This window comes from Panthera uncia, chromosome C2 (assembly GCF_023721935.1).
Source record: "Panthera uncia isolate 11264 chromosome C2, Puncia_PCG_1.0, whole genome shotgun sequence".
In the NCBI taxonomy this organism is placed as follows: domain Eukaryota; kingdom Metazoa; phylum Chordata; class Mammalia; order Carnivora; family Felidae; genus Panthera; species Panthera uncia.
Genome location: NC_064810.1, coordinates 12,059,055 through 12,200,698, shown reverse-complemented (window position 1 = coordinate 12,200,698; position 141,644 = coordinate 12,059,055). Strand labels below are relative to the sequence as shown.

The 141,644-nt window shown below is 50.0% G+C and overlaps 2 protein-coding genes, 1 long non-coding RNA gene and 1 pseudogene across 5 annotated transcripts in view; 2 read left to right on the top strand and 2 right to left on the bottom strand.

Moving 5' to 3' along the window:
- The window catches only part of URB1 (URB1 ribosome biogenesis homolog), a 72,899-nt gene extending 30,432 nt beyond the window's left edge, over positions 1 to 42,467 (bottom strand). For both annotated transcript variants that reach the window (XM_049627925.1, XM_049627927.1), the window contains exons 1-22: positions 42,175 to 42,467; positions 38,572 to 38,711; positions 37,575 to 37,726; positions 36,471 to 36,603; positions 31,251 to 31,347; positions 28,930 to 29,015; positions 27,432 to 27,557; positions 23,022 to 23,146; positions 18,692 to 18,887; positions 17,284 to 17,421; positions 15,096 to 15,269; positions 14,350 to 14,479; positions 13,667 to 13,783; positions 12,457 to 12,569; positions 10,471 to 10,590; positions 8,902 to 9,018; positions 8,289 to 8,427; positions 7,337 to 7,507; positions 6,120 to 6,313; positions 4,088 to 4,306; positions 3,068 to 3,247; positions 335 to 1,190 (exon numbers count right to left, since the gene is read on the bottom strand). In XM_049627925.1, the coding sequence (XP_049483882.1) occupies positions 335 to 1,190; positions 3,068 to 3,247; positions 4,088 to 4,306; positions 6,120 to 6,313; positions 7,337 to 7,507; positions 8,289 to 8,427; positions 8,902 to 9,018; positions 10,471 to 10,590; positions 12,457 to 12,569; positions 13,667 to 13,783; positions 14,350 to 14,479; positions 15,096 to 15,269; positions 17,284 to 17,421; positions 18,692 to 18,887; positions 23,022 to 23,146; positions 27,432 to 27,557; positions 28,930 to 29,015; positions 31,251 to 31,347; positions 36,471 to 36,603; positions 37,575 to 37,726; positions 38,572 to 38,711; positions 42,175 to 42,316 (3,865 nt within the window). In that variant the 5' untranslated portion in view covers positions 42,317 to 42,467. The remainder of the gene's footprint in view (positions 1 to 334; positions 1,191 to 3,067; positions 3,248 to 4,087; positions 4,307 to 6,119; positions 6,314 to 7,336; positions 7,508 to 8,288; positions 8,428 to 8,901; positions 9,019 to 10,470; positions 10,591 to 12,456; positions 12,570 to 13,666; positions 13,784 to 14,349; positions 14,480 to 15,095; positions 15,270 to 17,283; positions 17,422 to 18,691; positions 18,888 to 23,021; positions 23,147 to 27,431; positions 27,558 to 28,929; positions 29,016 to 31,250; positions 31,348 to 36,470; positions 36,604 to 37,574; positions 37,727 to 38,571; positions 38,712 to 42,174) is intronic.
- A 5,503-nt stretch (positions 42,468 to 47,970) lies between these two features.
- Positions 47,971 to 50,218, top strand: LOC125921498 (putative elongation factor 1-alpha-like 3; annotated as a pseudogene).
- Positions 50,219 to 58,300: 8,082 nt separating this feature from the next.
- Positions 58,301 to 135,883, top strand: EVA1C (eva-1 homolog C). Of its 2 annotated transcripts, none has more exons than XM_049627924.1 (8): positions 58,301 to 58,789; positions 93,975 to 94,171; positions 97,030 to 97,153; positions 106,028 to 106,180; positions 117,166 to 117,309; positions 124,040 to 124,111; positions 125,478 to 125,567; positions 133,866 to 135,883. In XM_049627924.1, exons 1-8 carry the CDS (start codon positions 58,630 to 58,632, stop codon positions 134,240 to 134,242), a joined length of 1,317 nt encoding a protein of 438 aa, XP_049483881.1. In that variant the 5' UTR covers positions 58,301 to 58,629; the 3' UTR covers positions 134,243 to 135,883. The 2 variants fall into 2 exon arrangements, with proteins under 2 accessions (XP_049483881.1, XP_049483880.1); XM_049627923.1 differs by having other exon boundaries at positions 124,040 to 124,120.
- Positions 74,220 to 76,801, bottom strand: LOC125920771 (uncharacterized). The gene is made up of 2 exons (XR_007457189.1): positions 76,362 to 76,801; positions 74,220 to 75,300 (listed from the first exon to the last, which is right to left on the bottom strand). It is a non-coding gene; the product is annotated as an uncharacterized LOC125920771 (long non-coding RNA).
- Positions 135,884 to 141,644: the final 5,761 nt, after the last annotated feature.

Genomic DNA, 141,644 nt, shown 5'->3' with positions numbered 1-141,644 from the left:
GTGGGACAAGGACGGCCATCCCGAACGCCTCCTCTGGCCCCGGTGCGGCTCCCTCCTGGACCCACCCCTGCCCCCTTCCTGTGGGGAGCTCAGGGTGGGCAGGAGCGTGGGGGCGGCACCTCAAGCCACAGGCCCAGACAGGGGAGGGGTGGCGAGCGAGAATCTCCCCGCTTTCTTAGTGTCCAGAGGCAGGTCAGTCAGCGGCTGAAGGAGCAACAGAACTACACCACAGCCTAAACGTGGACGTTCCAGGTGCGGCAACGGATCTGCCGCTCCCACCTCCCCATCCTCGGACTTGACGCCTCCAGCTGCCCGACGTCACCGGTTCCCGTACCTCCCGCCGGGCGTGTGAAGCATCCCCACGTCCTGCACCGGAGGTACACGTGGACGAGGGGGAGGAAGTCGTCGAGGCCTTCCTGGAGGCAGAGTCCCGAGCCGGGCCGCCCGCACCACAGCTCAAACCGCAGCAGGTGGGTGGAGCTCAGCTGCACGAGTAGGGCGGCGGTGCTCAGGGCCGCCTGCGTCCGCCGGGCCAGGCAGTAGTCCAGCACGTCGACCCCGACCACGGGGACCAGCACGGGCTCTCTCCGTAGAGTGTGGAGAAACACGGCGTCCAGCTCGTCCACGGCCAACGTGGGGAGCAAAGCCCCCAGGCCTTTCACAAACTCAGAGGCCCAAAGGAGCTCGCTGCTCTGCAGCTGGTCCTGGGGGCTGCGGGTCAACAGCTGGACCAGGGTCTTGCCGAGAGCGTTCAGGTGTCTCTCCTTCCCGGGGGACTTCAGGGGTCCCGGGGCCACCAGCTGGGCCTCGGGCAGGCTCAGCAAAGCCAGGGTGACCTCACGGAGCTGGGCGCCCTCCATGTACGGATGCAGCTCCCGCAGGGCCTCCAGCTGCGGGAGGGTCTCTGCCCGAGACGTGGCCCGGCCCGCCCTCCTGTTCTGCAGCTCGTTCAACACGCTCCGGGTGATGGCCTCCGAGTACCCGGCCAGGAGGCCCAGCTGACGGATGCTCCGGAGGATCGGGGCGCTCGCCAGCAGCAGCTGCAGGACCCCCGCACTGAGCTGGGCCGCCAGGAGCTTCACGAGGATGGGGCTGAGGGCGTGCGGAGGGAGGGCCCGTCGCTCCAGGGCCAGGTACCAGCCCTCCAGCGTGGGATGTCTGAGGATGGCCACCAGCACCTCCTCCAGCGTCTGAAATACGGCAACAAGGCACAGACCTCACTCGCGGCCCAGGGCCAGCGGGGAGTAGGATGAAGGGCAGGGAGGAGCATTCCTAAGCCACCCCATCCCCCGGCCCGAGTTCTGATGCCCTTCTCGGGGGTGCCCCGCAGCACCCCAATCTGAGCCCATCACAGCTGTAACCCGACTACAGCACACCCCCTCCCCGGGGCGACTGTGACGGCTCGACCGTGACTTGGCGGGGGCCCCACCCACACCGGCACGTGTCTGAGGAGTTCAGCTTGAGTGAATTTACTGCACAGCGAAACTGCTCTCCAGTCCCTCTGGACAGGGGACGGGCTGTGTAGGAAAGCCGAAATGTGATGAAGGCCAGTCATCTGGACTCCGCTCAGCAGCCCTGCCCTCCAGCATCAATCTGACTGGGGGGACGTGGGGATCTCCCGTCAACCGGAGCGGCGTGATCACGGTTTGGGAGAGACCCCGCGCCTGGAACAGCAGATGGGGACACAGCTGCAAGACCACGGTCTGGAACTAAAGGTCACGTTCCAGGAGGCTGAGCCTTGAGTGAGCCCTGGGGAACTCGCTCGGACCCAGCACTGGGTTTAAACCACCGAGCACAAAGCAGTGAGCAACCTGGCCGGGTTAGGGAATGATCTTTGTAAGCAGCCTCGCGGAACAGGGTTCCTAGCCAACAAAGTCCCAACAACAGTCCCCGAGGACGGGAAGACGCTGTCCTTCCTCCTTCACTCATCAAGGAAGGAAAGAGGAACCCATCACACCTTCCAACAGAGCTGCGCCCGTTAAAAACGGAAAAGCGTGGGGCACCTGGGTGGCTCAGTCGGTTAAGCATCCGACTTCGGCTCAGGTCATGATCTCGCAGTCCGTGAGTTCAAGCCCCGTGTCGGGCTCTGTGCTGACCGCTCGGAACCTGGAGCCTGCTTAGGATTCTGTGTCTCCCTCTTTCTCTGCCCCTCCCCTGCTCACACTCTGCTACTCTCTCTGTCTCAAAAATAAATAAACATAGGGGCGCCTGGGTGGCTCAATCGGTTAAGCGGCCGACTTCGGCTCAGGTCATGATCTCGCAGTCCATGAGTTCGAGCCCCACATCGGGCTCTGTGCTGACAGCTCAGAGCCTGGAGCCTGTTTCAGATTCTGTGTCTCCCTCTCTCTCTGACCCTCCCCCGTTCATGCTGTCTCTCCCTGTCTCAAAAATAAAATAAACATTAAAAAAAAAAAAAAACACACAAAAAACAGAAAAGCGTGATTTCATGTTAGCACCGCCCTGCCCCTGTCAAATGGCTCATAGGTGGTCCTGCCGCCCCAGCCACCTCCCGGGAAGTCAACCTGGAGATCAAAGGAAGGAGGCCGTCGTTAGACTGTGAGATGAGGAACTTGTTTGCAGGTGAGATGCAGACTGAGAGAGAAGGGTTCACCCTGGCCCCAGCCCCACGGAGGCCGCACAAGGTTAACAGCAGGACAAAGGCCCCTTCTCCGAGCTGCAAGTTCCCAGCGTGTATTTGCTGGGACGAGCCGCACCCACTGCCCAGCCTTTATTCGGCACAGGCTGCAACTGTTCAAAAGAAAAACATTCCTCCTGGGTTTCTCAAGATGTTCACGTCTCCCGGTGTAAGGAGAGGGGAAACAAGTTGCAGGGAGGGGGAGCGGGAGCAGGGAACCGACTGGAAAGAGAAACGCCCACTGGCACCATGCTCATCTGTGGGTGTGGGGGTCACGGATGGCTTGCGGCGTCTCCTCTACGCTGCATTTCCTCGTTTACCTGCGATGAACACGTACTTGTCTAGGGCCAGAAGCAGAGGGAAAGCCAGGGTCCGAGACTCTACAGGAGAAGGCTAACAGGAAGGAGACCCACGGAAGGAGGGCAGCAGTACCTTGTCGCTGGCCAGCTCCAGCGAGGCCACGGACTCCACGTCCAAAAAGAGGTCGGATTCGGCCTGGGCGGCCTCGCGTTTCTGCCGGTTCTGCACGTCCAGCTGCGCACAGTGGACGACCAGGCGCCTGAGGAGGTCCAGGAGGAGCTGCAGGACGGGGGGCCCTGCGCTTCGGCCCAGCTGTGAGGATGAGAGCCACGAACACGAGAGCTCAGGCCAGGGAAGGGCTCCCAGTCGCCGCGACAGTGACCGAGTCCCTCCGCGACCAGAAGGTGCCGTGTTCCCAGAAACAAGGACTGAGGAGGGAGGCAGGCCGGCGCGGCCGGTCCTTACAAAACCCCAACAACCTCAAGGTCCTTTCTCAGGAAGAAGGGCGCCCTCAACCTTCATGAAGGAACCGGGTTTATTTTGACCAAGATGAGGAAAACGCCAACTAAAACTCTGTAAACCACACTGGAGACAGAAAGCTCACCAACGAACTAGTAAACTAACGCTTCTGAGAGAGGCAGCATCTGGCCGCGCACCGGTCCAGTCTGCCGTGGGAGGGGCCCTGGCCCCACTGACAGCTGCCCCAGCAACAGAGGTCGGCCATGCTGTCTGCGCCTGCTGAAGGTCCAGAATCTGCAAGTGAGGCCCGCAGAAAACGGGTGCCGCAGCCGCCTCTGCACGTCTGCTCCGGGAGGGGGAGCAGCCCGGCACAGAGGGGCGGTGAACCAGCAGCCCAGGCTCCCAGCTGTGGGGAAGCGGCGGGGGCGGGGAGGAACCTCCGTGGCCCTGCGTGCGTCACATCGCTAAGTCCCCTTGTGTGCAATGGGGTGACGGCGAGACTCCAATACTCTATCGACACGGTCGCTGGGTCTGGACTCGAATGACAGGCGGCCACCCTGCAGGCAGAGACGTGGGAGCACGCAGGGGCTGTGGGCCCGGGGGGGGGGGGGGGGGGGGGGGGGGGGGTGGCAGCCGGCGGGGGTGGGCCGGGGCGGCTGCGGGGGGGGGGGGGGGGGGGGGGGCAGCGCTCACCTGGCCGAAGGTCTCCACGGTGCTCCTGATGTAGAGCAGCAGGTGCTTCGCCGAGCGCAGGACCTGGTGCATCGGGAGGTGCGGGAGGGTGGCCCCCAGCCGCGCCTGAACCTGCTCGTCCAGGAGCGCGCCCTCGCTCTCGTAGGCCGTCTGCAACAGGGCGGAGAAGGAGGAGGCCGGAGGACCCTGGGGGGCGAGACTGCCCGGCGTCTGAAAGGGCTTGGGAAGGCAGCAAAAGCCCGGACAGAAGGAAAGAAAAACCACCACAGATGAACAGGGTGCACAGTCTGCTAAAAAAGGTACAGGGTGGCGTTCATGACAAGGGGATGTTTCACAATTGTGTCCTCAAACTTAAAAATATGTGACTGCCCGGCATTTTATTTAAGGAAGAAGTTAAGCCCAATGTTTTCAGTCACACATCCGTTCCCAGAGTGCGTGAACACGAAGGCACTGGATCAGGAAGGTGCTCACACACCGAGAACAGACGCCGCGGGCCGGAGCCATGAGGGGCGCTCACTTGACTCTGAGGAGTCACTGTGACTAATCACTGCAAATCCTGTAAAGGAGCCAGCTCAGCAAGCTCTTTGCCTTCCAAAGGCCCTTGCCAGGAGCCTTGGTCGGACTATCTTGTTGGGAGAAAAACAAGTCAGTGGACAGAATGAAAAGAAATTTCTGGAACTCTACCTCAAACTGAAGTTGTTAATTCCTTCTACAATAACTGCCAAACTGCCTTCGTTACTGACCCCACGTGCCTTTTATTACCGTATCTCCACAAACACTCCGCTTTCTAAAGCCAACAAAACCAGGTCACAAGGCCTGGAGACACAGCAGGTCTCCGGGTGGGGTCCCTGGACCAATCAGCAGGGTCGCCCGGGACCGGGTGAGAAAGGCCAATCTCCAGGCCTGCTGCGGACACGCTTAGCCAAACCCACTCAGGGTGGGGCTCAGTGACCATGTCTGAACAAGCCGCCAGGGGACCGATGTCCCCTCCAGGGTGAGAAGCACTGCTGTGACCTACCCACCAGAGAGTGGACACCTTCCTTCGAGTACCCCGTGAGACACAGCACTGGCCTGCTAAGCTCTGAACGGCTACATCCGATTCTGAACCACAGCTGAGCCTGCAGGGGAAGGTAGCAGCGGCCGGGCAGGACTGCCTGAGCCGAATCCTGACCACCCCCCCTCCCCCACCACTGCTGCCTAGTGGTGGAATGCCTATGCCTCAGTTTCCCCATATGTGTAATGAGCACAGCAGGTCCTAACCCTCCTCCCAGAGGTGCCGTAAGGATTAAATGCCTTGAATTACACGTAGTACCCTTGGTACCAGGCCCTGACGAACGGGAAATGTGCCCTCAACAGAAGCATCTGCCACAAGTTATCACAAGACAAAGAGGTCCCCAGCCGCCTGCTTTTTCACAAACAGCTAACACTTGTGAATGAATACACAAAAGGACACCACAAAGTTAACCTCTCCCACCCCCAGCCCCCAACATTTGTATATACTCTGGTGCTGGAGCCAGATGAGCAGGACCCCGTTACAGGGAGGTAGCCCCCACGTAAAGAACGTTCTTTCTTTGCTTCCATTTTCCCAGTCTTCACAGACTGGAGACTGCCGGGGGCCACCAGCGGCCCCCTCGCCCAGCGGAGCACGCGGAGCCCAGGGGCAGGCTGAGGCCCGCTAAAGGAGGCTAGGACCCAGGCACGCCACATCACTCGGTGAGGAGACCAGAAAAAGCAACCTCCCTCCCGCCCCAAAGCTGGCACGGTGACTAGGCAATCCCGCAGCCAGCGGAAACTGCAATTCTGCTGCACCACTGAGCTATCTGTGCCCCCGTCACACCAGCTAAGCAGCAGTGAGGCCACGGGGCTTCCTCTCCCGCCCGGGGAAAGCACAAGGCTAACAGGTTTCTCCCTGCAGGCTGCACAGCGGTAAGACTACGCCGTTGGGGCACAGCAGGTGCGGCCCACGGAAGCTGTTGCGGGGTTTTCCAGGGAAAGGCCGGGTTTCCACGGGGGCGGTCACGCCGTGGCTCACCAAGGCCTCGCGGACTGGCTCTGGGATCCAGCGGCTGTAGTACGTGTGGAACCGAGAGAGCTGGTGGCAGCAGGGTGGCACCGGAGGCTCCAACTTGTCATAAGCCTGAAGCAGCAGACACAGAGCCAGCGGGTCCCTCTGGGTGTGGAGGAGGTCTGTCAGCACCGCCGTCATATAAGCCACGATGCTCTCTCCTGCAAAGAAATGAGACTTGTGTGGGTGGCCCGCCGGGACCCTTCCGTGACCCGTCGATATCACCAACTCCCACAGGTATTCAAGATCCAGAAAAACACGCGCCACTTCCACAAGGGGTCACACAAACACACTGGAGGGCAGAGGCTATCACCGCACGGCACACCAGGCTCCGTTTCACTAAACGTGTGAGGCACAGTCAGGCTTCAGTTCCCAAGGCCTGGGAGTGGAGACCCAGGCACAGAAGAAGTGACACAAAAGCCAGCTGGGGCCAAGGCTTGCTTGGTGCTCACTAATCCATCTCTTGGTCCTTGGCACATGGGCTTCCCCCTGTGGTCAGGCTGGGACCATGTGGCTGATTCAGCCACTTCCAGGCCTGGCCAGAACAGCCTCTGCTTGACTGCACGCTCGTCTTCCTCTTCCACAGTGACCTTGGAAGCCGTATGTTGAAATGGTGCAGCTATAAGATGGGAGTGGCCTGGATCCCTGAGCTGCCTCCTTGAGGACAGTCACCCAAGAGAGCAACCACACCTGTACTGAACTATGACAAGGTCCAAAGAGAGACCTTTGCCCATTAAACCACTGTAAGTTGGGCCTTATTTGTTACCGCAGCAAAGCCTGAGCAACCCTGACTGACTACACCGTTGTGATCTATGAGTATTTCCTTGGCTCTAAGTTCCAGTAACTTCCAACAAGTATGAAGGACTCACACCCTAGCATGGTGAGGGCAAGAATAAACTTTGAAGAGAAAACATCAGTGTTACAACAGGTGTCTGTGCAGCCATACAAAAAATGCATTATTATGGACTTATCCCTTAAATGGCCAATTTCCCAGAAGTCCACTAGCCTCTAGATTCTTATCCCAACATGCTTAGCTCTAAAGGCCAGGTGGCTATCACTCAGTGGGTCTGAACCTTGCTACCTTGGGTTCTCAGCAATTACTCCCAGAGCCTCTGGAATCACACCTCCTACCCCACAAAGACCCAGCTGGATGCACCCAGAATATCCCAACTATACACGGGTACCTGTTTCACTTTCCGTCCCAAGGAGCAACTTATTCCTAGCTTCCAGGGCCGCAGGGACCACCGCACTGAAGGGGAACGTGAGCAGGATCATGTCTTCGTTCAGTAAGAATCCAATTTCCTCATCTAAGCCTTCGCTGTCCTCCACCAGGACGTCCACCATGTCAAGAACATCTGAGACAGAAAAAGGACAGTCCAACTAAGGCCAGAGACACCGAAGGACCCCACTGCAAACAGCTCCACAGGAAGGGATACATAAAGGAATGTCTGAGAAAAAAAGGAGGCATAAAAGCCAAACATCTCTGGGGGGAAAAGATTTAATATGAAGTTTGATTCTAAACACACAAGGACATCATCTATCAAATCTTAAGATCTCTGCCAGACGAAACACAGGATGTTTAGCTCATGTGATAATAATCTGAAGTTTCCTCAAGTGACCCTAAGAAGCCCCAAAACCTTAACCTGGATATTCAGGTGAACGAGTCAAAATCGGTGAAGCAAAATAGGGTCAGGGGCTGCAGCACAGACCAGAGTCCAGGTCTGGATTTCAAATCCTGAGTCTGCTATGTACTAGCTGTGTGAGCTTGAGTTAATTCCCTAATCTTTCTGGGCCTCGGCTGCATTACCACTGTATAAAATGAGGATGATGACATCTGCCACTTAGGGCGGCTTATGTGGTTCCAGGAGTTAGATCTGTAAAGAGCTAGGATCAGCACCTGGCACAGAGTAAACACTACACAAACAAAAATAACCCAGCAAATAGGCTCTGTGCCTACTCCCCCTTTGACGAGCAAAGAAGGCAATTTTCATTTCTGGAGTAGGCTGATCTTTAACTCAAAGAAACCGACACCTGCACTTGGCATAAGATATGAACGCAATTCTCATTTTCATCACTGATCTGCCACGGCGGCTGGAGCTTCAGAAGCCCGAGGAGCCAAGAGGCAGTGGCGCCTACCATCGATGTGGGAGACCGGAATGCTGACATCATCAGCCTCCTGCTTCGTCCCCGCGGCCTGCAGTGTGCTGGCTTCCTGGACAAAGTCAGATGCTTTGTCTGTGTAGGAATAGGGATTCGCCACCAACGTCAGTAAAACCTGGGTGTTGAAGAGCCAAGCAGAAAACACTTAGGTGGTCACAAATGAAATGGGAAAAAAAAAAAAAAGCCAAAAAAAAAGTCACCAGTAATACAAAGGGAAGAGCTAAAATGTTAATAGTCCCCAATAAGAACAATTTTTCTGCCAAGTTTCTTTTTAACTTTTTGTTACAGAATTAAAAAAAATTTCCTTTTGGTTTAAACCACCGCTTTGAATATTGCTCTAAGCACACCACTATTCTCTTGGTGCAAAAACAAATCCCCAAAAGGAAATTACACGGTACACAGTAATAGAGTCCCATTTTACAGATTCTAAAACGGAGCAGATTCTGACATCTCAGCAGGAATTAGGAAGGAAGCCAGAAACACAGGGCTTCTGGCACTGGCACCGGTGCACCAAAAATGCCTTCGTCACGCTAAAGACCACGTGGCACATTTACTAACAGGCTCCTTCACACTGGAAATAGGTGCTTACGCGTTCCAAAAACTGAATCACGGTTTCTCTCTTCTCTTCCACGGTGTCATGTAAGTGCTCCAGCCACAGCTCCAGCTCCTTCCAGGTGTGCTCAAACACCCCCGTGTCCCGAAGAATCTGTCAGGAAGCAGACCCGGGGCAGGGCGTCAGGACGGAGCCAGCGCCCCGTGGAGACAAAGCAGCACAGCACAGAAGGGATCAAAGTCTCATCTGCAGTTTTACTCCAAAAGCCACTCTTTCACAACAGCACTCCCAGACTTGAGGGAAACGAGGAAAAGAGACCATTCTGAGCTCTATTAAAGACCACATAATCCTTGGTCTTGCTGCTTACTCCTTTCCTTCAACTCCTAAACGATAAAAAGATTAAAAAACAAAACAAAACAAAACCCAGCTGCTGCTTCAGAGGCTGATTTTTATAGCTGGATTTCCACAACCAGGTAAACGAGCATGACTCGGCCCCTCACAGCCCCCGTCAGCTTGCGTGACGTTCTCCAAGGTAACAAACCAGTCATGTCACGTCACCTCAGTGCGGCCCCCCGAGCCTCAGACCCGGGACAAGAAGCAGCGGTGTTTCTAAGAGAATGGAATGTGTGAAGAGGCAGGACCTTGAGCCAACACCATTAAATGATGTCCCCAAATGGCCTGGTGGCACAGACTCCCACGGCACGAGCCCCAACAGCGCACCGAAGGGTGACCCGACGGTGCCAAGCCCGCCTACGTGCACTAAGCGAACACAAAATCAGGCCTGGGTCAAGTGCACGCCTACAGGGAAACGGCAGCTTGTAAAGGTCAAGGCTGAGATGTTCGTGCTCTTCAAGCAGCTCAGGTGAGGAGGTTGTATCAACGCTGCAAAGATAAAATCCCCGCACCCCGCAAACAATGAACGTGCAGTCTGTTGCATCTGTAGCACCCAAGACATTTGCTGGGTGGCGGAAACGAGATTTCCTACGGTGACGTCCAGACCGGGGGGCAGTGGCCCTATAGAGCGAGGATCGCGTGTGAGAAAGAGAAGCTAACAGCCCAAGTCCCCGTTCCCTTCCAGCGACTGTGAGGATACCTGTGCTGCGGGTGACGAAGGAGGTCAGAAAGGCTGAGCCCCTGGAGAAGGCGGAGTCTGGACGGGTGCGGAAAGGCACCGCCCATTCAACAGTTCCCCGGAGGGCCGGAAACCGGACACGTTACTGAGCCTACCACGCGCTGGGCCTGATCTACTGCTTGATCTCACGTGCGCCCTCCTTTGCAACCCCGCCGTTTCATCCTTCCCGTTCATCTGGGAAGACAACGTTCAGAGAGGTTGGGTCATCTGCCTAATGCCATCCAGGAAGAAGTAGGACTGGGAGTCAAATCCAGGAACAAGACTCCAGAGCCCATGCTCTCCACTTCACCGTGCTGCCTCGGGAACGTAGCTAAGTTTAGACATGATAAATTGAAACTGCCTTAAAACCTCCGAGTTTTAAATTTACAGAAGCCCTGAAGCTTCCTGAATTCGACAGCTGTTTACAAAGCACCTTCTGTAACGAAGACTGTGAAAACGCTTCCCAGAACTAGGAATGGGTAGGGGACGTTCACCTTTGTGATCAGAAGTTTGGTGGATGACTTGAGCTGTAGATGGCTACTGGTCACGAACATTTTCATCAGCAAGTAAAACACAGACCGTTCTCCTCCAATAATTTCTGCCTCTGGGCCTTCCTGGAGTTTGAACAGTAACAGATGATAAACATTACACAGGTCACGGATACACACGGAGCCCAGTATGGCTCCAGGCCTCTTATCTCATTTTAACTACAACTCGGCAACACGGCTGGGATTTTACACGAGGAGGCTCAGAGGCCAGGTGCTCAACCAAAGCCCCAACAGCAGCTGGGTAATTGTATTTGCTGCATTTCAGCAAGATGCGGGTGCCGACAGAGTCGATCCCTTATACGTAACTTAGCTTCTCACAAAGGCTTGTGAGCTTTGAACATACGTCTCAGAGTTCATGGAGCTCCAGATCCCCTGCCCAAATGCCACCGAGGCTGTGTTTGGCTGGCGTCCCTGCAGCCCCCGGCAATGAGGGTGACCCTGAACATGGGAAGTGCTGGTGTTCATAAAGCCCAGCAGACTTCATCTTATAAGCAGAAGGTGGGGCACAGAATATAAATTAATATTTTTTATACCAGTTCTTTCAAAGTTAAGAGGCCTCCCTCTGTTCACTTCCCAAATGAATCACCAGGATCCCACTGGCCCTGTTCAGCTGCAGTAAAAAACTCAATGGCTCCCCGGGCTGGTCATCTCTCTGGGGTCTGTGGCAATGGCCTCATGGTGGGTACAGAGGCTGAGAGCAGGGCCGTGGGCAACACTGCCCACGGCCAACCCTGGACCCTCCAGTTACAGCCGGCACACTGCAAGGGTGTCCGTACTACTCTGTGCCCCGGCTGCCTCTTTAAGTGGTGGTAAAGGCGCGGATGCACAGGGCACACGTGTCAACCCTCAACTACGACACAGGTGAACCTCAGGAGAGGACCTGGGGGAACATGCACAGATGCCAGTGCTCCCACATTCTCACGCTTTTCTGGAAATATGCCATGTAAAAATACCTACATACTTTTCTATGCTACTGGTTCTATAAAATTTAAAAAAACCTTTTTTTAATTTAGTTTTCAGAGAGAGAGAGAGAGAGAGAGAGAGAGAGAGAGAGAAGAAGAGAGAGAGAATGAGTGGGGGAAGGGCAGAGAGAGAGGGAGACACAGAATCCGAAGCTGGCTCCAGGCTCTGAGCTGTCAGCACAGAGCCCCGTGTGGGGCTTGAACCCACAAACCGTGAGATCATAACCTGAGCCGAAGTCAGACACTTAACTGACTGAGCCACCCAGGCACCGTGGTTCCATAAAATTTTAAATAAGATCTAAGTCGCTGAAAAAAATCACCATCAGAGCTACTAAGAAACACACTTAGTGCTTAATTTTGCCTGGTCATTTTTTCCTCCTTGGATAGAAATGATAGAGCGTCCTGTCCCTAGACACACAGGTAAGTGTCTGCTGCAGCCTGAGTTGCCTTCATGAGTCAGCATTATATTCTCCAGAAGGTCCTAGAAGGCGTTATGACAGGCAGAAAAAAATTCCGGCAATCTTTACTGGTTTTTGCACCAGCCTCGGTCCTCTCCCGGCTTGGTATCTATTTCCATCTCTGTCTTAAGTTCTTCCAGGATGAGGACAAACGAAGAGGAGTTATTTTGTATTTCAAAACGTATCTATTTCTGAAAAGGTTTTAAAATGACAAACCAAATATAAAGTAATCAAGGTAAAACAAACAAAACAAAACAAAACCCCTCCCAATACCCACCAACAATATTGTTTCAGTAAGGACACACTCAACATCCTATTTTGCAAAAGCAAACACACTCACAGGCCTCCTGGTTCATGAATCGGAACCTGGCCTCTGCTCTAGATGCGTCTAAGAGGGAAACCGTGCATGTCTTCTGTATAACCAACTGTCGGGTTCTGATCCAGTTAGAAACTTCCAGGCCAAAACATGCCCGGGAGTTAGTTAACAGACGCAGAAGCTGTCCGCTTCCTACCTGTGCCTTTAACCACAAGAACTTGCTGGCGGGCAGCTCCAGAGCCACCTTCAGGATGTGGTGCTGCAGAATGGGAGGCACCTCCTCTCGAAGGCCCTGCTCGGAGATGACTCCTGTGGCAGAAAGAGGGAAACAGACCAGAAGTCATGTGCAGGGGGGCGCCCAGCAAGGCCGCCCCTGGCCACGGGGGCCAGATGAGGAGCTCCAGCTGTAGAAATAAGAAGGGGGCTTGGGGGCTCTCTCCTCTCCTCTGCCCAGACGCGCCCCACCTGGCACAACCTCCCCTCCTGTGGTCTATCCAAATCTTCAGCAATAAGCCCTAACTCCACTTGCCCAGAACAGCCCCTTGGCCTGAAGTGACCTCTCCCTACAGCGTGAGGCCCACACCTCTCGCTGCCTCCTGGGTGCAGTCTCTCATTAACGTTGTCTCGGGCGAGAGGCGCCGCCTTGCTCCCCAGACCGCAGACGTTTTGTGAACAGACTGTGGCCACGCGAGCCCAAAACCGCGTCCTCATCCGCTGGCCTGATTTCTGGATTTCCCTTTGCTTCGGAATGACACAGTGCTAGTAAATTTCGTACTCTCACAGCAAAAAGAACCTTTCGCCTTCCAACGATTAAGAAGTTAATTATAGCTTTTCAGTGGAACCGTCCCAATAGCTTATATAAACCCCAGGAATGACGCTTCTGCAAGTTTTCCTCCGTGGGCCCAATTATGAAGTTATTAGACACACTTTTCCATCAAGGAAACGTGACCAGACAAGCGTAACGTTACTTTTACAAGATGTGGTTTGAACCTGACTCACTGGGTAAACCATGAGTAACTACGTCCAAAGTGCCTCTGCGGGAACGGGACATCCCTTCTAAGGGGCTCTCATTTCTGCACCCCTGCTCCTTTGAAGAGGGGCTTTAGCGTTAATGCACACAATCTGATTTGTCACTTATCTAAGGCAGAAACCTCTGGCAGCCTGGCTTCTCCCTGCTGTGCCCACTGCTGCTAAATGTTCATCCGATATTTACTTAAGGACAACTGGCAATTTAAAAAACATTAGTGCAAATAAAAATAACCAGTCAGGTGGATCGTGTGCACCAGCCAAACTGCCCACCGGCCTCCCCGGGCCTCAGCTCTGGGGGCTCAGCTCCGGTTCACGAGCGTTTCCTTCATCCCCGCTGGCAGAAAGAGCAGAGGGGCCCCCGCCGTCCCGAGATGCACCTTTCAGGAGCTTGCTGAAGTCGAAGTTGTACTGCAGGACCACGTGTGGGACCACCTTCTGGTACAGGCATATGACCTGGAGCAGAACAGCCTTCAGAAGAATGGTTTCCGCATCATCTGAACCAAGATAAAACACCTTAAATCAGGAAACACAGTCGGTCTCTGTCCTTAGTCAGCAGGTGGTATGCGGTCAACGGCCACAGGCAGAGGCTGCGGACGGATCCCTACAGAGTCTACGTGGGAACAGTCAAGACTGTTCAAACAGACTGGGTGTAAGTCCTCATTTCGGGGCTGTAACCTTGGACAGGTTAAAGCGACTGTCTCTCTGTGTGTCAGCGCCTTCGTGTGAACAACGGGGACTAAACAGGATATAGACAGAAGGTACAAAGCCCACTGCCCGGCAGGCCAACAGCAAGGTCTGAATCAATGTATCTCGTTACTGGTGGGGGGGGTGGGGAGGAGGACCGTGAAGCCCACCTCTGCCTGCACAGCCAAAGAGAGGCCCCCATGGAAAGGCCAGAGCACACGGTGCCCATCGCTCAAATCTTTAGAGAGTCACGGTGCTTGTGTAAAGCCTGGGCACATTTGCAACAGATGCCTCCAAAGCCCCTGTAGGCTGGAGGGGTCCCTGGCTGCCTGTGTCACCTCTGTCTGCAAAGAGCAGGGCCCCACCCAGCCCTCACCGCACTGGGGAGCCACGCAGGCAGCAGGAGTCGGGATGCCCCTTTTCTTTCCTTTCCCATCATCGTGTTTTGTCTCCTGCTTTCGAAGTGACTGCCAGACCCACACGATGGTGTTCAGGTCTGGTAAGACCTGAAAGGGAAAAGACAGTCACGTTAAACAAGAGAGAGACGCAGATGAAATGAATCCACTAAAGAGAAGCTAAACACAAAGGGAGGACACGAGCACACGTGGTGTGAGTGTGTACGAGACGGACGTGGAGGGAGAACAGGCCGGCGCCCTCTGTGAGCTCTGCTTTGCGCTGTAATCCCCACGACTGTGTACAACAAGGACGTGGTTGAAAACACAAGCGCTGATAATTGTAACAAAGCTCCGAGGCCTCCTTCACCTGAGCCAAACACTAGAAACGAAGACACATGTCCGACGACGGGCCAGGGGCCGCGTCCATCATGACCTCGGCTCCTCTGGGGCAGGTACCCCGTCTGCAGAGGACTGCGCTTCCTCACTCACCAGAACAGGCCTCCCAAGCCACCCCCTCGCCCTGGCCCTGGCCCTCGTGCGTGCGGCAGCGGGAGAGCACGTCAGCTTCTAGCGAGGAGCACCCCCGACCCCTACGCTACGTTTCGTTTCACACCTGCCCTCTGTGCTCCCGGAGCTGCCTCTTCCACCTGGCGTGCTTACCTGTGACAGCTGTAAGGAAAGCCCCGGAAACTTCCCCGGAAAGGCCAAACCCAGCTCCCGCGCCTACCTTGCTCAGGGCTTCTCTGAAGAGGCGCACGAACTCTTCTATCGCCGCGGCCGTGTACACGCCTGATTCCTGCCACGTCTCTTTATTCAGGCAGTGCTCAATCGTTTTTAATGCTCTTTTCAAAATGACGGAAACAAGGGACAAGGCTGTGTGCTTCACTGATATGCTGTCCAACTGGGAAGAAAAAGAGCTAAATCCACACGTCTGTAGGCTGCACTGTGGACACAGATCTCCCAAGCCCCGGGTGTGGCTGGCTCTGGCCTCTCCGGGGGTCACTCCCAGGGAAGGCTGCGTGAGTTGGGTACCCTCGACGCCGTGAGAAGAGGTGGCCTGGGGACCCTGCCCCCTTGACCTGCCACAGATCTGACCTCAGCACCTGCCGAAGAGGTGGCTACTAGAGTCTGAGAGTTACTCTCAATTTTGTTTCACTGTGTTTGGTAAGTCTTTTCCGACAACCACTGACCTCATGTGGATTATCCACATCAAGAACAGCCACAATCTCACCAGCACCCACCCAGCCCCAACTAGCACTCGCTGTCAGGCGCGCAGGTGACAAGAAAAGGCACCACACACTTAGTAGGAAAAACCACCTCCAGGCTTGGGAAGCGTGCAGCCCCCAAACATGGGCTCAGGTACCTTCATAAGGACAGCCAGGAAACTTCCGAATCCTCACTCGCTGCAGAGGTTGAACAGAATTCAAGAACCGGGGCGATTACCAGAACGAGGGTACCCCTGGGAGATGCCGTCTCAGGCCCGGCCCCAACCAACTCAGGCCCAGGGGCACCCCAGGGGCAGGACGGGCTGGGGCGAGCCAGCTGGGCCACAGCAGAGTGAGGGGCAGGGAGACACAAAACGGCTACCCGATGGGCTTTCAGTTTAACAACTACAACGCCCCATTCCCTCAGCGTTCCAGCGAGCTGGGGGTTCATTTCGTACGTGTGCTAAAGTAGCACTGCATTAGACACATGCCTTTCAGCTGTTTCCCTGAAAGCCCCTTGAGATAAAACACTTTGTCTCCCCCACCAGACAGATGGGCAAGAGAGCAAGGTCCCAAGTTTGACTGTTATGATTTGGCAACCAGAACAAAAGGCCTTTCGTTCTGGCCTCCCTGCTCCTCGCCCACAGCCCACTGCCAGCACAAACCCTGGACAGGCATCGAAAATGCTGAGCCCCAGGGCACCTGGGTAGCTCAGCCGGTTAAGCATCTGACTTCTGATTTCAGCTCAGGTCCCGACCTCACGGTCATGGGATCGAGCCCCACAATGGGCTTCATGCTGAGTGTGGAGCCTGCTTGGGACTCTCTCTCCCTCTCTCTCTGCCCTCCCCTGCTCACACGCTCTCCCTCTCTCTCTCAAAATAAGCATTTTTAAAAACAATGCTGAGCCCGGCTACATATCCTAGGGGGTCCTCACCACTCTGTGCTGACCGCCCCCTCGCTGCCGGGGCCACCTCCTGCCTGTGCGGCCCACCCTGGCTGACCCTGGTCCCGCTGTGTCCACACCACAACCCAGCCTGCTAGAAGCGTGGGGACACTCGGCCTTCCCAGCTGAGTGCTGAGGAAGCTGGGTTTAGGAGGGGCTGGCAGGGCACGGGACCCACGTGTGCCGACAGCTCACAGCCGTTCGCTTGAGGCCACGGTGCTGTGGTGGGAGACACAGGAGTCCCTGAGAAGGTGGCTTCTGGAGGGACTCAGGGACTGCCATCACGAATGATACAGAATTTCACTTCTCCGTGCATATGTCCTGTCAAAATGCCCGACACAGCTCATCCTCAAAGTAAATGTTCCCCAGAAACCTTAATGCTTCTTCACTTAAACCACAAGAGACAGGATTTGCCAGGCAAATTTCAGTCCTACCCCTTCCACAAACACTGAGCTAACACTTTCATACGTGACACTGGGCTGTAGCTGAACACACTTCCCTTCCTCTGAGTCTAACAGGCTCCCACCCTCAGGCGAGCGCAGAGCCATGCAGGGGTCCGTGGTCCTGGCTGTGCTGGAGCAGGAAGGTCCCCTGGCCGGAACATGCCTTGGGCTCCAGGGGCCCTTGTCCAGGTGAGTGGAAACATGGAAAGCCTGAGGCTCACTGACAAAATACCAGCCGCTGAATCCAGGCAGGCGTTCTCGGAACAATCCCCAGCATGGCCAGTGCAGTGAACAGAAAGTTCTGGAAGAAAGCTGACCACTTACATTTAACGCCTGGGTGAACATCGTCTTATTGCACACCAGGGGCACGGTGGTCACCATCACCATTGCCAGGAGCCGAGGCAAGGGGATGAACTCTCTGGTCTCAAAGGCCCTGGAAACGTCTGGCTGGGCTTCATAGATCTACGACAAAGAGACGAGAGCACGAGCTGCTACAGGTTTCGTTGCAAACCAGGCCAACTGTAGGTACCCCACAGCGAAGCCAGTCCAATGCAGCAGTCCTAGTGACGGACATCCGGGGACTGCCAAGGAACAAGCTCCGGACGGTCAACCCCCAACTCTACCTGTCAGAGAAAAGTCAGGTCACGAGGCCTGAAGGCCGTGACCTTCAAAGCAGAGCTCTGCCTGCGGCCTGGGGAGCCTCTTAAAACCTCTGATGGCGAGGAAGTCACCGCTGGAAGTAACAATCCAGCGCTACCATCCAATCTAAGCACTACTCACCGGCTGTGGCACCTGACACACTGTGTCATCTTTTTAACACTTCATGACAACCCTTTAGGGTAGGGACCTTGGACACTAACAGTAAAAAGCGTTCGTGGATGACAAAGCTGGATCTCAGTAAGATCCCGTAACTTCCCCCGGGGGCACCCGGCTAGGAAGCAGTGACGCGAGGGCTCGCACCCAGGCCGGCAAAGGCCGCGCACCTGCCCCCCCACCCCTCCCCGGGGAGGGCGGAACCAGAGCAGCCCCCAGCGGGGGTGGGGGTGGCCACGGGCCGCCCCTCCCCAACGTAAGGGGCGAACGGCCTCCTTCTCGCCCCAAGATCCACGTGGGGACCGCACGCGCTCAAGGAGAACGAAGCCAGCGTGGGCGAGAGCTTGTCTGGCAGGTAACCCGCGCCTGCCTAGCGGAGGCACGAGACCGCAACCCTCGCTATTTCACCACCAGACCGCGAGTCGGACGGCGCGCCCCGAGCCAGGCAGCGCTGCGAAAGAACGTGCAGCAGGCACGTCCACGGCGGCGGGCGAAGGAGGGCGGACTCTGATCAGGACATTCGCACGCCGGCACCCAGACAGACACAGCATCGTTTCACAGCGTGTCCTACGTCATTCTAAGTACTTAAGACGGCGGTCTTTAAACGCGGTTCTCCATTTCACACCTTTCGCTCACGTCAGCCTCAATGTGCCAAAATTCACCGAGATCTCCCTCTAAGCAAAATCTGGACGAAGGAGACGCATTTGTCTTAACAGATGCAAAAGGCGTCCAGCTCGAAGTTCTGCTCAGCGAAGAGCAGGATGTCCTCAGAGGACCGGGACGCCAGCCCCACGTGAGCTGACGTCGCCCCTGCAGAATGGCTGGACGAGTTCTCCGTCCTTCCTGCGGTCCGTCGGCTCGTCACTCCCCCTCTCCCTCTCCCGGCCCCTGACACAGGCCAGAGCCCCGGGGGTTTCACCTTGTTCAGTAGTTTGATGTTATTTGACCAAGTGGACTTCGCTCTTGGCAGAAAGGAAAATGTTACTTCCTTGAAGTACTTGTTCAGCAAGTCCGGGCACACTTTGAGGATGTTCACCACCAGCTCGGCCACCAGCTCGTCGTCTGCTGCAGTTTTCAAACCCAACAGTAAGTGCAGGAGGGTCAGGTTCCCGCCTCTGCCAGAGAGAGAGAGACAAGGGTCGGCAGGGAATTTCCACAGCACACTAAAATAATTCATAATTCATGATTCGTTCATAATAATCTCAGAATAAAAACAAGCCTCTATTCAAAATAAATAAACTTAAACTGAGAGCTCAGGGTCAGAACGGCAGCTCCTCGAAATCGCCCTCAGGAAACACAGTTGAAACACGGCGACCGGCAAATTTCACCTTTGAATTTCCCTCGTGACACTAAGTGGGGTGTTTTCATGGCCTGCGGGGTTCCAGCTCCCCAAGAAAGGGCTTGAATCTCTCTCCTCTATTTCTGAGTAGCTGAAAAAGTCTCTCCTTTCCTGTCTCCAACCTCTCCTTCCCTCCCTTGAGTTCCATCTGACTTTTATTTTATTTATTTGGGGAGCGGGGGGTAGGGGCAGAAGGGGGAGAGAGGGAGAGGGAGAGGGAGAGGGAGAGGGAGAGGGAGAGGGAGAGGGAGAGGGAGAGGGAGAGGGAGGGAGAGAGAGAGAGAGAGAGAGAGACAGACAGACACCCAAGCAGGCTCTATGCTGAGCACGGGGCTAACACAGGGCTTGATCCCACGACCCTGAGATCATGACCTGAGCTGAAATCAAGGGTCTGACACTCAAGAGACTGAGCCACCCAGGCACTCCTCCATTTGACTTTTAAAGAGAAGGCAGAAACCCACTCTCTGTCTCCACCCTGGCCACCTACCAGTCTACCCAGAAGTCAAGGCTAATGTAAAGAAAGGGCCAAACCCGCAGGGAGGAATCCACTCCCCTAATTTCCCCGTGGGATTTTCCTGACCTCTTTCCTCTAACCGCACACGAAAAGGCATGTATGTAAATAAATAGACGTGTAAGCATTAGGTATAAAAAAACAGAGAATGCATTTACCTTTTGAAAAGACTTTTACGAGAAGGGCGAATGAACTGCCCCACAGTCCACAGTGCCATAAATTATTTCTAAAACTCGACAAAATGGCTCCAAGTCTTTCCACAGGTTTTCTGCCTCCTCCGTTTCTAACGTATTTCAAATTCCTATGCCTTCACTGAGCTGCTGCAAGAAGCTAACGTAGAAAAAAAAAAAAAATCTACTGTATGAAAATACTCAAAACTTGTCCCTAAGTGAGTTTTCAAAAGACCATAAAAATAAGAATCAGGAAAACCTGTAGACATTAAACCTTGCATAAAGGAAGGAGCTAGCCCAGGATCTACACAGCCAAGCCCACGGTACTCTAGGGTTACCCCCAGATCCTTCTAAGGGAGGATGACTTTTCAGAGCTGCCTGTTCCTGGGAAGTCACCAAATCCAAAACATCCCAGAATGTATCACTAGCATGCCACGTTGACGGCTTCCAGAATCCTCACTGTTCTGTGTCCCCTTGTGAATTGACTAAAATTAAGATGCATTATGACAGCTTTACCTATAATAAAACATTTTTCAAAAATTGAATTAGAGTGGAATTTTGATCAGAAAGCTATCTTTTCAAAAACTTAAAATTCTCGGGGCGCCTGGGGTGACTCGGTCGGTTGAGCAATCAACTCTTGGTTTCAGCTCAGGTCATGATCTCCTGGTCTCGCGGGTTTGAGGCCCGACTGGGCTCTGTACTGACGGTGTGGAGCCTGCTTAGGAGTCTGTCTGTCTGTCTGTCTGTCTCTCTCTCGGCCCCTCCTCTGCTCGTGCTCTGTCTCTATTCAAAATAGATAAACTTAAAAGAAAGAAAGTTTAAAATTCCTAATATGAAAATTTCACGAACAAAACAGTTTTTGCTGTCAAACACACACGTTGAATACTACAAAGTGCACTAAAAATACTATAAACACCCACGTCACCCTAACGGACAATGCAATAAAGTAACGTATTTCCACAGTGTACAACGTGGGCCGGGCACTTCTCTAGGCAGTTCCCATGCTCTACTTCCCCCTGAAGTGGATGCCAACTTTATTTCCATTTTACAGATGAGGCAACAGAGGCAGAGAGCAGTAGCACTTGTCAAGGTCTCAGAGCTGACCCCAGAATCCGTTCTCTCAACCTCCACACCAGGGGTTGGCAAACTGCGGCCCACTATCTATCTTTGTAAATAAAGCTTTATCGGAACACAGTTACACCCATTTGTTTATGTCCACGTCTGCTCCGGCACTACAATGTCAGAGCTGAGAGGTCACAACACAGACCGCACACCACGCCTCCAATACTTACTTCTTCCCTTAGAGAAGAAGTTTACCAACTGTAATGCCTGGCTTTCACACACCCACTGGGTGCCCGGCACTGTCCTAGACACTGGGGATCCCAAACAGACCAGCCTCTGTTCACACTGGTTCTCATCTATCACATAATGAACAAGCAAATAGATAAATGCGCAAGGTGGTGGTAAGTCATAGTCAAGAGCAAGGCAAAAGGACAGGGACAGTGGAAGGGCTATTTCAGAAAAGGGCTGCTGGGGAAGGCCTCCTGGATATGGTGACATGTGCACAGACACCTGAATGGAGGGAGGGAGGGAGCAAGCTTCACCTCCGCTGGGGAACCGCACACGTCGATTTTCTCAAAATTTTCCATTAAGGCCCCCACAAACAAAATTCCCTTCCTCTCCCCTAAGCGCAAACATTTGTCTTTTGTCCCTGGCTTCAAAAACTGACATAAACCACAGCTTATTCGAACAGACCCACACCCACAAGCCGATTCAAATACACTCATCAAATGACCTATTTTATGGGTCTTACTTACTTAGGGGGAAAAAAATGTGTTGTAAGCATGCTGTTACATCATACTAGACGATAAAAGTCTGCTGTTACATGTTACCAGGAAGGTGAGCTTGTTTTCCCTGATGAGAGCAAAGTTACACTATCGCTGAAACAAAGTTGAAAGAAAAAGAAATAATGTGGCAAATTAAGTCATAATAATCTCAGAATCAAAACAAGTCACAAGCAGGGAGAAAAATTTCCACAGTGTTATCCCATTCTGAAGGAATCAGTCATTTCCTAACTGGTAGAAACTAAACCAAACCATCCAGATCCTTATGATAAAAGTGCCACAGTGGGAAAATAAAAAAATTTTTAAAAATGAGGGCATTCACAATGAACAGAAAATATACCTAATATTTTTGCCGTCAGGGGGGAAGAAAAGCAGGTTGATAAATCTAACATTAGAGTATTTTGGTTATTAAAAATAGTAACATGGATATGTGTTTACCGTTAGACTAAAAGAGAAAACCTAAAAGAATATCATCTAAACCATCAGGTAGGGACTTTATGTTTCCTTACTGATGAAACATTGCCATAAGTGTGCAACATGAAACAAAATTTTGAAAACCCAGCACATCAGCAGCTTTGAGGAGAGGAAGGACTATTTAGCTGTTACGAGGACAGACTTGGAACCAAATTCCCTGGGTTTAAAGTTTATTTTGGGAGAGAAAGAAAGAGAGAGAGAGAGAAGAAGAAGGTGGTGGAGAAGGAGGAGGAGGAGGAGGAGGAGGAGGAGGAGGAGGAGGAGGGGGAGGGGGAGGGAGGCAGAGAGAGAGAGAGAGAGAGAGAGAGAGAGAGAGAGGGAGGGAGGGAGGGAGGGAGGGAGGGAGGGAATCCCAAGCAGGCTCAGCACTGTTAGCTCAGTGCACAACATGGGGCTCGGTCCCCTGTGAGATCATGACTGAGCTGAAATCAAGTGTCAGTCAGCCAGGGGCCCCCAGATTCCCTGGGTGTAAAGCAGAACTCTGACACACGCTGAGTGACCCAACTTCTCTGTGCCCATTTCCCTCACCTGCAAAACTGGGAGAGCGGTGGCTCCCGCCTCCGGCCTGTGTGGAGGCCTGCGAAGGGGCCTACCCCTCTCTGGCAAGGTGGCCGTAAGACTTTCCTCGGACCCAGCCGACGCCACAGTCTCGAGTGAAACCCGCAGCACCCCCCTGGGTGAGACACCTCCTACTGGGGGCCTAAGTCAGCGGCTACCCTGAGCCCTGTGCCCTAAGGGCACGTGATGAGCAGGGAGTCTCTGGGCTTCCAAATATTCGTCCCTGTAACGAGTGAGGTCATGTCTAAAATTCTAGTTGTAAACCACCACAATTCCGTTATTCGACAGACTTCCGCTGGAAGTCATGTACGTGACGGAACACAGGCCCGCGCTTCTCAAATGTGCCACTTTACCTGCCGATGGTACCGAAAGATGCGTCGTAAAAATTAATCCCATGCTTGAGCGAACAGCAAAGATCCATCAGGAAGGTGTGAACAAGCTCCCTCACCAGGATCTTCCCTGCGTCCTCAGAAGAAGTCTACAAGAGTTTTTTAAAATTCAATGAAAATCTCAAGTTCATGAGCCTCGGTAACATCTACAGAGTAAAAACTGGGCGATACCACGTGCCTGATGATGACTTAGAAAACATCTTACATGCTTGGTATCATTCAAAAAAAACCCCAAAGAACAGAAACACCAATCAAGACAAGACAAAAATACTCTCATATGTGGAATATAAAAAGAATAAACTGAGTAATAAATTAAAAAAAAAAAAAAAAAAAAAGCTCATAGATACAGAGAAGAGACTGGTGGTTGCCAGAGGTAGAGGTTGGGGGGAGTGAAAAAAAATGGGTGAACTGTTTTTGTTTTAGTTTAAATAAGCTGAATTTAAAAAGAAAATATTTATTTTTAACACTGAACAAACAGGGAGTTGCTGGAACAAGAAACAACAGATAAGGGGACACTTTAAGTCATGTCTCATTGTTTCCAAGCACTCCACAGTAAGGGTTCTCATTTAATTTTTATGGCAGGCCTATGAGTCTGGCAGGGTAGAGATGATTACACCATTTTATGTAAGGGCAAACCATGGATCACATAGTGGAACTCCCCACTGCGTTAGCAAATACGGAGCAGATCAGTATCCGTACCCCCATCATTAAAGAATCTCTCTTGGGGCACCTGGGTGGTTCAGTCGGGTAAGCATCTGACTTTGGCTCAGGTCAAGATCTCACAGTTTGTGGGTGTGAGCCCCATATCAGGCTCTGTGCTGACAGCTCAGAGCCTGGAGCCTGCTTTGGATTCTGTGCCTCCCTCTCTCTCTGCCCCTTCCTCCACTTACACAAGCAAGTGCACGTGCTCTCTGTCTCTCAGAAATAAATTAAAAAAAAAAAAAAAAAAATAGAGTCTCTCTTTACAGCATACACTTCAATTAGAAAATCATTTTCCTAAGCTTCTATTTGCTTTTGCGTTGTGATTGATATTGTGATATAAGAAATAAATACATGGCACAAAAACGGACACATAGACCAATGGAATAGAATAGAAACCCCAGAACTAGACCCACAAAAGTATGGCCAAATCATCTTTGACAAAGCAGGAAAGAATATCCAACGGAAAAAAGACAGTCTCTTTAACAAATGGTGCTGGGAGAACTGGACAGCAACATGCAGAAGAATGAAACTAGACCACTTTCTTACACCATTCACAAAAATAAACTCAAAATGGATAAAGGACCTGAATGTGAGACAGGAAACCATCAAAACACTAGAGAAGAAAGCAGGAAAAGACCTCTCTGACCTCAGCCGCAGCAATTTCTTACTTGACACATCTCCAAAGGCAAGGGAATTAAAAGCAAAAATGAACTATTGGAATCTCGTGAAGATAAAAAGCTTCTGCACAACAAAGGAAACACTCAACAAAACTAAAAGGCAACCAACGGAATGGGAAAAGATATTTGCAAATGACGTATCGGACAAAGGGCTAGTATCCAAAATCTATAAAGAGCTCACCAAACTCCACACCCAAAAAACAAATAATCCAGTGAAGAAATGGGCAGAAAACATGAATAGACACTTCTCTAAAGAAGACATCCGGATGGCCAACAGACACATGAAAAGATGCTCAACGTCGCTCCTCATCAGGGAAATACAAATCAAAGCCACACTGAGATACCACCTCACGCCAGTCAGAGTGGCTAAAATGAACAAATCAGGAGACTACAGATGCTGGAGAGGATGTGGAGAAACGGGAACCCTCTTGCACTGTTGGTGGGAATGCAAACTGGTGCAGCCACTCTGGAAAACAGTGTGGAGGTTCCTCAGAAAATTAAAAATAGACCTACCCTATGACCCAGCAGTAGCACTGCTAGGAATTTACCCAAGGGATACAGGAGTACTGATGCATAGGGGCACTTGTACCGCAATGTTTATAGCAGCCCTTTCAACAATAGCCAAATTATGGAAAGAGCCTAAATGTCCATCAACTGACGAATGGATAAAGAAATTGTGGTTTATATACACAATGGAGTACTACGTGGCAATGAGAAAGAACGAAATATGGCCCTTTGTAGCAACGTGGATGGAACGGGAGAGTGTGATGCTAAGTGAAATAAGCCATACAGAGAAAGACAGATACCATATGTTTTCACTCTTATGTGGATCCTGAGAAACTTAACAGAAACCCATGGGGGAGGGGAAGGAAAAAAAAATAGAGGTTAGAGTGGGAGACAGCCAAAGCATAAGAGACTCTTAAAAACTGAGAACAAACTGAGGGTTCATGGGGGGTGGGAGGGAGGGGAGGGTAGGTTGATGGGCATTGAAGAGGGCATCTTTTGGGATGAGCACTGGGTGTTGTATGGAAACCAATTTGACAATAAATTTCATATATTAAAAAAAAGAAGAAAGAAAGAAATACAGCTGACCTTTGAACAACACAGGTTTGAACTGCACAGATCTGCTTATGTGTACTTTTTTTTCCCATGAATGCAGTACAGTACTATAAATGTATTCTCTTATGATTTCCTTAATAACATTTACTTTTCTCCAGCTTACGTTATTGTAAGGATACAGTTTACAATACATATGACATACAAAATATGTGTTAATCGACTGTTTTTGCTACGCATAAGTCTTCCAGTCAACAGTAGGCTATTAGTAGAGTTAAAAAAATTTTTTTTTCTTAATGTTTATTTATTTTGAGAGACAGAAAGACAGATAGCGAGCAGGGGAGTGGCAGAGAGAGAGAGGGAGACACAGGCTCCAAAGCAGGCTCCAGGTTTCTGAACTATCAGCACAGAGCCCGACACGGGGCTCAAACCCACCAACTGTGAGATCATGACCTGAGCTGAAGTCAGATGCTTAACTGACTGAGTCACCCAGGCACCCCAAGTGTTTTTTTCTTTTTTAATGTTTATTTATTTATTTTTTGAGAGAGAGAGAGACAGAGAGAGGGGGAGACTGAATATCCCAAGCAGCCTCTACACTATCAGCACAGAGTCCGAAGCAGGGCTCGAACTCATGAACACCAGATCATAACCAAGCTGAAATCAAGAGTTGGGTGCTTAACTACTGAGCCACCCAGGTGCCCCAGTAGTTAAGATGCTGGGGAGTTAAAAGTTATACACGGATTTTGACTGCAGGGGGGTCGGCCCTCCCAGCCCCTGCATAGTTCAGGGGTCAACTGTATTTGGTCTTCAACCCCAGCTCCTGGCAGAGAGCCCCTAGAACCCCAGTCATTTCTTGTGTGATGGGGGTAACACCAATTCTCACACAGGGCTCCAAAATCCCCTGGAATGTTCTACGTGGTAGGAATATTTTTTATTCTAATGAGGCAACTCTTAACGGGCTCCTGGACAGCTTCTGGCTGGACACCAGAATGTAACCAGTAGTGAGAGCATTACTGACCTCCCTGAATTCGAATGTCCTCACCTATAAAGCAGACACATTAAAAAAAAGAGATTAAAAAATACTCTTAAGAGGGGCAAGTTTAAACCTGTAGTTTTAAACAAGCTTAAGAATGACTTAATTTCTCTTGGTCTTTTGAATAAAATTCCACATTTGGGAGTGTTTTTATTAAGCCCCCAAGGCTTCCTGATAATAGGGCATACAAAACATGTTCAAAACAAGAGGACATAGGCCAGTCACAAAGATAAAAGGACGTAAAACACAGGGCTCTTGAGAGGTAAATTACTATAAAGTTCACAGGAAGTCTGAGCCTTCACTACTCTGGCCAAGTCCATGTTCCGAAACACCCTGAAGAAAATCAAAATGAGGATTAAAATGTACACTGGCCTTGGGTCAACTGGAAAGCAACTGTTCTAATTCAACGTTTGAGGAACTATTACAAAATAAATTACACATGTCAGTAGGTGAGGAAATTGGGGTTTTCCTAGACACTTGGAAGTAAAAGCAACGGGCCTTGAAACTCTAAGAGCTGGTGTGAACAGGATGGAAAGAAGGAAAAGAAGAGGTAAATGAGAGGAGGAGAGAGCCTGGGTCAATACTATGCGTCTACTGGGCAAGCCCAGCAGGGAAAACCAGCATGTCACTCAGCTAAAAGGAGCAACGGTTTTCCCTTCAAGGGAGAAAAAAAAAAGTCTAATATCGAAATACCTCAGAGAATAGAAACAATCTTATAAAAAAAAAACAAAACGAAAAAACCAAAACTTTAAAAAGATCATATTTCATCTAAGCGGAGAATCAATATAACCACGAGCCAAGAGAAACAGATCGAATGGAGGGACTTTAGGGGGTACGCTCCCCAGTCTCCAGCTGTGAGGCTCACACACTAACAGTGAGGTCAACTCAAACCCAACAGGACTGTACCTTGCCATGTTCCAGGTTCACATCAACAATCCCATTCCAGCTGTAGAGAGCTGCTATATGGTTCAACAACTGCCCCGTAAAGAAACGCACCTTCTGGGTTTTTGTGATATTTTTATTGTGAACTACCTGAAAACAATAAAACACACGAATTTCAAGGAGCTCGATTTTCACAACAGTGTGTATTGTTTTTCATCATTACCAAAATCCTGCGGGCCCACGGCAAAATATTTGACCAGAAAAAGGAAAAACATAAAGAGAAAAACAAAATTCATCGGTATCTGAACCGTCCTAAGATACAGTTAGCATCTGGTATACTTCCTTTCATCCCTCCATCCCGCAACACAGAAGATGTATGTGTATCACTGTTGTGTTTTGTTTTGTTTTTGTCTCTGTGAGATTATATATAGTTTTCTGCCTACTTTTAAATAGTATGAACTTTTCCCACATTATTAAAAACTCCTTTAGAACACCATTTTGGAAGGCTATCATTCTAGCGACCATAATTTATGTCACCGTCCCCCGGGGGGTGCAAAGTGAGGTTGTTTGCACTCTATCGTCTGCTTGCGCCGAGTCCTGCCTGCGTCCCTGATTATGCACTCGGAATTGTGGCACAAGGCCTCAGCTCCCCTCAAACCCACTCCCGGTGCCTCCCAGGGTGTCCTGGGTGGTTCTGAGGTTCCCAAGTCTGGGAACATGTTGAAGACCTCTAACGCACACCGCCAGACCTGCTAGAACACTGCCTCCACAAAAGCACCCGACTCAAAGGTACTTTTGCCAGCACTGAACGGCATTGTTTTAAAAGGTCAGTGCTAATTTGGTTGGCGAAAAAAACCTGTACCTCATGACCTGTGTTACTTTAAATCAGGGCTTCTCAGCACCCTGACATTCTGGCCCAAATAACTGCTGCAGGGGATGGACCTGTGCGGGCAGGACGCTGGGCCTGGTCTCTACCCACTGGGTGCCAGTTGTTACTTCCCCGGTTATGACAACCAGAAACGTTTCCAACACTGCCAAATGTCTACAGTGGAGGGGGCAAAACCACCCCCAGCTGAGAACCACAGTTTTAAATACTATGCTAATCAGCCATTTTTATATGGATTGCCAGTTCATGGCTTTTAACGACTTTTTGTGTTGGCAGAGTCGTAGAGTTTTTCTAACTGAGCATTTAAGTTGCTTCTGTATTAAAGTCAGTGATTCGTTCAGCCAGTTTTAAAGTTTCTACAAGATGCTTGTAAAAGGCAGAATATATAAGGCGATACATAGTCACATTTTGCTGGGTGTGTAAATGAAAACAGCCATAACTTACAGCTCCCAATTATCCCTGTGGCTTCCCGTGAAAGGGCAAGCAACAGCATGTCTCCTGGGGTGACAAAACTGCAGCCCGAAGGAACAGTTTGCCATCCCCCAGCCTGTGTGCCCTAAGACATTGTGGCTCTAGGGTCCTGTCACACCCTGGGGAAGACAAACCGCAGAACAACACTGAGTACCAAACACGTACCTTTGTTTTCAGCGTGGACAACAAAATATTGACGGTGGAAATCCTGTCTTCCTTTATGCCCGAGCTAAAAATGCAAGGAATAAATTCTGAAAGGAAAAGGTTCAAAGCATTAAACTCAAAAATATTTTGAACACGAGAGCAGATGAGAGAACAAATTACTTCATAAAGTGGCACAGCAAACAATACCATTCGCTCCCTTTTTTATTTTCTGAAGGTTTTGTCCTTTTCGATTATACATGTTCACAGTAGGAATAAACCACTTCATGACATGGGAAATCAATATCTAAAGGTAAAACAATGACAGAGCCATTAAAGAGGTTCAGTAGTTCTGTTTTACTGTCCTTCATACTGACTATTTGACAGAGAATGTACGTACAATTTTGCTGAATTTCTCTCTTTGCTTAGATTTGCTGATACCTATATCTTTATCTATATATGTTTTTTTGGTGAGAGGGCTAGCAGGGAGAGGGGCAGAGGGAATGAAGGAAAGAGAATCTTAGGCAGACCCCATGCTCAGCACGGAGCCAGATGTAGACCTCGATCCGTCTTCAACGGAGACAAAGTCAAGAGTTGGACACTCAACCGACTGAGCCACCCAGGCGCCCCCAGATTTATATTTTAAATCATTTTATTGACTGTGGTAGAATTCGGGATGATGTGTTTGTCTGCTTTCTTTTCATGCTTTTGATCTCCAAGGAATCAGCTACCACAGCTCGATGCCGTATCATGACTAACGTAATGGTGACGCTGGGCAGAAACATCAAAGCGATTAGAATTTTGCTTGCTCCAGAGGTGCTCGAAGGGCACACACATATTTTCTACAAAGGAAATTCATTCTCAAAAGAAGAAAAATCAGAAAATACCAAACAAACCAAAAGGATGAAATTTGAAAGCAAACATAATTCCACTACCCAGAGGTAACTAGTTAACCGCTAACCTTCTGATATATCCATATCCCGTTAAATGTATCTTTCAGTAAAATGGGGTACTCGAGTTTTATAACTGAGTCTACACCCCATCATATGTTGTTTAAAAGGCTGACATCGGGAAGCATATTTCTACGTCATTTCTAACAGCTGCGTTCCACCTTACGATTAGTCCTGTTTGTGCAATCAATCCCTTGATGGTCAACAGTTAGGAGGAGTCCAATTTTCAGCGAACGTGAAAAAATTATCCACTAAGAAAACCTCTACTCACATCCTTAATTCTACCCTTAGGATAAATGGCTAGACGTGGAATGGCTGCTGGATCACACATTTTTAAAGTTTCGACGCGTTTTTCAAGTTTTGCAAAGTGCCCTGCAAAAACATTAACTGAAGTACAACCCTGCCCCATCAGCAGCGCACATAAGTAACCCCAAACCGCCGTCCTTTAATAAAGGCCGGACGGCGCAGACGACCACGGGAATTCGGAAGAACCCTAGCCCTGGGAGCAGCAGCAGCAGACCTCACACAGGAGCGGCCACAAGCGGTTAAGGCCTGTCTGCTGCACCGTGCAACGAAGGCGTCTCCTCCGTGGCACCGCCTCCCCCGGCAATGGGGCTACCTGCGTGGACCAGGGCTGACACCGTATGGAGTGACCGGCACCCACCACCCTGTTCTGAAACGGTCGCTGGCAGTCGTCCGGAGACAGCTCTAAGGCTCCCACCCTGGGGGAGGTGAGAGAAGGACTGGAGACCCGGCCACCCCGGGCCACAGGCACCGTGCTGTTCCTCCGACTCCCAGAGCTCTGGCAAGGACGTGGAACCTGCGCACAGAGCCTGGTATCACACCGAACACCTGCTACGTGCGAAGTGCCTTCCTTCTAGTGCCATCGTTCTCCGTCTTACTGAATCTCTCGATGAGGAGCAAGCGGCCCGAACAGGCTCTCGGGCCACAGCCACCAGAAGGTGGTCCAGCTAGACTTCTCTGAAGCTCCATTACCGATATTCTGGTAACACTCAGCAAGGCCACCGAAGTAACTAAACTTTAGTTTTCCGAAGTCAATTACTAAGGAGGGCCGGGCAGCCAGGGCTACGTATCTGTGCATGTTCTGGAGCCACAGAGCCTCCTTTGTTCGTACGCGAGTCTCAAGTTTGCATCTCTCCTTTGTCAGCACGTCGCCCAGCATTCCAGGTAGCCTGACAGGAATGCCTCTGTCGGTGCTCACGAGCGACATCAAAACCGCACCAACCACGGCTTCGCCGCACACGCGTCCAACATTCTAGTGTGTGCAGCGGCCATAAAGGTTGCGACTGTTCAACCTGGAAAAATGTTTTGCGGCAGATTTTCCAAAACACAATCGCCACCAGGCTTTGCTACGAGACAAAGAGGTGCACCTACCTTTCAACTCCAGCACCTGTGCTATCGTGCTGTCATCGCCGGCGATCAGAAAGGAGAGGGCGAACTGAATGTAGGCCAGCCGGACGTCGTGCACACCCTGGGGGGGGGCGAAGGAGACCACGTGTCATGTGCAGGAAGCAGGGACTTGGCGGCACGCACGCCCCTCCCGTCCCAATGGCACAGAGGCCTTGGGGCTTGTGCCGTCAGAAGGCTCAAAGTCTAAAACAATGGTCATGTCTCTATGGGAACATGGAACCTTTTCTCTGCTCTTCTCCCTCAATCTTCTGCTCTACTTTTCCTTGTCTTTCAAGCTGTTTGTAAACAGAAAAGAATGGGTAGGGGCACCTGGGTGGCTCAGTCGGTTAAGCGTCTGATTTCAGCTCAGGTCGTGATCTCACAGGTTGTGAGTTCGAGCCCCACGTCAGGCTCTGTGCTGACAGCTTAGAGCCTGGAGCCTGCTTCGAATTCTGCGTCTCCCATCTCTCTCTGCTCCTCCCCAGCTCACACGCTGTCTCTCTCTCAAAAAATAAAGATCAAAAAAAAAATCTTTTTTAATAAAAAAAATCAAAAAAAAAAAAAAAAAAAAAAGAGAAGCATGGGTAAAGTTTGGCTGAGTCCCCTTCCCAGTCATAACGTAAACATTTTGGGTGTCTGGACCACTTTGGTATGGAGCAGGAGATTCCCAGCCTGTCCAGACACCATCTACTTCACTTGCCAATGAAATAATATACGCATTTTTGAAAATCCAGAGCCAATGGAAAGACTGGTTCTGCTTCTGCCGACACCAATGAGGTGCTGTCTGGGTTTTATCAGGTATTATAAATTCACACCAGACACCACGGCCCAGACGCTGCCCTGTTACCAACCCTGCGTGGCCTTCCTGGGACTGACATCTGCACTATTCTGCCGCGACCCAAGACAGAGGGCGTCCCCGAGGAGGCCCACAGGCCATGACCAGTAGCCAACACTTCAGGGGAAGTCGCGAGGGTCATCTGATCAGCTTTCCCTCCCGGTAATTTTAAGACACACGCGTGTCTCCTCATCGGGTTCACACGCCAGTAGTCATGCGGATCGCTCACCGGCTGTACCAGCAGCAGCTCATACGCTGGGATCCTCCACTGCTTCAACTGTCACCTCCTCCCTACTTGAGTTATCCCAAAGGTACCCTAATTGGTTGCCAGGAAATAAGTTAATGCCACGGAGAATTAGTTCCCTGAATGCCCGCAAAGATTAAGAAGTCCGCCTTCCAGATGGTTCCATTCCATTTAGTAGTGGCAGGGTGGTGGTGAGGAGGGTGAGGAGGAGGAGGAGGAGGAGGAGGAGGAGGAGGAGGAGGAAGAGGCCAATGTCATTTACCGAGCACTCACTACACCAGACACTAAGTCAAAGGCTGCACATCTGTTACTTCATTTACTCCTCTGAACAACTTGAGGTGGAGACGCCTTCTACACCCATTTTACAGATGAAGAAACAGGCTTTAAAAACTCACTCAAGGACATGCAGCTACTAAGTGAGTACGTACTGGAACTGGAAAACAGGAAATAATTGTACAAACATACTGCCTCGTGCTCGACTTTACGTCTGACCGGACAAGTGCTTTCTTCTCCGAGCTGCCACGGCATTTTCATCTTGCTTTTTCTCAATCTGCAAGGATCGCACTTGGAACCACCTAGGCCTCTACATGAGAACTGAATTAATTCTGTCTTGTTGTGTCGGGTGTCTGTTTCTTGGGGAGAAAAGAAAGGCCATCAGACCCCTACCCTGCAACATCCAGACGGAGGCCTTGCACATTCGCTGTCCTCACTGGGTCTCCACTTCCATCCATGCCCCACGGCATTTCAGCAAGACCCTCCAGGCCGATCCCGGTTTATTCCAAATACACTAAGCGCTCAAAACTATGCTCCCCATTCCGGGGACGACTCTGTGGGCCTCCTCACAAGACAGAGTTTGGGTACCACGGTCACGAAGGTCTTGAAAGTGAGCTGCTTTTCCTCAGCGTACCTGCAATGCTTTAGTGCCTTCAAAACACAACAATTCAGTGGTGTGCAAACAGCAGTTATATTCAAGACGCCATAATCTCGGGCTGAGAGACCACTCAAAGACGACTAAGATACCGTCCCTGTCCTCAGGAAGCTTAAAGGAGCCACCGCTCCCGAATTATCTAGATGCCTCGTTGAAAGAAACACATCAACTAACTCAAGCACAGTTAACTTGTTATCTCGACCCACGTGTGTCTTGTGTTCCGCAAGAATGCTGGTGAGATGCCAAAACTTGCCTGGTAAGTTTTAGCAGCTACATGCTGCTAGCTGGCTGGCTGGAAAGGTTCTACAAGTTTGGGGGGTGGGGGGGTGGGGGGGGATGCCCACTTAAGTACTGGGAGTCAGGGCCCTGGAAGGTCGGTTGCAGTTATGTGCCACTCTGGGTCCTTCCATCCTGCTTGTACACAGCAGCTGGACTAGATCCCCTCAAGGGTCCCCCCAGCAATGAATTTCGAACTGATATGGAAGTGGGTCCTCACCTCCTGGCCTCCATCTCGCATATCCCAGCCAGCCCCCAATTTCAGACCCCTGACTGTGAACACACCAAGATCACCCCAGACACAGCGCACACCCCCTCCAAGCAGCCACTGCCCTGCCTCCCGCTCACGCCCCCGACCAGACAGCCCCTCACCGTCCCCTGGGCCATTGCCCTCCGTCCCAGCAAGCTCCATCGGAGGCAAGAGGGCCACATGCCCCATTCCTACTCTCTGACTTCACAGCGTTATTATCCTAGGAAGAAAGCATCCTGGGCTCTTTACGGCTCGTTCCGCAAAACGCTGTCTAAAATAGACCAAAACATATTTGGTAAAACTGCTCTCTGGCAAAGGATTTGAACAGTGCTTTCTTTGGCTGGATGAAAAATAACTCTCTTCACAAAGCTTTAAGAATTCCCTCCAAGATGCTAAAACACACCCATTAAGAAAAAATAGATCTGTAGATCTATCAGCTTCTTCAATAACCGAAGGGCATGAGAAAAAGGTTGGGGGGCGGGGCTTTGAGAAAACTCAAAGCCAGGGAAGAAATTTAAGAAACATACCCACCAAACACAATGGGTGGCCCTTGTCTGGATCCTAATCTGAATCACAAAGCGTAAAGACATTTCTGAGACAGTGGGAAAAACGGAGACCGAACTGGGCATTCACTGATACCAAGAATTGTGAGCAGTATTAGGTGTGGTGATGGTAGTGTGGGTTTTTTTTTTTTTTTAAAGCTCATTTTTTGTTAAAGGTACACGCTGAAATTTTTACAGGGAAATGCGGTTCCCGGGTGGGATTTGCGGCACTAGACCGTCCCAAAACAACCAAACATGTGGGAGAGGGGGCAGCGCCTGCAGCTGGAGGACAGGTAGGTGGGGATTCTCTGTGCTGCTCTCTTTTTTAATGTCCCTGACATCCCTATATGGGGAAAAAAAAATTAATGTCTAAAACCATTTCCTAAAACAAAACATTTAAGGTATGCCACAAAGTAAAAACACTCCCATCTTAACGATAATTCTCATTTTACAGACCGAGGAAACGTAAAATAAGTTGCCGAGACCCCGAGGTGAAGCGGGCGCGGCCTACAGCCGGGGTTCAGGCAGGGACGCCCCAGTCGTGTCTTGGTGGGTGGTCTGGGCACTGACATATTTTACTTAGGAGGCTGAGCTAGTTGAGGTCAAGAGAGAGGGAGTGGAAGCAGGGAGGGAATCTGATGGGTAATTACTGACAGGCTGACTGCCAGGTAAGACCAAAGAAGCATGACATCTGCCCTAATGTGCAAACGGCACGCAGATTCTTTTTAGAGATGCATTTAAATGTCAGGAGCCATCACTCAATGAACGGAATTTGTTGACACAGAGTATGTGAATAATTCACGGTACTAAAAAAAGAGAATCCGCGAGACACTAAGACCTGGGATTTTTTTTTTTTTTTCCCTCGGGGAACACCTTGTTTGTAATTCCAGGAAAACCCTCAACACGGGGCCCAACCTCACCAAGCCATACAAGTTACTTGGTGTTACTATGATTAACCTTCAGTCTATTACCTGGAGGTGCGGAAACTCCGAATCCCTGAAGAGTTAGAGAACGGGGTGCGGAAGTAAATCAGGCTCACGTGGCCCTCCACCTGGGCAGACAGGTTGCTGACCGTCGGTCTGCCGTCTGTGCTCGGGATGGGGGTGTGGAGAACGGAGCCCCAGCTGTCGATGGCACAGCCGTGCCAGCAGGGAAGGCTCACACAACTCTTTCCAGCTTCTGAGTCCTCAAACTTGTGCTTTCTCCTCAAGAACCTCTCTCAACCCAAGTGAAACTTCTAGGGCCACCAGGGAACTCTTATTTTTTTTTCATGTTTATGAGAGAGACAGACAGAATGTGAGCGGGGGAGGGGCAGAGAGAGAGGGAGACACAGAATCCGAGGCAGGTACCAGGCTCCGAGCTGTCAGCACAGAGCCCGACGTGGGACTCGAACTCACAAACTGTGAGATCGCAACCTGAGCTGAAGTCAGATGGTTAACCGACTGAGCCACCCAGGTGCCTGGGAACTTTTTTTTTTTTTTTTTTTTTTTAAAAACACAGCTCTCCTGAGGGGCATGTCCGACTTCGGCTCAGGCCATGACCTCATGGATTGTGAGTTCGAGCCCCACGTTGGGCCCACTGCTGTCAGCACAGAGCCCACTTCAGTTCCTCTGTCTCCCTCTCTCTCAAAACTAAATAAACATTTAAAAAAAAAAACAAAAAAAAAAAACTCTCCTGAAAACCATTCACCCTTCCATTCTCTTTGGCACAGTCCAGCACCTACTCCTTATAAGACGTACAAACAGGAGGCACAAGAAACATTAAAAAGCCGTAAGTATCTTCCTTGATGATGCCACTTCCTAGTTGAAACTTCCAAGGGTTTTCTCCAAAATGGACAGAATAGGATCAGGACCGGGACACCCCACGAGGTACGTGGGAGGTTATTCTGTCTACTCTGTGAAGACGCTCACGAGCTATGTCATCCTCACGAGCCAGGAGGGCACGGCGATGCTGAGCCCCCAGAGAAGCCGTCCTCAGATGTCCCTGTCATCCAGGCTCTGCCGCACATACAGGCCTTCTACTCCGCCCACATGAAGACCAAGGTCGAAGAAAGGACAAGAAACAAACTGCTACGGCCCTCCAGAGAGCAAGGAAACACACGGGAGGTACAAGACGCTGGGAGCTCCTCACCTTTGAATCCCTCTTGGTCGCCAGGGTGTACAAGGTCTTTTTATTCAAATCAAAATGGCTGCAGACATCCCTGGCGGCCTCAGGACCCTGGGTCACCATGGCGGCCATCAGGTTGAGACAGGCTCGAGCCATCCTGTGGGAACATCAGGCACGTGAGGAAGAGCAGAAGCACAAAGCCACTTCACTGCAAAGCCAAGTGCACTCCGGGCTGTGCGGTCTGCTGTCCCCAAATCAGAAAAAGGAAGGAAACAGATGAGTAGGCATGCTTAAAAAAACAAAAACAAAAACAAAAAAACCCAAAACCAAAACTTCACACAATCTCCAAATAAAGCTTAAAAACAGAGTCTGAAGAGGATGCAAGAATACAAAATGTGAGACACAAAGAAGATGGCAAGGTCTCTCCCCACTAACTCATCACGTAACTGGGAGACCCGCGGCTTGTCCCCGCCACCGAGGGCACAGAAGATGTCTTCGGAGACGGCGTCTCCAAAAGCAAGCTCTCAGCTGCCTTTCGGTTCCCCTGCCCCCCAAAACCCGTGGTTGACTGCGTGCCTACCACACCCCAGGCCCCGTTCGAGGTGCTGGAAGACAGCATCTCATACGACACTCAAGGCACCCGCCTACACGCACCTTGCATTCCAGCAAAGGGAAGTGGACAGTCAACAGACGGACCTAGAATGTTACGTCAAATGTCTGGCTGCACGAATAGACCTGCAAATGGATACTTCTGCCTGCCAGCTAAAAGGACAGAAAGTGACAGTAAATGGAGGACAGTGGAGCAAGGCCTCCCTGAGATGACACTTCTGGACCACAGGGTCCTGAAGGAGAGAGGGAGGGAGACTGCGGTGACCACAAAGAGCTGCTAGGGCAGAAGGGCAGGAAACATAAAGAATGTCCAGAGTGTTCCCATAACAGCAAAAAGAACAGCAGCACCGGCGTGACAAGGATGAGTGGTAGGAGTCTACGGCATGAGGGGCTGGCCCCAGGGGAAGGAGAGGCAGAGCCAGAGCTTTCCGAGGGAAGGAAAGGTCAAGAGCACTCCCAGAGAGCTGAACGCAGACCGAGCCCACGGCTGGTCTTGTCACATAACAGCGGGCAACTTACCTGTAGCCTGAGGCATACAGGGACTCACAGATGAGCTTCATGTGGCTGTTCAGCAGCTTTTTCACGATATTGGTTCCCACAACATGAAAATGGGAAAGGTCGCTCGCTGTCCGCAATAGTATGGCCTCAAAAACTTGAAATATTAATAGCGTCTGCAAAGACAGAATTAAAATGCTTATGAATCAGCTCATTTCTTATTTTCCTCTATACATACGCTCCTCCTGTCCTAGCCAGTCATTTAAAACCTTCAACGTGCAGGACGGGCCTGCTCAGGGTCCTGAGCCAAAGGCAGGAAGGTGACAGCTTCACAGGCTGCTCGGCAGACCCTCAGCTCTGGAATTAGTCCTGCTCCCACGGTCCAGCTAAGTGGAGAACTCTTCCCGGCTTATAATTACACAAAATGAAATGAAAAGAGCGATCTCTACTCATGACTGGACCTCCCTGCTCTGGGGATATTCAGGTCGACAGTCTTACAGCAATAACCCTGAGATTTCAACAGGTTCATAAATATCCCGAATTCTGAACCTCTCTGGAACCAGAAGTCTCGACTCAATATGTGTGTGCAATTATGACATGCGGCTTCTACCTATTTCCCTTTTGTCAGAACAAACCAACCATGTCAAGGGGGCGCCTGGCTGGCTCAGTTGGTGGAGCACGCGACTCTTGATCTTGGGGTTACAAGTCTGAGCCCCAGGTTGGGTGCAGAGATTGCTTAAAAACAAACCATGGCAAAACCAAGTGCATTGCGATTAAGGGTCTATGGTCCTTCCCTCTGGTATCACTCACTAACATGAAGTTAGCACTTTCCATTAACATGCTTTAAAAAGTCATGATGCAAAATTGGATGTATTCCTATGACACAGGAACAAAACATAGTCTTCTATAGGAAGGTGATAATGTTCTGGAAATTTCTACCACATTTCTCTCCATCAAGCTCAACACCATAGTGGCGTGAACTTTGTCTTCTCTTCAGCAAGCCAGGTGAGGAATGACATACTTCACTTTCCGGCCGCTTCTCCCCGCTCAGGAGCTGGAAAATCTCTGCACATTCAACCGAAATCTTTATGTACCCTTCCACAACATCATACACGTCTTCCCTCGGTAGCTTCTTGGCAGCAGCGACAAATGCTTCCAAGGCTGAAATAAGAGTAACGTTCAAACGTTAACAGGGACGGTCTCCTTAGCAACAATCACAGCCGCCGCTGCGACAGAGGCAGATTTCCAGCAGAAGCATCCAGGCGGCTGGAGGTGCCGCTCACCCGGAGGGAGAACACGGCAGCAATGTGGAGACGGGGCCATCCAGAGTTCTGACATGGCCTTTTCTCTATCTCCACCGAGGTAAAGGGGAACAACTTTCAAAGGAAGAGCTTTAGAGCCAAGCCTTCTAGGGGCAGGGATCCTCCCCGCCGCTGACATCGATCCACTCCTGGGCACCCTCTGGGTCTAGACCAATCTAACCCTGAAGCTGTACACTCACCTCCATGAAGGGGGTAAAATCAGAGAACGGATAAAGAAAATGTGGCGCAGCTGATCTGTAGCTAAGTGTATATACAAGGAACTATTATTCAGCCAGAAGAGAGAAGGAACTCTGCCTTTTGCAACACGTATGGACCTTTGAGGGCACAGAGTGAAGTGAGTCAGAGAAAGACAAACGCTGTATGTTCTACTTATAGGTGGAACCTAAAAGAGCCAAACTCATACAAACAGAGAGCAGAACGGTGGGCAGGGATTGGGGGGGGGGGGGGTTGGAGAAATGGGGAGATGTCAGTCAAAGGGTACAAACTTTCAGCTATAAAGATGAGTACATTCTGGGGCACCCGGCTGGCTCAGTAGGTAGCGCATGCAACCCTTGATCTCGGGGTGGAGAGTCTGGGCCCCACATTGCGGCCAGAGTTTACTTAAAAGAAAAAAAATAATGAGTAAGATGAGTAAGTTCTGGGGATCTAATGTACAGCATGGTGACTGTAATTAACAGTACTGTAGTATATACTTGAAGCTTACTGTGGTAATCATTTCACAGTATATGTGTGTCATCATCTCACTGTACATCTTTTTAAGTTTTTCTATTTTGAGAGAGAAGGAGAGAGCACGTGCGATGGAGGAGCAGATAAAGAGGGGGAGAGAGAATCCCAAGCAGGCTCCACGCTGTCAGCACAGAGCCCGACACAGGCTCAATTTCACGAACCGTGAGGTCATGACTTGAGCCAAAACCACGAGTGGGATGTTTAACTGACTGAGCCACCCAGGCACCTGTCATCATACATCTTAAACTTACATCAGTTATGTCAATCGTGTGTCAATAAAGCTACGTAAAAAGACAACCCAAAAATAACAACAAAAAACCTTTCCTAATGCCTGGATGAAATCAAAACCCCCAACATCTGTCAATTCTACTTCTCTGATCTGTCAGGAGATCGCGTCACAGGAAGCTATGAGAACACATCAAAAGGGAGACAGAATCCAAGAGAGAGACCAGATTCAAACACAAATTCAACACAATCTCATACAACGGATTCACACTTTCACCCACTGACTTCAGCTTTGCCGCATCTTCCAACTACCTCATCTGTACCCACTGCCCGTCAACCCGAGTTTCTTTTCTTTTAAATTTTTTTTTTTTAATTTTTTTTTTTCAACATTTTTTATTTATTTTTGGGACAGAGAGAGACAGAGCATGAACGGGGGAGGGGCAGAGAGAGAGGGAGACACAGAATCGGAAACAGGCTCCAGGCTCCGAGCCATCAGCCCAGAGCCTGACGCGGGGCTCGAACTCACGGACCGCGAGATCGTGACCTGGCTGAAGTCGGACGCTTAACCGACTGCGCCACCCAGGCGCCCCTAAAATTTTTTTTTTAACGTTTTATTTATTTTTGAAACAGAGACAGAGCATGAACGGGGGAGGGGCAGAGAGAGAGGGAGACACAGAATCGGAAGCAGGCTCCAGGCTCTGAGCCATCAGCCCAGAGCTCGACGCGGGGCTCGAACTCACGGACCGCGAGATCCTGACCTGAGCTGAAGTCAGCCACTTAACCACCTGAGCCACCCAGGCGCCCCTAACCCGAGTTTCCTTCTGAGACCTGTTCAAATGCAGCACCCGAATGCCATGGAGCTGCCTGAGCAAAACCGTGAACACGTACATGAATACAATCTTTTAAATAACTAAGCATGCTCTTTCTTCTGCCAGAATGGTTCCTGTCCCTGTTCCTACCCCAACCTACAACTCCGCTGAAAAGCCACTCCTTCTGGGGAGACCTCTTTGAGCCCCCAGATTAGGTCTGAGGGCTGAAGGCCCTATGTACCCCTCCTTTGGAGGACCGGTACTTGGAACTCTTCATATGTAATTATATTGATTGACACCTGCCTTCTCCACCTCACTATTCACGTGCTCCAGAATGGCAAGGCCCAGATCTGATTTTTTACTCACCATTGTATCTCCAGCACATCACAGCCCCTAGTAAATAACGCAGAAATGAACGAATGACTGAAATGTAGCACTCTGAGCTAAAGCAGGTATCATCTTCAAAGCACTGGCTGGCAGTTGCAGGCATCAAATGTTTAAAAACACAATTTATGGGAGGACAAATTGTTAAGTGGGGCTATCCTGGCCATCAACTTAATAATCTCTTTAACCAGGGAGAAATGCTGTCACTTCTATTTTGACACACTACCAGTGCTCTCACATACTAGCATATTCAATTGTTGGGGCTCCTGGGTGGCTCAGGAGTGGCTCAGTCACTTAAGCAGCCGACTCCGGCTCAGGTCATGATCTCACAGTTAGTGGGTTTGAGCTCCAAGATGGGCTCTGTGCTGACAGCTCGGAGCCTGGAGCCTGTTTCAGATTCTGTGCCTTCCTCTCTTTCTGCCTCTCCCCTGCTCACACTGTTTCTCTGTCCCTCAAAAATAAATAAACACCTTAAATTTCTTTAAAAAATTCAATTGCATTTTTTTCCTCCTAACCTACATACTTTTCCAATGGATTACAAGAGGTTGTGAAGCGTGATCACACTTTTCAGAAAGTGAAATTACAGAATCTGTCCCGTATTGGTCACTAGTCCAGTGACTAGACCAGTTCCATATTGGTCAACTGACCAGTCCCTGGGACGCTTCATGCGGTAGTTTATTACATGTCATCGGATCAGCGTGAGTGTTGGGGGCTCAAAGCTCTTGAAAATAGCGCTGACGGCCACAGAACCAGCAAACTGTCTCAATGAATGGCCCCGAGCTGACTCACAGTTGGGACTCGGCAAGTATACATATATGCTTCTCTGACAATTGCAATAGAGGTTTTAGAGGTTGCTAAGGAATGCCGCCCGGCCAAAGGAGGCGTGCAGTCGCGTAGAACTGTCACGACCGAGCAAGGCGGATTCCACCAGCTGACAGCCCAGGGCAAGACAGTGCAGCGCGCGGCCCTACAGCGGCCCCGGCCGCCCGGGACCCTGGACGCCCGAGCACCGGGGCCACGGTTTCCCGTCTGCAAACCGGAAGGCCCGGCTCTGAGACTCCGGGACCGAACGGTGCACAGAGGAGGGCTGAGCCTGGCACGCGAACGCGACCCGCCTCGCCCGCACGTGCTCCCCGCCCCGGCCAGCCCCGCACTCACCCGGCTCCGCGCCCTGCGGACCCCGCAGCTCAGCCTTGAAGCGCACGCCCGTGAGCTCTTCGGAGCGGGCCCGCTTGGCTGCGCCCGCGCGGAGAGCCGTGCTGTCCTGGCCGCCCGCGGCCTTCCTCTTGGGGACCCCCATGGCCGAGAGGGGAGGGGCGCGCCGGGATCTACACACCAGGAAACCCGGCAAGAGGACGCGCGGACAGCGGAGTACAACCTCGGCGTGCCAGGTGCCCACACGTGCGCAGGAAGGGGCGGGACCGGCGGAAGGGGCGGGGCCTCAGTGGGAGGTCGGGGCGGGCCTGCGCGATGGGGCCGGCGGAAGGGGCGTGGCCTGTGGCGGGGCGGGGCCTGAACCAGGGCGGGCGGCCGGGAAGCTAGACCCGGTTCGGGGAGGTGCTGCAGGCGCCGAACCGCGAGGTTTCTCCCGTTTCTGTTGTTCACGCTGGCTCGCTCGCTACTTAGGACGAACCGACACCGCCCTGCCACAATGAGGAGGAGCCCTCCTGCCCCCAGCGGCTCTCTCGAGGGTCTTGGCGGGTGGAGCCCCCGGGTTCTCCATTCCCTGGGGGCACGAGCTCCGGTGCTAAGCGGCCGCACAGTCCGATCAGTTCTCGACCTGGGGCGCCCTGACCCTGCAGGTAGAAGAACTCTCTTGTCAAACAACGGGCTTCGATGCTTTCCCTATTTAACGGCCTTCGGGTTGGCCGGGAGGGTGGACGCCCCTGGCTAAACGCCAGGCGGGCTTGAGCGGGAGGTCTTCCTCTGGCACCTGGGCCGAGGGTCGTGTAGGTGCCCTTAACTCTGACCGCACCTTGTCTCACAGCCCGAACCAGACCGGCTTGTCTGGTGGGATGTCGCCCCACACTGGCCTCCATCCCAGGCTTCCCCAAACTAATGGGAGGACGTGAGCCCTTCTGGCCAAGCAGGTGCGAGGAGAGACGTAACTTCTGTGAAAACCCTTCGTGAACAGTGCAGCGGCTTCCACATCCAAGTTCCCGTCCTTGAAATGGAGCCAGCAGAGCCAGCCCTACCTAATCTTTGGGGCTGTCCTGAGCTGAGAAAGTGATACATTGTGTATGAAAAACTGCTTTGACGGGGGACAAAAAGTTCTGCGTTCTTGTAAGATGTCAATGACTTGAGAGCCGAATTAAACGCTTTGCAGTAAAGTAGAGGTTTAAATGAGTAAGTAAAAACTTAAAGTGGCTCAGAAGTGTGTGGATGGATGCTTCAGACTCAGTCAGCCTAGTGCCATGAGTCACTGATGCCAGATCCCTAACCTCACTCGTTCATGTATCAGGCTTACCAAACTTTCAAGTAGTAAACTTCCAAGTAGGGACATGGCTTTCTATATTAAAGGACTTCATGGAGAGAAAGGGCTTTATTTGTCCCGAAGAACACTCTGCTCTGTTAAAGATAAACACCACTGCCCCCATGACATTCTAAGCTGGTATCCTTTATGGGGCTATTGCACTTGCTGTTTCTTCTGAAACTCTGCCCAGACCTCACATGACTCATACTTTCCTTTCATGTGGGCTCTTCCTATCCATCTTTCACTCCCCTTCTTCTCACCCTCCTCTATTTTCCTTTATTGCCTTTTTTAAAAAGTTTACTTATTTATTTATTTGGAGAGAGAGTGGGCGCCAATGGGAGGAGGGGCAGAGAGAACGGAGAGAGATAATCTCAAGCAAGCTCTGCACTGTCAGCACAGAGCCCAGTGCAGGAGTCGATCTCATGACCGGTGAGATCATGACCTGAGTCAAGATCAAGAGTCAGACACTTAACCAACTGAGACATTCAGGTGCCCCTCAATTTTTAAAAATATACTTCCAAATCCACTCAGGAAGTCCGCACTGATCCTGGTACAAGAGCCATGTTCTCAATAAACATGTGTTATGTCAATGACCAGAATCTTAGACTAGACCACTCAAAATACAAGGTTATTGAACTGACGGCCCTATTCTTTGAACAGCAAAATGTAGCAAAATCCACACCCAACTTAGAGAATAAAATATCAAATGATAATTTCAGGGGTATTATGGAGACTGGTCTACCTACCGTCTTCTCATTACACAGAAATTTTAGAAAATATAGAAAATTTGAGTAACAACAATATATTCATGTTGATAGTTAGTAATAGAACTTTATACCCATGAATAGAGAATATATGTTCTTTTGAAATAACATTGAAAGACATAAAATTGACCATGTTCTAGGCCACAAAAGAGGCCCCCACAAATTTTTTAAAAAAATCAACATTTACAGACCATGTTCTCTAGCCACCAAGCAATAATTTAACCTTGATAATAAGAAGATAGTGGTTTTTTTTTTAAATCCCATAAGGCTGGGAGGGAGAAAAAATCTAAGTAATCCTTGGAAACCATCTGGAAAATCATGAAAGATTTGGAATGCAACAAAAGGAACACTTTATACAGCAAAATCTGCGGGACACAGTTCTTAGAGGAAAATTTATAGCTTAAAATATTTTTGTCAGAAGTCAAGAAAAATTGAAAACAAATGAGCTAATAATACATGTTCAAATGAAGAATTGGAAAAAGTACAACAGAAACAGCCCAAAGATAGAAGAAGGGAAAAGAAGCAAAGATGAGGAGAGAAGTCAATTACAAAGAGAATTTTAAAAAAAACAAACACTAAACTAAAGAATATCCAGAAACCAAAAGCTATTTGTTTTTGTTTTTTAGATTAAGTAAGCAAAACTGGCAGGATTTTAAATAATAAAGAATATTAGAAACACCTATCCCCAAAACTTTCAAAACTGAAAGAAATGGATACATTTCTAGAAAAAGCAAACGTACCAAAACTGGCACAAAAGGGACCAGAAAATTTGAATAGACCAACAATCATTAAATAAAATGACATGATAATCAAGCCTTTCTCAAGGTACAGATAATTTTTAGGTAAATTCTGCCAATCTTTTAGGAAACAGATAATCTTTATCTTATTCAGTTTGCTCCATAAAACAAGAGAGAAGGAAAGTATCCCAGTGTCTTTTTTGAGGCTAATAGAACTTAAATACAAAACTAGCTAAGGGTAACACAAAGTGAGAAAATGATGGGCTAATCTCACTTGTGGACATACATATGTGTAAATAACATATTAGCCAACCTGAACCAACACTATACTTAAAAAAACAAGGGACACCTGGGTGGCTCAGTCAGTTAAGCATCTGCCTTCTGCTCAGGTCATGATCTCACGGTTTGTGGGTTCGAGCCCTGCTTCAGGCTCCGTGCTGACAGCTCAGAGCCTGGAGTCTGCTTCAGATTCTGTGTCTCCCTCTCTCTCTCTGCCCCTCCCCTGCTCACACTGTCTCTCTGTCTCTCAAAAATGAATAAACATTTTTTTTAATTGAAAAAAAAAAGAAATACAAGGATGGTTTAATATCATGTCTGTCATTAACCACATCAATGGATTAAAGCAGAAAAACAAGTTATTATCTCAATAGATGGGAAAAGGCATATTGTTTTAAAAAAAAAGGTTTTTTGAAATCTATTTTTTGAAAAAATCTATGATTTATTAAATTCACATAAAACTAGGAATAGAAAAAACTTGATAAAGGCTCTATGTCCCAAAGCCTGCAGCAATCATCAGGCGTAATGGAAAAACTGTAGACGCACTTGAATTGTGACGGGGGACAATAGGAAAGATAGGGATACCCACTGTTTATGCTACTGTCTATTACTAAAGATCTTGGGTGATGAGATGACGTAAGACAAAAAAGATGAAAGAATGAAAAGAGATAAAACTGTCATCTAGTTAGAATATTCAACAGAAATAGTAACTAGAGTTTCACAAGGTTGTCAGATACGAGGTTAAATTACCAAATCAGTATCGTCACCTCTACTTTAGCAGTAGCTAATTTAAAAATGTAATAGAAAACAAGACACCATTCACGAAGGGGAGTGGGGGAAACCAGTAAATTATCTCAGAATTAAACTAAAAAAGAGTGCACAGCATGTTTAAGGAGAACATTGTAAAAGATTTGACTAAATAAAGAGACATGCTGTGTTTGTAGAAGAAAGTCTTCATGTTGCAAATTTGTCAACTCTTCCTAAATCAAACTATAAAGCCATTGCCATTTCAATCAAAATTAGGAAACTCAAAAAATCATGATGACTTTGTACGGGAAGATAAAGGTCTGTGAATGGCTAAGCCAAAAAGAATAAGGAGATCTTCCTTATCATGTATGAAGACATATGTCAAAGTTTTAATAATCAAATTCTACAGGGAATGGTAAAAGACTAGACAAATAGCCCAGTGGAACAGAATATAGACTCAAAAACAGACCCATGTTACGGCGATATGGGTTAACAACTCTGAAACTGCTTTTCATGTATCCTGGGGTTGAGGAAATCAGTAAATGGATGGGAGAAGATGTGGGCCTTCCCACTACTGGAAAGGAAAGTTACCTATAATCGAGAAGGTTGGGCTAGAATGAACCCTGTAGGACTGGATTAGAGTTAGAGACATCAGTATGATCTCATGTTTAGCTTAATGTAAACAGAGATGGATAGATACTGAAATAAGTATATGGGTGCATTCTACCTGGGTTGGTACATACGCATATATTTTTTAGTTCTGTTCACTGAAGGGGCCGGTAGTAATTAGCATACCCAGTGCCCGGAACTTGGGGTTTAATACCATTATCAAATAAAAGGAACCATGACTCCTTGGAGAAGTGGCTGATTCTAAGGTTGGGACAGAACACACATAAAATAAGCCTAGAGCATCTTGTAGTACCATAAAGTACAAAATGCTGGAGAAAAAAAAAAAAATAGCAAGGGAGAGGGAATATGTCAGAGGGACACAGGAACCAATCGGAAATAATTCCCAATAAAATAATATGAGTGACTAAATAATGAATATAGTATTCGATTATCACCTAAGGTATAAAATAAGTATACGTAAGTCTATATAATATAAAATGATATAAAATGATATAATATAAAATGATATAAAAATGATTGCAAAAATAAATTAATTGGGGAGAAAATCTTCCTTACAAACCAAGTTTCCTTACAAATCTTTCTTATACAAGTAATCCAAATAATATACGTAGATACTCCCTGTTCCAAGAAATGGAAATTCACACTCTCCCTCCTCCTCCACCAGTGTAGATGTACTGAGTAACTTCCAAAGATTAGATTAGGAAAGAGGGAAATTGGTGCTTTATTGTGGAGAAACACGGTAAACACTACCTTAACTGCGTGATCAAGGCTAACATCACCAGTGATAAGTTCTGTTGCTATCTTGTCCCCTTGCTGTGATATGATGAGAAGGACATCACCTTCGCAGTCTCTTTCCCCAAACCCATAACCCGGCCCTGTCACATGAAAGATGTCAAATAAATCTAAATTGAAGGACAGTCTAAAAAATACATCACCTGTGCTCTTTCAAACTGTCAAAGCCATGCAAAACAAGGAAAGATTTGGAAATTGTCACAGATCGGATGAGATTCAGGAGATACGATAACGAAAGGCACTGTGATACCCTGGGCTGGATCTGGAACAGAGAAAAGACCCTGAGAGAAAAGCTGGTGAACTACAAATAAAGTCGGGAGTTTAGTTAATACCAGTGTACGCATGTGGGTTCTTAGTTTTATCGAACGTATCGTAGAAGTGTGAAAAATACAGATATTAGAGGGAACTGGGTGAGAGTATACAGAATCCTTCTCTTTTCAACTTTTCTGTAAATCGAGAATATTCCAACATAGAAAGTTTATCCAAAACAAAGACCTATGCCTATGCATATATAGCAACTTGGTGCATGGTGACGATGACACCCCTTTTTTGTCACAGGTTGGCCACCAGAACAGAGGTGTGGTGAAAACCACCGCTGAATCTCAGCCAAGTGGGAAGGGAAAGATTCCTATCAGCAGGGTCATCATTGGACGTGTAGATTCAGGCAAGTCCACCACTACTGGCCATCTGATCTACACATGTGGTGGGATCAACCAAAGAATCGTTGAAGAATTGAAAAGGAGGTTGCTGAGATGGGAAAGAGGCCCTTCAAGGTGCCTGGGTCTTGGATAAACTGAAAGCTGAACCTGAGTTGGTATCACCACTGATAGCTCTCCACAGAAACTGGAGACAAGTATTACGTGACCAGCGTTGATGTCCCAGGACACAGAGACTTTATCAAAAACGTGATCGTGGCACATCTCGAGCTGACTGTGGGATTGTTGCTGTGTCGGTGAATTTGAAGCAGTATCTCCAAGAACGGGCAGATCTGAGAGCGTGCCCTCAGGCTTACACACTGGGCGTGATGCAACTAATTGTCCGTGTTAACAAGGTGAATTTCTTCAGCCAGAAGAGGCATGTGGAAATCGCTAAGGAAGTCAGCACCTACATTTAAAAAGTTGGCTATAACCCTGACACGGTAGCCTCGGTGCCAATTTCTGGTTGGAATGGTGACAATGTGCCGGAGGCAAGTGCTAACATGCCTTGGTTCGAGGGGTGGAAAGTCACCCCCAAAGATGGCAATGCCCGTGGAACCACGCTGCCGGAAATTCTGTATTGCGTCTGCCACAACTCATCCAACTGGCAAGCTCTTTTGTCTGCCCCTCCAGGATGTCCACAAAATTGGAGGTGCTGGTACTGTCCCCGTGGACCTAGTGGAGTCTGGTGTTCTCGAACCTGAGATGGTGGTCGGTCACCTTTGCTCCAGTCAATATTACAGCTGAAGTCAAGTGTGTTGAAATGCACCATGAAGCTTTGCCAGGAGCTCTTCCCGGGGACAACAGGGACTTCAGTGCCAAGGACGTGTCTGTCAAAAATGTTCATCATGGCAACCTCACTGATGACAGCAAAAATGACCCACCAATCTAAGCAGCTGGTGGTGTGACCCAAGTGACTATCCTGAACCATCGAGGCCAAATCAGTGCTGGCTACACACCTGTGCTGGATGGTCGCGTAGCTCCCACTACTTTGTGAATGTGCTGAGCTGAAGGTGATTGATGGCTGTTCAGGGAAAAAGCTGGAAGATGGCTCCAAAGTCTTGAAATCAGTTGATGCAGCCATTGTTGATATGATTGCTGACAAATGCATGTGTGTTGAGAGCTTCTCTGACTACCCTCCTTTGCGTTATTTTGCTGTTCCTGACATGAGAGAGACGGTGATGTGGGTGCCATCAAAGCAGTGGCCAAGAAGGCTGCCGGAACTGGCAAGGTCACCAAGTCTGCCCAGAACATTCAGAAGGCTAAATGAATACAAACCTGAATACGTACCACCCCTAAATTAATCAGTGACGGGAGAACAGTCTCAGAACTGTTTGTCCCACTTAGCCATTTAAATTTGGTGCTAGGGGTACCTGCGTGGCTCAGTCAGTGAAGCGCCCAATTTTGATAAAAAGCAAGTACCGAGAAAAAACAACATAGGGCAGAAAATAAAGATGGCAGTGTCCAATCTGATTTCAAGGTTGGAGAGTTAGTGACATGCCCAACAGGTGCACATACCTCACTAGTAAATAATGGTGGTTAGATAAGAACAAAATAAAAATGGATTTTTTGGGGGGAGGGCACCTGGGTGGCTCAGTCGGTTAAGCGGAAGACTCTTGATTTCAGCTCAGGTCATGATCTCACAATCGTGGGATCAAGCCCCACGTCGAACTCTGTGCTGAGCGTGGAGCCTGCTTAAAATTCTCCCTCTCTCCCTCTGCCCCTCTCCCCTGCTCACTCTCTCTCGAAAACAAAAACAAAACATTTTCTTTCAATAAATGTGTGTTTTTTTCAAACAACTACTTAATTGTTGGAACATAAATACTTATTAAGTTTGGATCTAGCTACTTAACAAACAGAGCAGTTCAGATTTTTGTTTGTTTTGACCTAGAGGCTCTACGCAAAATCACGGAGACACTCAGGACACCATGAACTGAAAAAGTTCTGGAATCTCTGCTCTATACCCTTAATTGGAAATCACTTCTGTTGATTCTGAATTCCTGTCAATGGACTTGTGTTTGTTTTCCTTTTGGTAGCTTTACCCTTTTTCTTGGGAACGATAATTTAAATTAAAACCATTTTTTTTAATACCCATGTTCATTATTCACAGTAACCAATGTGGTGTAAGCCACCTAAGTTCCATGGATAGATGACTGGATAAACAAAATGTGGTGTGTCCATACAATGGAATATTAGCCCACATCAAAAAGAAGAGAAATTCCGACATTTGCTACAACATGGATGAACGTTGAAGACACTATACTAAGTGAAATAAGCGAGTCACAAAAGGGCAAATATTGTATGATTCCACTCATATGGGCTACCTAGAGTCGTCAAAGCATTAGGCACAGAAAGTAAAATGGGAATTGCCAAGGACTGAGGAGAGGGAAAATGGGGAGTTCGTGTTTAACGTGCATAGTATCTCACGGTTTTGGAGAATGAAAAAGTTCTGGAGGTGGATAGAAGTGATAGTGCTTAATACCACTAAACTATACCTTTAAAAATGGCTAAAATGGGGGCGCCTGGGTGGCGCAGTCGGTTAAGCGTCCGGCTTCAGCCAGGTCACGATCTCGCGGTCCGTGAGTTCGAGCCCCGCGTCAGGCTCTGGGCTGATGGCTCGGAGCCTGGAGCCTGTTTCCAATTCTGTGTCTCCCTCTCTCTCTGCCCCTCCCCCGTTCATGCTCTGTCTCTCTCTGTCCCAAAAATAAATTTAAAAAAAATAAATAAATAAATAAAAAAAAATAAAAATGGCTAAAATGTAAATGTTGTGTGATGTGTACTTTGCCACAATAAAAAAATTTATTTTTGGAGTTCATGGGCTCCTGTCACCATTACTAAGAAAAAAATTAAGATTCTAGCCTACAGAGGGCGCCATTGACAGTTCCTGGCGGCATTTCTTTGTCTGGCAAGCAGTAATTGAACCTCCTGAAGCTCCAGCTTTCTCCTTTCCCGGAGCCTGTGCAACAGTCCTGGGCCCCCCGGCCAATCCCTCACCTCCCTGAGACTTTTGCTGAAGGGTTTTTACTGCTGTTGACCAAGGGGGAAACCGACCATCCCCTTTTCTTCTTTAGGGGAGAGACGATGTCACTAGAGGTGGTAATGGGGTACATACATACGATGGAATGTTCCTCAGCCATGAGAAAGAAGGAAATGCTGACACATGCTAAGGCACGGATGAATCTTGAGGACATACTGCTACGTGAAATGGACCAGTCACAAAAGGGACAAATGCTGTATGATTCTGCTTATATGAGCATCTGAATTAGTCAAACTCCTAAAGACAGAAAGTAGAATAGTGATTGTCAGGCCCCGGGGGGGGGGGGGGAACGGGGAGTTAGTATTTAATGGGAATGGAGTTTCAGGGTTTCAAGATGGAGAGTTCTGGAGATGGAGGGAGAGACGGTTTCACAACTATGTGAACGTACTTGATGTCACTGAACTTTGCACTTACAAAATGGTTAAGACGTTAAATTTTATGTCATGTGCGTTTTATCACCACAAAAGTAATATCTATCTAAATATATTTATATCTATATCTACGGTGCCAGACCTTTGAAGCTTTGAAGAGCTGGTGTCAGATTTGGCTGCCATTTTGAAGGAAAGCCCAGTCCCAAGAACTCGGGTGTATCATCACAGAGGGTTGGGAACAGGGACACTTCCAGGCAGAGGAAGAGGGTGAGGAGGTGAGCCAAGCCTGAGGAGACTGACAGAGTAGATCAGAGGTGGGGGGAAGAGGGGAATAGTCAAAAACCAGAATTGGGGAGAGTGTCCTAGTCAGTTCACAGGAAAAGGAAAACTAAATTCTGCTAATTAAACCCATTCCAGGGTCCCACCAGGGGACCAGGGGCACTGTTATTGAAAGGAACAAGTTGGAAAACATTTTAATTATAGTCTAAGAAGGAAAAGTATATTTGATCACGAAGACATTCCCAGGGGTTCAAATGGGAATCAAACACTGTCTTCTGCTCAATAAATAATAATACACTAAGTCCATTAAATGGTTACACTTATTACCATGGCTACCACCTATAAGACCTCTACTCTGATTAGTCTTTCAGCTACATTAGCTCTAAACGGCACCACCTTCCACTAGAGTCCATACTGGCAGAGCTAGGATTCGAACCTGTGTGCGCAAACTCCGAGCACAAAACCCATACAATTCACCATTGCCTTAGGTTGTGCCAGCCTGCAGGGCAAGCTTAGTTTATGTGCTTCTTTCCAGCATACTACAGTTTCCTTCTATCAGCACACTTTCCTTTCTGATGGCAGAGAGCTAGGGAGGGAGGGTGCCTGGTCCCCAACAGGGAAGGGAGGAGGAGACAAGAGGGTGGAGAGGCGGTTAGGGGTCCCTGGAGCAGACTAGGGTCTCTCTCAGGCAGATCTGGCTTCCTGTAGCGCTTGCTAGAAGGCAGCAGGAAAGCCTTAGAGCTTCCATGGGAACCCAGCACCTTCACATCTTGCGGGGGAAGGGTCTGCTCCCCTTCAGGAACTGAGTTTACTGCTTTGCATGTTTGGGAATTTTCACCCTGAAAACTCCCACGGATCAGATTCCAATCAATCATCCACAATGCTCCAAGAACCCCCAGAAGTTTGCTTGTGCTGCTTTTCTTCTTTAAGAAAGAGAAAAAATATGATTCACATAGAAACAAACAGCATATACAAAAAAAAAAAAATGAATGAAAATATGTATTTGAGAAAACATCAAGGAATGTCAAGGAATCAGTATAGACTTAGCCCAATTTTCTGAAATTCCACATCTAATTTAAATAGGCTATGGGCTTTTAGAGCCACAATGGACTTTATGGTCCAAGCTTTTCATTTTGCAGATGTCGAACAATGAAGGCAGGGAGGTTAAATGCCTCCAGGCATGGCAATGTAGACATTATTGCCCTTGATGCCTTTGACTTTGAATGGACTGTCATACAGACATCAGTTCTGTGCACATATTCTTAAAGGCCTCCTTCCACAGGCTTCTGGGCCCAAACATTCCCTACATAACCTTCCTAGTGCACCCCCCAGCTTTCAGTTTTAGTGAGCAGCCTCTTTGCTATTGATGTGGCTCTTTGGTGCCAGCTCTATAAACAAACCACCATTTGTTGCTTTCTAAAAATAAGCCTTTTTAGCTCTGGACAACATTCGGCCTCACTCTGCTGAGCTGAAAGGTTGGTTTCTTTGAGGCTGACAAATGGTGGCTTATGTCTTCTGAGGACGGCTACAGCCTGTCTTTGTTCAAAGCCCAAAGCCTTACCTTGATGGCCGAGGAGAGAGGTCAGGCTCAGGACTGGAGTCTGAGCACATGGCACAAAAACAGCCTCCAAAATAGGCTTGCCTCCGTGGAGAGGGAAGTAGCCAGGGTCTCCAAAGGAAGGAAAATAGGAATGTTCCTTAGAGCTGGAAAGAAGGGGCAGGATTGCTTCAAAAGAAGAAGAAGAAAAAAGGCACGGAACTTACAATGTCCTGCACAGGTGCCTTTCACCCAGAATAAATGTGGCAGGTGCAGAAGCAGTTCTCACATGCGTGCAAGGAGGGTCAAGACTCTCCAATGGTGCCATGGCATAGAAAGGAACACTGTTACTCCATACCAGCATCCACCTGCTTCCTGTGTCTTTGTAGGTTTCTTTTAATGTTTATTTATTTATTTTGAAAGAGAGAGAGACTCCCAAGCGGGCTCCGCACTGACCGCACTGTCAGCGCAGAGCCTGATGCAGGGCTTGAACCCACAGACCGTGAGATCATGAGCTGAGCCAAAACCAAGAGTCAGACGCTTAACAGACTGAGTCACCCAGGTGCCCCCCACCCATGTTTGTCTTAATGCTCTGCTATCACGATCTTGAAACTCTTAATTATTTTTGAATACGAAGCCCTCGCTTTCATTTTGCATTAGACCAGTAAATGACGCAGTTAGTTGGTCCTGGTTAGTACATATCTCAAAGGGCTGCTGTGAGTATTGACATTTAAGGAGCACTGTTGTTTGGTTCATTCTCCTCGGACTACATTTGCTTTGATTCCGGCTCCCGCAATAGTGCTGAATTACCCAAGTGGCTGTGATTACTTGTGATTTTTAAAATTCCATCATAGGAGAAAGAGTTCAGGGGAAAATTATCTTGGTGGAAAGGTTGCTCTTCATGCCCCAGATTGATTTTTACAAGAGTTTCCTTGTCTTTGAAGTGCGTGCTTTCTTCCCATCTTCCTGTCCTTAGAGTTTATACGGTGCCCCAGGGTTGAGGTGTTTGTACGATATCTACAGAGAGGGAATGGGCATAGGCAGTAACTGGTTTCCATTTGGTTCGGGGCATAAAGGGACTTGGAAGTGTGGGGTCTAGAGAGGAAGATAAATGGAATTCTTTGATTTTCTTGCAAGATTCCAAAATTCTTCTTTTTAAAGTTTATTTATCTATTTTGAGAAGGGGGAGGGAAAGAGAGAGAGAGAGGGAGAGACAGCATCCCAAGCAGGCTCCATGGTGTCAGCACAGAGCCCGATGGAGGGCTCGAACCCACAAACTGTGAGGTCATGACCTGAGCTAAAATAAAGAGTTGGATACTTAGCCGACTGAGCCACCCAGGCATCCAAGCTTCCAAAATCCTTAAAGAGATCAGATTAGGACTACAGTCTGGTTTAACAGCAAGCAGCTTAAGGGCAAAGCCGAGGGCAGCTGGAGTTTCTCTTCAGGGTCCCTTGTCCCGTGTCCCACAGCCGCCTGGTCATCCAGCACTATCCACCCCCTCCCAATGCCTTTCCAATTTGGCCACTTGCCCCTTCTCTCTGCGCCCGCAAAGCCCCAGCCCAAAGCACAGCCATAGCCTCCTGGTGTCACTTCCCCATGGCCATCCCTCTCGGACCAACTCTGATGTTCTTGTTAGATTTGAAAACAACAACAACAGCCTTATGGAGATATAATTCACACACCATACAACTCACCCATTTAAAGCACACAGTTTTGATGGTTTTTGGAATACATTGTTAATTTTTTGAAGTTGGAAAAACCTATAGAATTTGCCATTTGAAGTGTACCATTCAGTGGTGTTAATTACACTCACAACGTTGTGCAACCATCACCACTATGTATTTCCAGAACTCTTTCATCACGACAAACAACAGCTCTGTACCCATGAAGCAATAACTCTCCATTCTGCCTTCTCCCAGTTCCTAGGAACCTCTACTTTGTCTCTGTGAATTTGCCTTTTCTAGATATTTCACGTAAGTGGAATCATACAATGTTTATCATCTTGCGTCTGGCTTAGTTTACCTGGTATAATGTTTTCAAGGTTCATCCATGTTGTAGCAGGTGCCAGAGGTCATTCCACTTTATGGCTAAATACTATTCCACATTTTCTTTATCCATTCATCTGATGGACACTAGGGTTGCCTCTGCCTCTGGGCTATTGTGAATAATGCTGCAGTGAATGGTGGCTTACAAGTACCTGTTTGAGTCCCTGTTTTCACTTCTTTGGTGTATAAAAATCCACGGACCCACTTTTGACTCCTGCAGTCCAGGGGCACTCAGCAGCCGGCCCAATGTTTTCCCAACGCACACCTGGTCACCTCCCTCACCGGCTAACAACCTTTTGGTGGCTTACGGTACCGATGGCAATGCTCACAAGGGCTTGGGGTAAAAATGGAAGTGCTCACCAAAGTCTCTGGGTCCCTGAGCTCTGGCTGCCAACAACCTGTCCGCCTCACCATGTCCGCCCTCTCATCTCTGCCCGGTTCCCTCTAAACTTTTCTCCATTCTTCTACGGAGCCATGCTCCTTTTGGATTTCACACATGCTGGCCCCTTTTTTTCTAAAATTTTCACCCTCCCAGACACCCAGCTTTGGCTAGCTGTGGCTTGGCCAACTCTTCTCATGTTACTCGCCTTACCTTAAAAACAAAACAAAGGAACAAACAAAACACGAGAAACAGACTCATAAATACAGGGAACAGATCAGTGGTTGCCGGAAGGGAGAGGGCTGGGGGTATGAGTGAAGTAGGTAAAGCTCATTAAAAGGTACAAACTCCCAGTTATAACATAAATCAGTCATGGAGATGAAAAGTACAGCACCGGGAATATAGTCGATAACACTGTAGCAACACAGGGGGACAGATGGCAACTATAGTTACCCCGGTGAGCCTTTTGTAACACACAGTATTGTCAAATCACTATGTTGTGCACCTGAAACTAACAAAACATGCTATGTCAACTATACTTCAATAAAACATTTTTTTTTTTTTTTAATTTAAAAAGCCCCTAACACCTCTCTCCCTCCCATTCGGCTCTACCTCTTTTGTTCCCTGGCCTCTTTTAGTTCCTGATTGTCCAATCACTGTCTTCCTGTCTGCAATAATGACTAATATGGACCAAGCATTTACTCGTTCCAGGCCCTGTCTTACCCATGTCACCTGTACCAACTAATTAAAGCATCACAAGTCTGAGACTTTACAGAGAAGGAAACCTGGGGGTGCACAGTTAGTAAGAGAGCCCACACTGGCATCTGGAAAGCCAGTTTATGCCTACAAGACAGTGGGGTCAGCCCCCCAGCTCTGTGGGAGCCAGGTTCTCTTCCTGTGCCAGCTTCCCCAGCACACAGCAGCTCACACCCAACCAGATGGGTGAACACATGGGATGGAAACTACATGAGGGACCTGGGTATTGAGCAAACGTTACTTACAGGGTGGCTGCTAAGTGCTATGCATCCCTACCTACCTTCCCACCTCAGTTTCCCCAACCTAGAACGTGCATACTAATAGTTACGTCCAAAAGTTATTGAGAAGGTCGAGTCCTTTTTTGAAATGTTAAAAAAAAAAAAAAAATTAAGGAGTCGCCACACCCAACGTGGGGCTCAAACTCACAACCCGGAGACCAGGAGTTACATGCTCTACCGACTGAGCCAGGCAGGCACCCCAAGAAGGCTGAGTATTTTAATATAGAATTTGAAACTCATCGTGCCTAGTAGAGTGGGTCCCCCTGAACGTACATGGAGGTTTAGCATTTGCCACCCCACCTCCTGGCAGGCAGGAAGGGGAGGGAAATACCAAGCCCTCTGACCTTGCTCCTGCTGGAGCACTGTGGGACTCCAGTCACCCAGCCCCGCCCCCGGATCCTTTCGCGTATCTCTACGAGGGTCCCACGGGTAGATCAGCGCGTCTTGGTTTTCTCTCTTCAGGCCTCCCCGCCGCCGTACTGTGCGGCCCTCACAGCGCATCTGGGAGCCCGCTGGGGCAGTGCGCCTGGTCCCGCCCTTGGGCCTCATTATCTACGTTTCCGCGTCAGGCCCGCCGAGAACTTGGCAGGGCCTCCCCGCGGTGTTCGGGAACACTTTGTGCCGAGCGCCCGCCCGCCCAGCCCTCCTCCCTGCCTCCCGCGTCTACTGGCCTGTCCGAGGGGGTTTGGGTCGCTGGAGCCCCAGGTACCCGTACCCCGCGCGAAGCCACGAGTCCACATGCCTTCCCACGCACTTGTCCTCTATGTACCCGAGTCCCGGCCACACAACCCGTTCCTCGCCCACGGGCTGGGCCTGGGTCACACTGCGCGTAATCGAGAGGTTCAGAAAGATGCGGTGGCCCATTTTAAAACAAAGCCCAATTATTAGCGCTCGGTGGCTATTTATGCCCGGCCAGTGTCAGATCCTCTGAGCGCTGCGGACAACCAGTACCCAAAGGAAGCGCACAGTCCCAACCAGAAGAAAGAAACGGGCTCTGGAGTCTTCTGACCCATTTTGAACCCCCCTCCCCCAACCCCGCGCTCGCCCACTCGTTCGCGTCCTGGCTGCGTTAGCTCCGGCAAAGCGCGGAGTCTCAGTCTCCTCTTCCAAGAAATGGGGAGAACTGTGCGTGCTTGGTGATTCTACTGCGAGGCGCGCAGCAGGTCGCAGGGACGTCGGTGCTGTAGTCACACACCTCCAAGACCCCACCTTCTCGCGGCCCCTGCCTCGGCCCCGCCCCGGGGGCTCCTGGGCTCAACCGGCGGCGCTGGCTCCGAAGTGCGTCACGGGCACCGGCCGCGCTCCTCCGGCAGCCAGGGCGAGGCTGGCACCGGGCCAGCGCGGGCCGGGCCAGGGGTGCCGGGCCGTCTCCGGGGCGGGGACCCAGGCGTGGAAGGCGCTCAAGTTGCGCGGCCCTCGGCGCGCTGTTGGGGGCGCCCTCCGCGGCGGGCAGCTCGCCAGGGACCGGCCTCCGCAGCCCGCCGGGCGCGCTAAGGCTGCACTTTCCCTTCGCCAACACCACCCCCCCCCCTCACCGGTTTCCTCCCGCGGGGCGGCAGCGGAGATTTCCTCTCGGGGAAACTACGCGGATCCTTCCCGGGGCTCCTCGCCCCGCCCCACTTCTCCGCCCCCTCCCCTTTGCTGGGGAGCCGGTACCGGCCTGCGCCGGGAAGAGGCTCTGGCAGCCTGAGCGGGAGGTGGCGGGGGGCCACGGAGCCGCTGGCCACTGACTCGCTTCGCCATGTGACGCTGCCCTCCGCCCAGGGACCCCCATCGAGCCCCCGGCCCGCGCCCGCGCTGGATCGCGCCGGGCACCATGCTTCTGCCGGGCCATGCGCGCCCGCCGCCCGCGCCGCAGCCCGCGCAGCATCCTGGACTCCGCAGGCAGGTAGAGCCTCCTGGGCAGCTCCTGCGCCTCTTCTACTGCACTGTCCTGGTCTGTTCCAAAGAGATCTCAGCGCTCACGGACTTCTCTGGTAAGAAGCGCCCTCCCTCGTCCTGCGCCCCCGGCGCCGCGCTGCGGTGCGCTCAGGTGATTCCTCGGCTGGGGGCAGCCTCCCGAGGGAGCACAGACGGGTTGGATTGAAGTTGAGGCACGCTCATAGCCAGTTTTGTTGCCTGGTGTGAGCCCTTGGCAGAGGTGGCTCCGTGTGGAGCGGTGGCAGAGGAGTCCCTCCCCTCTCCAAGGAAGGATGGGTAACATTTGGAGTTTCTCGCCCCGGTGTTTATCTCGTCAAATTCCCTGCATCGGGTCCCAGCACCAGGTTCCCGCCTCTGAAGGATGTGTGTCCCCTGGAGGCCCCTTAAGCTGTGCCCGGTGCCGCACCCAGCGCTGTAAAATACACGTGTTGTGATCCGAGGAGTTTCACTTGGTTTGCCACTCGCAAACCCGGGTAGCCCGGGTGCGCCCCAGCCAGCCTCCAGGGTGCCCATGTAAGGACACTAGTCCTGGGGACATCTGACCTGAAGTCTGCGCCGGCAGGCAGGGATGGGAAGCCAGCCGGGCGGGAGGTCTGTGTGCCGGATGAGGAGAAATGTACGGAACGGAGACTCTGGGTCTTTACTGCCAGATGGTACCTGTCCTCCACCCTCCAGTCCCAGGCTTCTTAACAAAAATGCTTTTCTCCTCCCAGTAAACGGTGAGGCTTTTCTTCTGGGAGACTCAGACCAAAGCTCCCACAGCTTATCTCAGTTCTGGGGCTGTAGGTGTGGCACCACAAAGTGAGAGAAGTTTCTGTGTTGATGATGGTTGTAGGAGCCACATTCTTATGTTACCGCTGCACTTGCTTGGAGTAACAAAGTCCTTACAGTTGTAACAGACCTGGGTCTCCCTCTGGTGAGGCTGGATGCCTTCACCCTTTCCCAGCCCCTGCCCACCCCAGGAGGCAGCTCTGAACCCCACTCCCTGCCCCCCCCCCCTTCTCCAGGGATCTTCTGCCAAGTTTAGGCTTTTGCCTGGAGGGACTTTTGCAATCCAATCATGGTAAACGGAGTCACTGCTCACCCTGTCCTGCAATAGACTAATACATGGCAGAGAACACTGGCAAACCAGAAGCTGAGTTGGGTTTCTAGTTTACTTACAGAGAATGTCATTGTTAGCTGAGAGCCCTTGGGTCAGAGGTTCTTTGCTTTGAATATTTAATATCAAGGCAGTGTTTCTACCTAGTGAAGGAAGCCAAGATATGCCTATTTGGCAAGCAAACCATGGTCCTTAAAATCGAGCACCACAGGGTCAGAATGCTGTGGTAAATGTGCGAGGGAAATGCTTTTCAAGTGATATTGACTTTTTTTTGTGTGTGTGTGGTAATAGAACTTTCTTGGCTGCTAGAAAAGTTTTATATTTGCTGATCTCAGCTATGGAGAGCAATTCTGATTCAGCCACCCTGTAGCTCTGACTAGTAAGGAAAGAATTGAAAGCTGACAAGCCCTTTTTGCGTGTGTGACATCATTGCAACTGAAAAAACAGCGCTTTAGGTAAATCGCGGTGTGATCATTATATTGTTTTCACAGATTATAGACACTCTGTTTGTCTTTAGTGAAGCAGTTGCAATACTCCCGGCAGCCTGCAGGTTATCAGTCACATTAGGAATTGTCTGTATTCTGTATATTACATTGTACATTATAGTGCTTTGGCTGTCACAGAGGGATAGGGAAATGGATATTTTGATACATGTTCTTCTAAATGATACAAATGATGGAAAATATTTCCTTCTGCTTTTGGTGTGAACTTGAATTCCAGGGTTGAAAACTCGTTGAGTCCGCAGTAGGTGGTGATAATGCCAGGTCCATCCACAAGTAGCCCCCATTCTTTCCTCTAATCACCTTTGCTCACCAGAGACCTGAGGACTAGGGAGACAGTGTCAAGGGGGGGGGGGGCGCCTGGGTGGCTCAGTCAGTTAAGCGTCCAACGTCAGCTCAGGTCACTCATGATCTTATGGTCCGTGAGTTCGAGCCCCACATCGGGCTCTGTGCTGACGGCTCAGAGCTTGGAGCCTGCTTCGGATTCTGTGTCTCCCTCTCTCTCTCTGCCCTTCCCCCCACTTTCTCTTAAAAGTAAATACACATTAAAAAAAATTTTTTTAAGGGTCAAGGGAACCTTTTTGGGAGAAGAAAAGAAAAAACGCCATCTTCTCAAAGCACAGACACATTCAGGTTTAAATCTAAACGCTGTATGTGCGGCACTGGGGAAACGTTAGAGAAGGCTCAGGGGTCTTTCAAAGTTGATCAATTTGACTTGAAACTTTTAGGGACCCCCTAACTGTGTGATACACAACGTTGAGGACAATTCCCCAGCTCTAAAGATGGGTCTGAGGGTTCAGTTGAAGGCTTTAGTCAAAGCCATGGAGACTGATCACTTAATTCCAAAACCCCTGGGTGGGGGGGGGGGGAGCAGGGGCAAACCGGATGCCTGCTTTCCTGGGGACAGGTGGTCTTGTTCTTTTTTGTGCACTTCGAGGGGTGTTTAGAAACCAGAGGCCTGTAAGGAGACAGTCCCCACCCCTGCCCCGTCCCCCACGGAGCCTGACAACAATAGCCCAGCCCTAGAGAGCAGCAATCCACAATGCAGATACTTGCTTGTTTTTCTAAACGAGGGACACATCAAAAACTGAAGCTGAGGGAGGGTGGAGGGAACTTGGGAGCCCTCCGCCCTGGGAAGAAAGGGATGGAGAAAGGATGGTGTTTCCACATGAAAGAAAGTACCCGAATATCAGGGGTCCCAGCCATTGTGTGTACAGTATAGGGCCTCCCAGGAGATTAACAGTGCAGAGTTTTGGAAAGTTACTTAAGCCTTTCTCTTCTTTGCAACTCTTCCTTCAGCCTTTTCCTGAGGCTGTCAGCTGGTGTAGTTTTCCTGGGTCATTGGGTTTTTTTTGCCCTGAGGATTCCAGCATCGGATCTCACTCTTAATAAGCCAGGGGCTGTGTCCTGGCCGCCTCCTCCCCCTGCTTGCTCGTGACTTGTGCTAATCACCTCCAAGCCTGCTGGGAAACAGCCTCCCCACACACCCCCTTCGCGCTCATCCCCGAAGATGTTGAGATGCTGCCAGTGGCCACTGGAAGGCTATCATCACTGCATTAAAAACATATCCCAGGAAGACAAGAGCAGTTCATGCAAAATTAGTGCCTGTGATCCTTAATCCCACGCCTAGATGCACTCAGTTTTCCTTTTTCCTCCTTGGGATGGAGTTCTGTATTTATTTATTTATTTATTTATTTATTTATTTTGTTGGTTTGTTTGTTTTTTTCTTTGTTGTTGTTGTTGTTGTTGTTTTGACTGCATTCCCAAATTGGGGGTTTAGCCTGAGAGGTCCAAACTGATCATTGATTTTTTTTTTTTTTTCTCAAATAGAAGCATAATGCCAACATCATCTTTGTTCAGAGAACAAGGTAGGGGTGAGGGCTGAGAGGAGGGGGGGGGGATGCCATTTTGGGTTCCAGCCATCAAAAGCAAAGGATCCTGTGTATATTGTCCTGCTTTAAAGAGTTCCAGAGTGTCTCTCAAACTTATTTTGCCCTCGGGTCCTGTTCATTTTTTTGGTGATTTTTCTCTCCATTCAAAGTGATTGATGGGCTTATTGAGAGGGAGGTGGAGGAAGGGGGGCAGGGAGGGAAGGGGTGGAAAATTGTTCTAGTTCCCACTTGGAGTCCTAGAAAAAGGTCGTGAGCCTGTGTTCGCACATTTGGTTTTACCCCAGGGCATATAGTGATGAATGTGGGAAGCAGAAGGGGAGGAAGATGAAACCCAAGGGGAGTGGGGGCAGCCTTTAAAGGCCTTCCAGGCACCAAATTGTCCCCAGGCCTCAAAGATGGAAGGGCTTCTCTGGGCAGATGTCCTGCTCCCTGCCCAAGCAAACAGGAAGTGATGCGCGTTAACCACATCATTTGCAGCTCAGCAAATAAACCCAACCCTAGCTCCTGGTTTCACTGGCCAGGAATTTCAGAATATTGAAAAATGGTCATTCGATCGATCTTGAAGTCTCGGGTCCTGATGGAGGGAACACAGGTGTCCATTTAGGGGAGGCCGAACCTTCCCGTTCTGCTCAGGCAAGCAGTGGGTCTCAACCCTGCCTGTGCATTAGAATCGCTGGACAGTGAACAATGTGTGAGTGCTCAAGCAGCACTCCCCGACTTCTCGTGTAACTGGTGTGGGGAGAGCCAGGCCTGGGTCTCATTTTTGAAAGCCCCCCAGGCAATTCTAGTACAGCCAGAGTTGAGAACCACTGCTCGGGGTGATCAGAGGGCTGGACTACCTCCTGTGTGCATCAGCTCGTTCGGGGGCACACGGGCACGACTGGCTGCCCCTTCACCCCGCCCCCCACCCCCGGTCAGGGTCAGGGCTCCCCACCAGGGAGACCAGGACTGGATTTTCCCAGCTACCAGTTTGTCCCTGCATGCCAGCACACGCACACAAAGTTCTACATTTTCTATTCCCTCGTTTCCTAACGTTTATCCATTTATTTTGTGAGCGGGACAGCACGCGAGGACGTGAGGGGCAGAGAGAGAGAGAGAATCCCCAGCGGGCTCCACGCTGTCAGCGCGGAGCCCGACCCGGGGCTCGAACTCACGAACGGTGAGCTCGTGACCTGAGCTGAGATCAAGAGTCGGACGCCTCACCGACTGAGCCACCCGGGCGCCCCGGAGTTCTGCATTTTCTGACGCCCTAGTCACACCGCCCTTCTATTCGGGGGTTGTCTTCCCTTTCAGAAATTTTATGGGATGAAAAGCCAGCTCATAACCAAAGAAAAACAAACCAAACGTCTGAAGGATTGTGCAGCTGTCACAGAAGAGGAGAGATGAAGAGAAGCTCTGAGACTGCTAGTCTGTTTCCATGGAAAGTAACTACATTTGAAAAGTGTTCTGCTGGCTCTTTCTGCGGCAGAGAAGAGGAGTCGGGGCCAGCGAGTGACTCCATTATTAATGGCTTTGCTCTCCCAGGCACTTTATTGGAAAGGGCAGCCTAGCAGCGGTTTCGGGGAAGGGACAGAAAGGCAGGGAGAAAGAGTTCATAGAGCACTGTGTTATCTCATTTCCTCTTCCTGACAACCCTGTGAAGTAAGTACTCGTCCAGGCTCAGAGAGGTTAACTCACTTGTCCAAGACCACCCAGCTATGAGGCAGAGCGGACTCAGGATCTGACCTGCGCAGGGCGGGGGTGGGGGCGGCTGGGGCACTTGGCCGGTGTGGGTGCTGGGGGGTGGTGGGGAGGCAAGGCTAGAGAAGAAACGGGGCCACCATCGGCCTAACCAGCTCACAGAGCCACCACCGCTATGCCAGTTGCCTGCTGAATACACCGCCCTTTCTCCGTTCCTTCCTTCAGCATCTTTCTGACCCCGGCCATCCAAACTGGGTGCGCACACGAGGCGATCCAGCAGATGTAGGAGGAAAACGTTAGAACCTCTATCTTTTCATATCAGTTTCTTTAAGGTTTCAACCTTAAAAAGAACCTTAAAAAGAAAGGTTTCAACCTTAAAAGGTTTATTTATTTTGAGAGCGAGCGAGCAAGAGAGCAGGGGAGGGGCAGAGAGAGAGAGAGAGAGAGAGGGAGAGAGTGAATCCTGAGCAGGCTCTGTGCTGTCAGTGTGGAGCCCAGCGTGGGGCTCGAACTCACCAACCACGTGACCCGAGCCGAAACCAAGAGTCAGACGCTTAACGGACGGAGCCACCCAGGCGCCCCTGACGTTCGTGATTTTAAAGATTTGGAGGTCACCGGTCTTAGCCGCCCGGTCAACATCTTTAAAATTCTTGCAAAGGCGCCACTTTGGGGGTGATGCATGTGGAATGAACACCTACTCCCCAGTTACCTGCCTCTGCCCCCAATCTCACCGCCTACCTTGGCTTTACACCTGCTGGTTAGAGACAGGATTTGAACCCAATAACTGTCTGGTTTCAAAAGTCCATACTCTTGTCATTCAAGCTAAGTAATGAACTGAGAAGGTAGAGGTGAGGGCTCTCTGAAGTTTTATGATACTCAGTCACTATTTTAATGAGGCGCCCCAGACAGACACTCTTCTAAAAACTGTATGTTGATTTTTTAAAATTGGTCAGATACATTCTTTTTTTTTTTTTTTTAGTTTATTTATATATTTTGAGGAAGAGAGAGAGCATGAGAGAGAGAGGGGGAGGAGCAGAGAAAGAGACCCTAGCAAAATTGTCCAAAACTGATTGTGCCCCAAGATAGTTGGCAACACACACACACACACACACACACACACACACACACAAATGCTCCCTACATAGAAACATCATCACAGACTCTATAAGACCCCTACTGATGAAATCCTGGTTGTGAACACACAGTCCAAACTACATTATATGAGCAACAGCCAGTGATAAAAACAACAGAGTTCTTAGTAACAGAGGAAAACTAAAAACAGAAAAGCAAATAAAAGAACAAAGCTAAAATGTGACTAAGGAGTGAAAGGCGATAAAGATTTGAAAACGAGCAAAATATATCTGCTAACTGTACTAATACTACTATACTATTGAAAAATATATTCATTGAAATTAAAGCTTAATAGATCAATCATATACAACTGAAGAGAATCAATGAACTGGAACATAAAACTGGAGAAATTATCTAGAATGCAGCAAAAAAGGTAAAGGCATGGAAAATATGGAACAAAGTTTGTAAGATATGGAGGATGGAATGAAGGTTTAACATACATCGGATCTGTATTCCGAAAAGAGAGAATATGGAAAATGAGGGAGTGGTAATGCTTGAAGTGATACTATCTTGGAATCCATTTTCAAGAATTAATGAAAAATTCAGATTCATGTATCCCAAGGAAGATAAATAAAAATAAATTTATACCTATTGTATTTAAAGCATAAAATACTAAAACCAAAGTGACAGTCTTTAAAAAAAGAAAGGAAAAAATGTCATCTATAAAGTCTTTGCCACCACAACAGTGAAAGCCAGAAGCCAGTGAAATATGTTTCCAGGTTCTGGAAAGATGGAACAAAACAGAACAACCTGTCAGAGCAGAACTGTATACCCAGCTAAACTATCTTCTAGACAGCGTGTGAAATGAAGACATGCTCACCACCGATAAATGCTGACTGAAAGGACTACTAAAGGATGTCCTTCATGGAGAAGGACACTGAGTCTAGAAGGAAGGACTGAGTTATAAAGAAAAGAAATGGTGAGCAAAGTAATGGTACAAAGAATGGCACTTTGCCTACATTTCCTGCTCTGTCCTCATTCTTAGAGACTACCGTCTCCTTGCCTGCAGGAGGTTTCTTGAAGCTATCTTGTCCTTTTGGCAGCTGAAGTCAAGACACAGATTTTTGACCGAATTGAGCTCTTCTACTGCCTTATGACTTCCAGCCTGAGGTACCCACACCTGCTCCCCAGGCGGCCAGCAGTTCTACGGTGACTACACAATGGGTGTTCGGTATGAAAGAACGGGAAATGTTCAGTTCTTTCAGGTACCAGATGCTGTGTGTGGTATGATACAGGGCTGCCCTAAAGAGCCAGTCCTGTCCTGGGGAAACTTCCTTCTCAGTCGATTCATGGACACACAGACACAAAGAGACTCGAGGGGTCAGTACTCAATTTGGCAGGTCGCATTCTCCGAATGGTACCACAGAGTGTGGAATTGAGGGCTTAGTAGTGTGCTCACAGACCTCCCAGACAACTCTGCCCGTGCAGAGATTTTACATTTTCATACCTGCATTCTGGACACCTGTGTCACTTGCTCACTCAGGCCCCTGAAATGAAATTTCTCTTGCATTAATAAGCTAGGGAATGAAGTGATGCTTGGGGTTCGTTTTGACCCGAGAGCCAAGTTTTCCACACACAGAGAACCAGGCAACATTAAAATTCGAAACTCAGGCCACCGAATCTGAAATGTATGTTTGCAAACTGTCTGATTTCATGTCTGCCTCAGATGTCTCATGAATACAAATCGCCTCATTTGGGGTTGGAGGAACAGGGAGGAGGAAACCTAAGAATGATATCCAAAACAAATCTTTAATTCGGATGAGTATAATAGAATGTAATCCCATTTCAAGTCTGTCAGCATTCTTTTGATGATTACAAATGAGTCCCTTTTCCCCTGCAATGTGGGGGAATAATCTGGATAAAATAACCCTTTTTGTCTGCAAGGGCCAGTGTGATGTGTGCTCGTGACAGCTTTCAGAGTAGTGTTTCAGGGTCTGAGAAGAGCACTGTGCTACCACGTTCTTCCTTTCTTCCTCTTGACTTAGGAGATTTTTTCACTCTTTTTATGTTCAGCAGCTTCTGAAGTTCTCAGGCTCAGAAATCATAAATCATCGTACTGTACTCTGGTACAAGAGAGACCTGGGTCACCAAGCCCTGTCTCTCTCTGCCCATTCGATGGGAGACAGGCGGAAATGAGAATACTTGACCTTATCCAGAAAAGGCCCAATTTGTACAGCTTTTGAGGGATACACTTCAAGGAATGCATACAATTTTATAGCCCCTTTTCTGCTGGAAAAAAATGTACTTGAACCCCAAATCAGACTTACACACCTGTCTGATTTTTTTTTTGTCAATTTGGTCGTAAAATTAAGGGATGGGCATTTTTTTTTAATGTTTATTATTTTTGAGAGACAGAGAGCGGGGGAGGGGCAGACACACACACACACACACACACACACACACACACACAGAATCTGAAGCAGGCTCCAGGCTCAGAGCTGTCAGCACAGAGCTCGACATGGGACTCGAACTCACAAGCCGTGAGATCATGACCTGAGCTGAAGTCTGATGCTGAACTGACTAAGCCACCCAGGTACCCCATGGATAGCCTTCTTTTTTTTAATGTTTATTTATTTTTGAGAGAGAGAGCACGAGCAGAGGAGGGGCAGAGAGAGAGGGAGACACAGAATCCAAAGCAAGCTCCGGGCTCTGAGCTATCAGCACAGAGCCCGATGTGGGGCTCGAACTCATGAACCTCAAGTTCATGACCTGAGCTGAAGTCGGACACTTAACTGACTGAGCCAGCTAGGTGCCCCAAGGGATAGCATTTTTAAACACCTTCCTCCATTCTCTGAGGCCTGAACCACTAAACGTGCCTTCCAAAGTTAATAATGCCAAATGCTTTTTGCACAGGTTAGACAGAATGCAAAGATGGTCCCGTCCACAGCCTCAGGATGAAAAGGGATCTCGAAGACCCGGAGCTGTGGGACCCACTCTGTGGGAGTGGTCACAGCAGGCTGTGGAGAATTCCACTGAGCAGGTCTTGAGGTCTTGTCTGTTCTGCCTCTCTAAGCCCTGGAGTTCAAGTGTAAAGGTTCCACTCTTCTAATTTACCTTTTTTTTTTTTTAAGTTAGATGCCCCAGGATTTTTTTTTTTCTCCAGAATTCTTTTGAAATAGTGTTATGGCTCCCTAAAGCCATAAGCCAGTGCTTTGAAGCCCTTTGTCTCAGACTTCTGTCCTCATCTCTAGTTGGTTCAGGCATGTTATTTGGGGTTGTCAACTTTCACCAAAAATGCCATATGGTCCTTCTACTAGATGACTTATCTTTACCTGATGAAAACTTCGTTTGGCCTAATGGTTAGACTGAACCCGTGGTTCCCAATCCAGGGAGATACCATCCCCTCGCCCCCGGGGATATTTGGCAATGTCTGGAGGCAATTTTATTTGTCACAACTAGCCACGCTCCTGGCACTTAGTGAGCGGGAGCCCGGGATGCTGCTAAGCCACCCACAATGCACAGACAGCCCCCTCCCCCCCGCCCCCGCCACAAGGAATGACCCCCATCCCTGGGCTTGAGGAACACTGGGCTAGACCAGTTGGCATGTCCCTGTTTTATTTGCTACACGTTCAGCATCAGAGGAGGGTGGGGAAAATTTGTAATAACCAAAGGGGGGGGGTCTGGAAGGCCTAGACACGGCTCCTTGGCGCCCTCCTTCAAGGCCGGCTTGCCTTCTGCAGCCGCCAAGAGCAGTGTCTTTAAAGCCCAGGAAACAGAGATGCAGCCAGTACCTCCCGCGTCTACACCCACTCGCCCCCCGTGGCTCCCAGTCCCACCCCTTCCCTCCACGGAACTTGGCTCTGCCTCGGGCCCTTTTGCCCTCCTGATTTCAAGCGCGCACACTCGCCATCATTATCGTCAAGCTAAAATATCCCTCGGGAGACGTGTTCAGACTTGAAGTCGGTTGCTCACTCGCGGCGCGTGGATGCATTTGCAACACCTCTCAATTATTTCACAACTCGGCGAAGCAGTCCTGTGACGGGGAGGGGGGGTGCAATTTGGTTTGCATTTTAAAGAGAGAGAGTGTAAGTCACAAAAACTGTGCCTAGATCTGCTTTCCCTCGGCAGCGTCTCTCCCCGCCTCCTCCTCCTTTCCTCCCGGTCCCTCTTGCACCTGCTCTCTACGACCCCCACCCCCACCCACCCCTGCACACCCTCATTCACACGGCTCCTGGCACATCATACCCACGGTTGTGTCTGTGAAGCGTTGCGTCCACCTCTCGGTGCTGCGTGTTACACACCCTGCAGAGAGACAAGTTCGAGATGTTTCTAAGAGGGCTAATTGCAGGAAGAGTGTTCTTCCAGAGCGACACTGTTCACCACGCCCGGTGCTGAATGTTACGCACTTACCAGGGCGCGCTTGAAGCCGATGTGGCCGTGGGGTTGAGCACCGTTGCAGCGCGCACGCCGCGTGGAAGGAAAACCAACAGGTCCCTCTAAAATGGTAACTTTGCCACCCCTGCTCGGAGGCCACCAGATCAAAGGACAGCCACCCACTTTCAGACCTGCCCCTCCCCAGTCACCCTCTTTCAAACAGCTTGCGAGTCTAATGAAAATATTTCTTTCCTTCGGCCAAACACAGATAAAATATAGTATCGTTTCCAAAGGAGGGGACGGGGCACCCGCAAGAACGGGTGCGCAGTGTTTGTGAACCCTGGTGACTCAGTACATCTGAATCTCCAAGCATTTTAAGAGCTTTGTCCAAAAAAAAAAAAAAAAAAAAGGTCTATTGTGTGGCTGTTGGCACTGAAGAAAATAGCAGGCCTGTCAGAACTCTGTTTCAGATTTGATTTTAAAGTGGGTGATGTAAGAATGCCGTCCAACAGGAGGGCTTTGCTCTTTTTCTCGTCCCTGCCTATTTGGTGTGCTAGAACCTGGGTTTTCAAGAATCAGTTCATATGAGAAATCAAAGCACCTTCCCTTGATGCCCGTTTTACAAAAAGGCATCATGTTCTTAAGCAAAGACTAGTATGTTTTGGAAATGAACATGGCTTCCAGGGGCACCTGGGTGGCTCAGTAGGTTGAACGTCCAACTTCAGCTCAGGTCATGATCTCAGGGTTTGTGAGTTCGAGCCCCAGGTCGGGCTCTGTCCTGACAGCACGGAGCCTGGAGCCTGCTTCAGATCCTCTGTCTCCCTCTGTCGCTTCCCCTCCCTTACTCACGCTCACTCTCTAAAAAACGTAAACAAAAAATAAAGTAAAATGAAATGATTTCCTGCAATGAAAGTAAAAACCTATTTGTGTTTATATATACATACACGTATATATGTACATACCTATATATGCAAAAGATTTTGTGTATATATGTATTTTGTGCATATATGTATTTTTTTCAGAGGATCCTCTTGCAAGATCTTACTTTTCTTTGTTTCAATGCAATTTTGAAAATGCAGGCCTAAAGACGTTATTGATTTTCCCAAATGCCTCATGCATTTGGTATTTACTTCTGAGTATTGATGCTATAAAAATAAGCAGGAAAAATTTATTATGAAAATTCTCTTTCCTAGTTGTTTCCTTTCCAGAACATTAAACAGTGAACAGTGGTTTTTCTTTATCACATATGTGTTTATTTTAATGTATACCCATTTTGTCCTCTGTGTCTCTGCCTTCTCTTGGGCATAGAGATCAAGTACTACATGAAAGAAAGAAAGAAAGAAAGAAAGAAAGAAAGAAAGAAAGAAAGAAAGAGGAAGGAAGGAAGAAAGAAAGAGGAAGGAAGGAAGAAAGAAAAGAAAAAGAAAGAAAGAAAGAAAAAGAAAGAAAGAAAGAAAGAAAAGAAAGAAAGAATAGAAGCATCATATTCAACCCCTGGGTTCAACTGAACTATGAATAAGTTGTAGTAGGTGGTTGCCAAGCACTGATCCGTGTTATGGAAGTAGCTTTGTACCCAAACCAGTCACTTGAGTCCTACATCCGGAATCACCAGACCTCAGCAGAACAGCCTCTGTTTCTTTCTTGCTGGTTTCTGGAAAAGTCCCTTAAAGACCTAGACAGCCCCTGAATTTAAGTTTGTTTGTTTGTTTGTTTGTTTCCATAATGGGAAACTTAACGTGGAGACTCTACACACAGCATGGATTATACCAGGTTGGGTCCAAGATAAAATCAGACCATGGAGAAGATCAGTGTCTGGAAACAGAACACACATAAACCCGCCTCAGCTCTCCGTGGTCCCAGATCAGTTAATGTGAAGAAGGCCTGACCAGAGGGCACGTCTTAATTAATTACTCCTGTCTATGTAGCTAAAACACACACACGCACAGAAGCAAAGGGACTCTTATCCTTAGAAGGCAGTCAGACAGTCACATGCAAACCAAACCCAAACCAAAGATTTCCGGGGAATCCTGTGGAACCTTCTGGAATGTAGACTTGAGTCTACTCTGCACCGTTTATTTTCATTACCCACATCTTCTCTTTCTGTGGGAAGGTAAAGCATTAGGTAGCGTATACAAGGTCTGGTATATTCATTGAAAGCTTTACTTTACGGAGGTCAGATGTGTGTGGTTCAGCCGCACAGATGGGGTTAAAATCACGGTGCTGAGGGCTAGGTTGTGAATTAATGTAATTATCGTTTTGTTATTCAAGAAAGCTGAGAGGAATGGACATTCCCTGACAGTATCGGCCCTTCCGTGGGCTGTGGGGAGGAGTGGATTTGCCGGGATCACAGAAGTCTGCGAACCACAGGGGGAAGTCGTAAGCACTTCTGACTGACGGGCTTTTAGGGGTCCAGGACTGATGTCCTTGCGTACGAAACCCTTTCTCCATTGGACTGTAATACAATTCTGCCAGGGCAGTGTGGTGCACAGGACATTACGCACACGTTAGAACAGAGCCGTGCAGGACAAATGTGATGTAATGCCAGCTAGTCTGGTAGCCCCGTTGGCAAAAGTGAAAGCAAGAGGTGAAATGAATTTCCATAGTCAAATTTTTTTTCACCCAACGTGTCCTCATTTCGAGATGAATACGTTAAAAATTACTAATCAGATGTTTACGTTTCTTTTCGGCTCACCAAGACTTGGGAATCTGGTGTGTATTTACCACATCACATCTCAGGTCTGACCGGCCGCGTCTCAAGGGCCCAATAGCCATGCATGGCCGGGGCCACCAACCTGAGACAGTGCAGTTTTAATTTTGTTTTTTCATGTTAATTTATTTTTGAGAGAGAGAGAGAGAGAAAATGTGAGAGCGGGGGAGGGGGAGAGAGAGAGAGAGAGAGAGAGAGAGAGAGAGAAAGAGAGAGAGAGAGACAGAATCTGAAACAGGCTCCAGGCTCTGAGCTGTCAGCACGGAGCCCAACACAGGGCTTGAGCTCAGGAACGACAAGATCATGACCTGAGCCGAAGTGGGACACTCAACCAGCTGAGCCACCCAGGCGCCCCCTGAGCAGTGCTGTTCTAGAAGGGGAGTCTAGAGCGGGGCAGAAGTGGAGTTCTGGGATCGGGACGGAGCACCTTCCTTAGCACCTTCTTCCCACAGAGCCTCTGTCAGGCCTGCCTCGTGAAAGGGCCAGTGGCAGGTGCCCAGCTGCCCCTCGGGAGCTTGGCCTGCCCAGCTTGCCTCTCTGTCGCTTGGAGAAGGACTCGTGTCCCCTTCCTCCTCCAGCACCTTTTCCAAGAACTTCCCCAGACTTCAGTCCTTGGGAAGGGAGGGGCCTCTAGGGAGTCACCCAGACTGTGACAGGACCTGCCAGCAATACCAGAAGTCGGCCAGCCCGACTCACCTGGTTCTTTTTCTGCCACCTGGATGTCACAAGGCTTTGAGGCTGTCATCCTGTGTCAACCCACCCTGGAGCCCTGGGGCCCCCAGAAGCAAGTGCTGGTGAATCATTGTGCCTTGAGGCTGCCCTCGTTTGGTCTCATCCACGGGGGAGAGAACCCAGGCTGGGCACGGGGAAGGGACCGACCAGGACGTTTCTCAGCTTAATGGTGGCGGGACCAAGACGGGACCCGGGACTCGGCACCTGGCTTGAGTCACTGTGTTGCTCCCAGGATCAGCTCTCACAGGAAGCGGAGCGGAGGGGCTCAGAAAGATCCCCAGCTCAGAGCTCCCCCCTCGCTTCACAATACCCCAGGCTGTTTGTCATTCCTCTGGGTTTTATGCTAGAATCACCTTGGGGTGGGGCAGGGGGGGCTGCTTTTCCAATGTAGTGATGTCTGAAGCTTCACCCCAGGCTGAGTGAATCTGTATCTCTGGGCTGGGGCGTGGGCATTGACGTTTTTAAATCCCCTGAGGTGACTCTGTGGTGCAGCCAAAGTTGGGACCCTACTGGAAAGCACTGCACGCTTGTAATCCATCTGTATGTTTATTTTTTCTTTTTCTTTTTCTTTTAGCCTCGTGTATTTTATTTGTGCATTAAAAACGTCGTTGTGAGAAGGGTTCGTAAACATCAACACACTGCCAGATAGGTGTCCGTGGCCCCCAAAAGGTTTAAAAAAAACCACTATACCATGAGGAAATGAGTTTTTCATTTCATTTCATTTCATTTCATTTCATTTCATTTATTTATTTATTTATTTATTTACATCCAAATTAGTTAGCATACAGTGCAATAATGATTTCAGGAGTAGATTCCCGTGATTCATCCCTAGGTTATAACACCCAGTGCTCATCCCAGCACGTGTCTTCCTTAATGCTCCTTGCCCATTTATCCCATCCCTCCCCCACATACAACCCCCCGCCCCCAACAACCCTCAGTTTGTTCTCTGCATTTAAGAGTCTCTTCTGTTTTGTTCCCCTCCTTGTTTTTATATTATTTTTGCTTCCCTTCCCTTACGTTCATCTGTTTGGTCTCTTAAAAGTCCTCATATGAGTGAAGTCATATGATATTTGTCTTTCTCTGACTGACTAATCTCACTTAGCATAATCCCCTCCAGTTCCATCCACGTAGTTGCAAATGGCAAGATTTCATCCTTTTGGATTGCCGAGTAATACTCCATTGTGTGTGTGTGTGTGTGTGTGTGTGTGTGTGTGTGTGTATGTATATATATGTATACATACATATATATATATATCACATCTTTTTTATCCATTCATCCATCCATGGACATTTGGGCTCTTTCCATACTTTGGCTATTGTCGATAGTGCTGCTATAAACATGGGGGTACATGTGTCCCTTCGAAACAGCACACCTGTATCCCATGGATAAATACCTAGAAGTGCAATTGCTGGGTCGTAGGATAGTTCTATTTTTAGTTTTTTGAGGAGCCTCCATACTGTTTTCCAGAGTGGCTGCACCAGCTTGCCTTGCCACCAACAATGCAAAAGAGATCCTCTTTCTCCGCATCCTCGCCGACATCTGTTGTTGCCTGAGTTGTTCATGTGAGCCATTCTGACAGGTGTGAGGTGGTATCTCAGTGTGGCTTTGATTTGTATTTCCCTGATGATGAGTGACGTTGAGCATTTTTTCATGGGTCGGTTGGCCATCTGGATGTCTTCTTTGGAGAAGTGTCTATGCATGTCTTTTGCCCATTTCTTCACTGGATCATTTGTTTTTTGGGTGTTGAGTTTGGTAAGCTCTTTATAGATTTTGGATACTAACCCTTTATCTGACATGTCGTTTGCAAATATCTTCTCTCATTCCATCGGTTGCCTTTTAGTTGTGCTGATTGTTTCCTTTGCTGTGCAGAAGCTTTTTATTTTTTTTAATTTTATTAAAAAAATTTTTAACATTTATTTATTATTGAGAGACAGAGAGACACAGAGTGTGAGCAGGGGAGGGGCAGAGAGAGAGGGAGATACAGAATCTGAAGCAGGCTCCAGGCTCTGAGCTGTCAGCACAGAGCCTGACACGGGGCTCAAACTTCCAAACTGCGAGATCATGACCTGAGCCGAAGTCGGTCGCTTAACCAACTGAGCCACCCAGGTGCCCCCAGAAGCTTTTTATTTTGATGAGGTCCCAATTGTTCCTTTTTTGCTTTTGCTTTCCTTGCCTCTGGAGACATGTTGAGTAAGAAGTTGCTGAGGCCAAGGTCCAAGAGGCTCTTGCCTGCTTTCTCCTTGAGGATTTTGATGGCTTCCTGTCTTACATTTAGGTCTTTCATCCATTTTGTGTTTATTTTTGTGTATGGGGTAGGAAAGTGGTCCAGGTTCATTCTTCTGCATGTCGCTGTCCAGTTTTCCCAGCACCATTTGCTGAAGAGACTGTCTTTATTCCATTGGATATTCTTTCCTGCTTTGTCAAAGATTAGTTGGCCATACGTTTGTGGGTCCATTTCTGGGTTCTCTATTCTGTTCCATTGATCCGAGTGTCTGTTTTTGTGCCATTCATCTGTATGTTTATTAAATGTTAAAAAATTACTATTATTTTTCCAGACTCAGAAAATTTGCAAGAGTAATACAGAGACTTCCTTTATACCTTTTGCTCAGATTCCCCAAGTGTTACCATTGTATCACATATGCTTCATTCTTTTGCAAGTCACAGGCAAGATGTCTTTACTCCTAAATGCTTCTGTGTGTTCTCAAGAACGGGGACTCACAGAACCAAGAACAATGATCAGAATTAACCTGCCGTGGTACTGTTTTCTAATCTACAGCCCTCATTCAGATTTCACTAGTTGTCCCCATAACCTACTTTAGAGCAAAAGAAAATCCCTACTCACTGGGATTTTTCAGGTTTCATGTCTCTTTAGTGTCCTTGTGGCCTGGGACAGTCCCCCAGCCTTTATCTTTCATGACGCTGGCGTTTGTGAAGATTACAGGACGGTTATGTTAGAGATGTCCCTGAGTTTGGATCCGTCTCGTGTGTCGTGATTATATCCCCATGCATTTGGGCAGGACCGTCACAGCAGCGACCTTGCGTTTTCTGTGCGTCACATGGGGAGGAATGTGGTGTTCCGTCACTCGTGGTTCCAAAGTGAGCTTTGATGTTCGGTGAAGGTGGGTGGGGCCTCTTAGATTGCAGGTGCCCTTGCCCACCATGCTCACATTGATGCATTGAGCCTTTTAGTTGGTAATGTGTCTAGAAAAGCTGTGAGCGTCTTCTACTCAGGATAAGGAGGCCTTAGAGCGGGAGAGAGTGGAGAGGGAAAGGTTCTGGGACCTGGAGCTTTGGCAAGGGGAACTGCTCCAGAGAAGGCACCATCAGTGTTAGTCCTGGTGTTGGGATGAAGAGAGGAGAGCATGAGCGCGGGAGGGGCTGTGGATTAAGGAGAGAGGTGCGGATAAGACCCCATCGGAGTGCCTCTCGCTGTCTAGGCTCTGACCCACCTCCCAGCTCCGTCTGTTTTTTTTTTTCCTTGGGGGTTGATGCCTTCCAAATTAGCCCCAGAAATACTTTCAGTTAAGGCGGTGCCCGGCTTGACCCTTCCGGTAACTCACCCAGTTTCCCACCTGTTGCTTATCTCCGGATCAGGTGCGATTCTCACCACTTCAAAGAACATCAGAAGTTCAGTTCGTCGAAGGCCTCCACTTTGCCAAGGGCTCAGAAGGCCTTTCTGCTCCGCAGGTGAAATCTGTCGTCTTCACAGATCATCCAAACTTGCTTTTCCTTCTGCGCGCGTGTAGGGAACAGTGTGTTGGCTGAGGTCGAGAAGGGGTTGCCGTCGATTTCTGTCCGCCTGTATCCCAGTTCCCCTGTGGGCTCTGGGGCAGCTGCGGGGAGACGGGGCAGTGAGCCGCCTTCCCTCTCTGCCTCGCTGTCGGTATTTCTGCCCGTGGTTGGCTTTGGCTTCTTATCAGAACGTGCCATTCCCTTTTCTTTGTTCCCTCTCCTTCCTCCACGTATTTACCTGGGCAGCTGAGCGCGGCTGGAGAAGCATCATGTTGCCATGGAGATTGTGACCACAACACGTTTGGGTTCCCCAAACTCAAGCTCTTGCTGGCCTCTTCCTCATACCTTTGAAGAAAACAAGAATAAACGGAGGGAGTCAAGGTGAAGAAGAATGTTTATATAGAGGCTCGACTCCGGGCGGAGCAGTTATGGGTTGAATCGCGTCCCGCTGCCCCCTGATGCCAGAACCACAGGTTGGAGTCCTAACCCCTGCTACCTCAGAATGGGACCTCCCTCGTAGAGAGCGTCTTTATGGCAGTAATCAAGTTAAGACGAGGTTATCTGGGTGGCCCCCGGCCCAGGATGACTGGTGTCTCCGAAAAGAGGAAATTTGGGCGCAGAGGCACGCACGGGGAGATTGCCATGTGAAGGTCACGGTGACGTTGCCCCAAGCCGAGGAGCTGCCGGAAGCTGGGAGAGAGGCCTGGAACAGAGCCTTCCTAGAGACGTCGGAGGGAGCGTGGTCCTGTGGGCACCTTGGTCTGTGCCTTCTGGCCTTGAGAACTGTGGAAGGCCACAGCAACTCCTTGCGGCAAACGGTGTTATCAGTACCCTCATCTTACAGATAGATGACCGTCTGAGGCACGGGGAGACTGGGCACTTGGCTCAAGGCCACTCGAGCTAACCACACCTCACTTTGGTCAACTCTCTCACATCCGCCTCTGCCTGCCATCTTATTTCCCGCCTCTCCCCCACAGCCACCCCACGCCCTTCCCTTGCTCCTGTGGCCCTCCCTCTAGGCTCCCTTCTGGGACCTTCTTTGTTGCCCCGTCTCTGGACCGTCTACATCTCTGTAGACCTGCCCACAGTCCTGCCCCCAGCCACCTCCCGACGTCAGCCACCACTTGCTGGTCCTCCTCCAGGGCCTCTCTTGGAGCTTCTGACCCGGGGCACTCAGTGGGATGCCGGACTTCCCAAATGGACGTGCCACCGGTTCAAAACCTGGAGTCATGACTGTGTCTTCCCTTGTCCCTCCTGCCACGTTCTTCTCCCCACCCCCCCCCCCCCGTCCCTATCCCCTGTCCCCACTGATCCTGGGGACAAATCTCTGTAATTTGAGTCTGGACCAGCTGCATAATTTGCAGGGCCTGGTGCCAGGTGAAAATGGGAGCCCCTTGTTCAGAAATCCGGGGCAACGTGCTGTAAAATACAAAGATTTCCCTTTGCTTCTGTGGCCTCTCTCCCAACCTGGTATGGTGCTTGTATTTGCTCTCCGTGTCATTCTGAGCAAAGACGATGAGCAAATGAGCATTGTGTGTTACTAGCATGGATTTCACTGTTCCTCTTCACGTTGGGCGATGCCAGTTTTCAGTGCGAATATGAGGGCATCTAACACGTATAAGGAATTACAGAAGTGGCACAACGCCTATTTCCCGCGTGCACCACACACTCTGTCACCGCTCTCTGCCTTTGGCTTCCTGATGTGTGAGGAGGGACCGAAAGCTCCCCCTTCTTTCCTCTTCCTGCTGTGTCCTCGTTTTCGGACAAGTGGCGGCTCATCCCGAAGAGACACTGGTAAGGAAGGATGTGATGGGGCTCCTTGATCGTCCCTCTTTCTCACACTGCTATGGCCTCGCTCCTCCCCAAACCAATTCTGATTCTAACGGAAGCTGTGGCTGCCCGGGGCTCACTGTCAGCATCTCTGTTTCCTCGGTCCTGGACAGAACCCGCCTTTCTCGTGCTCCCTTTGAGTTTTCCAGGACGCGTTGCCCTTGTGGGTCGGCCAGAATTCTATGCTCGGGGCATCTGGAATGCATCATGAGAATGGGGTGACAAGGAACAGCAGTGACTCATACTACGGGTGCCTCCTGTGCCCACGCACATGCCCCATTGTCCTGGCGGGCTTCACTTACAAAACAGGAGTTCAGGGTTTAAATTATGAAGACCTTCAAGATGGTGAGAGCAGAGCGTTAAACCAAGCGCGGGGGCCCTTCTGAGTGTGGGGCTGTGTGCAATGCTCAGGTCATACACTCGTGCTGTTGACTCTGGTCTCAGCCCCTCCTACCCCATCCCCTGCAGCCAGGCTCCCTGGCAAGATTGCAACCACCCTCATTTCATTACGGGTTTCTCCAGTCCATCCAACGCAGACCAGTAGAAGGATTTCTCTGAAATGTAAATCTGACCAGTATCGCCTGCCCCCAACAAACCTGCAGTAGCTCCCATCTGCCTTTAGGAGGAAATCCAGACTCCTTAGCAAGGTACAGCTTACTTCAGCCTTTGCACCTGACCTCCTACCCTACATGCTGGCCAGGCTGACTGTCTCCACACACCCGCTGAGCCTTGGCACTTCTGTCCCTGATGCCCGAGGCTTGTTTTCATTTGGTTGTCTCCTGCTCTTTCTTCAGGAGTTACCTCCCACTTGGAAGCCCTCCTGGCCTCTTGGGTGTGTCACATGCTTGTTTTATTGGCCCTTCCCTCCCCCCCTCCACCGTGTTTTGAACACTCCCTGTGCTTCCTCTACCATAGTATTTAAGGCCACCCCAATATTATATATAATATATATATAGCAATAACCTTGTAACAAAGTGTAGAAGGAGAAATGGTGAGCAGTTCCTCCTCCATTCGGAGCCCTGGATTCAAGGTTCATGAGGAGCCCCTTGAACCTGGAGAAGAGACTCCAGACCAGAAGCCGGAGCGGGGCCTTGTCCTGTCCCCAGCACGAGCTGGCTGTGCCACCTTCCGTGCAGCCCAGAGTGAAAGACTTCCTTGGCATCACTGTTAGCTGTTGTGAGCTTCATAATGAGCAGGGAGATGGCAAGGATTTTTTAAAGTATTTATTTATTTATTTGAGAGAGAGAAAGAGAGAACGAGTGAGGGAGGGACAGAGAGATTGGGCGACAGAGGATCTGAAGCCGGCTCTGTGCTGACAGTGGAGAGCCCGATGTGGGGCTCGAACTCACTAACCGTGAGATCATGACCTGAGCCAAAGTCGGACACCGAACTGACTGAAACACTCAGGCGCCCTGGCAAGGATTTTTTTTAAAGGTTGAAGATTTTATAAAAACAGTAGAAATGAATAATTGTATTTTTTTAAAAATCAAAGGCAAAGTTCTGCCACATTGAACCTTGTTCTGAAGGCAATCCCAGATAGCAGTTCTGACGTTTGAGTTATATAAGAAAGGTGTCCAATCGGAAGGCTAGCGATCACGTGGCTACATAAATCCTACTCTATCTCATATATAAATACACTTGATTTTTGTTATTTGAGGTACTTATAGCGTATAAGACCATTGCTTTACGACACTGAATTAGCATATACTGAACAGTCATCCGTAGGGGAATACGTGACCTCGTTTTATGCGTGTTTCTGTTTCATGACACCTTGTCGTTAATATTGAACTCATGGTCAACAGCACCATAACTGATGCCTGGAGGAAACTTGTCTGGCACACGCATATTCCTCCTAAGGCCTCACCCAGCCTTCTTGCACTTAGGAATACCTGATGGTCCTTCAGCACTGCGCTTGGACCCATGTTATACCGCGAAGTCACCAACACTTCACAAGAGCGTGAAAAACACTGGCATTAAATAGACCGTGGAAAGGACACTTGTTTTCGGTAGGAGAGCTGGATCAAGAAGGCAGAGCATCTGTCGCCCTGCTCCACCTCCGCTGGGGCCGTGCACATTGCCGACGAGAATTTTTTGAGCTAAGCAAGCCCTGCAACTCTTGACCCGGGAGTTACGAATCAACGTTCGCGAGTAGGCGAATTTGCAAATACAGAATCTGTGAATAATGAGGGTGGGCTGTGTATATCAATGACCAGGGTCCGACTTTTCCCCAACTTAGCCATCCAGAAGATGGCCGGGAGCCAGTAACTGGAAAACTCCGGGGTGGTGGAGAATAAAGTAGACCAAACAGGGCTCAAAAGTGAAAGGTGTAATCACTCAGCTGGACCTAAGCCGTTGAATGTAAAATAAGGTGATCGATCATGAAGAGTGAGGACAGTCAGAAAAAAACCACTGTCCACAAAGGAAGGATACAGAAGAGTAACTAAGCAGCTTCTAGGAGAATTAAGGAAGTAGGGGCCCCTGGGACCTGCTCGGGAAGTTTTAAACCCAGCCCTGGGGGGAGCGTGCCAGGGACTCAATTAAGGATGAATATAAAGGGCGAGGCGGGGCCAGCCCAATTACTGTGTGGGCGCCCGTATTTCTTTACATTTGTCCGGCTGCCCCTGTGTCTGTGAAATACAAAGGGAGAAATACTGTTACTTCCCCTAAGTCTAAGGCGAAACCAAAGAAGGGGGAAGCCAAAGGGCCTGTCCGAAATCCTCCACTGACCCAGTGAGGTGGCTGTAATAGACACAAGGGGTCACCCAGCCTGTTCCCAAACGCAGCCGTTTGGATAGGCTGTTTAGGTTGGTTTCAACTTTTAGAAACTTCCCCTGCTCTGATTTTGTTCACCGCTTGGAGGAATGAAACATGTTCCATTGAAAGTACAGCAAACCTGTCCTGCCCCTAAATCTAGTCGTTGTAACCTTCCAAATAGCCTTATGAGGTTTTAGTGCTACTCACCAAACAGCATCATTTCTAAAGTAAAAAAAAAAAAAAAAAAAAAAAGTTTCATTATAATGAGCAGTGAAATCACTATATAATTTCCCAATTAACTGAATGTGTGCCCTGAAGTCTTCATTTGGACCTTGAACATATCCCATGTACCTTGATCATCCTACACATTTCGGCAGCAGGCAGACGTGAAATAAGCAATCTGAAGTTGAAAGGCTGTTTACAGGGCGGGCGGGGAAGGCGGCACCTGTCTGCCCCCACGTCCGTGCGCTGGGCTGCGTTGGGCCTTCTGGTTGGTCAGCTTCCCTGAGTATTTCTGAGAGCCTTTTGTTGTCCGTGGGGATAGAGCTGCTAATTTGGCCAATTCCGAACAGAAAAAGATCAAGTGTAGATTTCATATGTGAGTTTCAAGTGCTGGTAAAAAGTTGCATTAAGTTATCAAATGCACTGCAGTCCCCCGCCTTCATCGCCAAGTGGCCCTGTAGTTTGGGGGTTACTTGGCGTTCCAAAGAAAAGGAAAAGTGTTCCGTTTAGGTGCTTGAGGCAAATGGGGATTGACCCAGTTACTTCTATACTAATCTAGTCCAGATGGTGTTCACTGAATAACTTTCTGGGTTTAGTACCTGGTTACTGAACAAGGTATTCATTTCTTTTTTTTTAATTTTTTTTAATGTTTATTTATTTTTGAGAGAGAGAGAGAGAGAGCATGAGCAGGGGAGGAGCAGAGAGAGAGGGAGACACAGAATCTGAAACAGGCTCCAGGCTCTGAGCTGTCAGCACAGAGCCCGACACGGGGCTCGAACTCACAAGCCGTGAGATCATGACCTGAGCTGAAGCCGGATGCTCAACCGACTGAGCCTCCCAGGCGCCCTGTGTTCATTTCGATGGGATTGGAAATCTTTGGTTGAAAAGCATGAAGGAGCTCCTACCAGATTTGTTCAAAATAAAATAGTGCGTGTAATCATAAGATTGTAATTCAAGGCCAACAGAGCATGCTTGGAGTAATTTTTAATCAGTTGATTGGTACCCTTCCTTCTCTGTATATTCGTATATAAATATAATTGTATACATGTTATATGTGTAAATATATATGGTATAGTATGTTACTATAAATAGCATATTATTAGAAATACATACATATATATATGTAATATAGTATTTTACTGTGTTTCAAATTGGGGAGTAAGTTCTTGTAGAGTCTTTAAGGATCACTCCATCATGGCCATGGAAACTACACCTGTGGAGGCACATGAAATTAAAGACGTTATGAAACACACAGGTCCTAGAGGACAGAGGCACGGAGGCCATGCAGGGGGCCACATGGGAGGAGTGCCCAGGGAGCAGCTGAACCAGGTGGCGAGCAGAGAGAGAGCAGATGGATAGGCAAATACGCCTTTGGGGAGGTTAGATGGAGTATACAAGCAAAGGCATGAGGGGTTTTATTGAGTGTGACTAGCTCCTGGTCAGGCAGGGGAACTGGTAACGGGGGCCAGCCTTATGACCCTGGTCACTGCGCACGGTTTGTGGGATGTCGAGGCATCAGAAAGATAGAAGTTTTAGTGATCGACGACTTTGAAGCTGCACAGGGAGACGTGTAAGTACTGGGCCATGCCGGTTGCTATAAGGGTTCATCAGAATCTGCTACTCTTTCATGCTCCTCTGGCCTCCTCTTGCTCTGCTGGTCTCCCTCACTCTCTCACTCGTTTAAAAACGCGATTCCTCGCCCTCCTGCTATATGTCAGATTCCTTCCGGGTGCTAGAGACAGAGGGTTGAAAGGGGAGACACCACGACAGGTGTCTGTGCCGTGAAATAAGCAGAATCAGGGGTGACGGGGCAGGGGGTGTGCTGTTTTGCACAGCAGCCGGGGAAGGCCGATCTCCCAAAGTTACGTCTGAACAAAGGGCGGGATGGGGGGGGGGGGGGGGGGGAGCATATATTTGGAGGGAAGACGGTTTCAGGCAAAAAGAGCAGCCAAAGCAAAATCCTGAGGTGGGAGCTTGGGTGGCGTTTTTAAGAAAAAAGACCACTGCAGCCAGAGCCTATTGGAGAACGGTAGGAGATGAGGTCACAACAGTAGAAGGGTGCCCAGTCACATAAGGACTTTAGATTTTTTTGTTTGGGTGAGTTGGAAAGTCATACAGTGGATTGACATGTGTAGACAAGTGCTTAGCCAGGCCCGGGGATCTGAAATCCATACACGTGAATTTACACGTGGGCAGCCACACAGAAAAATCCACTTAAGAACATACATAATTCTATTCTAAAGGGGAAAGTGTGGGGCTTGATGAATCAGAAGGTGGGTGTGTAGGAAGAGAAAACAGGGAGGTGTTGGGAGAAAAAGTAACAAGGTAAAAGAGAACTGGGTAAGTGACTCTCAGAACCTAGCGTTGGCTACAAGGATTCAAAGTCCAGGGGCAATGGGAAAGTCTCTGTGTGCCTGGAAAAGGGTGATGGGGTGCCGTGTGGCACTCTTGAAAGATACAGGATGTTCATTTCATTTTTTTTTGATGTTTTTATTTTATTTTTGAGAGAGAGAGAGAGAGAGAGAGAGAGAGAGACAGAGCATGAGTGGGGAAGGGGAAGAGAGAGAGGGAGACTCGGAATCCAAAGCAGGCTCCAGGCTCTGAGCTGTCAGCACAGAGCCTGATGCAGGGCTGGAACTCACAAACAGTGAGATCATGACCTGAGCTGAAGTCGGATGTTTAACCGGCTGAGCCACCCAGGCGCCCCAGGATGTTTATTTCTCAAGTCAGAAAAGTCACAGAGAGAGCCTGTGGTGGTGGGGCAGGGATTGGCTTGTCACTTTCCTCGAGAAAGGTCAGCAGTCAATTTCCAGGGTTATTTACTCCATGTCTGATTAGAAATTGGAGAGTATTTTAATCAATCCACTTTGGGATTCCTTTAAATGCTCTTGGAAGCACAAGCAAACATGGAAAGTTTGTAGGGTTTATGCCTTTGGAAGTAGTATTTTTATTTGGCTTTGAGAAAACCAAGCAGTTTTGTTCTCAAAGAGAATAGGTGACTCTTCAGAAAAAGTGGTCAGAAACTGGACTTCGGGAATTTGTAGGCTGAAAAGTGGTTTATCAGAGGCCAGGAAACTTACCCAAATTAGCACTTAGCTGGTTCTTTTTAGGGAACATTGTGCTCTTTCTATGAAAAATGCTTCTACAGCCCCTGAAACCTGAGGGTAAATGATTAATGGCATAATCCCCCCATCATGGAGATGAGCACCTGTTTGGGGACAAGTTCATAAAATATGAAAGCAAACATCATCTACGTTTTTACAGAAGTCTTTGTCCCACGACCAAACCAAGATTAAGCTGGGAAGATGTGGATTTGGCATGTTCTTCACCCTTGCCTTCTTTGGGGCTCCCTCTTCCAGAGATTGGACTGCCAATCCAGTTTCCTTCTGGTACACTCATGCTCTCCTCAGGGAAGAAAAAATGACGTGCCAGCCACCCTATACGGTGCCCTACTATTTCTTATCCCTTGCACATCAGCAGTATAAAGCAGGCAGAAGTCTTTGGTTTTACGGATGATGAAACAGAGGTCTAAAGAGGTTGTTCTCAGTATGCCCAAAGACACATCTGATCTGAGAGGGCTCAGAGCGTGAATTCCCCGTATTCGTAGCCCGTGGCCGCCACCTCTGTGCTGTGGCACTTCGGATGCAAGGGCATCGCCCAGCGTGGTCATGGCCCCACGCCCTGTCTCACATCCATCAGTGTGTAGAAACAAGTACATGGCCGTATCGCCTGCCTCGGGAGCATTCCATCGAAGCCCACTGGCCTCTGCTTTCCACTTTTGCTAATGCACTTTTTAAAAGTCAGTGTTATTAGGAAGAGCGGTGACTGATTAATGAGGCTGCTAATCCCTTTGAACTCCTTAGTAATTTAACTCTCTTCAACTGTAGATTTTCGGTTGCAAGGTCTTGACTCAAAGAAACGACTCCTCTGGTGAAATTGGAGGTCATGTGAAATGGTGTCAGCACCACCGTCACAAACCAGCGGGGCGTGTGTTTGGCGCAAGTTTTCGGTACTACTCAAAGTCCTGCCGGCTTTCTACTTAACACAGGTACCAGTTGACAGAATGCTGGAGTACTAGACAGGGTAGGGCTAGCTGCTGAAACGCACAACTCCCAAACCCCAGGGGAATAACAGAATAAAGGATTAGTTCTTGGTCATGCTGTGATCCAGTGTAATTAGGAAAGGGGGGAGGTTGTGTTCATGCGGTCATTCAGGGACCCAGATTCCTTCCGTCTTGTGCCTCCCCCATCTTCTGGGTCCTCCGAGCTGTCCCTGTCCCTTCTGTCTTCCACATGTGACAGCAGATGGGGAGAGAGAGGGAGTGGAGGGTCACGTGGAGTCTCAAGGGCCATATCTGCAAGTGGCCGACATCCCTTCTGCCCTGTTTCCATTGGCCAGAGCTTTCCACTGGCCCACACAGCAGGACTGGGAAATGTGCTCCTCTCATGTGCTCAGAAGAAAATGTATGGTCGCTACCCCATGTAGACCCTCAGTTCCCCTTCTGTCCTCCCCTGGTCTGTTTTGGGACCAGGATCTGAGCTCACCGTTAGATCAGAGGGCCACCCTTGGTGGTCCCTCACCTTTATGATTCCTCCTCAAACATCGAAGATATATACTGAAGGCTGTCGTTCTCTTCATCATAAACCTCCAGGTTCAACTTTCTCGTGCCAGACCCAGGCCTAGAGAAATCACTGAAACTGACTTTACTTTTTGATCATAATGCTCTGGGGTGTGTGGTGCCCAGTCATGAGCCCTTTATCCGTTGTGGGGCCTTTCCTGCGCTCTTAGAAACACTGACTCATTGCCCTAAAGCCACGTGGACTGCCCCCTGCTCCTGCTTTTGCCAATTCTCCAAACACACTCACAAACACAAAAGAAAAAAAAAAACCCTTTTCTGGAAAAGAACTTCAAACATGTAGAAACACCTTTGAGTATTTGTGAATAAAAGGGTGTAGTCGCTTATCTAAGGCATTAATGGATTGGAAGGTGCTGCTTTATTAAATAAGTGGGGAAGGGGGGGCGGGTAGCAAGGGCAATATAATTGAATTCTACTCTCTTCCCAGAAGGAAGATTGGGAAATTGGCCCCTGGTGATTGGGGGACTTTAGCACACGGATGTGGGGCCAGCAACTAACGTACTTATATCCTGTGCTTAGAGTGACTCAGGCAGCCATTAGCCCTTGGGAAACCTGGACTCTTGCGGAGGGCTCTGACTTCAGAAAAGAAAGGAGGAAGGATTTGCAGCTCGTTTGGCCTGTTCTAAATATTGTAATGCTGTAAACCTTAATTATTTAAAAAAAAAAAAAGGAAAGAGAGAGAGAGAGAAGGAGAGAGAAAGAAGAACAGAAGAAAGGGAGGGAGGGATGAAGGAAAGATGGAAAGGAAGGCAGGCAGGAAAGAAGGCAAATTTCCCTTTCCCTTCAAGCACAGCAGTGACATTTCTGGACCATGAGGGTGGCTACTGGGCTATGCGCTTGTCTGTGAGTTGACCGTCCTACCATCAGTGCTCAGAGCAGACGGGCCTTACGGAAGTGCGGTTTGATTTGCAAGCCGCCAAAGAGCTCTGTGTAAATTCGTGTTCTTCAAGGTTGACAATCCAATAGTGATACCCCAGACAGGTGCCATGGACTATGGCCGATAAAGATGCTATGCCCTTCACATCATCTGATCCTCACCGCAAAACACGAGGACACCGAGGCCGAGAGGTGATGGCCACAGTCACGCAGCTTAATTCCGCTTTGAACCCTGCTCTCAGGCTTTTAATCCTCGGCTCCTGCTCCTCCTCCCCACCCACAGATGCCGCATGGAGGTTTCCGCAGCCCTATGGGATTCTGAACTACCTTCTGAAATCATCCAAGTTAGATGTAGCCGTTTGCACTGTGTTTTACGGAACTCTAACCGTTTCCTTAAGAGTGATGCGTTTAACAATAACCTTCAGATGCTTAATATAAAAAAAAAAAAAATGGAGGGCTGGTCAATTGTGTGCGAGGGATTCTATCTCATCTTTCCGATGCTTGCCAGTTGCAGTGCACATGGGGCCTGTCTGTGGCCCTGGGAAATGCTTCAGGGAAAGACCTGTGTTTGCCTTGTTTTAACCCGTACATCCCAGCCTCATTTTGCTATAACGTAACCTCCTTTCTCCCCCGCGTAATGTTTGTTCCTCTCACGGGACACTTTGGGACACACCCACGATTCCTTGAAAATTGGTCATTTGCATTCTGGTCATTCTCTGGTCACTGGAGTTTTTCTGTAGAGATGGCTTTTCCTCGTAAAAGTGATGGGAATGAGAATCTTCAGGAGTGACTTCCCCTTGTCTTTCTGAAGACAGAGGAGAGCTCCTGGCACTCTTAGGAGGTTCCTTCCCCGTGAATTATCCATCTGCCTTTAAAATAAGGAACACATAAAAGCCTTTATCTAAACTACTCTAAGATTTGCCCAACCCAGCCAGGCCTTGCAAGATGATCCCTTAAGGAAAGTTCTAGCCGTGGCCATGGCTGTGGAAGCTTCTGCTGGTGACACAGTGGAAAGATTCATCGGGAGAGGATCTTGGAGTTAAACAGAAGCAGTACCTTGGCCCCTGAACTATGTGAAATGAACAAGGAACAACAGAGTATTTCCAGGCCAGGCCAGGCTCCAAAGACTGATTTCCTAACAGTTTGCTCTTCTGCTTTCTTTCAGGATAGTAAATATTTGCCCACACACATAGAGCTAGACCAAGAGCTCTGGGTGAGCATATTAAGAAATAAAGCATTTTTGATTGATCCGGAATGATGGGGCATTCAATCCAGAGAGAACTGCCAACAAAAAGTTGCGTTAGTAGTCATTCTTTTTTTTTTTTAATTTTTTAATGTTTATTTATTATTTTGGAGAGAGAGACAGAGTGCGAGCAGGGGGGAGGCAGAGAGAGAGAGGGAGACACAGAATCTGAAGCAGGCTCCAGGCTCTGAGCTGTCAGCACAGAGCCCGAAGCAGGGCTCGAACTCAGGAACTGTGAGATCATGACCTGAGCCGAAGTAGGACGCTTAACTGACTGAGCCACCCAGGTGCCCCAGTAAGTCATTCTTTAAAAGGGATCTCATTTGAACCAGCCAAGAAACCAAGGTATAGAGAAGCTACGTGCTATGGTCTGAATGTTTGTGTCCCTCCAAAACTCATATGTTGAAATCCTAACCCCCGAAGGTGATGGTATTAGGAGGTAGGGCCTTTGGAAGGTGATTAGGTCATTAGGGTAGAGTCTTTATGAATGAGATTCCCTAATCCCATTAATGTCTTATAAAAGAGATGCCACAGAGTTCCATGGCCCCTTCCACCATGTGAAAGCACAGCAAGATGGGGCTCGCTCTGAACCAGGAAGAGGGGCCTAACTAAAATGCAATCATGCTGGTGCCTTGATTTGGGGCTTTCCAGCCTCCAGACCTGGGAGAAATGAATTTCTGGTGTTTATAAGCCACCCCATCTGTGGTGTTTTGTCATAGCAACCGGAATGGACCGAAACACTAAGCAATGTGTTGACTCTGCCCAACGCAATGGAAAGAGTGCACGTGCTCACTGGGGAAGCTGGACAGCACACTGGAAGGGGCATTGGACCGGGAGTGGGTCATCTGTCATCTGCCCTTTGTTTAAGAGCAACCTTGGCAGCAGGCTCCTGCTCCATCCCAGTTCCTACTTGTATCCTGGGAGATGCCTGGTCCAGGGGGCATCCTCGTTTCTAGCAACCTTCCCCTCCACCCGCTTCTCACACCCTCTTCCATGGCCACCTCTTGGACATCGCCATGGTCTCCAAGTGCGCCGCCTCGAAATCACATGGGGCACAACCTCCTGCCTCTGCAGCCTGCTGGTGTGGTTGCACCCACCTTGAGCTTGCTGGATCTGAGCAGACCTCTATTCCCTCGGGCCTCTCCTGTGCTCATTTCCTGCCCTACATTTAGCTTGGAGCCCACACTCCAACATTTCAAGCGCCCTCCTGCTAGTACCCACTTTCAAATGTGTTCCACCTCAACCCACAGCGAGAAATATAATGTGCACATGACCTAGGGCTCGTCTACATATGTATTTACACACACACACACATACACACACACACACACACACACACACACGTGCGTGCATAGGTCTCTCCCAGCTTCAACTCAATCACAGTTGTTTAAAAATCTGTCCCCGGACATCAGTTCTTATAACTTTAGCCCCGTGTCTCTCCTCCCCTTTACCAAGTTGTTGCAAGAGTCATCCGTATAAACTGCGTTGTTCCCTATGGCTGCTATAACAAATCGTCACACACTTGGTGGCTGAAAACAGCACAGATGTATTTTCTTACAGTTCTGGAAATCAGAGGTCTAAAATCAAGGTGTGAACAGTGCTGCATTCTTCTGGAGGCTTCAGGGCACGGTCTGTTTTCTTGCCTTTTCCAGTTTCTAGAAACCACCTATATTCTTCGGCTCATGACTCCATCGCTTCAAAATCTGGTTCCATTGCCACATCCTTTATCCACTTTGGCCGTCTTATGAGGACCTTGGCGATTCTATTGGGCCTCTCAGGTCCTGCAGGATCACCTCCCTATCTCCAGATTTCTAAGTTAATCACAACCTCAAGGTCCCTTTTCCATTGTGAGGTAACATGTTCACAGGCTCCCAGGAGGGGACCTGTGAACATCATTGGGAGGCCACTATGCTTCCTACCACGTGAGCCATCTTGGATTTCCTCAACTTTCCTCAACTTTCCGCTCAGTGGCTTCTGTCCCCACTCACCATCCCAAATGCCTCTCAAGAAGGTCCGTGATATCCTCTTTGTTGCTGAAAACACTAGATACTTGTAACTTGTCCTTCTTCCTGACCTCTTCTGACACAGTGGGCCAGTCAGACGGAGGTGTGGGATGCAGATATGGAGGGATCCTGACCCCAAGGTTTGAGGGCCAGTGGTCTGTCCTCGGGGGCATCTCCTGCCGTCACTCTCGAGTAGCATCTGGTGTGGTTGTGGTCGGCTGTAGAACATGGTATCTCTCCACTGCCCTTGTCCTGTCGATCCTCCGGGGGCTCCATGGTGTCTAGAAGTCCTTCATTTACTTAAAAGCATTGGTCAGAGAAAAGTTTTTTTAAGCAGTTTTATTTACCTACCTACAAAAAAATGCACCTATCCCTAGTGCATAGCTGGGTGACCTTTCACAAAGTAAAACATGTATCCACCTTTCAGACCCAGAAAAGAGCTTGGCCAGCTCACCCTCATGACCCCTGCCTGTCGCCAACCCCTCGTCTCCCAAAGGTAACACTACTCTGGGGAAGCCCAAGTGGTTTTAATTATTTTCTTTTAAGTAGACTTTCTTCTTCTTTTTTTAATGTTTACTTATTTATTTTTGAGAGAGAGAAAGAGAGAGACAGACAGACAGGAGCACAAGCCCAGAGGAGCAGAGAGAGGGAGGGAGAGAGAGATTCTAAGCAGACGCTGAACTGTTAGCACAGAGCCTGAGGCGGGGCTCCAACTCACCATCCCGTGAGATCACGACCTGAGCTGATACCTAGAGTTGGATGCTTACTCTCCTGAGCTACCCAGGCGCCCCTAAATAGACATTTATTTGTAGAACAGTTTCGGGTTCAGGACAAAGTTGAGTGGAAGCTACAGAGAGTTCCCAGATACCTCTCGTGCCCACACAGACAACGCCCTGCGCGCCCCCCCCCCCCGCACTGTCCATGTTCCCCATCAGGGTGGCACATGTGTGACAATTGACGAACCCACATTGACACATCACAGTATGGACCACAGTCCATAGTTTACCTCTGGGTTCACTCTGGGTGTTGTGTGCTGTAGGTTTTGACTGTGTGTAACGACAAGTGTTCTGGAGGTTTTGACAATTGTCCATCACGCTCGTGTCCTGCAGGGTAGCTGTATCTCCCTGAGATCCTCTGCGCTCCCCCCCCACCCCCCGTTCAGCCCTCCCTCGCCCAAACCTCTGATAACCACCGATCTTTTTACCATCTCTGTAGTCGTACCTTTTCCAGAACGTCATGTCGTTGGCATCATACAGCCTGTAGCCCCCTCAGCCTGGCTTCTCTCGCTACGCAGGTGCATTTAAGTTCCCTCCGTGTCTGTTCTCAGTTTCCTCGCTCACTTCATTTTAGTGCTGCATCATGGGCGGACACAGGCATAGGTTTTTGAAGAAACGAACTGGACTGAGCATAGAGCAGATGTTACTCCTGAAGTGTCTTCTTTGTATCTCATGCTGTTACGACTGACACATTCCTCTCTCCGCTCAAAGTGCAGAAGGGCCCGGAAGGCCTTGAGAGGCCATCCTCTGCCTTGAGCTTCTGCCTCCAGAGCACCGTCAGAATACAAATATCGCATGCGCGGGGGCTCTGGCCACCACACCCCACTCACGTCATGTTTTGATGTAAATGGTCCCACGGAGATCAAGTTCTGTTTACTGGGGACAGACCGCATGACAAATAGAAGAATGGTCCAAACAGCAGAAGTTTCTTTCCCACTCGTGTAACAGTTTGTGGAGAAGCCTCCATGAATCTTCTCCGTGAATCTGGGACCCAGGCCCCTTCTGGCCTGTGCCTCCAACACCCCCCGGCCCTGTCGTTTCCTTCATCTAGCTAGAGTCACGCATGGCCTGTTGGGACAAACCATTAAGCCGAAGTCTTGCTCCCAGGATTGATGTCACATTTTAGTCAGCTGGTCACCCAGTGTGGTCCTGGGGAATGGCGTGGTGATGGGCAAGAAAGTTTTAATGATGAGTTTGAAGAGGCACAAGGGAGGGCGTAGCAGCCTGGGGAGCTTCAGGGTGGGTGCTAGCCTGGGGCAGCATGAGGGCGACTCTGAGTTCCCTGGTGTGGCTCATCATGGGGAGCTGAGATCCCACAAAGGGGCTGGAACTTTCCCAAGTCATGGCTTTACCACAGCCCGCCTGTGTCCCGCAGGAAGATGCCAACTTGTGGCCGTGGGACCACCGAGGGGGTCTCTGCCTCTCCTCTCTCCGTGCCTGGAGGGGAGCACAGCGAGAGTGATGACATTGTTCTAACCAGCAGGACCCTGACTCCACCCCCCCCTTCACCTCCTCCCCGTGCCTGATGTCAGTTTTGCGCCTCAAGCTAGGGTCTGCTTCTCCAAGTGGCCTTCTTGGCCTTCTTATGGCCGCTTTCAAGGGTGGGAAGGAAAAAGGGGATGGCGGTGAGAGGCCTCAGGTCTGGGTTACATGTCGAACAGTCCCCCTCTTCACCTTCCGGTTGGTGAGTGTGACCATCCTGTGGCAGACGTCAGGGTCCCTTTCACTGTGACTTTCAGGGAAGGCCGGGGAGCTGGAGTGGGTGCCCTTTGCAGAGAACTGTGGCCTGAGAGGATTATGAAACTTAAACAGGAATAACTTAAGCACGGGCCATCTGCGTGGGAATTGGGGAGTTCTGAAACTGCCTTCCTCCACACCCCCTCCGCCCCCTCCGAGGCTGAGGCCTGCCAAAGCCGTCTCCCACACACCTCACCAGAAAGTCCCTGGCTTCCCTCCCAGCTGCCTTGCGACTGACCTCATGAGGTGTGAGAAGGAGGAAAGGAATCTACATTTCAGATGAAGCTTCCTTCCTCCTTTCTGAGAAGTGGTCCAGGCTGCCCGCGCCTGCCAGGTCACGCACACAGCTCCTCAGAGCCCGGGGCCCCGTGGCTCATCTAGTCTGCTTGGAGAAGGAGCCAGGGAGGCTGGGACCCGGAGCCTGTATGAGTTTGTTGGGGCTGCTGTAACAAATGACCGGAGGCTGAGGTGGCTGAAAATGGCAGAGATTCGTTCCCTCTGGAGGCTGGAAGGTGGAGGTCAAGGTGTCATAGGGCCATTGGTGCCTCTGAAGGTTCTAAGGCAGAATCTTTTCCTTGCCTCTTCCGGCTTGTGGTGGTTGCAGGCAATCCTTGGAGGTTCCTTGATTTGTGGATGTATCACTCCAGTTTCTACAAGGCTGTCTTCCCTCTGTCTCTTCTTATAAGGACATCTGTCTCTTCTTATAAGTCGAGGGCCAGCCTCCTCCAGTATGGCCTTATCTTAACTAATGACATCTTCGAGGAGCCTATCTCCAAATAAGTGACATCTGAGGTTCCTGGTGAACATGAATTTGAGGTGGGACATTGTTCAACCTGCAACAGAGCCCCACCATCCCTCCCTTTCCCTTGGCCCCAGAGCAGGCCCTTACCCCACATAGGCTCCCCTGCTTTCCTGTCCAGGGCCCAGGAGTGGTTACCCCGAAGTAAAATGGCATCCCCTCGCTCCAGGAAGGCCTGGCCTAGCAAGTGGGAGATCATGGAGCCCAAATCTCTCCAGGGACAGGCAACTACATGCCCAAGGGACCCCCACTTGGAATTTTTTCCCGTTTTATGGAGATGCTTCAGGATTTCTTGGCCCTTGGCCAATCCCAAAGGGAAAGAGCCCTCCCAGCCTTCCCATGGGCCACTCCAGACCAAAGTTTACAACCCAGATGGGAAAACTGGCACCTGGCTCCATTAGTCTCAGCTACCAGCCTCGTTTGGGGTCTTCTCCATGGCAGCCACTAGGGAAGCTCCACCCGGCGTCTTCTGGACTGACCAGCCCTTCCCCTGGGGAGCTGAGGTCCTCTTGCTTGGAGATCTGTGAAGGAGTGGTGAGTTCCTGGGCCTCTTGTAACCCAGCTGAATATTTTCCAGGTTACCTAACCAAACTCCTGCAGAACCACACCGCCTATGCCTGCGATGGGGACCATTTGAATCTACAGTGCCCTCGGCATTCTACGATAAGTGTCCAGTCGGCCTTCTATGGGCAAGATTACCAAATGTGTAGCACCCAACAGCCTGCCTCCCAGAGGGAAGACAGCTTAACCTGCGTGGCACCCACAACACTGCAGGTATTATCTTTCGTAGATGTTTTAGGATGATAAAATGGTCCTCTCTCTCTCTCTCCTTCTGTCTCTCTCTCTCTCTCTCTGTATATATGCTTGTGATTATATAGTTTGCTCAAAGCAAACCTGATCCACGAAAACCCCAACTTATACAAATCAACGGTTTCACAAGTGAGCTATTATTTGCTTCTGGAAAAGGTTCTTCACCAAACAAGACTAAATGGGATTCCTGCCTGCTGGGGAGCTCCCTTAATACGCTTGCCTTACGAAGTTATTCAGAGACGTACCCCTCACTGCCGTAAAGCAAAGTATAGTCGTGCTGGCCTTCACCCTCCAGGACCACCTGTCCCGTCGATACCCCAGTAGAGAGGGAACGTGACCCTTTAGTGGAAACCACGGGGGGCTGTGTGAGGCAGACAGTCGAGATCCTGACCAACTTCTCAGAGAATGCTCTTGCGGAAGGGAAATAGCAATCATGGTCTTTAAAAAAAAAAAAAATGGTTTTCTTCTCCAGTTGTAGATAATGACATTATTCTTGCTTTGAGCTTCTTTGGGCGGCCTCTGCTGATTTGCTTTTCTGTCAGATAGTACCAGGAATTTGGGGAGGGGGGCGGCTAAGACTTTCTTTTGGGGGGGGAGGGTTGGGATTAGCAAAAGATTTGGTATAGGAAGAGGTCAAGACTAGTATTTCAGTGGTAATTTTAGACTATTCATGGCTCTTCGACTATTTTTCAGCCGCGGGAAATGGGGGGAAAGATAAATTTGCTAGGAAGACTAAGGACTGATGGGATTGGTGTTCATGCCGTGTGGCTCTCTCTGAGGTCCAAAGAGGAGAAGCCAAACTCATGTGATAATATAAGGATTTTTCTATGTCTTACACCACTTACTGCTTCCATTCCAAGCGTCTTAGTATCTAGAATGGCCATGTGATAGGTAGAGATGCCAGCTGAGTAGCCAAAAGGATGTGTTTGAGTAAAATCCCTGGACGTGGCTTCCACACCCCCGAGGAGAGGCCACCTGTTGCTTCTGGAGACCAGCAGCTACTTCCTGTGGGTGCCCCACCCAGCCCCCAGTCCTGTCCCTGGGGTGCCACTCCAGGATCTGTATCCCAGTTGGCCTGCCCCCAGTCCTTACCCCAACTGCCCTGCCCACCCTTCCCTGCCCCCCCGGCCGGCTGCCGCTCTCCTAGGTGCATAAAAAGAACACTGGCCGGTGCCATAGGACGGGTGCCCTGCTTTGTGGAAATATGAACCCCTGGCACCCTGGAGCTGGAAAGAATGGGCACCACCCTCGCTCTCCAATATGGTGCCTGGCTCTGCCAGGCAGGCCTGAGGGAAGCGGGCGTTTCCAGAGCCAGGCAGACAAGTTAGCATTTGTGAACACGACTCCGATTGTTGTTCAGAAGGTTTGTTTGCCAGAAACATCCCCCGTGCACTGCTCTTTCATCCAGAGGGCAAGAGATCCTTTATTTTGTGTCTTTTGAGCAGCGTTTGGGAACTGAGGCAAAGTGCTTCCTCCTCCGCAGAGTGAGGTCGCCTAAGGCTGGAGAGAACAGGCGTTGATGTCCACCCCGGGGGCACCTCAGCTGGTCTGGCCCATGACTGAATGCCGACGGGAAGTCCCCCCGCCCCACGCATCTCTCAGCTGTTAACCCCCTTTGGAAACAGCCCCGCCTCGGGTCCCACTCTGTGGTTGTAACACGTGGAGCCACACAAGGGCTGAGTCATTGCCCGGTGACCCTCAGCCATGAGGATGTGTCCCGTCCTCTGGGGGGGGGGGGTCCCTGGGCGTTTTTCCAGATTTCATACCACCTCTGCCGGGCCCTTGAGGTGACAGGGGATGCCTGGTAAGGCCAGCAGCCTTCATGGAGATATTCCATAATCTACTATGAGAGCGTGGCGATTCGGACGGGCTCGTGAAGCTGAGGTAAATGGAGTCCAACAGTAGTGAGTAGATTCTTGGGAAGCGTAGAGTGTGCTGGGTATCCTGTTAGAGGACACTACGTGTAAGACCTGTGTGTTACGGGCAGCGCCTGTTGTGTTTGGAGACAGGAAGCACGGCAGTGAGGCCCCTTTGTGACCCTCCACAGGGCGATTCATGGGCTTTTGCACGGAACAGATTCATTCACAAGGGAGTGTGCACTGCCTGGGAAGAAAATGAGGGAAAGAGAGATTTGAAGGAGAACTTTGGAGCCAAATGTGCAACAGAAGGCCTGAGTTTTCCAACGAGGAAAATTGCCCCCTGGGGAACAAGTAGGCCCTGTGCCCTCCAGGTTGGCAAGGGTGGGAAGAATCAGCTTTCTAATGTTTACTGGTTGGCCTGTTTTGGGTTGGGTCTCCCAAGGCCTCCCCCAAATGCTGAGTTCTCTGTGGTCTGTGCTCGGCCGTTTCTAAGGATGTAGAGCGACGGCCGTGATTCCTGGTCCTCACAGGGCTCTCTCAGCTCTGCAGCCAGGGGAACGCCTCCCGGAAGGGACCTCCGCGTCCTGTCTGGCCCACGCTCTGAGGTCCTCGGGTCTCGCTCGTGTTTCCCGAAGCCTCCATGATGCAGCACTTCGGTCAAAACCATCAGCAACACTTCCACTCGAGGAAGACTGGAAGCTGGGCTTCTGGTGGGGGCCTGGCGCCGTAGGGTTGGGTTTCTTGCTCTGGGACAGACAGGGAGACAGGCAGCCGACCTGGTCAATGCACAGGTGTGCGGTCTCAGACACAGCTCATAGCAGCTCGAAGGTTCTTTGTGTGGCCCCCAGGCCAAGCAGACAGGTGTCCTTTCCTTGTCAGAGCCCAGAGCAGCCCGGGTGTGGGGTCTCACAGACACCGTGTGTGGTTTTCAAGCCTATCCCTTTTCTACCCCCCTCATTTTAGAAGGTGCTGGATGAATGCCAGAACCAGCGTGCCTGCCATCTCCTGGTCAATAGCCGTGTTTTTGGACCTGACCTTTGTCCAGGAAGCAGTAAATACCTCCTGGTCTCCTTTAAATGCCAGCCTAGTAAGTAACTTCTGGGGCGGGGGCGGGGGGGGGACAGTGTGTTTGGGGTGTGGATTTCCTGTTTTATTCACACCCCTGATGGAAATTCTCTGCCAGTGGGTGTTTGTCCAACTTGGAAACTTGTTAATAGAGAAGTCCTACCTATTCTTTTGTGGTGTGTGTGTGCACGTGTGTGTGCAGCCATATATCCATGTGCATTCTTCAAATCCTTGAATTCAAAACATCCTTTGTAGGGGCGCCTGGGGGGCTCAGTCGGTTAAGCGTCCGACTTCAGCTCAGGTCATGATCTCGTGGTCCATGAGTTTGAGCCCCATGTGGGGTTCTGTGCTGACAGCTCAGAGCCTGGAGCCTGCTTCCGATTCTGTGTCTCCCTCTCTCTCTGACCCTCCCCTGCTTGTGCTCTGTGTGTCTATCTCTCAAAAATAAATAAACATTAAAAAAAATTTTTTTAAATCCTTCGTAATATGTAAAACCCAGTTGTACCCATGCTAAAGGTATCAGGAGTGGCAAGAGGCTGAAGTTGCCTTTCCCCAAAATGGGGAACTGGGTTTTCCTTACTGAAAGGAAGCTCACCATCAGTCGCTGGCCTGTTGTTCTCTCGAGAAGGCGGGGGGGCACATTTGCCACTGGAGCCCCCAGTTCTAGATCTTTCTGAACTTGCTTCTTCCGCTTTCACCTATAGCAGGGGCTCCGCACACAGTGTCTTTTCCTAAGGGGAAAGAAAGAGGAGGAGATTCTGGCTGGAGCAGCCTTTCTTATTCAGATTCTCGCACTTTTCTCAGTTGACTTGTGCCACATGTAACGCACATCAGTTTTGTGACTAACCCGTTAAAACACACAGGTAACTGCCTTTCAGCGAGGAGGTCACACGTGCAGGTGTGGAGAGCCTGCCTGAGAGAAGCCATGGGTAACTGCAGCAGTAGAGGCTCCTGGCAACCCCGGAATAACCTGCTGAAAAGAAAGCAAAGTTATAGCAACAATATTTAACCAAACGATTATAGGAAGGCATGATCACTTTAAAAATTCTGCACTGCCACCCCAACGCGTTGGTTTTATTTTCTGCATTTTGTTCTCTCTTGGTTTCTGCCTCTGGTTCCCAGCATCCCCCCCCCAAGACAGTGGCAGACTAGGTGCCGGAGGCGGGTGAAGCTTTAGCTCATACGTGTGTAGTAGTTTCAAGTGCACGTTTGCAGAGAAAGCACTGGAACCTTCCAGCAAATACCCAGCCTTCTGTCTTAAACCCTTTCCTTGCTGGGGCCCAGATGCCTCAGAACGGCCCCTATGGCTCTTCCCCCACGCTGTGTGTTCAAACACACATTCACACTCACATGCACACACTCATTTGCACGCATACCCATGATTGCACGCTCACATTGCACATAGTCACTCATACATGCATACAATCCCCCCCCCCCGTACGTGCTATCACACACACATGCACTGTCACACACATACTCACACGTGCACATGATCACAAACACCCACACACAGGCCCGAACTTTGCAGACCAGCCAAACCCTCCCCAGGAATCCTCGTCACCTCCTGTCTCACTCGGGAAGATTCCGTCTACATCTCTGTGTTCTTAGTAGTGTCCTTCCCATGGCTAAATCTTAAAAAATGCTGTCCTCCTTCCATGGTGGAAAAGACAACCCTTTTTTTTTTTTTTAAGTTTATATATTTTGAGAGAGAGAGAGAGCATGAGTAGGGGAGGGGCGGAGAGAGAGGGAAACAGAGAATCCCAAGCAGGCTCTGAGCTGCCAGCATAAAGCCTGACGTAGGGCTCGATCTCACGACCCTGGGATCGTGACCTGAGCCGAAATCAAGAGTCAGACACTCAACTGACGGAGCCACCCAGGCGCCCCAAAGACAACCCATTTTAAAGCGTGTTCAAAATGTTAACGGTTGAAGGATCTGCGCAGTGAGAATATGCCTGTCTCTTGTGATATTCTTGGAAATTTTTCATAATGCGAAGTTGCAAATGACCAACCCGTAAAAGACGTAAAAAGGCCCCTGTGGAAGTGGCCGAACCTCGACTGTGTCAGTGCCAGGCCACAGCCTTATTACTGTGGCCAGTGATGAGGTCTGATTGCTCATGTCATTTCAGCAAAACACTGCTGAAGCACCTACCGTGCACAGGTGTGGGGCCAGGTGTTGGCGTATGAAGACAACTCCTGTTTTGCAGAACTTTCTTGGATGGCGGCTCCAGCTTGGAGAGCTTCCACGTTCTTTCATCCAGCGAGCATTCACCTCGCATTGCTGCTTCCTTCTTGCCTTTTAGGTTCTAGCAAATATCAGCTTTCTCCAGAAAGATCGTATCTGTCCAGAAAACATCTCAGGAGAACCCTACTCTCTTGGTACTGTGCCAGGAGCTCAGGGGGAATTGAGCCCGGCAGGGGTGCGAGGAAGGCTTTCCTGGCTAGTGATGGGGCTGGGGACTGCAGACTAGGGGTCAGGCACAGAAGGAGCACTTCATATGGAAGGCTGTGGCCGGAGGGAGCAGGGGGCTCTGGGGAGCTAGCAGGAGCACCAGATGGGGAGTTCGAGCAGGATCCCCGGGACCTGATGGGCAAGGAAGGGGGTGGACTCTTTCTGTGAGGGGCATTAAGCAGGGAGGACGCGTGGCTGGGGTTTTCACGTCCCCTCTGGTTGCCCCATGTATAACAGATGCGGGGCACAGCCCTGTATCTTAGGCTGTTTGAGCTGCTCTAACAAAATGCCATCAACTGGGTGGCTTATAGTCAACAGGAGTTTATTTCTTATAGTTCTGGAGGCTGGGAAGACCGAGATCAAGGGGCTGGCAACTTTGGCACCTGCCGAGGGCCAGCTGCCTCACAAATGGCTGTCTTTTTGCTATAACCACACTTGGCAGAAGGGGCGAGGAATCTCTCTAGGGTATCTTTCCTTCGGGGCCCTAATCCCATGCATGGGGACTCCATCCTCATGATCTAAGCCCCTCCCAAAGACCCACCCCCTAGTACCATCAAGTTGGGCATCAGAATTTCAACTCAAATTTAACAGGAACATGATCCTTCAGACCAGAGCGCCTTGGGTAATGTAGACATTGGTGACCTGAGGCCCTGCAGGCTGGGAGGCGGTCCCTGTCACCACTGGGAGAGGAAGGCAGAAGAGAGGTCGTTCCTACCCGCTCCAGCCTCTGTTTCTGCAGCCCTCTCACCCCGGCGGCTCTTCTCTGTTTCTGATGCCAGCCCAAGCATGACACTGACACTGATCCTCAGAAGGCACCCCCACTGCTGCAGCCAGGGGCCCGGGGAACCAGCCCTCATCGTGAGAGCCGACTGTGGGCATTTCTTCCCAGCTCTGCCTGAGTGCAGTGAAATCTGCCACAACGGGAGTATTTACACCAGGGAGATGGGCAAACGCTATAAATCAGGGCTTGCCTGTGGATGGTGGGAGAGCTATTTTACCAGCAAACCTCACTAGAAAGAGCCTTCTTTTCTCAAGCAGGCACCCCGCTTCACCTCCTTAAATCTCATCCTTGCAGAGAATCTTGGTTTCCGTGAGGCTTTGGATTTTGGCAGTTCTGGGTTCATAACCCTGTTTGCTGTGTGGCTGCTGCGTGACCTTGGATAGCATAGGGAAACTCCCAGGGTCGGCAGTAGAGTGAAGACAGTGCGCCTTCCACACTGTGGCAGAGTGTGTAAAAGTACGGTGTTGTGCACTTGTGCTCAGTAATTGGTAGCTGTTATTCCAGGAGGCAGATAAAGGTCATTCTTGCTGAAGATGTGACTGACCGAAAGGCAGTGATACCCAGATGTTGGGGGGCTGAGGGGAGTCTGCCCTGGGTGCAGGCATGAGCAGGGTATACCTTAGAGAATTTTAAAAACACAGTAAAAGTAAGTAAATATCTGTCTGCATGTCAATATCGCCCCACGTGGCCGTTGTAACTAACATCAGTAGTAATACATTCTCATCCTGGCAGATCACCCTCTCTGCCCTTCTGTGGAAGGCCACTGCTGATATGCACATGTGTATCTGTGTTATTAAAGAGGACCCACAGAGGGGCACCTGGGTGGCTCAGTCAGTTAAGCGTCCGACTTTAGCTCAGGTCATGATCTCGCGGTTTGTGAGTTCAAGCCCTGCATCGGGCTCTGTGCTGACAGCTCAGAGCCTGGAGCCTGCTTTGGATTCTGTGTCTCCCTCTCTCTGTGCCCTTCCCCTGCTTGCAGTCTCTCTCTCTCTCTCTCTCTCTCTCTCTCTCTCTCTCTCAAAAATAAATAAACATTGAGGGCACACAGAGCCCCCTAGTTTGCAGAATCAGGAAGGGGACTTTGTTACTGTTGTCCTGGTTTTCCCACTTCCCCGGGCTCCTGTCACCCTCCCTGTCCAAACCCACTGGGAAGGCTGTGTATGCCTTTTCTAATCTGAGACCACTGAGCAGTCTCACCCAGCTCTAAAACAAATTCTCTCTCTCTAAGAAAAGGAGCGATTTTGTTAGTGGCCCCACTGCGTTTAGGGCCCAGAAATGTCACTCTTAGGCGACAGCGAATTAGTACATTCTTAAGGAACCAAGTGACACATCATCACACAGCAGTAACCCCACGTATGTAAGGTGACACTCACAGGCCTCTCCGTTCCGAGAGATGGTTTGCCCATAATCTGAGGACAGGATCACTGGAGGCCTTACATGGAGGTGTTGTTTTACTCTGCGTGAGTTTGGCCAGCATCGAGGCCTCCTTTAATGAATGGGCCTTAATACATCAGAGAGATGGTGGCTAATAAATGCACTTCTTGACAGGCCTTAAAAAGTCTTTTCTAATTTTTAAAAATTCTGAGAAAGAAAGAAAGAAAGAAAAAGAGAGAAAGAAAGAAAAAGAAAGAAAGGAGAAAGAGAAAGAAAGAAAAAGAAGGAAGAAAGAAAAAAAGAGAAAGAAAAAAGAAAAGGAAAGAAAGAAAGAAAGAAAGAAAGAAGAAAGAAAGAAAGGAAGGAAGGAAGGAAGAAAGGAGCCAGTCCTTTTAAAAAGAAAAGCTTCCAGTTTGCTGAGATCAGGCTTGGTTTTCACCCTTTCTGGCGAGCTCTGCCACTGGAAGGCATTCTTGACATTTTTCAGCCTTCTCCCCATTGGAAGGGTGCTTGCTTGAGCTCTTTTTGGTGCGTCTACCCATATGCCCCCTGTTCTGCATCAAAGGCCATCGTTCATTCCGGGCCTTTGAAGTCAGGCAATATTTCGGTGTTGGTGGGATTTAGCGTTTACTCATAAAAAGCACTGAAAAACTCATACCAGTGCGGATGTGACTCACCAAAATCAAACCCTCGATGTCAGGGTCAGACTCAGTGTTCTTTTTGTTCAGAAAAAGAAAACAAAGCTTCTTGGCTTTAGGTTCAAACTTGTTGTATTAAGATTCCAATGAGTGGGTGAAGGGCATTCTACATACTGCTTGCTCACCCCAGAACCTTCCCTCCTCTGATAGTTCCTTGTGTGTTACTAGGCCGTACGGGGATTTGGTGAGCATCTGTAACCTGGCTTCTGCTTCACGCCTTTCATTCATCCTGAGTGTTCCCCTCAGCACGGATTAAAGAACAGCGTAAGGCCGGGGCGCCTGGGTGGCTCGGTCGATCAATGTCCACCTTCAGCTCAGGTCATGATCTCATGGTTTGTGGGTTTGAGCCCCACATCGGGCTCTGTGCTGACAGCTCAGAGCCTGGAACGTGCTTCCGATTCTGTCTCCCTCTCTGCCCCTCCCCGGCTCATGCTCTGTTTGTCTGTCTCTCTCTCAAAAATAAATAAACATTAAAAAAAAAAAAAAAAAAAAAAAAAAAAGACCAGTGTCAGGTTTGAACAGCACCAGAGCTGATGGTATCTTGAGATCCTGAAGCTTTCCTCACGGCTGCTTCTCTGGTGTAGAAAGGCATGGGAATTTATAAGTTATGGAAAGGTGGAATTTATATTTGGAAATTATTTTCTTTCATGTTGTAAGTTTGGAGCTTAAGCATCGGGGACTCCAGGATTCGAAGGTCCCAGGGGCCACCATTGCCCTTGTGTGTACCACTTAACGCCTTCCCGTAAGGCTACAGTGGGGGCTTTCAGATTGGTTTGATTTCAGTGCAGGGTAAGGAAAACATTTTACATTTTGGCCCGGCATAACATACACACAACTGAAAGGATTTTTAAAAATTATAAAACAGTGTTTATCCTTTTTTGCAGTGAGGTGCTTTGATGTTTTCTAAACTCTTTGTTTTTTTAAAATTGCTGGTCACGATTTGCTAAATTGATTTCATGAATAGAATAGGCCTTAAGTCACAGTTTGGAAAACTTTAACTTGAGATCTATGAGGGATCTGGGCATGGCCTGCACCTCCAATCCAAAAACATGACTGAGTCAGAGAAGTGAAAGTGGGAGCTGGGGGGGATGGTCATGGGGGGTGATCATGGGGGTGGTTGTGGAAGGTGGTCATGAGGAATGGCCATGGAGGATGGTCATGGGGGGGCAATCATGGGGAATGGTTATGGGGAATTGTCACAGTGGTAGTGGTCATGGGCGGATGGCCATAGATGGTCTTGGGAGATGGTCATAGGAGGGGTGGTCATGGGGGGTCATCGTGGGGGGCTAGTTTTCCTTCTTCTCGGTATGTTCTTCCTCCCCACCCCAAACAGCCTTCATTAGCTCCTGTAATTTAGCTCCTCTTGGCTTGTTTGGCTGAAAAATGTACCTGTTTGCGCTGCAGTTGACATTTCAAAGTAAAAACAAATCCAGAACGAGGGTAATAGAATGATTTTTTTCTTTAGGAAACATTGGGGAGGTAGGGAGAAGAGAACCACATGTGCAAATAAATGGCCATAGTTCCCTTTATGTTTTGCTTTGCTTTGCTTTTGCAAAGTTTAAGATAAGTGGCAGGCTAGGAAAAGATATTTATAACACGTAAAAGAGGAAGGTTAGCATCCAGACTATATGAATCACTGCTACAGTGTCTAAAAATCCAAAACACAACATGCCAAGGATATGAAGAGGTGGTTCCCAGAAGGGCTATTTTGAGTATGAACTTGATTGATCCATTTAGGGACATCTGGGTGGCTCAGTCAGTTAAGCATCTAACTCTTGATCTCAGCTTAGGTCTTGATCTCATGACTGATCTCAGCTTAAGTCTTGATCTCAGGATCATTGAGTTCAAGCCCACATGGGGCTGTGCACTGGGCATGAAGCCTACTTAAAAAAAAAATTCACCGATACATTTAAAGATCTTAGAACAGGGCTTAATTCAAGGAAGTGCTCAATAAATTTGGCTATTATTATTTTTGAAATATCTTTATTGAAATATAATTTGCGTAGCATAAAGGTCACCCGTTTTAAGTGCAATTCAGTGATTTTCAGTAACTGTACTGAGTCATGTAACCATCACCATAACCCAGCTCTAGAACATTTGCATCATCTCAAAAAATGTCCTGTGTCCGTGTATTGTCATTTCCTTTTGTCCCCAACCCTCAGCCTCAGGGAACCGCTAACCCACATTCTGTCTCTTCGCTTTGCCTTTTCTGGATATCTCAAAAAAATAGAATCATACACTATGTGGTTCTTTGTGTCTGGCGGGTTAACTGTTACTGGTTTTAAAAATCAAATCAGGGGCGCCTGGGTGGCTCAGTCGGTTGAGCGGCCGACTTCGGCTCAGGTCATGCTCTCACGGTCCATGAGTTCGAGCCCCGCGTCGGGCTCTGTGCTGACAGCTCAGAGCCTGGAGCCTGCTTCCGATTCTGTGTCTCCCTCTCTCTCTGACCCTCCCCCATTCATGCTCTGTCTCTCTCTGTCTCAAAAATAAATAAACATTAAAAAAATTTTTTTAAATAAAAATCAAATCATTATGAAACTCTTTTTTTTATTAATTGAATGCTTTTCCAGTACCTTCTTTTTTTTTTTTTTTAATGTTTATTCATTTTTGAGAGACAGAGGTAGACAGAGCATGAGCAGGGGAGGGGCAGAGAGAGAGGGAGACACAGAATCTAAAGCAGGCTCCAGGCTCTGAGCTGTCAGCACAGACCCCGATGCGGGGCTCGAACCCACGGACCACGAGATCATGACCTGGGCTGAAGTCGGACGCTCAACCGACTGAGCCACCCAGGTACCCCTCCAGTACATTCTTTAAGAAAAAACAAAAACTATATTTTCATCAGCAATGCATTTACAGTGTCAACACTGTGTGACATTGCAGAGGGAAATTTTACAGTGGCATGCGGATTAAACAAACACACAGACCTTTTCCTAAATTCTTTGGGAATTTGTGACCTGGTGCAGGGAATCGGAAGGTAGCACGCAACCGCGGCCCGAGCCGCAGGTGCTCCTGGACCGAGATCTTCATACTGCCCTGAAGAGGGACTCTTCACATGCCCTGTTTTTTCCCGTATCCTACCCAAGGAAATAACTCGCTTTTGTATCATTTTTCTTTTTAAATATATAAATGGGGGTGTGTGCTAGAACATTAGGAGGTCCGGCGGTGATGTGTCAGCAGGCCCTCTCCAGAGCTTTAATCCTCAGTCAGGAGATCCCCGGTCTTTACCTGTGCGGCTCCAAGACCGCATTTGAGGAAAGGCTCCCTTCAATTAAGGAATATGTGACCTCAGGTGGAGAGAGAGGGAGAGAAACATCCTTCCTGGCCAGACCCCCTTCCGCAAACCCAAGCCAGGAAGTCCTGACCTCCCTGCCTGCCGACACTACCCCCGCCCCCCAATGTCCTCCTTGCGCACCTGACTGTCATTCCCACTCTCTTCCTGCAGAGGGCGCTGTTTCTCAGGGTCATAGATGCCATGGGCTGGCGGGGCTGTTCCCACTGTCCTTCTCAGGGTACAGCCCCTGAGGGCTCGCGTGGGGCTCCCTGAGTCCTTCTGGGGGAAGCTGATGGTGTCGCTGATCTTCGTTTCTGCTTCAGATGAACTAAAAAACAAAACCGTGTGTGAAAACCAAGAGCTGAAGCTGCACTGTCACCCATCGAAGTTTCTCAACATCTACTCTGCGAGCTACGGCAGGAGGACCCAGGAGCCAGACATCTGCTTCTCAGAAGCAGAGCGGCTCCCCCCTTTTGGTACGTGTGTGTGGTTTTTTGAAGTTTATTTATTTTGAGGTGGGGAGGGGCAGAGAGAGAGAGAGAGAGAGAGAGAGAGAGAGTCCCAAGCAGGCTCACAGCTGCCAGCACAGAGCCCAGTGGAGGGCTCAAACCCATGAACCGTGAGACCATGACCTGAGCCCAAACCAAGAGTCTGACGCTTAACCGATGAGCCACCCAGGCGCCCCTGGTATGTGTTACTATGTGGCTGTCGTTAGGGTGCTGAGTGGATTAGGGCCCTGACTCCCCAAGGAAGGAAGCCTGGCAGGGGCTGGTCCCTGGATTAGAGGGAAAGTCGAGGGCAGGGAGGAACCGCCCACACGGTCCCACCTCCTTCTGACCCACATTCCCAAATCTGTCCGTTGTGTAGTTGCTTCACACAGAGTAGGTACTGAGCGCCGACTGTATGCAGGGCCCCGTTCTAGGTGTGGGGGAGTCATCGGTGACCAACACAGGGTTCACGTGGCACTGACCTTCCGGCAGTGGACCAAGAGGTAATGAGAGAACGAACGATGTGTGTTGTATTTCAGGTGCATACAAGTGCCGAGGGGAAGGGCACATTCGGCGGGCGGGGGGTGGGGGGGGACAGGGAAGGCCGGGGTGTACCACAGAGAGGCGTGGTCTCACAGGGTCGTGCTGAGCAGAGACTTGAAGGAGGAGAGGGAGGGAACCTGGGGAGCCGTCAAAGTCACCTGAGGTTATGATTAGTCCGTGCTCTCCAGAGCTAATGGGACACATAGACCTGTATCTGGAAAGAGATTGATTTTAAGGAATCGGCTCACACAGTGGTGGAATATGGTCAGTCTGACACCTGCAGGGCAGGTCGGCAGTCTGGGAACTCAGATAAGAGTTGGTGTTCAATCTTGAGTCTGAATCTTGCAGGACGGCGGGCTGGAAACGGGCAGATTTTCTATGCTGCAGCCCGGAGGAAAAGCAGGCCTTCAACTGATTGGTTGAGGCCCACCCACATGAGGAAGGGTAATCTGCTTTACACAAAATCCACTAAGTTCGATGTTAGCCCTATCTTAAAAGTATCTTCACAGCAGTCTACCCCGGCGTTTGACCAAACAGCAGGGCACCATGGCCTAGTCAAGTTGAGACACAGAATTAACCCTCACGCATGCCAGCCTCACGCATGGTGGGGAAGTGGCCTGATCTTTACCCGCCGTGTTACCAGAGAGAACGGGCCCCACTGGGAACCGGTGCAGAGAGTTGCACTTTATTCATCAAAAGTAAAATGAGCTCTGAAATGTATTAAATCGCTACGATTCCTTCATGGATCACATGTGAAATGAAACGTTAATTTTTTTTTTTAACGTTTATTTATTTTTGAGACAGAGAGAGACAGAGCATGAACGAGGGAGGGTCAGAGAGAGAGGGAGACACAGAATCCGAAACAGGCTCCAGGCTCTGAGCCGTCAGCACGGAGCCCGACGTGGGGCTCGAACTCACAGACCGTGAGATCATGACCCGAGCCGAAGTCGGCCGCTCAACCGACTGAGCCACCCAGGCGCCCCGAAACGTTAATTTTAAAAAGAAATTCATACCAAACCAATTATCTTGGATCTGAAAAGAGAGAGCGTGACGTGACTCCAGTGCGCAGGCAAGTTCTCGGGCAAGACGAGAAGAGAGAGCAAAGAAGCCGTTCAGGAGGGACACGGGCCACCAGAGCCCCCCAGCCCGGTGTTCTGGGAAGGAAGGCCCTTCTGTTGAGGATGGCAGAGGGTCTTTTGAAGGGGCAGAGCTGGCATCTAGCTGCTCTTGACCAGGTCTGGGGGAGGGGACTCCCGTTTAACAGGCTTGGCTGCCAAGTGGGGCAGAGAGGTCTTTGTGAGGGTGGCTTCCCCTCGTATGTCACTGCACGCCCCTCGGCCCACCCCACACCCCAGTGAGCGACCTGTGAGTTCCTGACACTCCAGCGTTCCTCTCGTATAACACCCGCATGCGTTCAGAACGTCTCCAGCCCCTCTGCCCTGGCCCCCGCTACTGTGTCAGGTCTGGGCGCTGGTCATTGTGCCATCTCCCTACTCCCGGCCTGCTTTTCTGCCCAGATGGCCAGAGGCATCCTTCCAAAAGGCCAGTCTGATGGCTGTTCTTCTGAACATCCTGAAATGATCCGGTCTCCTTGGCTGGATACGGGAGCCTTGGTGATCTGACCTACTTCTGCACCAAAGGGACCCTCATCCTTCTTCGTCAAGTAATCAGCCAAAGAAAATGTTAGCAGACATCATGGCTAAAAGACAGGTTTCCATAGAGACGTCGAGGAATCCTCAGGTCAACCAGCTGTCCTAATGCCATGAATAACCCTTGTTGATACAGGAAAGGTCCGTGAATGCAAGACCGGGCCCCTCGCTTAGCGGTTCAGTTTGAGAAGGTTTGAGCCCTGGCAAAGTCACACGTGCCAAAGCCACGGGCTCATCCTTCCCCTGTGCCCTCCCACCCCTCACGGGCAAGGGCTTCTGTCCCTTGCCCGTTGACTACACGTGAGGTTGAAGATCAAACTGTTCGCCGCATTCGTGAACCACTGCCAAGCCCCGGAGACCGTCTGGGCCTGTGCTCTGCGGTGGGAAGAGGCTCCCAGGGGACACGAAAGGCCCTATGAGGGCTCACATGGAAACCTGGACTATTCCCTCCCGTCAGGTCAGCGCTAAAGGGCAGACCCTGGCTGCCCGTGCCGATGTGTCTTCTCCCTTTAGCTGAATGCTGAGAAGCTGTTCACTTCTTGGCCCAGGAAAGCCACACGGGAGGATTATAAACTGCACTTGGCATGATCCCCCCTCCACCAGACCATCCATTTATCCCTCTTGTGTAAATGCCTTGATATCACCCACTTTATTTATTTATTTATTTTTTTAAGTTTATTTATTTACTTTGAGAGGGAGGAGGGAGAGCGCGCCCAAGTGGAGGAGGGGCGGAGAGAGAAAATCCCAAGCAGGCTCCACACCGTCAGCACAGAGCCCGACTCAGGGCTCAAACTCACGAACCGTGAGATCAGGACCCAAGCCGAAGTCAGACGCTTAACCAACCGAGCCGCCCAGGCCCGCCCGATATCACCCACTTTCGAAAGCACACCTTTTGACACCCTGCCTCCCACTGACTCCGTCCGCACGTCCTCGGCTCTCCTGCGCTGAGGGTCTCTCATCCGGCCACTTTGCTCCCTGCTTCTGGGCATCTCTCGCCTGGACCATCCGGACCACCTCCTGACTGGTGTCCCGGCCCCCTCTCCTCCCTGATTCCCTCCCCTCCCTTGGCCCTTTCTTCACTTAGCAGCCGGAGAGATATCATTAAAATAAATCAGATCACCATACCCTCCCACCCCTTAAAGCCCAGCGCTTTGTCCACTGTAATTAGAATAAATCCATTCTCCCAGCTGTGGGGAGAATGGATGAATGAACGAATGAACTGTGGGCCATTCGGCACACTCATTCATAGGCTGGGGCCTATGCACAAGCTCTTCCTTTGGCCTGGAACGTTCTCACCCCACATCTTTGTGTAGCTGGCCCCGTCTCATCCTTCAGGGATCAAGTCAAATGTCCTTCTCAGACAGGTCTCCTGGGGCTCCCCACCAGCATGGCCGCTTGTCTGCGCGGTCCCTGTTTGTCTTCGTAATGTGGGAACCATCACTTACAGGTCTATGGCCTGTTTCCCTGGGGAAGGGAAGCACCGTAGAGACGGTGTCTGTCTGCTTCCTGCAGGATTCCCAGCAGCTAGAGCAGTGCCTGGCACGGAGCAGGTGCCCAGGTGACTCTTGACATGCATGAATGAATCCGAGCCTGTCCTAAGCGAGGAGCCCACCCGGAGCTCCCGCAGGTTCATGGTTGCCGGCCCAGAAGGCGGGTCTAGTGTCGTCACGGCTTCCAAACCCTCATGAGTTGCTGGAAATACGGCCTTTTTTTTTTGTAATGTGAAATGTTCCAACTTTTCAAACAGTGATTGAGCCAAAGAAAACATGCCTACAGGCCACATCCGGTCCACAGGCTGCCAGCGGGATCTGTGCTCTAAGTTCCCAGTTAGTACTCGGAGCTCAGCAACATGGCTTTGAAGAAGGGGAAAGGGCCGTTTCTTCTCAACCCTGGGACCTGGCGTGAGCTCTGCAGGATGACAGGTCTAGGCCCGGGTGGTCAGGCCTCCCTGCGGCCTCTGGAAGGTGATGTGCGCACCTTTCCTCTTGTGGAACCCCGTAAGCTCTCGCCTCGGGGCCTTCCCGGGAGCATGCGTGGTGGAAGCCAGCCGGACCTCAGTGACGTCAGGAAACGCAGCTGATGTGGCACTTAAATACCGAGGGAGGGCATTTCCAGGTCCTTCTGGAAGATGATTGCTACGATCATTGTTACTGTCTTGCACCAGTGCCATAAGTTACATTTCACAGAAATAAGAAAATGGTTCGGGGGCGCCCGGGTGGCTCAGTGGGTTGAGCGCCCGACTGTTGATTTCAGCTCAGGTCTTGAGCTCACAGCTGTGAGATCGAGCCCTACGTGGGGCTCCACACTAGGTGGGTGGAGCCTGCTTAAGATTCTCTCTGTCCCTCGGTCCCTTTCCCCAGCTCACACACTCCCTCTCTCTCTCTCTAAGAGAGAGAGAGGGAGAGAGAAATAAGAAAACAGTTCAGCCACAGATGTTACCCATCAAATGAGCAGCTTTTTCCTTTGCAGGGTCTCTTCCAAGTCCTGGTGTGGGAGCGCAGAACAGTTTTTACGTATTGGCGATTCTAGAACAGACGCATTTGATTCTGCTCTGAAATTTCACTTCACATCATGGGTGTTCTTCCATGCGGCCACCAAAATCCTAACAATGCCAGTGCCTTCCTCATATCTTCTAAAAGGGATACAGATCATTGATTAGCCATTCCCTAGGGGCTGGCTTATTTTACTGCTTCTGATTTTCAAATATTGTGAGTGATGTATAACAACCTTGGGCTTGTAGCTTTCTCTTTCCTCTGGATTGTTTCCTTGGGATGAATTCCCAGAAGTTTTATACTAAAAGAGGGCGTGGGTATGTTGACAATGCTTTATATGTATCACCAGAAGTCTTTTCCAAAACCTTTTTGTATCAATTTAAATGCCTAAACAGCAATGTGTAACTCCGGGTTTCCTTAGGACTCTGGCAGAGGTGTGTGTGATAGTTCTTCGTGGTTCCAATTTAATGGCTATAAAATGGTCCTTTGGGTCTGCCTTTCTCTGAATATTAATGACCTTGAAAGTTTCCCATGTTTTTGTGATTCTTGTATTTGCACTTTGCCCACTGTCACTCTCGCCTTTATTCTTTTCTTCTTTCTTTTTTTCTTTTTGGTGGTGGGACCCTTCATTTTTTTTCATAAACTTTTACGTAACAGAGTAGAGATGTGGATCCTTTACATGCTTTTCTGCTGTCCCACCCCACGGTATATTTTTTTCTGGACTTGAGTTTGGGTTTGTTATGCGCAGCTGGTTGCTTTTTCGATTCTGTGAACGTTACCCGTCAGATAGGTTCAGAAGGAAGGGGCTTCATGGCGGCGGGGAGGAGCACACCCCTGGTGGAAGTCAGGGCGTCTGCTCATGACCTCCGACCCCATGTCGTGACGCCATCACGCTCCCATGAGCATCCTCAGGGGATGCTCTAGTGGGACCAGAGCTCATACTGGACGTTCCCAAGGACATAAAGATGCTCACGCCTGGGCTCAGCAAAGCCTCTGAGCCCATGCCTGGGGGAAGTCAAACAAAGCCTCTGTTCTGTGTTCAGTGTCCTAAGCTGGTCCCATCTGGAATGTATCAGGCAGGCGAGGCCATGGAGAGTCCTTGGTCACACACTACACCCTGGCCTTGAACAGGGCTCCCCAGCCTTTTCTCTACAGTGACATAGAAAATTCTATTTGTATGGCACAGTAGGGTGAAGGGAGGCAGTACCCAATGCCAAAATCATTGGCTGGGGGGCAGCCCGGGGTCCCAAGGGAAATATCCAGCACACCTGTGCCCATTCACTTCTGAAGTTGGGAAATTCTACTCTTGAGATGCACTTGGCCTCAGGGTGCAGAGGTTACAGATGCTGGAAGGCTCTTCAAGGCCTCAGACCTTCATCAACACTTTCCTCGATGTCTTCCCAATTTATGCCCAAAGTCCAGTTCCAAAGCCACGCCCATGTTTTTAGGAATTTCTTATTACCCCAGCAACCCCCTTTTAAGTATCAAAACATGTGGTAGTTTTCTGTTTCAGTGTAGCAGAATACCCCCCAAATTTAATGGCTTGAAATAAAAACAAACATTTATTGCCTCACAGTTTCTGGGGTAGTTTGGTTGGGTGGCTGTTGCTTAGGGTCTCCTGGGTTCTGGTGAGGTGGCAGATGGGTGGCCGGCTGGGGCTGCGGTCACCTGAAGGCTGGGCTTCCAACGTGGATCGCTTGTATGGCGGGTGGGTTGGTGCGGTTGTAGGTGGGTAGGCCTTCATTCTCTTCCCGTGGGTCTCTTGAGTGTCCTGTGATGCGTCAGGTGGCTTCTCCCAGAGCAAGTGATACAGAGAAACAAATGGAAGCCACACACTGTCACCTCTGCCGTACCACATGGGCCCCACAAACCACCTCTGATTCATTGTGAGAGGGGAGAACACAAAGGGGTCTGAGTTCCAGGAGGTGAAGATGACTAGAGGCCATCGTGAAGGCTGTCGTGGGCTGAACTGTGTGCCCCTAAAATTCATATGCTGGAGTCCTAACCCTCAGTACCTCAGAATGCAACCAGATTTGAAGAGAGGGTCTTTTTTTTTTTTTTTTTTTTTTTTTACTTTATTTATTTTTGAGAGAGAGAGACAGAGGGAGGCAAAGAGAGGGAGAGACACAATCCCCAAACAGGCTCTGCATTGTCGGCGCAGAACCTGACAAGGGGCTCCCAGGAACCATGAGACCATGACCGGATCCAAAATCAAGAATCAGAAGCTTAACCGACCGAGTCACCCCGAAGAGAGGGTTTTTAAAGAAATGTTGAAGTTAAATTAAGGTCATGTGGGTGCTAACCCAATATAACTTGTGTCCTTATAAGATGAGGGAGTTAGGACACAGACACACACCGAGGAAGACCGTGTGTGTGGGCAAAAGGAGAAGACGGCCATCTGCAAGCCAACGAGAGAGGCCTCGGAAGGAATCGACTCTCTATCTTGGACTCCCAGCCGCCATCTTGGACTCCCAGCCTCCAGAACTGAGAGGAGATAGATTTCTGTTGTGCAAGCTCCCAGCTGTGGGACTTGTTATAGCAGCCCTAACAAAGTAATACTTTGAAATGAAAGTAAACTGTGAAATAAAAGGGAAGACACAGAAGGCTGGGACTAAGCCAGCTGTGAGACCGTCTTCCAAAAGTAAGATCCCGCTGCGTACTGGTTCAACCAAAGCTAATCCGGTGTCTTATCTTGAGGGTGTTGACCCTTGGAAGTCACTTCTGAAAGGTCTTCGGGCAAGTCCGATCCATCAGGACCTGTAGGTCTTACTGAGGAGAAGGGAAGGGAAGGTGTGGAAGTGTTTGACCACCGCCAGCCCCGAGTGAACACCAGTGAAACTGCATCTCATCACAGAAGGGAGTGAGCCTTCCCACAGACCTGGGCATGAACTTCAGAAAGTTCCCTTGGCTGGGCGTCCACTGTGACTTGTCATTTCCTGCTGCAGTTACATTTTCTGGGTGGGCTCCAGGGATCCTGCTGTTTCCTTAATAAGAGAACGAGAAAAACCACCCAGTGGGCCTCAGAGGCTGGGCTAAGGCCATCCCAAGGCCAAGTGTGGGTGGGCCTCGAACTTCCCAGCCAAAGATGAAGGTGCCAGGGGCCCCCACCGCCAAGACAGAGTCACTTGAGAGCAGCCTAATTATCAAAATAAACACACGTTGTGAGGATTAATTGCCTTCAGTTTCAGAGCTAAACAATCGCGAGAAAAAAATTGAATTAAATGGTTGAATATCGTGTTATCAGATGCATTGGGGGTGGAGGATAGTCTGCCAGGAAGAGAGGGCGCAAACAAAATCAGCCTGAGAGGGAGATAATCGCTGGAAAAAAAAATCCCGCAAACAGTTCAGAGCTCAGTGTCAACAAGGATATGGTGAGACCTGAGTCAGACCTGAATTACCTTGGGCCGCTTCCTGAAAACACACTGTGGGTTTCACTCCGACCAAGATAAATTCTTTTAGTCCCAGGGTAATTTAAGGGTGCAGACGCCTGCCTCTGTAAATCACGCTTGTCACAAGTCCTAAGAAAATATAAGGTTTCTAGGGTCCTCGTTCCATTCTGGCGGGAGCATGGATGGGTAGAACTTTTCTGGATGACAGTTCGGCGGTAAATATCAAAAGCCTTAATATTTTGAATAGCCTTCGACAAAACAATCTACTTCCAAGAATTCCCACGGCAAGCGTCGTGCTCGTGTGCAAATATTTAGTTCAACGGATGTCCCACACAGGACTGCTGCTTTTTTTTTTTTTAAGTTTATTTATGTATTTTGAGGGAGGAGGAGGAGGGGCAGAGAGAGGGAGAGAGAGAACCCCAAGCAGGCTCCACGCTGTCAGTGCGGAGCCCAACTCAGAGCTCCGTCCCACACCACGAGGTCACGACCTGAGCAGAAATCAAGAGTCAGACGCTCAGCCGACTGAGCCACCCAGGCGCCCCACACGCAACTGCTTCTAAGGTTCCACGCCAGAAACCATCGGAATGATGATTGTATTGAGTATTGAACATAGAGCCGGCGCGTCCGTAAGATGAAAAACCATGCAATTCTTCGCGGTGATGTTCATGTTAAAATTTTCACAGACACATTAACAAATGAGAAAGAAGGAACATGCAAGAGTAACAGGTATATGCCACCATTGAGGGGGAAGGACAGTCACACATAGAAGAGACCAGAAGGAGGTTCCTTAAAGGTTACTAGTTCTTTTCCTCGATGGTTGGATTCGCTGGGAATTTCTGGTTTCCTAGTTTGGGCTTCTCTGGGCTCTTCTAGTTTTCGACTACAAACAGGCATTTCCTTTGTGACAGAAAAAAACAACAACAGTTACATCAGACTTCTAGGAATTTCGTAATTCAGACAGCTAGCGACTTCTTCCCAAAGCAGAGACCGTACATCCCATTCTCAGACGTCTTGACTGCAAATCCTGCAGGGTTTGGGGACAGCGGATGGGACCTCTTGAGAGTAAATCCATAGAGTCTGAGGATGTGAAATGTGCCAATGTAAAAGATGGCGGTGTATGGTCCAGGAACGGTCTACGCCCCCACGGGCCGTGCTCAGGAGTTTCCACGGATCCCTGTCTTGTTCAGCCTTTGGGATTGTCAGTCTTCGCGATTTTTAGAGTTTGTCGTAATGTTAGCTGTTGTTATAAGTGGACCGAACTTTGTAAGGTCTCTAAAATTCTCGCCTCTGTTCTCTCCTCTTCAAGCTCTTAATTCCTCCCAGTGTGTGTTATTAAAATCGCTTCCGAACTGGTCTCCCCGAGCTTGGTTCTCTTTCTCTCCCGGGGGCTCCCGTGCACTGTCGCTAAAGGACAATAGCATCAGGCCGTCCACTTCTTCAGGCTCCATGTTGCTTAGAGAGTAACGTCTGTCTCTGGCCAGGCGTTCGAAGGCAACCTTTGTCCCTCTCCAGTTTCCTTTTCCTGATCATTCTGTATGGCCTCCCTGCCCACGTCCACTGTTCCAGCTCCCAGGGAGCCCCCTAGCCTCCCCGAGTGATGCTAGCCCACTTGCCTGGGCATTTATGCCTTTCTTTCTTACTTGCCTCTGCCTAATTCATGCTCTTTCTCCCGTGACCAAGCCCCTCTACTCCACACAGCCTGTCATGACCACACTCTGGTTCACACTGATCTCTCCCATCTCTGACCCCAGCACCTCTTGTCCTGGTCACTCACTGCTGACGCTCACTCTCTGTTTTCCATTGTTAAGACATCAGGTCTCATGGGGCGGCGGGTGGGGGTGGGGTGTCTCTCCAGCTGCAGCCCATCCTGTGAGTGAAAAGTAGATGTCTCCCGACTTGTCTTCCTGATGGCACATGGCGTCGCTGCACCTCATCCTGTGTGCGTGTTAAATTAATATTTACTGATTGCGATGGTGTTGTGCCAGGTGCTGAGAAACATGGCCTCACGTTTATTAGTACGTTTCGTTCATTCATCCGCGTGTTGGAGTTCAAGGACGAGCAAGACAGGAAGAGTCCCTGTCCTCGTGGAACTTATGTTCACGTAGGGGAGACGGATTCTCAAACTAGACAAATAAAATATATATTTTGGGGTTACACATTTCATTTTCATTTTTTTAAATGTAATTTATCGTCAAGTTGACTAATATGCAGCGTATACAGTGTGCTCTTGGTTTCGGGGGTAGATTCCCGTGGTCCGTCGCTTACATACAACACCCGGTGCTCATCCCAACAAGTGCCCTCCTCCGTGCCCATCCCCCATTTTCCCCATCCCCCAATCCCCCCCATCAATCCTCGGTTTGGTCTCTGTATTTAAGAGTCTCTCACGGGTTTGCCCCCCTCTCTGGTTGCAACTATTTTTCCCCCCTTCCCTTCCCCCGTGGTCTCCTGTTAAGTTTCTCATAGGCAAATAAAATGTTTTAAGGAGTGGCAAAGGGCATAAGAGAAATAAGGACCTTCGTTCAACTTTCTACATATTTTGCCTGTTCTGTATGCGGGGCCCGTTACATAATTTGCGGGGCTTGACGCAAAAAGGAGGATATGTGACCCCTTGTTCAAAAACCACGTAAGAATTTCAAGGTGGTGACTGCAGGGCGTTACAGTAAGCACCGGACCCTTCTAGCACATGTCAGGAGGCCGGCTCTGCCTATAAGGTACTTAGCCCGTACGGTTATAGGGTAAAGCACCTTGGGTGCTTTGATGACACGGAAAATAATCAGAGAGACCATCTCCGTGAGATTTGAAAGTCAGCTCCGTGTATTTCCTTACAGAAAATAACAAGAGCCACGTGGTGGCCAGATACGGAATGTACCATAACGTTCCCGTTGTTCCCTGCCTTTCAGACTGTCTGTCTTACTCAGCTTTGCAAGTGTTATCCAGGAGGTGCTACGGGAAGCAGAGATGCAAAATCATCGCCAACAATCACCATTTCGGGAGCCCGTGTCTGCCAGGAGTGCAAAAATACCTCTCCGTCACCTATGCCTGTGGTAAGAACGCACCCTCAACAAACTTCTCCACGGAAGACCCTGCCTCTTTGGGAGGAGGTGATCATGGGAACGAAAGGCATTTTCCAGCAGCACGCCGAACTGAGGCTACGCCTGGAAATGTGTTATCTTCCCCAATATTCAAGAGTCTCTTTTTCTATCCTTTATTCTTGTATATGCTGTTCATGTTAGAAGAGCCGTCCAAGTTCTTGGGTCAGAATTTGTCTTAAGAGTACTTTCAGGGTGAGCCCGGGTGGTTCAGTTGGTTAAGCGTCGGGCTTCGGCTCAGGTCGCGATCTCGCGGTTCGTGAGTTCGAGCCCCGCGTCGGGCTCTGTGCTGACAGCTCAGAGCCTGGAGCCTGCTTCGGATCCTGTGTCTCCTTCTCGCTCCCTGCCCCTCCCCCGTTCTCTCTCTCTCTCTCTCTCTCTCTCAAAGAAATAAACATTAAAAAAAACAATTTTAAAAGCCTTTTCAGCAATCAGATTGGCCGCAAACGGGGAGAATAGGAAAAGAACAAATGAATGGGGTAAAACTGATGTCGTTGAGAATAGTGATTTTAATCTGAGTGCTTAGGAGGCTCTAAAATGTATGGATACGTCATGCGGGCTCCCGGAAGTATTGTTTGGGTCCTGGTTAACCTCCCCGTCTCGGTGTTCAGCTCTAACTCTCTCTGCTGCCATTCTATCTGCAAACCCACAGCGGTGAGTCAACAGAGCAAATCCTCACCCTAAAGCCATTAAAAATGTTACAAGGCAGCATGTCTCGGTTTTCCCAGTGTCTTCGAGCAAGAAAATGAAATGCTTGGTTCATTAGATTCCAACTTTATAAAGCTACCGGCACTAATTAACTCTCTGCGGGTGCGGCGGGTTTCTGGTTTGTAATCTTGACGTGTGGACTGTTCATCCCGAAATGATTCATAGGAGCAAAGGGAGAGCACAGAGTCCCGCATCTGAGGAGCCCAGTCCCTGGGCTCGTGGCCACCCCTTCTCCTGCTAGCCAGTCCTCCCTTTTTCTCTTTGTAGCATATTCAGGGGTGACTCACAGATCACCCAGGTCACCCGTTAAGGCACACGAAGCAGTTGGTTTTGGTCTAGGCACGGAATTGCGCAACCCTTAGCACAATTAAGAACCTTCTCGTCGTCCCCGAAGGAAACCCTGCACCTTTAGCCACGACCTCCGATACGCCCCCACCGCCCCGCCCCAGACAACCACCCATCTACTTTCTGTCTTTATGGACTTGCCTCTTCGACGGCCCGTATAAATGGAATCACGCAACGTGCGGTTCTTCCTTTGTGTCGGCTCCTTTGCGTAGCGCGTCGCCAAGGTTCATCCGTGTGGTAGCACGTGAAAGTACGCCCTTCCTTTTTGTGGCCTCGTGCTATTCTGATGCATCCCCTGCCTCTTGTATCCTGAGCTCAAAACGTTGGCCTCTGCCGCGCCAAAGCCGTCATGGGTCCAACGAAGTGACTGCATCAGCGCATTCCCGAAATAACAGCACCCACGCTTGCGCTGCGGAAAGCGTGGTTTTACTTCCCCCCTCAAGCTTTACTCCTGCTCCCATGCTGTAGCGTCGAACCCCCTCTGGCTGGGGTTCCCCAAGAAGCCACACAGATCACTCTGAGGTTCTAGCAACGTCGGACCTCTGCAGCTGAGTGTTGCGGGACGTTAGCCTGCGGATGTGGGGGATCTCCCGGTGTGCCTTCGAGAAGGAGGTGAGCGCAGTTCCTCGGGCTGGGGCTCTTAGCTGAGAGAAGGTGGGCTTTCAGGGCCTGGACATCATGCTTCAGCTCAAGCTTCTTGTCCCTCGTTCGTTCATTCAGCGCATCGTGGGCACGTTCCCTGGGTCAAGGTGGTTTTGGTGCCAGGATCCCGAGTTTAAAAAAAAAAAAAAAGGCACGGTCCTTGTGCTGGGGATTATCGGTTGAGGGAGAGAGATGGGCACTTAACTAAGCAAACAAGCAGGTGAATCTGCCAGGCTCATGCGAAGCACCAAGTAGGAGGGAGGCAAGGAGCTACAGAGGTCAAGGTGGCATCAGGCAGCTCCAGGGAACGGGCTGAGGGCGGGCGACCAGCTAGAACAGGAGCCACTTGGGCTGAGCAGGCCTGGTCGCCATGGCAAAAATAAAAAATCAGGTGGATTTGAGAAGGGTTTGGAAAGTGCGAAGGCGAGAGAGACGCTGAGGACGCCTGCCTGGTGGAAGGATTGGCGCCTGGAGAAGGCAGAGGGATGGGGTGTGGCCTTACACGGGCGTCAATGTCACAACGGGACAGGAGGTCTCAGGGAGCAGAGGGGGGGCTTGCTGTTCTGTCGCACGGCCTCCGTCTTCTCTGAGTATGAGATAAGGTCATCCATCGGCTGTGAGGACAGGGGAGGAAAGACGGTTTGAAAAGATGGGGGAAGGTATAAAGTGAGGCTTGTGTCAGACTTCTTGGGGGAGGACACTGGTCTGCCCGGGGGCGTGGTTCCTTCCAGTGGGACCAGTTGCTTGAGACCAGACGTGAGACCAGGCTCACTGGCCAAAGACAAAGGAAGGAGAGAGTTGGGGTGATCCCAAGTGAGTGATCACAGCGGTGGGTAGTGGGATCCCAGCTGCAGACAGGAGGGGGCTTCAGGAAGAAGGGAAGGTAGGGTCAGTGGAGGGGTCTGGACGAGGTTGAGAGCTACAGAGGGAGCCACTTGAGGGACGGAGGCTGAGGTCAGAGACGGGGTTTGCAGCTTGGTGTTAGATCTGGGGCAGTGGAGGTAATGGGATGTGGACCGTGTCCTTCCCGTCTCCCTAGGACATGCCCCCTTGTCCGCCAGTGCGGTCCCAGGACGTATTCCAAAGGGAAGGGGTGCCTCGCTGGGAGGCAAGCTAATGCCCATCCCCCACCAAGCAGACACTTCCTAAGATACCTTCTCATCACCTTCTAAGTGGCTGGCATTTAAAAAATATCCCCCTCTCCACCCTCGGCCAGATGGCTCTTCTCTGTGCAACCAGAATCATTAAAAAATGATTTACAATGTCTGAATATTTTAGAGGTCACCGAATGGGAATGAAAGGTTTTCCATTTTTAAAAAATTTCTCCCAATTGATGTGGACGTGGATACAAAGACCAAGGATTGTCAATCATTGATTTCTAATTGAATCTGTCTTCGTTAGGACCCTTCGGGTGTGAGTGAAGGAACGAACGTGAGTGGGTTTAAGCCAAAAAGAGGGTTGAGGCAGGTGGGCATCATGTGGCTAGAAGCCCATCTTCAGAAGACAGGGCTGGGAAGCAAGGCCCCAGGAGGGGCTGAAGCTCCAAGGTCATGGCAAACATCTCTGGCATCTCTCTTCTCTGCTTCTCACCGCACTTCTGCTTCCTTGTTCTCTCTCTCTCTCTCTCTCTCTCTCTCATACACACAGCCTGCCTGTGAGCTGAGCTGGATCGTATATGGCCACCGCCACCACCTGAATCATTTTCATGTCCCATTTCTAGCAATATGGAGTAATTCCAAATTTCTTTTTTTTTTTAAGTTTATTTATTTATTTTGAGGGAGAGAGAGACACACAGGCGGGGCAGAGAAAGAGGGAGAGATAGAATCTCAAGGAGGCTCCACGCCATCAGCACAGAGCCGGATGCGGGGCTCAGACTCACGAACCATGAGATCGTGACCTGAGCTGAAACCAAGAGTTGGGCACTTAACCGACTGAGCCACCCAGGTGCCCCCCAAATTTCTAACAGAAAGATATGTAATTGGCTGGGCTGGGGTCAGGTAGCCTCCCTCCTTTGATCAGCCCTGACCAGAGGCCATGTGATGTGATTATAAACATGGCTGCCTGGAGAGAGGGGGCCCAGCCAAACTCTACCCAAGTCAAGATGCTCCTGGGGCGCCTGGGTGGCTCAGTTGGTTGAGCGTCTGACTTCAGCTTGGGTCATGATCTCACAGTTCATGAGTTCAAGCCCCGCATCAGGCTCTGTGCCTGGAGCCTGCTTCGGATTCTGTGTCTCCTTCTCTCTCTGCCCCTCGACCACTCGTGCTCTCTCAAAAATAAACATTTAAAAAAAAAAAGTTGCTCTTACATAAGAGGATCAGAGAAGACCCACCGATACCCTGCTTCTAACTGCAGCGTCTGATCCAGATTTGGGATTCTACCCAGCAGTCTTGCTGTGCCCACACAGGGGACAGGGCACCCCACCCTGTGGGGGGGTCCTTTAGGGACAAGTACTGAATGTCAAGCTGAGGGCCCTCATTTCTATAGAAACACATGCCACTCATCACTGCGGTGACTCAGGCAGGGGACGAGGTGCCTCACCCACAGCGACCACGATTGCACTTCATGGTTGGGGGTTGGGTAGGGAAATTGCGGTGAGCAGGTGTGGGAGCTGAGGGTGCTCGGATTTGGGGACAGGAGGGATGGTGGTACCAGGATTTGGGGGCAAGGGAAACAGGGGCCAGGATTTGGGGACAAGAGGGATACTGGTACCAGAATTTGGGGGCAAGAGGAATGAGTGTTAGGATTTAAGGGCAGCAGGAAGGGGGGTTACCAGGATTGGGGAACAGGAAGGATTCAGTGCAAGGATTTGTAGGTGCTCATGTAGTCTGGGCTCCTACCTAGAAGCAGAAGTTAAGCAGAGATACCATTTTTTTCTCCAACATGAAGAATCCTTTCGCACCCTAAGTTCAACCTGGAGAGACTTCTTTTCTTCTTTTTTGGGGGGGGGGGCGGGGGGGAGAGACTTCTTTCTTAAGGTCTGCACGGACCGAAGCTTAACACAGAAGATTTATTCAGGGGGAAAAAGAACTCAAGGTGGTTGCCCTGCCCAAATTTAGCGAATCGTCTTCTCTGGTTTCACCTAGACAGACTCACAGGGACTATGGGAATCACCTTGTTGTCTTTATAATCCTTTATCCAGTTGCCAAAGGCTGAGCATGCCACGGACAGCACAGCATCACGGAAGGATCGAGGGCATGTGTGCCCAAGATCAGGAGCAGAGGCACTACCTCTCCCCAGGCGAACGGTGCATCTCTGAGCCTCAGTTGTCCCATCTGCGGGAAAGGGGATGAGACATGTCTTCACTCTGTGAAGACTGCCAGAGATGCACCGTTGGATCGCTGAGCCCGGGGTCCAGCTCCACGAATAATAGTTTGCTCGTGGTTTTACAAATGTATCTAAAATGGAGAGAGTCAGGCTTGCGGGGTGGTAGTAAATCGCATCCCAGCTCCTGTTGTTATTTTCAGGTTCCTAACCCACTCGCGGGGCCATCGTCATGTAGTAAGTGGGCAAGTTTCCTGACATGAGCCTGTATCACGCACAGCAGTTTAATGTCTGGAGGGCCAGGTTATTCTGCAAAGCTCATCTGGACTGTCCTTCCTCCCTGAGCTCTTCATCTGTCTCCAACTGTAAAGCCTCTGGCATTTGCAGTGAGCCCAGCCCTGCTCAGGCCGTATCTTGAGAACAAGGTGAGAGATGTGAAAGAAGTGTCATTCTTGGCAGGGAGGACTTAATCCTGCCAGGGAATCAGGGGCGTCCTTCTCAGGCTGCAGAGGCTATTTTGTCAGAAAGCATTTTGTGGCAACACGGTTCAGTCCTCTGGGGCGCTGCCCTGGTCCCTGGGTCAGCGGTATGGCCGTGGCCAGCCGAAGGGCATTCCTGGGGGGCCCTGGACAGCTTCCGCCGCCTCCTGTCATCGTCACCTAGATGTGACCGTCACTGCCGATGGGCGCGAAGGTGCCAGGGTCTCCTGCACACGGAAAATCCACAGTTTAGGAATGTTCTCTGGTTGTTGGTCCTGGGACATCCCTAAAAGAATTTAGTTAAGCACTTTGAGAAAGGAAATGAGCTTTTCTTGCTGCTGAAGATGTCTTCCCAGCTCTTTTTTAAAAATCAGTGCAGTTGAACTTGGACGGTTTACGTTGGCTCACTCTTGTTTCCTGTTGCCACTTCTCCCAGATACCAGCTGGGCTAACGAACAAACAAAAATAAGCAATTTTCTGCAGGAAAAATATTTGGTTTCCTCTCCCTTCTCCTAGCTGGCTGTGGTGCACTTCGCCTTCAGAAGTCTTGCTCTGCCCTCTGCTTTCGCTCACGCTACAGTCCTGTCTGCTTTGCCCCAGGGCATCTTGAGATCAGATGGTTTATTCTTTGGGTCAGTTCTGCAGAATCTTTAATCCACTTCCAAAACAGTCTGTTTTGCTGCCCCCTCTCATTTGTCTATTGTCCTTATAGTACTTAGAGGATCATTCTAGCATGCGGTCTTAGAATTCTCTTTCAGGCTTATTAAGGAAGTGAGGACTGAGAGCTGTGGATGAAAAGCAGAGGAGGAGCTGGGAGAGCTCTGTGGTGGATTCTGGGCTGATTACAGTCATCTTGTTTCACTGAATCTCCGAGAAGTTCGTGTTCAGAGTTAACAGCGTTATTGAGGTGTCATTTACATACCTTAAGATTCACCCGTTTTAAGTAAAAACAGTTCAGTGCGTTCTAGGAAATTTACAGAAATGCACAACCAGCACCAAACTGCAGTTTTTTTTAACTTTTTAAAAAAATGTTTCGTTTATTTTTGAGAGAGAGAGAGAGCACGAGCAGGGGAGAGGCAGAGAGAGAGGGAGACACAGAATCGGAAGCAGGCTCCAGGCTCTGAGCTGTTAGCACAGAGCCCGACGCGGGGCTGGAACTCATAAACTGTGAGATCATGACCCGAGCTGAAGTCGGAACCAACTGACGACCCAAGCATCCCTGAATTAAGATATTTCTTTTTGGTTTTTAGTTCCCAAGAACATACTCACCGCGATCGATCCAGCCATTGCTAATCTGAAACCTTCTTTGAAGCAGAAAGACAGTGAATATGGTAATTTTTCTGGCTTACTACCAGCATTTTTCTTTAAGTGAAGGTAAACAGCCCCATGTGACTGCAGTCGGGTGACATTGGTTGGACAGGGGATGTCAGGAGGTCATTGGAGTTACCAGCTCTGGTGATGGCAGTGCTGTGGCGATCTGTTGCAAACGGTGGCCGGCGTTTTGTTTTGTTTTTCAAATTATAAGGGGGATAAAACCTCTTTCCCTTCCCTGCTTATTTCCCAAACAAAGTACCACCTGGCAAAAGAGATCTGCTCGGAAACAAATTTGGGGTCCCTGGATGATGGGCCTCCTGGAAAGAGGACCCATCGGGAATGCAGGTGGGCCAGACCGAGGTTGGGCCTGAGGACTTCCAGAAGCCCCCCCTCCTCCCTCCGGTTTTCATTGGGTTCTTGTAAATAGGAGGGTGGGGGTGAACATTTTAGTTTTCTTATCCCATCGAGAATGGAATTCAGCCCTTTGGGACTCCTGATAGGAACCACAAAGTTTCTGTAGAGCATCGAAGATGTTGCACGTTGTGTGTTGAAAGTTTTATATTACTCTTATTACATTTATGAGGTCTTCTGTCCCTAAATCGAAAAGTGAAGTATGCTTGACGCGGAAAACGGGAAAGCACCAAGGACTAGAACTCGCCCCTACTCTCAGAGCTTAGAGAGAACTAATGTTAACGTTCCGTGTTCGAGTTCCACCCCCGCGCCAGCTCTCCGCCGGGCTTTGCATCTCCCAGCCCCACTGCTGCTTCTGACACGGTTCCTACCCTGAGCCCCTGAATATCCCGATCCCCCCCCCTCCCCCGGAGGCTTCTGCCCTGTCTGTCATCCCCAGGGACCCCAGATGTCTCAGGCTGCCCATCGCGAGCTCACTGGGCTCTATCACAGAAGTGTAACCAGGCGTTTGCAATCAGACCTGCCCTGCATTTTGCTATCATTTCCAAAAAAGTGGCCCCGCACAATCTCCCTCCATAATCTCCCTCCCTTCTTCTCTGTGCAGCCAGCAGCTCTGTGGTTAGGTACGTATGCCGTGACTAAGCCTCCCAGAGGCATGATGAATGCCATTGCCTGTAGGACGGGAAAATCCGCTCGTTCCCTGCCGCAGTGGGGTGGGTGAGTGGCATCTAAAGTTGGAACCCACCCATTTTAGGGTTTCTAAATCCCTCTTGTGGCTTAATATTTTCAGAGACTATTTACTCAGTGCTCTTGCTGGCTTGTGGTCTTCTGTAATTCAGTCAGAGGCCCATTTATTGGATTTCTGTGACTTTTTATTTATTATGGCAGTCCTGGGTTGGGAACAGAAGGCATCCCGTGAACGGCCGTGATTAATCGCCCTTGCATTTCTTTTTTATGAAACAGGTATAAACTTTGACCCAAGCGAAACGAGGGTTCTGAGGAAAGACGGAGTTATTGTTAGCGACTCTCTGGCTGCCTTTGCCTACATCAGAGGTAGGTCATTGAATCGAAGCTTCCCAGAATGCTTTACCGAACCCTTACTGCCAGCTGCGATGTTTAATTACAACACTCGGCTAACGAAAAACGACTGGAAGTGTGACTCAGCACGTGCTGTCTCCTAAGATCTGGAAACACAGGGGCCTAAATTCAGGGGCCACTCCGGCTGGGTTAACACCCACCAGAGAGCTACATGGGGAGGAGGCAAACAGATCAAGTCACACTGCTTAGGAGTTGGGTTCCATGAGTAGTTTCCTCTCAGAGAAGTAGGAACCCGAGGAGTACATTTCCCAGGTCTCAAATTTGGGAAGGGCACGGGGTTCTTAAATCCCACCCTTGGCTGGGAGGCGATGGGGCTAAAAGGTCCCCTTAGTGAACAGAACAGGCCACGCCCTGGGAAGGCTGAGTCTCTTCCTGACTCACCAGTGTTACCTGTCATGGTTGCCAAGGGTCCCCTTGATGATCTTCCCCTCAAGGATCCATCAGACTCAGCCCTCCCTACCCGGCGGAGCCAAAGCCGCTCGTCGGCATCAGTGAGGGGACGGTGCGTGCCTTGCCTTCGTTCGTCACCACCCTGTCCGCTCACCTTAGGGTAGACCGTATTTTGTCATGTGAGCTCCGCAGGTTTCGGCGATGTCTGCCTGACTCTGTTCAGGGAGGCCAAAGCCTCTGAGGCCTTCTGTACAATTCGTGTGACCGCAGAGCGTTGTGGCATTGCCGCTCAAGGCCGGCCGGGGCTGAGGCTCTTTGAGGGGAAGCCTTCCTCGGAGGAAAAGAAAAGTGTTAAGGAAACAGCTCCACACGGGAGGTGGAAAGGATGGTCTTGGGATCTTCTACTGTTCCATCGTCTTCCGGCGTCCGTATTCCTCCTGAGTGTGTGCTGTGCGGTTGTTGGTTTCTTCTGAGAACCTTCTCTCTTCAGACGACCCTCCGACTTCCATTTCTTGCCGTTTCTGATAACATTTATGAGGCCTTTGCTCCCCTTCTGCATAAAAGTAGAGGATGTTTGATGTGGCAAACACGGGAGCCCACCAAGAACTAGAACTCGCCCCTACTCTCAAAGCTTGGAGAGAACTAGTGTTAACGTTCTGTGTTCTTCTGGTTCCCACCCCCCCACCCCCCCACCCCCCACGGCCAGCTCTCCGCCAGGCTTTGCATCTCCCAGCCCTGCTGTTCTTTGTAACAGGGCTCCCATGAATATCCCGATCCCCCAGCAGGGGAGGCCCCAGAGCCCTGTGTCACCCTTGTCAAAGTTAAGCGCCACAAGGATTTTTGTCAGAAATATCCCCACGTTTTCAGAGTCCGTGGAGAGCCCCCTGGAGGAAAGGCGTCATGAAAAATCTCTCAGGGAATAACGAGTAACCAGGAGCAGCGATGACTCTGCTCACGGAGCTGTGGCCGTGCTGAGCCTTGTCAGTGCCTCTCGACAACTGTGTTGGTCGGCTTGGGCCACCGTGACAAGACACTGTAGGCTGGCGGCTTCCACGGCAGAAATTCACGTTCTGGAGGCTGGAAGTCCAAGATCAAGGCGCCCACAGAGTCCGTTTTGAGTGAGAGTTCCCTTCCTGGCTTGTAGATGGATGCCTTCTCACTGTGCTCTCACAGGAGATGGGGAGAGAGAAAGAGAGAGAGGAGGAGGAGGAAGGAGGAGAGAGAGAAGGAGGAAGGCAGAGAGAGAGAGAAAGAGAGAGAGAGAGAATGCTCTCTGGCATCTCTTCTTATAAGGACCCTGATCCTCTTGGATTTGGGGCCCACCCTTAATGACTTCATTTAACCTTAATTACCTCCTTATAGGTCCTGTCTCCAAATACAGCCGCATTGGGGATTAACCCTTCAACACACGAATGGGGGGGGGGGGGCACAATTTAGTCCATAGCAAAGACCCCGAGAGAGAGGATTCTGATCCCCCATTCTGCACATAGGGAAGCTCAGGGTCGGAGGAGTTGAGCCATTTGCCTGAGGCCACAGCAGGGACATCACCAGGGCCACGATTCAGACTCAGCAGGTAGAAAACCTGTGCTCTGGTTTCCTCTGAGCAACAAGGGTGCCCTTCAGAAGTTTGAGGGGTGGATGTACCCGAATTACTCCCTCCCTCCGTGTCTGTCCTTTTACACACATGTGCCTCCCAGAAATCAAATGAGAGATTTTCTCATTAACACCCATTTCACTGCTACACATTGCCTGACTTGAGGACCAGTGTTTGCTGTCTTAGTTGTTGTCACGGCCCAGGGACCAGGACAGGCTGGCGTGGGACAGATGCTCGGTAAGTGGTTAACCAATGAGCAGATGATGAATCTTCATCTGGCGTCATGAGCTGTCCTGCACCTTCTTGTCACCATGTATTTGCTATTTATAGGTAGTCCGTTTTGAAGAAATGTAAGGACTTCATGCCCGGTGACTTGGTTTTATTGAGGGTTGCTTGGGCGCCTCCGTCCCCGAAAGCCGTGGGGAGGAGGCCTGTCTGAGAGGGTGGGGGAAGCACCAGCCGGGTGCTCACAAGAGTGAGCCAGGTCAGCTTCTGGAAAAATCAGCTTCGCATGCTCCGGAGATTGGGTGGATCCCAAAGGACGTTTCCCCAGGTCAGGCTGCACGTGGTTTTGACACATGGGTGCAGTCACATACACACAGGGGACAAGTCAACTGGAAGCCAAAACTGAGAGGCATGTCCTGGGATACTGGGACACAGGGGTCGGCAGAACGGACGTGAGAATGTCCAGGGGTCCCCGATGAACAGTTTCTCTTTGGGCCATTTAAGTGACCTGTGAAGCTTTCCCCAACAGTGAGGCATCATTTTAGTACGTTTAGTATATTTAGTACGTTTGAACGTACCCTTAACTGTGCACACCTAATTCATTCTAGAACCAGATCATCAGTTTGAAGAAGCCTGTGGAAAAATTCTGAAATCAGAGGAATGGAGAGGTGTGTGTGTGTGTGTGTGGTTTTTGGAAAGCGGTTTATTTGCTGGCTCAGCCATCAGACCCCAGCAGATTGTACCCAAGGAGCCTTATTTGGACAGTCTTGCTCAGAACCTGACTCTCCCCCTCCACTTAGTTTTTGTTAATGTTTATTTTATTTTTGAGAGAGAGAAAGAGAGAGAGGGTGCGTGCGCGTGCATGTACGTCAGTGGGGGAGGGGCAGAGAGAGAGGGAGACAGAGGATCTGCATGACAGCAGAGAGCCTGATGTGGGGCTTGAACTCGTGACCTGTGAGATCGTGACCTGAGTCAAAGCCGGACATTTAACCAACTGAGCCACCCAGACGCACCACCCGCTCCACCTATGTAAGTTTCGTGACAGCAGCTTGGTGTGTTTCCCCACATATACCCGCAGGCATGCCTCTAGTGTCCTAATATTTCTGTCACTTGCCTCTGCTTGGGCCTCCAGCCCTCTGGCAGAGCATTCTGTGGACGGTCCGGCCGCCCAGGGTCCCTGGGGTAACTAGGGTAGCTGGGGGTCACGGTCAGAAAGCAGAGCTTGTCCTAAGATGCGGAGGCATCGTGTTTTATATGAAAGGAATTCTAGGCTACCAGACGGCCCCGCATTGAAATAGAAGTATGATAACACATTCCAAAGTCAGAGTTACATGAGAGGGAGGACGATCGGGGATCAGCGCCACCTTGCCACTGAGGTGTGGCTTCCGATGTGTTCCCACGGTCTCTAATCTTCGGTTCTGTGACAAGGTTATTATCGCGTCCGTAAGTGCTGTCAGACCAAGAGCTCAGGAAGCTCTGTGCTTTCACCCATCAGTAGCAGGGCCCAGGAGGCGGGACCCTGGCCCCGGCTTCTCGGCGTCTTACTGGGACACAATAGGTTGGAACTGGAGCTCGTGTTGGCTCCAGACCAGAGATCTAAGCGTCAGGGGGCCTTAAAGGCCACAGGCCACCCTTGTGAGATTCCTGCAGGCTTACCGCAGCCGATGACATTAAAGTCCTTCACTTAAGCCTGTGACGAACTGAGGCTGAACTGAGAACAATAACACGATGTGAAGATTCTCTTTAACTGCAGGGAGACTAATGCCTTTATCTTTCTGGAACACATAATAGGAAAGGGGTCGTAAAAGCTGTGAGTGGTCCAGTTGAAAACTGATGATGTGCCCTCAGTGTAAAGCCCAGGGAGCAGTGGCTGTGGAGAGAGAGCCCCCCCGGAGCTCGGGGTCCCAACCACACGGTGGCTGTGGACAAAGGACGAGGCTGCCTCAGGAGGACTTGGGCCGGCCCACCTCCAGGTGCCCTCTAACTAACACCTGGTGATTCTGTGACCTCAAACCAGTCAGTGTAGATGATGGGGAAGCCTGGCTCCCATGAGGCTTTGCCGTGTTCACCAACTTCGATCACGGGATCTCAGCAGACTTGGTGTAGACACAGCCTAAAGAGCGACCACTGGGCAGGAGGCACGTAGGGCCTGATAAGTGAGAAGCTCTCCTTGCAGTTGACCATCACCTCCCAGAAGCAGAAGGAGAGAGGAAGAGAGGCAGCTACGTAATGGAGCCCCACCCATAGGACACCCCTCTTCTCACGGACTCAGCAGGTGTTTGCGTAATCCCTGCTCTGCCCTGGGCACTGGGGATTCGTGAAGAACAAGAGAGTTCGGCCCCTGCCTTCATGGAGCTTGTGTTCTCTGGGGTGAGACAGGATAAAACACCCTCAGTGATTTAGTGACATTCAAGATGCTATGGAACCTAATGACGGGGGGGGGGGGGGGCAGAAAGGTCTAGATGAAGGAGGAAGAAATAACATTCCGTGCAAAAGCACCAAGGTATGAAGCCATCTGCCCCTCGCCCCAGCCCCGTGGGGAATGGAAGGAGGCCAATGCGGCAGGAAAACACAAACTGAGGCATGAATGAGTCCTTGGAGCTGAACTTGGCGGGGGGTCACTGGGGCCAAGGCCTAGCAAGGCCAAGGCTTCGCAGGCTACAGTCAGGATTTGATTTCCAACTTAGTGAGAAGAGGGAAACTGTTTACCGGTGCTAAGTAGGGCAGTGATGTGATCCCGTGTGCAATTTTAAAAAGCTTGCAGTGGCCACAGTGGGAAGGTGGGTGACAGGGCGAGAGAGGAGAGAGGAAGACGGAGAAGGGTGGTGGTGTTCCTGGTTTTCAGATAAATTCACTAGATCAAAAGACGCCTTAATGAAAGTGGAAGTCCCAGCCACTCACCAAGAGATATTCACAACATATACTGTCAAATGATTATTACCAAGAATATATAGAAACTGCATGCATGTATCAGCTCCCTCGTAGGTCCGTCCCCAAGAGGAACACTTGCACGTGGACATCAGGGACATTTACAGGACTGTTTGAGGCTACGGCGCCCACGTGGCAAGAGCCTGACGGAGACAGCGACCAGCAGGAGAGAGCGTGAATAAGCCACCGTGTAGTCAAGATAACGGAGTAGTAGGAGGCAGCGTAATATTCAGTTAAAAACTCCCAGGGTGGCTCAGTTGGTTAAGCGTTTGACTCTTGATTTCTGCTCAGGTCATGATCTCACGGTTCGTGAGTTTGAGCCCCACATCGGGCTCTGTGCTGACAGTGCGGAGCCTGCCTGGGATTCTCTCTCTCTCTCTCTCTGCTCCTCCCTTGCTCATGCTCTCTCTTTCTGTCTCTCTCAAATAAATAAACTTAAAAAAATAAAAGTAATGAAATGAATAAACATCAAGGAGGGCCGTGCCCTGACCAGCAAAGAGGATGTGTCCTAGCCTAATTTAATTCCTAATTTAATTCTGTCCACCTGGGCTCCTTAAAAAGGAAGGAGGGGAAGAAGGGAGGGAGGGGGGAGAAGAAGGTATGGTAACTAGCCCAGAGTTAACCTGCCTGCCTGGGGCAGAGCCAGATCTCAAACTCTGTCCAGGGAGGATGAGGCCCAGGTTCGCCCACCACACCACTGCTGGGAATGACTGACCTCTCAGAGGAGAGGAGAGAAACCGGTGATCGTGGTTTCCTGGAAGCTCGACCATCACGGGACTCTTTCTCCCTGGAAGTGGCCCTGTCCTGACCTGTGGGTGGCTGGAAAAGGAACAGGCGGGACTCCATTGCCCCACCCACAGTCCTTACAGGTGCCACAGAGGTGATGGCGGCAGGCGTGGCCGCCAGCGGGACTCACGGTTTATGCTGAGGGAAGGAGGAGATGGGTAGTGGCTGCATCCAAAGCCCACACTGGGGTGCCCCGAGAATGGGGGGGTTGGAGGGGACATTGGCTGGGAGGTTTGGGGCGGGTGGGGTGGGGTGGGGGCAGCAGAGAGAGGAAAGGGACATTCAAAGGGACAGGAGGGGAGAGGAGTCAGGGGTGAGGAGTCGGCTCCCAGCAGAGGCTGCGATGTGCGGGAGGGAGAAAGAAACATCCGCCCTGTTGCCTTAGAGTCTCTGGTCTTTCCGTCATTCTGTGTGTTGTTGTTTAATGACTTTGTCCCAAATGGCAGCCCAATCCCCATTCTACCTCCGCTCCCAGAAATGAAAATAGCCTTTTCTTTTCTCGCAAAGGATGCATGGCTGTGTTTGACTAAATCTTCACAATGCCTTGACCCTCAGGAAAAATATATTACTATTAATAGCACTTAAGAACACACCCAGCTGTCCTTCCCTGAGCTGGATCGATTGGCGTTGACTTCCGTGTCATAAAGAGAGCGATCAGATTTTACTAGTAGGGGTGATGGCAACAAAGAACAACATATCTGGGTCCAGGAGCTGCATCCACGACTTGAGCTGCAAGTGAAGGAAGCCGAACGGAGAGGTTTCGAGTTTCCAGGGGATGCGTCCTGCTTAGTTAGATCTCTTCCTATCAGACCACAGTGGGCTAGATCCCTTGATGATATAGGAAACTTAACAACCCTGGAGTTTTGACACCAGCCTGGACCTCTGGGGAGGGACAGAGGCAGCAAAGACAATAGTCATTATTCATACTTCCGCGTGGTAAATGGGGGGCGGCGGCGGGGCGGGGGGGGCTGTGCCTAGAGAAGGATCACTGAGATGCACTGAGCAAATGCCAGGGGTTCCAAGTGCCCACCCCACAAGGAGCTCACAGCCTGAGATCCCGATTCCAGGTCTGGCTAAGCCTACAGAGGCCAGTCGTCCACAGGCGGTGGCTTCCCTTTGCTGGCTCAGCTTGAGCCTTTGTTTCAGGGGTCAGCAAACTGGCCCTCGGGCCGGTTTTGTAAATCCAGTTTTAGTAGCCACCCCTGTAGGTCTGGGGCTGCCTTTGTGCACAAAGGCAGCACAGACTCACGGCCCACAAGGGCTGAGATCCTCACTATCTGCCCTTGAAGGAGAAAGTCTGCCAGCGCCTGATTTCTGTTTTGAGGGAGTTTGCTCATCGTTATTTCCCAAAGCGGGAGTGCTAGCACCTCAAGGGATACATAACTACAAAATGGGGACAATAATGGCCCTTTCCGCGCAGGGGTAAGGTAAGGATTCACCTTATGTCGGGACTTAGGCCAGAATACGTGGTGCAAATTAGCATTGTTTCTGTTATTCTTACACAATCATTTGGATGTGGGAAGAACTACTAGAAACTTCTGCGTGCATTTATTTTTTAATCTAAAAGACATCAAGCTTTGCTAGCATCTGCTGTATTCGTAGTACATTCATGTACGTACAAATATGTATGTACTAGTGAACAGTTTATCGAGCGCTTACTACGTGTCAGTGAATGTTCCGAGAGTGTTACCCGAATGAACTCTTTGGCAGGAAGGTGCTATTAGCCCCATTTTACATATGAGGAAACTGAGGCACAGAGGGGTTATGTAACCAGCCAACAGTCACGCAGCTAATAAGTGGCAGATCGTAGTTTGCACTCGGGGCGGGGGGGGGGGGGTCCAGCTTCTGAGTCGCTCTGCTATGTGTCCTCTCGTGTACCTATATGGATCGACCACGCAGGCTCAAAACCTTTTCTTGTTTTAAACCAACGGGAGTGTACGACCAGTTAGGTGAGGCTGGTTTCAAAGATGCTGTTCAAGGGGCACCTGGGTGGCTCAGTCGCTTAAGCCTCTGACTTCGGCTCAGGTCGTGACCTCGTGGTTCGGGAGTTCGAGCCCCGCGTCGGGCTCTTTGATGACAGCTCGGAGCCTGGAGCCTGCTTCGGATTCTGTGCCTGCCTCTCTCTCTCTGCCCTTACCCCACTCGTGCTCTGTTTCTCCCCCTCTCAAACATAAATAAACATTTTAAAAAAATATTTAAAGAAAAAGATGCTGTTCAGCATTGGCGTCCTACATGAGCTCTTGGTTTGGGCAGACGTCTGTTTCTGTGGATTGGTGAAGGCTGACAGTCCCGGCCAGCTCCTGACTTGTCCTTTCCCCCCCACCCCACAGCCCACCCAGAGAGAGCAGCCCTGCTGTTCGTGTCCAGTGTCTGCATCGGTCTTGCACTCACATTGTGCGCCCTGGTCATCAGGGTGTCCTGCACCAAGGACTTCAGGGAGCTGCAGCTGGTGAAGGAGCACCTCGTGCCAGGAAGTGACAAGGCTGAGGAAGACAGTGAGGATGAAGAGGGGGAGGAGGACTCTTCAGACTCTGATTTCCCAGGGGAACCGTCTGGGTTTTGTAGGACTGCGTATCCTGTCTACAGTTCCATAGAAGCCGCAGAGCTGGCCGAAAGGATTGAGCGCAGGGAGCAAATCATCCAGGAAATATGGATGAACAGTGGTTTGGACACCTCACTCCCGAGAAATATGAGCCAGTTCTACTGAAAAAGAGACACATCTTATGCGATCACACTTTCTGAAGAGGGAAGGATCCAAAATGCCCCTCTGGTTCTATTTCACTCGTACCTTCCATGAAGGAGTATTTGTTATGTCATCCAATACCGGTGAAGCGAGAAGCTGTTAAAGGGACCTTTCAAACTGTTTACAGCACATTCAAAATAAATTAGGAGGGAAGTCTTTGTTTTCTTTATTTATTTAAATTCTTAAAAAAAAATTTTTTTTAACGTTTATTTATTTTTGAGACACAGAGAGAGAGCATGAGCAGGGGAGGGGCAGAGAGGGCGGGAGACACAGGATCCAAAGGAGGCTCCAGGCTCTGAGCTGTCAGCACAGAGCCCGACGCGGGGCTCGAACTCACGAACCGTGAGATCATGACCTGAGCTGAAGTGGGACGCTCACCGACTGAGCCACCCAAGTGCCCCTTAAATTCATTTTTATACATTAACATAGAATGCACATTTATTGCGTGCTTATAATTCCAGGCTCTGTTGTAGCTGCTTTTCATATGTTAAGTCATTAATTCCCCACAACAACCTCACGAGGTAGTGCTATCATCCCTTTTACAAATGAGTAAACAGGAGATTCCTTGTATCAAAAAAAAAAAAATTGTACTGATATACAGGACAGCAAGCTTGAATCCATCCACTATGTGGTGGATTTTAATCACTAAAATTATTTGTTTAGAACAGAGATCAGCAACATTTTTTTTCTTTTCTTTTCTTTAAATTTTAAATGTTTACTTATTTCTGAGAGTGCAAGCAGGGGAGGGGCAGAGAGAGAGGGAGACACAGAATCCGAAGCAGGTTCCAGGCTCCGAGCTGTCAGCCCAGAACCCGGCATGGGGCTCGAACCCATGGACCGCGAGATCGTGACCTGAGCCGAAGTCAGACACTCAACCGACTGAGCCACCCAGGTGCCCCTCAGCGAAATTTTTCTTAAAGGGCAAGATAATATTTTAGGCATGTGGGTCATGCCCTGACTGCTCAACTCTGCCATTGTAGCTCACAGGTAGCTATACATAGCTAGTACATAATGAGTGAATGTAGCTGTGTCCCAATAAAACTTTATTTACAGACGCTGAAACTTTGAATTTGATTTCATTTTCACATGTCACATATTCTTTTTTTTTTTTTTTAATCACTTTAAAATGTAAAAACCTTTCTTAGCTCACAGGTGTACAAAAACAGGTAGCATTTACCTGATTTTGTAAATAATGTGTGGGCCACAAGACCTAAAATATTTACTCTCTTGCCCTTTATTTTGTTTTGATGTTTATTTATTTTTGAGAGACGCGGGGAGAAAGAGAGAGAGAGAGAATGAACGGTGGAGGGACACAGAGAGAGAGGAAAACAACAGAATCCCAGGCAGGCTCCAGGCTCTGAGCTGTCAGCACAGAGTCCCCACGCGGGGCTCAGAACCCATGGACCACCAGATCATGACCTGAGCCAAAGTCTGACGCTTAACCGATGGAGACACCCAGGCGCCCCTGCTCTCTTGCCCTTTAGAGAAAAAGTTTGCCCACTCCTGATTCAGAATGTAAGACTGCACAGCTTCTAGTGGTCAAAGGGATCATCCAGATTACCCAACAGTCCTTTGGGCAAGGATCAAGGCGGGGAGTTACCTTTCAAATCATTGCAGGGGAGCAGAAGAAAAAAAAAAAAAGGTAAGGAAACCGATTCCTAATGGGAGAACTGGTGAGAGGTTCCTTTAGACAGCTCCCCCTGCTGGACAGGAGGCTTATAGCTATGGAGTAGAATAAGATTTTATTATTTATTTATTTATTTATTTATTACTTATTTGAGAGAGAGAGTGTGTGTGTGTGTGAACGGGGGAGAGGAGCAGAAGGAGAGAGAGCAAGGATCCCAAGCAGGCTCCACACCCAGCATGGAGCCCGAGGCAGGGTTCGATCCCACCTCCCCTAGGGTCATGACCGGAGCCAAAATCAAGAAGAGGATGCTCAACTGACTGAACCACCCGGGCGCCCCCCATTTTTTTTTCTTTTTTGTTCCAGTGGTACTTAGAGTACAAAAATGATGGTGTTATATCCATCTCGTATGTCTGCTGTGGATGGACAAGCTTTCTGCCACCAACCCGGCAAGCAGGCATATGTAGCTGAGGAAGCGGAAGGCTGACAGGTTAAGTATGGGGGCCCAATTCACATGGCAGAACGGGATGGAGGGGACTTAGTTGTGAGGTGATCGGGAATAACTAGCTGTTCCCTCAGGGACTCAAACAATGCTGGATACGGAGAAGGCATTTTTCTCTCAGTCCCCACCCCCCACCCCCACCCCCCACCCAGGACCTAAGAGTGAAGGGCCCATCCGAGGCATGCAGGAAAGGGTGGGTGTGGAGTCTCTCATCAACCGGCCCAGCATCCTGCCTTGAGAAGGGGTCTGCAGTCCTGTTTGTTTGTTTTTGTGTCATTCAATTTGTCTCAGTTCATTTGAGCTGCTACAACAAAAATGCCACAGACTGAGTGGCTTAGGAACGGTCGAAGTTTATTTCTCACAGCTTGGGAGGGTTGGAGTCCAAGATCAAGGTGCCATCTGGACAGTTCCTATAAATGGAATCACACCGTGGGTAGTCTTCTCGTGCCTGGCTTCTTTCGCTTAGCGTAACGTCTTCTGGTTCCACCCGTGTCGTAACACGTGTTAGGACTTCGTTCCTTTTTGTGGACGAATACTATCCCATTGCATGGGTAGAACACATTCTGCTCACTCATTCATCTGTTGGTGGACACCCGGGTTGTTTCCACCTTTGGCTACTGTGAGTTATGCTGCTGTAAACATTCGTGTGCGGTGTTTTCACAACAGTGCCGTCGCCCAAAATGGCGACTGCAGGTTTGTTGAGAAATTCTATGTTTTCCACTCAACAGAGGGAAGGGGGGGGGGCGCTGAAAATGAGTCAGAGTGACATCTCCTCTTTCACCCCGTCCTCCTGCCAATCTGCCAATTTCAGAATGAACTTCCCTTACTCTGACCCCTGAGAAGGTGGGAGGGTAGGGATTGGTCGAGAGAGGTGTCTATATGGACAAGCTTAGTTGGGGTGGTTTGGGCAGAGGCTGAAACGCCTCAGGACCTCCAGGTAACTGAGTCCTCCGTAATGCAGCGTCTGGGGAGAGGTTGGCGGGGCTGGAGATGCCATGTTTTAAACCTGTCATGAGAGATAAATTTCTTCTGGGACATGGCAGACAGTGACATGAACACACGGCTCCATTGTCTAACTTTTTCCTGAGGATTCCGTTCTAATCAAAGAGAAGGCTTGTCCTTTCATTTCTGGGAGCCCAGCAAGGAGCACTTGGGTATTGTCCCGGCTCCTGGAGCCGCCTGTCCCCATTGTCTCCATATCTAGCTCCCAAGCAGCACATCCATGAGCATAAATACTGTCCCTCTGTTGTCTTCCTGGGGCTGAAGGGAACATGGCAGCTGGAGGTCTTCCCTTTACCAGTTGGAGAAAGAGTCTGGCCCACATGGACCTCCGTCGTAAAGCTTTTGTGGAGTGTCCCAACGGGTCTTCCCTTCTCTGAGCCGTCCCCAACCCCCAAGCCCCACGCACTTGCACACCCCTCCCAGGACCCCCGAGGAGGCCACACGGAGGACAGGCCCGCCACGGGCGAGGGCCCTTGTTTGGCCCCCGCGAACGTAGTGAGCTGTTTATTTGCATTTTCTGAGCCTCAAAGAAGAATGCCACGTTCTTCTCATGCCCAGAGCCCGAGGGGTCCTGCTGAGAATGTGTTTGCACGGGCACGAAGCCCAGGAGGGAGAGGACCGAACCAGATTCGGATGAAGGGCTGCCGCTGGAGCGCGGCGGCCGGAGGAAGCTCCCGGGTGGAAGGCTCCCGGGGGAGCGCGGGGCCCACGCGGCTGCTTCTCCGCTTTGTGCGTCTCTGGGCAACAGACACCCCTCTGTTTCCGAGCGGTGGGGTCCCGGAAGTCCTGCGAGAAGAAGCCAGCCCTCGGTGGGAGGTTTGCCCCGGTCAGCACCTCAGGCCCCTGCTGCAAACACCGCCTCGCCAGACGCGAGCTGCCGGCTGGAAAAGTCGCCCGTCTGCAGTCCTGGGGCTGGACGTTGGCGGGGGCCGCTGGGGCCTCGTAGACGCCGAGCGTCCGGGGCCGCCTCGGGGAGGAGCGGCACACCCCCGGGGACCCAGAAGCTTCCACAGATGTGGAGCGGGTGATGCCCGGATCCCCGGGCCGGGGGAGGGGAGGGGGTGCCCCCCGACGGCCCCCGGCTGCCCTTTTCTGCAGAGAACCGGCTCCCATCCTCTTTGTCTTGGTCCTCCCAGACTGCTACCACAACGGGCCCCAGACTGGGCAGCTTGTAAACAACACGAACCTATTTCTCGAAGTTCTAGAGGCTGCGGCCCAGGCTCTGGGAGTCAGCACGGTCGGGGGAGGGCCCCCGTCCCGGTTCCCTGCCCGCACCTTCTCATGTGGTAGAAGGGATGGGGCAGGGCTCTATGCAGCCTCTTTCATAAGGGCGCTAGTCCCACTCACGGGAGCTCTGTCCTCATGGCCCGATCACCACCCAGAGGCCTCACCTCCTAATACCAGGGTATCTGAGGGTTAGGATTTCCGCACGTGAATCTTCGGGGGGGTACACGATCATTCTGAACGGAGCCATTTTCTTACACGAATTCCTCCTGAGAGCGCTCCTTCAGGAAATCACTCATGCAAGGGTCCCCATCTCAGGAAACTGACCTGCCCCCCAGGGTGAGGGGCTGTGGACCTGGGGGGTCGTGTGCCGGTCCCTGTCGGCCCACACTGCTGGCACAACGTCGCTCGAAACCTCAGTGGAGGCCAGACCCAAAGGATCATCAGGTACCCCTCCCACCGTCGAGTGGTGCCAGGAAAGAGTCAGCCTCGTGTCTGGTAAGTCTTGGAAGGGAGCCCTCCTTTCACCCTGCTCCCTGCCCCCACCCCAGACGCTGAAACACGGAGGCCAGCCACAGTGAACATGGCTCTGTCCCCGACTCAGGCTCCCTTCACTGCCCTGTTGCCTCCCAGCTTCTACTCTGACTCGGTCCCAGTTTGATCTCGGGTTGATCTCCCTGCGTCTCCGTTTCCCCATCTGTAAAATGGGCATAATAACAACATGTCCTTCCTGGCGGTGTTGAGGGTCGTGGTGCTTCGCATCCAGTACGAACAACAGGGAAGGCAAGTTTTTATCATCGGTTATTCCTCCCCCCTGAGGGGCAGCATCCAGCATGGCCAAGGCCGTGTCCCTTCTACAGGAGATCTGACAGAATTCAAGGGCAAAGCAAGAACAAGCTGAGGGAGGGGACGAGGCAGCCCCGTTTCTGCCCTGCTGCCCAGAAGACTTCGTAGAGGACGGGCAACTGTCTGCAGGGCTCCGGGGAAAGTGTCAAGGTCGGACTTTCCTTGGATTCTTCAGCCGAGTCCATTGTGGAGTCTCCCCCGCAAGGACTTAAAAGGCTATGCCCAGTTCTGGGGGGGGTAGTTACGAACCCGGAACTGTGGTCTTTTTTTTTTTTTTTTAAGAAGCCCATTGTAAGCCTGACCAGAGCTGGCCAAAGTCCATCCCAAGACTGGACGGGAGCCCGGGAGATTAAATCCTAAACAAATACTCATTCCAAATGCCTTGTCAACTGGGAGCCATGCTGGCCTATAGTTGGAAATAAGGCAAGAAAGGGCCATGATAACACCAACCACGTAAGGGAGAACTCAGGAAGCTGGCTAATAACCCGAGGTCACTACCTCCTTTTTAGGAATTTCAAATCCACGGGCACCCCCTCTGTGGGGCGCTGTGCGGGCTCCCCGGGGAATGAATGGGACGACGTCTAATCGCCGACGTGGACAACCCAAGGCTGTGCTGTCCAGTGCCACACGTGGTTATCTAAACCCAAATTTAAATCAGTTGACGCAATTTCAACGTCAGATTCCGGTCACACCGATCACATGCCAAGGGTTCACCAGCCACGTGGCCGGTGGCTACTGTCCTAGTGTGGAAGGTTCTGCTGAGCGACGCTGGGCTAGCGGGTTAAATCAGACATGTAGGGGCACCTGCGTGGCTCCGTCGGTCGAGTGTCCGACTTCGGCTCAGGTCATGGTCTCACGGCTCATGAGGTACTGACCGCTCAGGGCCTGGAGCCTGCTTCGGATTCTGCGTCTCCCTCTCTCTCGGCTCCTCCCCTGCTCGTGGTCTGTCTCTCTCTCAAAATAAACACTAAATTAAAAAAATTTTAGACGCGCAGGCGTGAGCCCAACTCACTGCAGTGAATGGAGCGGGTATCCCCCCCGGGGCCTCGCCAACCAGGGGTGTGATCAGGTGAAATCCCAGGCATAGAAATGTGGGACCCAGGTACCACGTACCCCACCTCGGCTCACCTTCAAGGGGATGCCCCCAAGTGTCCCTGCTCTCCAGTCCCGAGGCCTCTGTCGCCCTGGTGCGCCTCGGTGAGTGCAAGGGCCCACAGCCACAGCTGCAGCCCAACTTTCGTGGGCTCTGACCCGCTGCAGAGCCATGGGAGCCCTATCCACCTGCCCTGCCCTGGCCACTTATCCTTCCTCCTGATCCAGAGACAGTCGGCACCCCCGGGAACAGTCCAGAGAACCTCGGGCCAGGCCTTTCGCACCCCAGGAGCCTGTCCCCCGTCCCCAGGCCGCTCTGCTGGGTCACCACGACCGAGCCCCCTTCCCTCCCTCCTCCCCCTCTTCTCCTTCAGTATCTCACATGGCCCCTGAACCCGGGCGCAGAGCCGGCCCTTCCCTTTTATCCTTCGGATGTTCTGGTTTCACAAGGCAGGCTGTGAGAATGACAGTATATGGTCAAACCAGGTGGCCCGGAGCACAGAAAGAATGGGGGAGGCGCTCAGCCTGGTCCTCAAGGAATGAGCAGAACTGTATTTATTTATTTATTTATTTAATAAAATTTTATTTTAATTTTTGAAGTTTGGTTTTCAATGTTTGTTTATTTTTGAGAGAGAGAGAGAGAGAGAGCAGGGGAAGAGAGAGAGAGACAGAGAGAGAAGGAGACACAGAACGCGAAGCAGGCTCCAGGCTCCCAGCTGTCAGCACAGAGCCCGACGCGGGGCCCAAACCCACAAAGCTCGAGATCATGACCTGAGCTGAATTCGATGCTCAACCGACTGAGCCACCCAGGCGCCCCTGACAGTATTTTTTTTTTTTTTTAATGTTTATTTATTTTAGAGAGAGAGAGAGAGAGCAGGGCAGGGGCCCGCAGAGAGGGAGACAGAGGATCCGAAGCAGGCTTTGTGCTGACAGCAGCCAGCCCCACGTGGGACTCGAACTCATGAACGCTGAGATCATGACCCGAGCTGAAGTCAGACACTCAACCGACTGAGCCACCCAGGCGCCCCAGAATGAGCAGAATTTTAAAAGGTGAATCAAGGTGTGGAAACCTGATG

What these genes read in the sequence shown, in the direction of transcription:
- EVA1C (XM_049627923.1), top strand. Translation starts at nt 58,630, where the DNA reads ATGCTTCTGCCGGGCCATGCGCGCCCGCCGCCCGCGCCGCAGCCCGCG. An exon ending in TGGCACCCACAACACTGCAG is followed by an intron (nt 94,172 to 97,029) that starts GTATTATCTTTC and finishes CCCTCATTTTAG; the next exon opens with AAGGTGCTGGATGAATGCCA. An exon ending in GCAGAAAGACAGTGAATATG is followed by an intron (nt 124,121 to 125,477) that starts GTAATTTTTCTG and finishes TTTATGAAACAG; the next exon opens with GTATAAACTTTGACCCAAGC.